General features: G+C 32.9%; 5 protein-coding genes across 10 annotated transcripts in view; 2 read left to right on the top strand and 3 right to left on the bottom strand.

The window, feature by feature from the left end:
- The window catches only part of LOC119632145 (mucin-5AC), a 43,237-nt gene extending 38,996 nt beyond the window's left edge, over positions 1 to 4,241 (bottom strand). Inside the window, exons 1-2 of one of the 2 annotated variants that reach the window (XM_038024925.1) lie at positions 4,020 to 4,241; positions 2,399 to 3,078 (exon numbers count right to left, since the gene is read on the bottom strand). In XM_038024925.1, coding sequence (XP_037880853.1) covers positions 2,399 to 3,029 — 631 coding nt within the window. In that variant the 5' untranslated portion in view covers positions 3,030 to 3,078; positions 4,020 to 4,241. Of the gene's footprint in view, positions 1 to 2,398; positions 3,079 to 3,190; positions 3,848 to 4,019 lie in introns of those variants that run through there. The other variant, XM_038024924.1, reaches the window with a different exon arrangement.
- Positions 4,242 to 48,102: 43,861 nt separating this feature from the next.
- On the top strand, positions 48,103 to 50,993 carry LOC119631831 (drebrin-like protein). The gene is made up of 8 exons (XM_038024354.1): positions 48,103 to 48,396; positions 48,461 to 48,622; positions 48,687 to 48,858; positions 48,987 to 49,435; positions 49,489 to 49,668; positions 49,725 to 50,278; positions 50,345 to 50,437; positions 50,502 to 50,993. The coding sequence occupies exons 2-8, from the start codon at positions 48,540 to 48,542 to the stop codon at positions 50,639 to 50,641; spliced, it is 1,671 nt and encodes a 556-aa protein (XP_037880282.1). The 5' UTR covers positions 48,103 to 48,396; positions 48,461 to 48,539; the 3' UTR covers positions 50,642 to 50,993.
- LOC119631832 (transient receptor potential cation channel subfamily V member 5) lies at positions 50,825 to 56,211 on the bottom strand. Its single transcript, XM_038024355.1, has 8 exons — positions 55,813 to 56,211; positions 55,523 to 55,749; positions 54,947 to 55,457; positions 54,436 to 54,879; positions 52,834 to 52,941; positions 52,606 to 52,757; positions 52,005 to 52,539; positions 50,825 to 51,943 (listed from the first exon to the last, which is right to left on the bottom strand). The coding sequence occupies exons 1-8, from the start codon at positions 56,209 to 56,211 to the stop codon at positions 51,770 to 51,772; spliced, it is 2,550 nt and encodes an 849-aa protein (XP_037880283.1). The 3' UTR covers positions 50,825 to 51,769.
- Positions 56,212 to 61,887: 5,676 nt separating this feature from the next.
- LOC119645184 (BAG domain-containing protein Samui) lies at positions 61,888 to 75,611 on the bottom strand. Of its 3 annotated transcripts, XM_038045170.1 has the most exons (3): positions 74,794 to 75,611; positions 63,507 to 63,609; positions 61,888 to 63,434 (listed from the first exon to the last, which is right to left on the bottom strand). In XM_038045170.1, the coding sequence occupies exons 1-3, from the start codon at positions 75,061 to 75,063 to the stop codon at positions 61,933 to 61,935; spliced, it is 1,875 nt and encodes a 624-aa protein (XP_037901098.1). In that variant the 5' UTR covers positions 75,064 to 75,611; the 3' UTR covers positions 61,888 to 61,932. The 3 variants fall into 3 exon arrangements, with proteins under 3 accessions (XP_037901098.1, XP_037901096.1, XP_037901097.1); XM_038045168.1 differs by having other exon boundaries at positions 61,888 to 63,609; XM_038045169.1 differs by having other exon boundaries at positions 61,888 to 63,606.
- Positions 75,612 to 82,575: 6,964 nt separating this feature from the next.
- Positions 82,576 to 138,836, top strand: LOC119645208 (dual specificity protein phosphatase 15). Of its 3 annotated transcripts, XM_038045226.1 has the most exons (8): positions 85,474 to 85,530; positions 85,605 to 85,701; positions 135,054 to 135,179; positions 136,263 to 136,379; positions 136,438 to 136,888; positions 137,485 to 138,081; positions 138,221 to 138,404; positions 138,464 to 138,836. In XM_038045226.1, exons 3-8 carry the CDS (start codon positions 135,159 to 135,161, stop codon positions 138,492 to 138,494), a joined length of 1,401 nt encoding a protein of 466 aa, XP_037901154.1. In that variant the 5' UTR covers positions 85,474 to 85,530; positions 85,605 to 85,701; positions 135,054 to 135,158; the 3' UTR covers positions 138,495 to 138,836. The 3 variants fall into 3 exon arrangements, with proteins under 3 accessions (XP_037901156.1, XP_037901157.1, XP_037901154.1); XM_038045228.1 differs by lacking the exons at positions 85,474 to 85,530; positions 85,605 to 85,701 and adding an exon at positions 82,576 to 82,594; XM_038045229.1 differs by lacking the exon at positions 138,464 to 138,836 and having other exon boundaries at positions 85,472 to 85,530; positions 137,485 to 138,023; positions 138,221 to 138,338.
- The last annotated feature ends 5,343 nt before the right edge of the window (positions 138,837 to 144,179 follow it).

Genomic DNA, 144,179 nt, shown 5'->3' with positions numbered 1-144,179 from the left:
AATTCATCGCAAGGCGAATGCATTACATTGCAATCGTTAAATGTTCTAAATATAATTTGCCTGAAAGCTAGTTAAAGTTACTTACTTCAAAGCAAGGCAAAGGAAAAGAAAAAACTATCTTCAATCAATGTATAATGCATCCTAGCACGATGAGTCTCAAAGTGTCGTAGTCAGAAAGGTATACCGTATCTTCAACAAGAAATTTTTATCCAAACAACCTTTATATGAATAGAAAAGATTGCGCATAGGCCGTATATTTTTATACCCATCACTGTAAGATGGGGATATAGTAGAAGATATTTTGTTTTTTTCCAAAATATATGTAACATCGAAAAGGAAGTTTCAGAGAGATATATTTTGAAGTCATTTAGCCATGTCCGTCCGTCACTATGTCTGTGTGTCTGTGTGATGTATATTGTTGGCATTCTCCTGGTCGCAAAAATTTAGATATCGGCTTCAAATTTGGTAGGAACCTTGGAAATTTCTGCACGCTGCAGGTTAGAGCAGATGCGCGCAGTGCAGCGTAAACTGAATGCAAGATTCGTTACAAAAGCGAAAAGCTGAGCCGTAACTGACATTCTTCCTGTCTCACTATTGTTGTTAATTTAAAATAAAGTAAATTAGAGAAGCATTTTTTGGATACGCAACATGAAATAATCAAAAAATTATATTCAAATGCTTAATGGGCACGGATATAGGGGTTAATCACGAATTCAGATCAAAGAAGAAGTAAATGGTATTTTAAATGGCATTTCCATGCCTAGTTAAAAAATGTTTAAACCATTTCCCGTTCCAGGCCTGAGCAAAGTACGCTTAGATTTGCACAAAAAATTTCAATTGCATTAGAAAAAAGTAATCAAAGGCAATCGAATATGTTATGAATAAATCTCTTCTCACCTTTCTTCGAGTTTCACGATCGTCCGAGTTAGAATAGCAGAGAAATTGTATACCCAAAGGGACAAAGAAATTCTTGTACGTAGTCATGCTGAGTCTAAAACATATTCGAATACATCATAAGTAGGATTGAATCTTCGATGCTCACTGTTTGAAATCAGTAACAAGAATACCACAATACCAAGTATTTTGCAAATTATGGCCATTGCGATAAGGTGAGGGGTCAAATTTTTCCCTTTCTCGGAATCCTGTATGAATAGCTGTACAATGCTTTAGATCAGTTTCTGCTAAGAAATAAAAATTAAAGGTTTTACTCACTGCGGCAGCGTCTTTTTGCCGACTCTTCAAAACATTTCGTAAAAAGCTTGTATCAAGTTTTAAGTCAATATTGCCCTAACACTTACCATAGTCATAGTCTTTCATTTATTATGAACGGACCATTACGTCAACTTGAAAAGTTAACCAACGGTCGCGGCTTTCATTTAAGAACGCCAAGAGGCCAAGGCTTAGCTTTCTATTTCGAGTCTTACTGCAGGAAGCAGACGGCAGATAAACATTTGGACGGCCAAACAACATGAATCTTTCGCTGATCAAGAGCATATACACTTTATGGTGTGTCTCCAGCAATATCTCTGATATATTGCGAGTGTCTTAAGTGGAAGAATGATTGAAGACTATGCTCCTTTTTTTCGGGTATATGTACATTTTTACATCGATCACGAAAATTAAGGGGACTTTTTACATCGCAAATAGATTTGCTTGCACAATGGCCTCGAAGGCTTATGTTCTTATGAATTTTAGTATAAATTTTTTATATCCTGGCATCCTAAGTCTTCTTCTCCTTTATTCTATATGAATGAATTTAAAACTAACAATTTAAGACAGACAAAGTGTTGCCTACTTTTACGGACAATCATCCATAAATGCTAGTCAATCGTATGAACTGGCAGCAGTTACTGGAAAAATGATAGGTAAGCTAAGGTCACTTAGCCGCGTTATCAGCGATTTATCAATTTATGCAATAACTTAGAAAAATGATCAGCAATTTTGGTAACCTTGGAATATATAGAAATTTTTGAACGTCCAAAAAAAAAAGGTGCGACGCAACGTGGTCTTGATTGATTGAATAATCATATGGATAGATAGAATTACTGGTGACTCTATATTAAATGACTGATAATCAGTGTGTATGTGTTCGTGTGTATGTGTGCGTGCGTGTGTGTGTGCTCAATGTTTTTTAACTTAATTCCTTACATAACATAGGTAGGAGTTTTTACTAAAGTAGACCTAAAAATGGGCTACAAGTGTAATATGGTTATATAACAGTTTGACAATTTTACCATATTCTTTTAAAAAAATGATCTTGTGACTATTCAAGGTTTCAAGTCGTCTTTAACTGTCGCATAGCTGCGAAATATTATATATTAGTGTAGATTTTAATCAGTTATTACGAAACGTATTTAACTGAATTGAATCATTGAAGGAATTAAAACAACCAACCAACCTTTTTGTAATTGATGTTGATGTTGCTGTTTCTGCTGTTGCTGCTGCTGTTGCTGCTGACGATATAAATGATGATGTACAGCGGCGGCATGTTGCAAATCGCGCCACGGTTGCCATAATAGGCTATTGGCCATATTTGTATTGTTTTGCTGTTGTTGTTGTACAGCCGCTGCCGCCGCTGCATTGGAGTTGGAAGTATGCTGTTGTTGTTGTTGTTGTTGTTGTTGGTGGTGGTGGTGCTGCTGTTGTTGTTGCTGCTGCTGCTGTTGATGTAATTGTTGCTGTAAATGATGTTGATGAAATAGGAATTGCTGCTGCTGTTGTACAGCAGCTGCAGCAGCCGCGGCCAACGGTGTATGAGCATAAGAAGAAGAGAATGAAGATTTTTGGTTAGCAGCAGCCGCTACAGCAACAGCAGCGGCAGTAGCAGAAGAGGTGGGCGATGAAGCCAATGAAGAGGAAGCCGACGAAGGCGGTGTATTAGTAGAGCAGTTGCTAGGTGCGGTAGCAAAACCAGAGGTCGTTGAGCTGGCTACAACCGAATTTCGTAGATTAGTGTGAGCGTGTTCCAATTCATTAATGCGATTGTAATAGTTTTGCTTGAAGGCATTCAATATGCAAAGATATTCCATGATTGCTTAAGGATTTTCTTCTTTTCCTTTTTTTTTTTTTTACGATATTCTAAACAACATTTGTAAAATTTAATTTAATCACAATCTTTTGATTTATATATTTAATTTTTATTAATTATCAAAATTATCGGTATATATATTTTTTTTTTTTTTTCACTCACGATACACTCGCGCACATCTGAAATTTGCCCACATATATACACGACTATACATAAATATCAAATAAATAAATGAATTGTTTAAAATACTAGCCAGCAAACAATAATCAAGAATTCGATTTGAATAATAATTCAGAAAAAAAAATAGAATAAAATTAAAAAAAAAGTAAAAAAAAAAAATTAAAAAAAAAAAAGCACAGCACAACACAACACAAAATAAAGGCAAAAGCAATAAAAACAGCGCAGAGCTACGACAACTTAAAAGACAACACATAGGCAAACGATACGATGATATTTTCAACTTTGCGTTCATACGTATGTGTTAGCCATGATAAAGATGAGACGACGGCAGTGGTGTAGCGCGGCGTCGTTGTATTTTGCGTTTCTTAAGTTTCTTAAGTCTGCCAAACACACTTAAAGTGGGCGTTCGTCAAAAGGGGTAACCGTCGCGGCGCTTATGCACAGCAAAAATAAAAAAAAAAAAAAATGAATAAAATAAATAAAAAAAAAAAAAAAAAAAAAAAAAAAAAACAGAGCAAACCATTACAGTTGAGCTATCGAAATCATTGACTGCAAGTCACCGTTTACAACTGAATGGTAGCGAGCTGGCAAGCTATTTACTCTGGCTGTTGAATCGTTTGCGAACCCGCTTAGTAGAGCGCTGTAGATTGATCTATTGTAGTTTTTATTATTATAAATTCTCTTATCGTTGTTGTCTTTTGTGTTGTCGTAAGGCGTTTATATTTATAAAACACTTTTTTTTCTGATTTTTTTTTTTTTTTGATTATTTATATTCGCCACTTCTTATTCTTACTCGTTTCGTTGTACTCACACATAATTTATTTTGCAAATAATTTGCATGCAATTGTCATTCAAATGGAGTGAGCGACTGCAAAAGAATGAGTGACTAACTGACAATCTGCATGCACTTGGTCAAGGGTTTCCAATTTCAATGCGTTGATATTTAAACGAGCAACTTCACTATATTTCAAAATAATTTTACTTTTCATTTATCTGATAATTTTTCTTTAGAATTTATTTATTTATGTATAAATACACATATCTATATAGATATATACATAAATATATATATATACATACATACATAGATAGATATATGCATAATATATACATACAAATATATCTATATCTCTATATATATTTCTTTCTTTTTCATTAAAACTTATATAAATACGCGTCCACTTGTGCTTTAGGTAACAGTCAACATTATAGACTAAAGCTTAGTTAATGACGGTGGCCCCATCAAGTCAATAGCGGACTCATCGTACAGTACTAAAGTTAAATTGATCACTTTTCGAGAGAGATTTTATTTTGAGCTCATAAAGAGAAAAAAAAAAAAACAACGAGACACACACAAATGTTTTAAGCTCTTCTTTCATAAAAGACTAGCAAGAGCTGCAAGAAGTGTTGCTATCTTGTTAAATAAATAATTAAAAAAAATTAAAAAACACAAAAACGCTTATTTAACTTAAAATTGAATTACAATAAATTCATGCTTAGAAATGTAAGTCCCATCATAGTTCCCTAACTCACGTAAGTGAATTAAAGTATGAAGGAAAAAACAGATCAGCAGGTAGCCAAGTCCGAGCGACTTGATAGTTGGTAACTACATTTTCGGATTGATATGTACAAATTTTCGATCAATGTAATGCATATAGAAATTGTTTCATTTTCACAATTTTCATAGTTTATTGCCTCATAATTTCACTTTAACTAAATGGATCAATTTTGCTGTGGGCAAGACGAGCTGTGCATGCGACGTGGCGAGAAACGCAATATATCGATCAGATATTATACTGCACGTTTTTATTTTAAGTGACCAATCACTCAGCGGATGTCGCCTATTCGCGTAACACGATTTCGGTCAGAAGGGAGACAAAACGAAAAAGAGAAAGTTATAGGGAGGTGTATGCAGCTTAGTGGCTCTGTTTGCGCAATCGATAAGTTCTATGCCTTCCTCGACTAAGCCATATAGCCTATGAGCATTGTAGCTGGAACGAAAATAAACTCTACCACACTGAGATTTGAAACCGCGTATAATCACTTGTTGGTCGCGGTTCTTATCTACTCGGTTTCTCTTGCGGATAAAAGGGATCGCAAAATTTTTACAAGATTCGAATTAAATCGAAAAAAGTTTTCTTTTTCTCTTTTTTTTTTTTTTGTGTAATTTTCTTAATGTACACCGAATAGGGTTGATTATGCGCGGTGAGCTGCACTTTGCGGGCACACATGTCTCTCTTTTATCGCAATTTAGCTGAATTTCATTGCTGCATTGGTCAACCACCTTCTTCAGCGTACGAGTGGTTGTAGTGGTTGTAGGCCTGTTGGCATGGACCTTTGACTTCAATCTGTTAGTTGTCAAATTGTGTTTTCTTTTTGGAAAAATGGCTGCAACTTTAAACCTTGTCTAAATTTTTGGGACGATCCATGTTTGGAATCATACTTTTAGAAGATCTATCTATCATTTTCTTGCTCATGATGACGGTGATTGAGGTCCAAGTTGAGAGGTCTGAACAAATAGCTCCACTTTTGAGGTAATAGCTTAGAAAAGAAGGGGAAACTGTCAACGATTTGATAACTGAAAGCGAATGCTTAGGTCATTTTTTTAACAGCGATGTCAACGAATGAAAGGCAGAGAGTTTGAAAATCAGAGAAATTGTATATAAATAAAATTGAGTTTTTGTAGCCAGCTACGAGGTACTAACAAGTTGTATAAGTTATATCATATCATATATCGTTTTATATATTTTGCAGGTGATTTATTGGATATCTTGTTTATAGGTTTGGCTTTTCAGATCCATTAGGTCATGTTCAGTTTTAGACTGCTTCGGACTATATATGAAGACGATTCTAGTCTTGAAGAAGAGAAAGTCACAAGTCACACTTGTTCTATTTAAAATAAGCTTTTTCCGCTGATTCGAAGGGCATACGGAATAGCATATATTTTTTGCAAGCAGAGCAGCTTCCGTTCCGTTTTGATGTTGAAAATGAAATTGCGTTTTCGATTATAGTGCTGTCTTGCTTGAATGCAAAACAGAAGAACGCTTGATTAGCCATACAAGGTAAGAATATCGTTCGATGAACAATAGTTAAGATAACTTTCAGGTTCAGATTATATTAAATATTGGGAAGATTGTGGATTAAAGTTTTGGTTTATTAACCTTTTTATATGAAATTGATTTCGAAAAAATATATTATGACAAAATTATAAAAGCATTCTCACTCTCATTTATAATACATGTCAACATATATATATATATATATATATATGTGGTTCTCAATCTCTCGTTTAAAATAAAGCTTGAAAAATATTCCTCTCTTTCTCGATAGAGCTCCCTTTGTGGCATCAAGTTTCTTTTCTACGTTCTCTGTTGTTTGTGTTTTTTTTTTTTTTTTTTTTTTTTTTTTTTTTTTTGATTTTTTTTTTTTGCTTCTTTTGCTTTTCTTTATTATTATTATAATTTATACTTCTTTTGCTGCTATTTTTAAGTTGTATTATTATTATTATTATTATCATTGTTGTTGTTGTTGTTGTTGCTGTTATTGCTGTCGCTGTTTTGCAATTCTGGTTGGTGGTTTATCAAAAGCTTTAAAATGAAAATAAAAATAATAGCAACAACAAGAATAATAACAAGCAGCAGCAGCAGCAAGAGCAGCAGCAATGTTTTATTGATTTCGTTTTTAGTATTCATTGATTATTATTTGCTTTGATGCTATCGATTTGCATAATATGCAAAAATGTTGAAGCGTTTTAATAAAATATTTATAAGTCATTTACAAGTCTATTTTTATTTTAGTCAATTTTTTTTTTTTTTTTTTTTTTGATATTTCAGTTTTTCTTTTCACACGACCCAGTCGTTTTCGTTCTTTTTTTTTTCATATTTCATCCATAATTTGGTTATTTATTTCTTTTCAAACGCAATGAGAGATCATTTTATTGCCAAGATAAACCCTTATTGACTTTATAACCATGACACATAATCATCAACGATATCATAATTTATAAATATAAAATTGTTTGTCTAAAAGTTAAGCAAATAGCAATGAACTAACTATGAGCGACCCATAATATTAATAGCAACAACAACGTCAACAACAACAACAACAGCTATAACGATAGAAAAATTGCAATAAAAAGCACGACGAAGAAAAAAAAAGGCCTCTTACTTTTTTTTTTCTTTTTTATATATATATATATAATATATATATAACTGTAAGTAACCAGCAAGATTTCCAAACCAACCAATCTTTCACTTTTGACCAAAGCTACAATTTTTTCTGTTGTAATTGCCCCTTAAAAAATTGAGTTTATTAATTAGAGAGAAATAATTATTTTTCAATACAAAATATATTGTATTTTTTTCTCGAAGATTTGCATAAAAAAAGACTTAACTAATCGATTAATAAAGGAATATCTAACTAAAGTAGATAAGCACAGCATAAAGAACAAAGAAACCCCATTGAGTTTCACATTCCCCAGGAGAAGAGTCGCATTTTCTTTCCTAATGGAAAGGGACAAACGGTGGAATAAGGCTTTCGGGAAGCGAAACAAAATGCTTTTTATTTGCGCTCTAAGGCCCAAAGAGCCGCACTTCCTAGTTTCTCGTATAGGCCTTAGAAAGTCTGCTTCATTTTTCTCATTATTATAGACGGTAAAAATTAAGTCATCTTTCGATAGTGAATGCCTTCAACGCAACCATCCTTTTCGACAACATGTTGTTTCGGCAGTTTATCTCAGGTTCGAAAAGAATTATTTGCTTTTGCTAGTGTTCTTGAAGTTTTCCATCCTTAACTCCCATTAATTGTGTCAAATGTGTGTTTCGTAATGGAATTTTACTTTCATTTCCCCTCTTGCACGTGCTGGTCGATACTAATTTTATCGTCGAATGAATTTTCATTCGATACTGACAAAAATTTGCGTACATTGTCGACAAAAGTAAACACGACGCGTTGGCTCAAAGTCGTTAGCCGTAACCTGAGCCGTAAAAATGTGTGCTGAGCTTTTTCGACATCGACAGGCATAAGCCGCGATCCCAGTTTTATATAACTTCAATAGCATATGGTGTGTGGCACCTCTACATAATTTCAAAACATCATCCGAACAGATGCTGTTAACAAATGCTCTCACGCTATCATAAACATATATGCATAATGTATGCACTATCGTGCATTAAATGAAAGTTTCAACTATGCATTTTAACATTTTATTCATCAATATCCGCACGACGTATACGAAGTTTAATTATATTTTTTGAATATGAAAGGCAAAAGTTCATAAATAAAAGAAAGAGAAGAATATTGCCATAGTTTGTGAATGTTTAGAGGATTTGGGCAATAAGTTCGCCAAATGGTTTTTATGCGACAGGACAAGCAGAACAATCAATAAGGAATTAAGTGGAATTGTGTTTATATTCCTTACGCCATCTCTGGTACTTGCACTTTGGATTACTTTAGACACTAAACAATGCGATGTCATTCCTTTTTCTCCGGGTCGAGCAAAGATTTCAGAGATCTCGTCTAACAGTTACCGAATAGTCGCTTGAGAATTGCGCAACAACAAACTGGGTTTTTTTTCTTTTTTGCTGAAGCTTTATTTAAGCCACTAGTGCTGCATGATAAAAGCAAGTAAAAACACTGTAGTGGAACAAGACCCACTTGATACAGTTATTCCTATTGGGGCTTTTCAAAATAAGGTTTTATATTGAAGGTGGACCGAAAAGCGGTCTAATCCGAAACATTGTCAAAACGAACACTATTGCGCTAAAAGTAAGCCGACGTACGAAATTTGCATGAAATTATCTCGAAAATTGCGACCTGTAGTTTGAACACAAGAAAGCAAGACGGACAGACAAGTTTGAATCGATTCTGATACTCTCTGCGAATCAATCGATGTAATGAAGGATGGGTCTATCTCAAATCCTTCTATGTGTCGCACAGGTGGTGTCGAGTATACCAATGCGATCCGACGAGCCTTCCGACGCATAAGAAACTTAGATCATTTGGACGTTGATTAACGAAGTGGATGGGCTTTCGTTATTCATTGCACTAATCTCTGAGCGAAATCAATGAAAACGACATTAGGCTATTATCGGAAGAATGTCTGAACCCCCAATACAGAGGCAACGATATACTAACGCTCCAAGTAACCAAAAGTATCTTAGCCTTTTGTGTGTTTGTTCTCGACTCTTCAAAATCGAATTATGAAACATATAACAATTCTTTATGAATGATCCTCATAGTATTTATTAACAGATCTACTAGTGCACTAGTGCGATCATTTAATTAATTAAATGAATTTTCGAGTTGCTGCTCGATAGATAAAATTTTTTTCGCTTGGCTAAGGAATACGCATATATTTCGAGTTACGTTACGTGGTGGCATTACCACCAAGCTATTTATCTCATTGATGATTGTGCAAGCAAATGATTTAGCTAGCAATACTTCTAGGCGACCTTTAAAAAATTATCTATCGTTGCCTTGCGAAAATGATCTCCTTTGATATTTCTTGTTCTTTACTCTTGAAGGCTGAAGAAAGATCGCTTTACTATAAAGCATAGATCATCTAACTATTTAATATATTATATGTATCGTTTAAATAGGAAACGGTTGAATTTTACCTTAGGAAACTTATTTATTACAAATTTTTGAGCCGATAACCTGTGTTGCTAGTGCTCAATGTCTTTTTTTTAGTCTAAGAATTCATTTCATTAGTCTAAAATTAAAATAATAATAATACAAATTTTTCAATAAGAGTAAGTGTCATCATCAAGCGATCCTTACAAAAAATTATATTTATGTTATATAAAAGATTTTTTTCATTTCCTATGGGTCTAGCAAAATTCTTTAGCTGAATGCTTTTTTTTTTTTTCTTTTTTTGCTTTTACTTACTATAACCTCTTAGCACCATCTTGTACTTGGAAAAAAAAAATGGTAAAATAGTGATTCTATTCTTCTCAAATCTTAAAGGGTTTTGTATTTTATTTTTTTTTTTTTATTTATACGTATTTTTGCACGCTTTTCTTGGTTTAATTTCAAAAACTGCTAAAGAATAAAACATGTTTTTTCAGCCGACTTTTTAGTCTGCTTAGTAATACAATAACACTACGATATCTACATTCAGCAACGGTTAGCTTATGTTGTGTACTTTAGAACATAAAAAAAAAGAAAAAAAAAAAAAGGTAGAAAGAAAAAAAATAAATAAATAAATAATGGTACAACCGTCATCTTCACGGTACTTACATACATACAAACAGCAATATCTGTCCATATACCTATCATTCAGAGACTATCGCGTTATACTCTTGAACCATTCACGTTTTCAATTTTAGTTTGATCGATCGTAAACATTGTTGTTGCAGATGCTGTTTTTCAATCTCCACCAACAACACCGACGAACCGAAAGGCATAGTTTATTTGGCTTTTTCTCTTCTTCTTTTATGCAAGACGAAAGCATACCAATTTTGTTATGCCTCTTGTAACACAATACCAAAAAAAAAAAAAAAACATTGTTCCGAATATGTCTTCTAAATAAAGACATCACCGGTTCATTGTGAATTCCGAGTCTATTTGACGATATGTTTCAAGTTTCAAGAAAAATCTCGTGGGATGAAAAACGAAGGATTAATCATTCGTTCCTTTCCCCCTTACCTGTTGGTAACTCTATTTGGTGCTAGACTTTCAGAGTTTTTTTGCTTGACTTTCAGAATTTTATACATTTCGATTAGCATTTTCAGAATTCTCGTCTAATGCATCTCTAAGGGCGACAGGTAAACGACATAATTTCATGTAGAAATAATGTTTCCTTAAAACGAATTATTTGCCTTTTAATGAAAGCTTGTCTATGGGCAGATCAAGGTCTCATTATCAACAGTCTTTTAATACAAAAAAAAAAAAATTTGCTTCGCAGGATCATCTAGGAAAGTGCTTCTAAGCAAAAAAAAGCTTTTTGGTTTCTCATTCTCGTTCTCTCGGGATTCTTACGTGAAATTAAAGATTCGCGTTTGTGCACGTCCGTTTACGGTAGAAATTTTCAGCTTCTTCAGCTTCAGCTTCATCAATTCAATTGAGATCAAATTTTATAGACAATCGGAGCAATCCGATCGAAAGAAACGTAAATTTCATCATTGCGAGCATTAGTTGTTGTTTGGACATATGACTGACACACGAGTCAAATTGTTTCAAGTGAGTTATGAATTCGATTTGTAAATGTTCGCCTAGGAATCCGTACGTAAGTACGTGTTAACTGAAGGTTAAGCAAAGAAATATTTAAGACGAATATAAATTTATTATTATTTGCTTCTTTTTTAGAAACATCACAGGAGGGTTATACGATCTGTGAAATGTTTTAGAAAAATTGAAAAAGAAACATCGATTGTTAATAGTTATTCTCAAGTTTTTCACGGATCGCAAGAAGTTCCCTAAATGAAGAAATGCTATCTCATAATTGTCAGATTAAGATAAAAAAAAAAAAATGACCAAAATCGAGTCACGAATCCACCAAAAACCAATTAGTGAAAATAGAAGAATTTTTCGCTTTTTTGTCGATTATGAGCTTAGGAGAAGAGACTTCAGTCTGTCAATCAAACATTATATTTAGCATATAAACAACGTAATTCATTGCAACTCTTTCATCATTTCAAGGGTAATAATGAGTTCGTTCCGAACTGCGTATAAATCTCAATCTATTTTATTTTATTTTTTTTCTTTTTCTTTCGCTTTTTCTTTTCCTTAAATATTATTTAAAAAAGGAAGTCTTGTAAATTTAAAGTCTCGCTGACTTTTGTTTTTCCTAAATATTAGCTTCTTTTTTTTTTTTCTTCGTTTTGTTTTGTCTCTTCGGTTAAGGCTTTATATAGTATATAGTGGATCATCCAAACGGTTTGTAAAGTTAAATCCAGAAAATGAACGCATTTTGTTTTTATTCTCCGTTTTAGTTTAGTTTGTTTGGTGTTCTCTCTTAACTTAGAATGATAAACTCTGGCTTACCTTCTCATTCTGTTTTTGTTTTCCTTTCCTTTTTTTTTTTTTTTTTTTTTTTTTTTTACTTAAAGTGGTTAAACAACTTTTCTTTTGCTTTGGTTACTCTTTAAAGCAAGTTTAGATGCGTGTATGTGTGCGTCCGTGCTGAATCACATCTTGTATTATTATTATTATTATTATTACTACTATTATTATAATATTATTATTATTTATTTATTTTTTTTTTTGTTTTTATGTTTATATTTTAGATTTCCTTTTGCCATAGTCTGTAATTAATTATGACAGTTTAGCAGAACTACCGCCTTTTAGATTTAAAATTCATTTCTTTTCATACTTTCTTTTATCATTACATTGCATTCGTGTTCTTGTGTAAAGACGACAAAGGCGAGGACCAATTTAAAGATCATAACTGAGATGGATTAATAGCAACATCAATTTGTGAATGAAATTAAAAAAAAAAAAAAAAAAAAAAAAAAAAAAGCAAAAAACTCTATCAATGTCAATATTCGATGCAATAAACGCATCAAACAATAATATATCGGGCCATTTGAGCCCTATTAAATAGCTTAACTTTTCTAAATGGATTTCAAAGCAAACTGATTGTCGTTTCTGCAATGTTTAATCCATACACGCACCCACGCCCAAGATACAACTCCATTATAGGGGGACAATTGCATCAGCATAGCAAATGTCACCCACGCAGAAATAACACCTTTTGCTTTGCACGCTTTTCTTGATACTATTTTTTAAATTTCTTCTTGCTCTCCCACTCTCTCTCTCTCTCTCTTTCTCTCTCGTTCTCTGCCCCTCTCTCTAGTGAAAACAAACTACCGGGTTGCTTTCAAGCTATGGAACAGAGCACTTTCTTAGCTGTTTATGATTTTTTTTTTTTTTTTTTTTTTATACTAAACCTTTATTGCTCGTGGCTTGAACATTTCTCACAAAGCTTAAATTCTTAAATGTTGTAGACTCCCAAGATTTATTTATGCTTTCGAGTCAAGCAGAAAGAGAAGGGCAGCACTACAAAGACGTAAAAGCCTGAAACTGAATCAAATAATCGACTACCACTACTGGGCAGATGATGTAGGTTGCGTATCCCGAAACTGTTACGGTCTACGCAAGAGATGTGCCCTATATTTAAACAGAGTCTCGTTCCATCAAATCGGAAGTAGAATTATGTGTGAGTTAAATAAGATTGGTTTAGATAAGCGACAAGCGACAAGCGTTCACGCTCAGTGGCATGAACTACCTATGTATATATAAATGAAGTGAAATGAATGTATGTAAATAAGCAAAAGAGCATAAAAAAAATTGTAGTTATCTGACTGCTGCAATATAAAATTTCGAATATTATCGGAAACGATGTTATTGAACACTTTGAAAGGATGTGGGAATACTTACCGCTTTTTCTTTTCATTTATTTGTCCCTTTATCGCTTATCGCTATCTATTTTTTCGTCTTTCTACAAGATTTTACATGCACATGCATGCATACACACACACACACACACACAGACACGGACATATACGTTTCATATATATAATACATATACATATATATAAATATATATATATATATATATATATATACAAATTGAGTAGGCTGATATCAGGTTCGTGCATTGTTGCTTATGTAGTGTTGCAGCAACATATTGCAAAATGTTTTGAGCACACGAAACATAACGAAAAAAAGTGATTGTTGTTATCGTCCTCGTTTTAAGTTTTTCTTTATTTTTTTTTATTTTGATTTTTTTTTTGGTTTTGGTGTTTTTGTTAGTTGTCGTTATTTCTTTTGCTGAAAATGAAAAAAACGTGTTTTCAATTCAATACCAAGCCCATGAAAATTTTTACGCACGACTTATACTACTCCATACAACGAGACTTGGCTACTGTGTGATTTAGTCAACAGTTTGTTCAAGATTATGTACTTATAACGGGTAAATGATGTACACATTTACGCCACACTACTATGAATCAACACCACCAATATATGTTTTAACAGTAACAGCAGTAACAGCAGCAGCAACACTGTTTTTTTTTTTTTTTTTTTCGTTTTTTACATAAGCTTTTTGGTGTAAACGTAAAATGCCATTTCAAACTAAAGGGAAAATTGTGCATACGTTTGCCTATGTATGCATATATATATAGGCCGTGTTATGAAAAAAAAAAAAAGCCTTAAATAGATTTCAAATAAATTATTTTACAGATTTTCTTACGCTCTTTTGCTGTTACATTCACGTTTCGTGGATTTATAATTTTAATATATTGGTTTTAACAAATGTGTTATTATTATTATTATTAAGCAATCACTTGGCGAATCAGAAGCAGACGAAACGAGAGCAAATTCAAGAAAACAAATAAGTGTAAATCAATTACAGGCGCAATCAAAGGAATCTTGCACACATATTAGTTAATGCAATTATTTGAAAATCATTCAATATTTTGGGAATATTTTAATGAAAATATTTTTCAAATTTCCCTATTTTGCCTTTTAATTAGATCTACAGCATTGTATACTAATTGAATATATACATATATGTAATTGTAGTAACGTGTTTCAGGATTTCTAGTCATCTTTACAAAATTAAAGAGTTTACTATGCAGCCAGACAACTACTACATATATATATATATATATTTCAGATCATTCTATGGTGCATGCTGGCTAAGCAACATATCCACTTTTTGAGTCGCTAAGGCTTACTAAGGTGAATTACAAACACTGGCCGTCAATGAGACGCAGAAATAGTATCAACCAAGCAAGAAGCGACTGCTGCACGAGACAAACGATTGTGCTGCCGTGACTGCTGGTGTTAACTAAGGTTAATAAAAGCTCGGCAAATGATAAATGCAAAGCCAATCACTTTCTGGATAATTCTGCGAAATAGTCTGAAGTAACGGAACGTTATAACATACATGAAAACCGATCTTTAGCATTCTTATATAAGATTATTTTGGAACATAAAGTTTTAAGGCAAGCCTTTAAGACGGGCTTTGTTTTATATTCCAATTGCTGTCAGACTCCTTTAGTATAGAAATTTTTTTGTTTTTTATTATACAAGAAAAAAGTGTTCCGTCCACGTTCTGATCCCTCGACGACCAGGTACCAATTAAGGGCACACGACAAAGGAAAAGGGATATATGTATATATATATGTATATATATATATATATATATATTTATAACTTCAATTTGAAAGGAGAAACATCAGGAATGACAGGAAGAACTACGGCACGTCGGTTGTTCTGAAAGTGAGCGGTACGGCTGAAGAACGACGGATTGTGGTGGATGGGCAAGTTCAGGACGAGTAGGTGAGAAAGCTGAGAATCATATTAAAAAATTTGATTGGCCAGGCAATCGCTTTTACCTTTGTAGAGCACACCACGCAGCCCTCGTCGACGAGATTACTGGACACACCGTTGTCACTCAGGAGCATTTGAGCTTTGCGGTGCACACGATCGAGATAACCTATGCGAAACGGGGAATGTCAGCAAACACACACAAAACTATACATTAAACGATGAAACATATCATAATTAGGAAGATATAGTAAGATCGTTTAAGATCTTATTCTTCCTAAGTCAAATCTTACACGCCACGTCACGATTAATTGAACTGAAAGGTGATGAACGTTCCATTTCCTTTATAGTGAACGATGTAGTAATTTACTTCATAGCCCAGCATTGCAAATATTTTTTGAAAATTTCAGAAAACCCAAGGGATCCATCTAAACTCACTATATATATATATATATATATATATAGAATATTTTTTAATTTTTTGACTTTGTCTGCAAGTTTAACTCAAATGATAATTGTATGCGGTGAGTGATGTCAGTCAAGTGTGTCTCATCTTTGTTTTATTAAAAATCTTTCGATTTTAATGTATCTTGGGGTTGTTTGCGCATGCGTACACGCACATCCATTTGTATTGCTCTAGTTGCTTCTTGTATTATATCATATTTTATGTCATTTTTATGCATGCCAGTTCAAAACTTGCAAACTTTTTACAATTTGTTTTTTTTTTTTCTCTTATTTTCTTATCTTTAGATTTTCTTCTGCATAGTAATTGTTAATGTTTGCATGATTTTGTTTATTTTCAACACTTTCGAAACAAAACAAAAAACGTATACAAAGTAAATGAAAAAAGTGAAAGAAAATCATAATTAAGTTAACATAAAAATTAAAATTTTGTAAAATGCTTTTGAATCGAAAATTTGAATTAAAAATATGCACAAATATATATATTTTTTTCTTGGAGATAGAATCGTAGTAGTGACGGGGAAAGTCGAGCGATCCACTCATGAAACCCAATTTGTTGTTAATAAAGTGAAGAGAGAAAGAGAACGAGACGGATAGAGGTAGAATAAGGGATCTTTATTAACTTATTATTCGCTTTCGTAGGGTTCAAATTTTGATGCAAAATGGCAACACGTTTCCTAATAAGGACTTTGGAGCAAACGAACATTTTCTTAATATTTTGGCTTATACTTGATAAAATTAAAAAGCAAATCATTGAACGAGCTTTTACACTTGATCAATATTCAATATTCAATATTTTAAATTAAATATTGAGATCATAATTTAAGAAAAATATTACCTTCTCATCATAAAGAAGCCTTGATCAAGACAATAATTCAAAGTCTACTTAATCCTATTCGTCGAATCATTAGCACCTTTGTAAGTGAGATGGCTGACTTTTGACATACAGCTAGCTTCCTAATTTAAAGGCCAATGCTATCTCTTCTATATCCGTGCACCACTTGTGGTACACTTGTGGGGCATATTAAATTCCTGCAAATGCATGCAACACCCAGGACTTGACGCATTTTATTTGTATGGATCGATTTAGAATCATTATCTGATTTGCATAATATAAGCTTGTCGGTCCTTCTGTAGGCTTTGATGAAATTTGCTACGCTGACATGTGTTGGCACAAGGACGCGTGTTATTGGTTAATGGTTCAGATACGACCACTTTTTCGACAACATCATATATATAACGGCTTATCTTCGAAACTCGGTATATGAATGATCGTAGGCTGGTGTAGGGCATTCAATGATGGACGATTTCCCACTATGCTGCTTTTACTATGTATCGCCATCATTTTACTTGATACATAGGGTAAGGTTTTCTTGATTGTTTCCTTAAATCAATGTTTTGGAAAAGTCCTGCACTGCTGCGCGTCTCTTTTGCTTTCAAATGATTTACGAAAAAATTCTTAAGTACTTGAGGTAGTGTACAAACAAAGTTATGTGTTGTGCATCTAAACAACTTCTTTCGATTGAAGGCTAAGTCTACAAGGTTCACGGTCTAAGGGAATGTGTTGAGGTTTTTACAATCGAAACAATCAGCTCAACATATATTTCATTCTTAATTTTGTGTCTTGAAAAAATTTCATGTATCGAAGACGTGAAAATGTTGCCGGAAATATTCTATATAAGATATGAAGTAAATGAAATTAATAAAGAGACGCACGCACACACGCCCCATTACGAAAAAGACAAAGTAAATTTTAATAAATCAATTTCACATATATTTCATACAAACAAGTATATTAAAGGTTCTGGTAACATACCCGATCGTGATTGCCACGTATTGCATGTACATAAGTAAAATACCTTTCGATAAGTTCGTAGGATGACAAATAAATGTAAGGTGAAGTTTTTAGATAGCGCCAACCTTCAGGACATTTGGACCATTAGCCTACAAAACAATTGCAAAAGTAGCGTCGACGTTCGTGGATTCGTCAATGGCGGCAACATCTATACACGGCCCGGCTAACTAATTGGCTAATATGTTATTTTATATTGTTAAGGGAAATCCCAAATCCAGTTCATGCCAACTTATTGATTTTCGCAAATAATAAATTCCCTAGAGAGGGAAAACCCATGCATCAGGCAGCTGGTGGCCGAGGAAAGCGATTAGCGGAAAAGCATTAAAAATGCAGCCATGAATTTAGACAATAGTATAATGCTTGCAAAAATGCAGATAAGTAGACTATTTGCGGAAGGCAGTATAAGTCGACCAAGAACATTTTAGTCGAAAAAGAATATTAAGAGTTGAGAAGTCGAGAGTATTGCCAAAGTAAAATGTAAATAATCCTAACCTTAAACAATTGATTGTAAAGAGCCTTGTAGTGAAAACGTGCAAATGTGTTTCCCTCTCTTAAAAATATTATTGACGATATAGTGATACGCACCGCATCTGAGAAGAGCGAATTTCGTAACAATATATGTAATTATGGGTGCCTAGTCATATCGGTTTATTGCGAAATGAGCAGACTGATCGAGCGGCGAAGTATGCTACTTCTGACCCTGTCATGGATAGGTTGAATCTTCAAAGATAAATTGGAAGAAAGGTTAAAGAGAAAATTACAGAAGGAAATCTACAATGCCATCATCAGCACGCACTACTCATTTATGAACCCTCAATTAACTCCGCCTTTATATCCAATAAATTGTTGAGAAAATCAAGATCCAAACATCGAAAATTCGCCTTGGTCTTCCTCCCCAATCTGCAATTGTGGACAAATGTTCACTATAAAGCACATTTTCTGTGATTACCTTAACTTTACCCGGTCTAGAAGTATTGCATTTGGAGCGACTAATCTTATGGACATTCTACAATCATCTACAGAACAGATTATCAATACAATATATTACTTGATTAAAACTACTAGACTCGCTAACTAATGTACTTTTATAAATTAGAGCCGATAGCCTGCGTTGCTAGTGCGCAATGTCTTTTTTTAGTCTAAGAATTTATTTCATTAGTCTAAAATTATAATAATAATAATAATAATAATAGGAATCGCAAAAGATTCTTTCAATCTACCCTTAAATCTACTCCTGTAACGGCAGAGACTTCAATGTGCTTGGTTATAATAGCTTCAAGTCGTTCGCAAGAATTTCACACAAAAATGATTCGGGTGAACAAGTAAATACGCTATGCTTTCTATTCAATGGAAATAGAATAACTAATATAATCTTTGAGAAAACACATGGAAGTGTATTAGAAAGGAAAGCAGAGAGAAACACAAAAATTGTATTTGATGTGAACATCATTGGTCTACTCGTTACGTCATTTTAGGTTAGGTTTATGGAATTTCTTTTTCGTCTTTAAATTGCACTGTTACGAAGGGATTAATTATTCACTTATTATATACACTATTGCTATTTCTCATTATATATGACTGTAACTGAATTCTAATTCAAATTCTAATTTTTATTTATTTTTCATTAGTTTTTTTTTTCTTTCTTGCCATTGAATGAATAACAAGACACTAGTTTTTGTGTCTGGTTGGTCAGTTATTATTTTTTTAAATATTAAAAATAATGTAACTTTTTTTTTTTTTTACAATCAGCACTAAAACACGTTCATAATTACTACTAGTTGAAGAGTGCAAAATTGTATATAATTTATTTTAATCATTATATAATAAATCATTATTAGTTTTTAAATTTTAGAAAGTTTTATTTTCGTCTCTTTTATAGCACGTAAAGTATAATTAATGTGGGGAATAGAATAAATAATTAACGCAACAATGTCGAGAAAAACGATAGAAAAACTTGGTTAGCCATATAGGAAACCTGTACACAATATTTAATATGAATTTCGGATACCCTTCCGCCAACCTATATATATATATATATAATAAGTAAATTATGTGCATATTTATGAATGATAAAATGATACGTCTATGTGCGAGATTTCATACACGAATAGATTCGAATTTCAGCAAAATGTATCGTTCCTAGCAAAATCCCGTGTTTAACTAACTGGCATTGATATATATCTTGAGATATAGGCATCTCAGCTAGATCAGTGATCTTAATTTGATCAATTACGATGAATCTATAAACAGAGTGTGCTTACATAATATTAGTATGAAAATATTGCATTTAAATAAAAACTTCCCCAAGACTCAAAGTAGAGAGAAAACTTTGTAGACTTCTGAATGACTCACAAGCACGCATAGTACGCAACATATGAGTAAAAATAGTTGTTAGCAGGTTAAAATAATAAATTTTTCCATTTCTTTACAGGATTTCAACCTAATCATAACGCAAAGGGTAGATGACTGTACTTTTACTGGATGGATGTGCTACTGTGATTACAGAAAAACTAAAGTCAAAGTAGCTCATGATGTCGCCTTTTTAAAATTACTTGGTCTTAATTATACGAAAACTTATGGCCAGCGACGCAAAAAAGAATCGAGCAAACTATGAACAGCTGATGACGTTAGGAAGCACTAATAATAAACGACTTATGTGATTGATTCATGAAACATTCATGAAAAGTAACCCCACAGCCTTACGGCAAACTAATTAAGGGAGTCGTAAAGTTCCAATGCAAAGAGGATGCAGAGAGAGAGAGAGAGAGAGAGAGAGAGAGAGAGAGATGAACAAAGAAGTGGAGAGGTCATTATGCCTTGTTATGCCTTAACTAACCGACTGAGCACTCACAATAGCTACGAGCAGACTAAACTCTACCGCACAAAAGTTCTTACCTACTGGGCCACTCATGCGGACTCATGCCTATGTTTCGTCGCGATTCAGCTTGCGTAACATTTTGTCGCGATATATTTATAAGTTTTGTCTGCAAAAATTTAAACAGATATGGTTTCCGCCAGCCCGGATTAATGGTCAGAATTGAGAAATTCATTACAGTTTTGATTATTCAGTTGATTAATTCAGTTATAATTCATACGCTATATATACGCACCATACACTACTACCACCACAATTACTCTACTACACTGTTGTCCACCACATGTACATTATAATTAATAATCAGTGTAATGTAAAGTTGAGAAGAAAAGATAAATAGTGGGATTGCTCGCGCTATTCAGTTTACTGGATCCTGGACTTATAAGGCTATAACCAAAAATTAAAGTACAACAATAAAAATTGTTGGGTAACTTTATCAAGTAATAAACAAAAAGCAATTTTCAAGAAATTAAGTAAAATATGCTACTCACATCCACACCGGTAAATGTCATAGTCTACAATCAATTTACATAAACTTTTTATACCAAATAAACGCAATAAGAGTAAGCCGTGCTTTCGGCTCATATACGAATTTTGCGTCGTTAAATTGTGCCCTCATCATCACATCTATGTCATGCAAAACATAATCAGATTTTCAAAATCAAATTTATAACCGATTCATTGCATGATTCATAATAAATTCATTTTATAATTCTCTCTCTCCCCTTCTCTTTCTTTCTCTCTCTCTCTCTCTCTCTCTCTCTCTAAAGCAAACTATATATGTACAATTTTTATAATATTACCTTTCTTATCATGCGCTTATAGCAATAAAAAAGTAAAATTTGCGATAGAAATTTCGAAGAAGAAGAAAAAAAAACAAAAAACAAAAAAAAAGGTAGCAATAAATATTCTATAAAATGGGCAAAACAAATCGATTAAAAATAAAATGAAATTTAAATTTCAAATAAGTTGGATAAACTAGACATTTTTTTAAACGTAAACGAATTTTATACGTTCTCTAATATACATATGTATTTGTTAAGCAAAAATAAAACCTCATTCAAAAACCGGGTTTTTATCGTTTGCATTCCTATAATCGGAACAGTAAGCAATTAATAAAAATAAATTAAGAAGACAAAATTTTATATATATGCATAGAGAGCCAAGTGTGAGAAGCTATGAGGAATATATATATATGGTCAATGATAAGAATATAAGAATCAATTGGGAATGAAAAAAAAAAACAAATGTTAATAAACTCAAAGGGAATTAAGTTTGCTTTTCTCATATTTAACGTCGAACGTTAATAATGTCTTGTCGTTCACTAAACTCGGAATTAGTAATAGGTGGCCGCAATAATGTACATACATATGCATACATAAATACATATATATTATTATTTTCAATTTAAGGCTTGATCATCACTCAATAAGTCCCCGATGTGATACATGTACGGCAACAATGTTGACAGACTCACTTGTTAAAAGTTCACGGTAGTCCAGTAATTAGTTTACAAGTTGCAGCTGCTTTAACTGGCGCTAATATAGTACATTGTGAAATTCGTATGTTGATTAAAAAAAGGCATTGCTTTAGGATATGCAATAGGAAAACGTCCCATTCAAACTCGACATTGGCTTCCATAGTGTTACAGCATTTCCTAGCGGCCAAAAGCAATAATTTTCTGATTGTTTGCTGACGTTAATACGAGTCCTATGGACACCAGGGCTGACCGTCCGTCAGAGGCGATCATAAAAGTAATCGCACTAAAACAACAAACAACTTTAGCTTATTAACTAAAACACACAACATCGTGCAGTTTTACGAGGTATCACTTGGAGATCTTTTCTATGCAGCAATCATATGGGTTTGTCAAGAAAGTTGGATCGAAGATTTATTGAGTGATCTGAAAAAATATTCTATGACATCAAACTGAAAAATGCACCTCGTGCCCTATTTTCCTGTCCACACGTGTGTACGTGTTTCTGTGATAGACAATTCAACAACAACTCATTTAACCGTTATCTACTGCCGAAACGTTTGCGCCCGCAGAAACTACGATAAGGAGCCGCAACTTTGAATTACATACATTTTTAATTGATGGCCGTAGGCTAAGGCTTATAATTTCCAGTAGACATTCAACCCACCAAGTATTTTTCGGAGCCGTCCTGCCATTTCGCTACACGACGACACTAATATATGATGATAAAGGAATGTATGCGTACGATATATGTATGTATATAACTCAATGAATCAGAACAGGCAACTCTTCCAACACTTATTAGGCAACTTTCAAAATTTCGCTGCAGTGACTTGGAGCCTTGATTATGCCCAAAATCCAGAACAAAGGTAAGAAATTTACGTGACTGGATATCGTAGTAGTACGCAATAATCCGAATATGTGTTTCCTTGTTTAATATTAAAACATAACCTCGCACTTACACACACACACTCGCAGTAACAATTATTCGAATATTGAGAAAGGCCGAAAAAAGTGGAGGGAGTTTTGAAAAAATCCAACGCATAGGATATCCTTTTTTTTTATGTTTATACATTAAGTTCCAGACGTATGCGCTTATTATACTTTCTTAAGCGCAGTTTTGAATTCATTTGCAAAATGTTCAAAAAAATAAAATTTTAGCCATTTTTACGATATAAAAAAAATTATGGCATTATTTACAATTGACAATTTTTTCCTTATTATTATTATTTTTTTTTTATTTTTTTATTTTTTTTTTTCAAAAATACTTGAAATTCCAAGGCAAACAATTTCAATAATAATAAAAATATGTATATATGAGAGATACTGGCAATAATAAATACTTAAATATGCATAAATAATTATCGTTAATTTCGCAGTCAGGGCGGTAAAATTTTTTAATATATATTTTGTGTAAAATGAAGCACAGTTTGCCGTAGCTTATGACAAACGTGAACGTGAGCTGCATATGCTCTGCAATTAAACATAAAAATTAAGGGAATTGACGCATACACACACATGCGCATGCGTACAAATAAAAAAAAATTTTTAATCAGTCCATTTTCACCAGCTTGCCAGAATGCCAATCGGGTTCATTTTTACCGGGAATTTTTATATGATTTAGATAAACGCTCATGGGAATTATTAAATTGATAATTGATATAAGCGCATAATGTGAAGCGTTGAAGATGATAGATTGAAAAATTCAAGGTCTCCGCAATTTTTAATCTGTTTAGCCAATGATACGTATGCCAAGTTCACGTTCTCGCGATTTCCGACCAAGTCGAACGTATATATGTTTCGTATATCGTATCATATATTCCTGAATATCTTTAAATATTAGATATCGTATAACATAATTAACATATTATCATCGTAGGACCAAGAATGTATTCATATCGCCTCGAGAGCCTCGAAAACTGATCATCTAAGTCAAGTATATGATAATTGCAATCAATTATGGACTGCCGGTATCTGCTGTGGTTCTTAAATTATGTACGGATATATTTTGTAATATTATGTATGGAAGTTTTCGAACCGAATCTTGTAAAATATCCGTGTTATTTAATAAAAATTTTAATATTTATCCGTCTTACATAATTATATTTATCAATCTTCTGCATTCAAACAGTAAAAATATCTCAGTCATTTCGCTTAAAGAACTTCCAAACGCCCTATATATTAGACAGGTACAGCTTTCCAAGCTATACGAAAATATCTTTCAATCCGGATATAACATCAGTTCTGCGAATAATCATCATTGCTGTTGAGATAAAAATCTAACGACTGCCTCTGGTGCCGAGAATATTGAAAAACGAAATAGTTATTATATCTTATGATATAGCGACTACTTCTTCTAAGGGATATAATCATTGCACTCACTGGCTGGGATATGTTTCGTTCTGAATCAGAGTTTCCTAACCGTGAGTTTACATTTTGTAGATTAATGAGTAAACCATTAAATGCATAGCAATGCCAATTGTCTACATACCAACTCCATTTCATATTTTCCAAACGTGAAGTGAGTGCGCACATTGATAACCATAGACAATAAATCATATATGAAAGAAAACTCTTGACATTATTTTTGACGACTAAGATATATTTCTTATAAAGATTTGAATGTGATGAGTGATAAAGTTCAGTGTCTTACGTTTTATTTGCCTTGAAAATAGGAAATATTTTTAAAAACGAAGAGGCGAAGAGGGTGACCTGAAAGGAAATTAATTTGTACTCACACATAAAAGAAATGCTAAAATAATTCGAGGACGATATTAATTAAAATGAAGAACAAGACGACGAAGATCCTCCCTTAGGTATTTTTGGTGTTGCAGTTTGAAGGAAAGGAAGCTGGGTAAGTTATATGGAAAAGCGCAACTTGAAGTAGTGGGAAGCACGCATACGTTTGACAGGAAATACACATCTTTCTCCTCGATTAGCTAGCTGTACTTTGAATATCATTTAAATTTTCTTCCGAATTTATAAATGAGAATATAGTCGCTGTCGTTGTCGAACAACACCAATTTATACGTTACGCAAAAAAACGTAGATGCTAATGAAATCCCTCAATTTCTAGGTATCATCATATTTATGTTCGTGTACCACCTACTGGGGTAAATATGTCTTCGATCATAACCATAGACGATGGTAGGTAGAAAATAAAATCCGTAATTAATTTGAATGACAATGCAGAGCACAAGACTGTTTGGCACCCAAATCATGACTGTCCTCATAAAATAAGACCAGTTGTGGTGTACTTGAATAAATTGTTTGCGAATGTGGCACCATCCGACCAGAGGCTCTCTTTAGATGAGTAAATAAGTTTCGCTAAGATAGCACATTTTATGAAATAATACTTACCCAACAAACGGCACAAATAGGGTTTCGAGTTGTTTGTCTTCGGTTTACTGAACATGCTTATAATAACTTTTTGATTGGGTATCCGGATTCGAATCAAAAGTCGCAGATGGTATATTCGATTATTCTATCACATGATAGATATGACAGTGATCACTACCTTGCATTAGATGATTACAGATCAAAACTTGCAGAGACATTATACTCTTATGAAAAGTGTGATGGGCATAGGAGAGGATGATGCAGTAATTTAAAAAGGGAGATGAAAGCTAAAAAACCATCGAGATCCCATGACGACTGCCCCATCGGAAGATATACGAATTGATGGCAGTTCTAAACCTACACGCAAACGTCTCAGGGCGCAAAGGCTTTTCACGGACTGAGTGTATCAAATGCAAGGCTGCTTGAAGTCCGAACAAAAATCGCAATTGCTTTGCTGTATTTTATTCATAAATAATATAATGAAAATTCCTATAGAGATAAATAATATAAATACGTGACTGCGTCCACAATAATATTACTAATAAAAGCGCATTGTTGCCAAGTATCACTTTTTTACAAAAAAAAAGAATAAATAAATCAATAAATACTCAATATTATTACCAGGATTTTTTAAATTATTTTTTACATAACCTATGACTATATCCCTATAAGAAAATTTTTTAAAATTCAAAACAAAAGTTCATGCATTTAAGGGTTAAGGACAAGAACGCGATTGGTTACTGGATTAAATTGTACGCCTTACCAGGTTTTCCCCGAAACAATAACCTTCTCATACACCTGCTACCTCCCTCTGTCCACTACCGTATATCAATACTTAGCTTTTGATTGTTCAATTTTTCTTAAGAGCCCATTAAATATATACATGGCTGAGTTGCTTGTCGCCTTAACACTTTTCGTAGCAACCAATTGCAATCCCACATTAACGCATTGCTTTGAATACCTTGACTTTTCCAATTATTACCGCGTTTTCTATATTAATATCATAACTTTAGATATTCCGTTTTTGTCTTTGTATACTCTACACATGCGCATACCATCGATTACTAATTTTTTTGTCTTCCCAAAGACCTTCATATCGTGTGTGGTATCTATATGCGTTTGCTTACAAGCGGAATGATCAAATGGACAAACGGATTAAACTCAGATAACCGCGCCTTGTGGTGCGAGGTTTCATTCAATGCCCAATCTAGCTGGCTTGGACAACATGAGCATGGCTATCTTCGATTACATAGAATTTCACTGCTACATTACTACGCGTGATAGTACATATAATACAAGTAAGCAAATTACATATGTGCAGCCGCGAATAAATCATTTATACGCATTATCTTTCTCTTTAAAAAAGAAAACTCCAAAGTTCTATATTATTGAATGGGTCTGCCCGACTTTTTGTGATTTGCGCAAATTTTGTAAGACCACCCATGGAATATGCAAATTTTTATTGTTACAGTTTATTAGTTGAGCAAAAAACCCAAGTGATGTTCACAATTGATGTTGTGCGTGGGGGACGTGTCCTTTGATCGATTTTGGCCCATTTTCAATATCAACTTGCGTGCAATGTTTGCGCATAATTTGAACACGATAGCTGCTTCATTTGTGCAATTAGAAGAATTTTTACCTCAGACAATGGACAGGCGACTGCATGGCGTCTCTGAAGCTCTCTTCTGAAGGTTCAATCGTTTTGGCAAGATGGACATACTTCTTATCCATCACAGTGATGAGAGGTCAAAAGAGACGCGAAAATAGTGAACGTGAGTAGAATATTATGCTTATGCCCGGTTAGTGTTGAAAATAACTGGAATCTTTAGAAACTGATCATTTCCGTAAATGCATGTTTTTTGAAATTTAAATGAGCCTTTGTTGATGTTTAACACCTTTTCACGAAACTTTTCCTTATTCAAAAATTGTTTACATAACACTGACTAATTATAAATTGAATGTATAGTGCATCAAATTGTGTACAAATTCTTTTAAGTCATTTTAGTGCAAGATCCGTACTGGGTTTCAACAAGGAAGAGAATCGAATCGAATCGGATCGAAAATGAAACTCGACAAGGGTCGCCCTTATTGAAAGTATATATATTTGCTACTAATCGAATGTGTTTTGACTAGAACATCTGCGTTTGTGTACGCATATATATATATATATATATACATATATATATATGGATATTATATATAAGCGTGTGCGGAATACAAAGTTTATTCTTACTTAGTATATCAGATTCATAATAGAGTCAGAATATTTTTGTTAAAAGATTGTTTTTCATTTCGACATTTACGGAGCATGAAAATATCGTAGATACGAATACAAGGGTATTTAATCTAAATTGAAGATTGTCCCAGTATACGACTATACGAACCCGATTGTACATGAGAAACGTTCGACTCGCCGCCATCATTAACACATCAATGCAAAACATTACAAATAAAATGCAAAGTCAACATGCATGGCGACGATATAATTAATCACATAATGTAAGGAATAATAATTATTTATGAAATTCCAAAAATCAAATCAAACGAAAAAAAAACAAAAAAGAAAAGAAAGGAAATTGTATACAATTGAAAGGGAAACTGACGTTCATCGCAACTTGGGCACCCTCCACCAATCTAAACCAAGCACTATAATTGTTTGGTTATGTGTGCGCTCGTCAATCAACCAGAATTTGCTATAGTCCTTCCTTGAAGGGTCTCTGAAGATTGAATTCTCTATTTCAGTTCTTACGCGAAGAACGTTTGAGAAAGTGGTCGCATCTGTGATCAAAGCATAAATACTATGTATATAGAAAACAATTGTATTGGGTAAGTTGTTGTTGTTGTAAAGAGTAAGAAAATTAGGAATAGTTTTGGATCTCTTAAAGACTGTGAACTGTTAGTATGTTATTGAGACGCGAACTAATTCTTCAAAATTTTTAATAGCTTTTTTAATAGCCCGACTTGCTCGCTCTGTTCGATTTAGTAAAAATATACTAAAAATTTGCATTTCTTCCTCTTCTTCTGGTTTCAGTTTTACAAAGGGATTTGTGAGTAATTCAACCCCATTTTAAACTACTTTAGCTAAGAAAAACTGAAATCTTCTTATGTAAAACGTTTTGTAAATTTCCAATGGTAAACCATTCAAGGTAAAGTCGCGATATCACCTATAGATAACCACCACTATTGACGAATTCTTATGATTCTTGTGCAAGCTTCAAAAGAAATGTGACAAAATTTCATGATATTCCGATCGTTAGTTGAAATTGTTTTAGTGATGCTACCTTCCGTTTCTGTTGTATATGCGCCCACATATATATGCATATATATATATATAGTTTGAGAGGATGGAAAACATATTTGTCGGAAGTATATAGGCGTGCATTTACCGAGATGATGCGTAATTCCGAACTCGACGCAAGAGGAATAAAAACAAATTCGATTGTGTGTGTAGAGAGGAGAGTAAATAATACAACATTGGAAGTGCTTAAAGATAAAAAACATGTTAAAAATTATGTCAAAAATACTTTGATTTAAGCGACTGGCGATTCCTTTCCTTTCTTTTTTTTTTTTTTTTTTGTTTTTTGTCAGTTTTCATTTGTTTCTTACTGCTTTCGGCGACTGAAGAATTTTTGGCTACTAGTCTTACTTGCTTACATATTGCAGTTTCTTTTCATATTCGAATTCTTTACCCCGTAATTGTTACGAAAACTTGGTTCTTAATATTAATTAATATCTGTGTTAACGAATTTGGTCGGACGGACATTTTTTTATAATTTTCAACTGCTATTCGCTAACAATAGGATGCGCGGTTTAACACATGTATAGTAAGAAGAAAAAAAAAATAATAATAATAATAATTTATTTATCAATAATTGTGTTTATAAAGTCAGTGTTTTATGTTCCTTAAGGTTTTATAAGGCGGTAAGATTAGTTTTCTCTTGTAATAATAATTATTTTCATAAATGTTTAATTTTTAATAGCATAACAAATCTCTTTATGCGTCCCTTAGTCAACTAACTATAGTGCGCAATGATTTGATGCTACTAGGAACAGCCACCGCCAGATAACTACAACGAGAATGGGGCCCTATTCAAGTAATACCGTATAACTAACCATATATTGTTTCTTCATTTCTATCGTGAAGGAAACGGAAGAAGAGATTTAAATAAATATTGAATTTTGGGTCCACGGTTGATGAAAACGATCCCTTTTTTTGAGTGGTAACTTTTCATATAGAGTAGCACGGACTGGCTCTAATAGTCAATGAGAAGCGCAACAACAATGACTGCATTATGCGGTTAAGCAACTAAGTTTGGGATAAAGTGAAAGAATTTAATGCCTTCCATAAACACATCTATGACGACCGGATGGAATTATGGAACATCGTTGCGACAAGCGTTCTCACCCAATTACCAAGCAATATTTTTCTGTAGTTGTTGTCTCTCACATTCGTAAACAATTTATTTACCTTTTCAGAGCATTTTGTTGCGTCGATAGGAAAGTGGAGCAAGTTCGCCTACAAACGTATTCAAAGTTCAAGTAATTAAGGCGGTAAACCTCGTTCGCTGAATGGACATGTCTTTAGATGTTCCAGTTGTTATTGTTTGATAACAGCGCTAGTAAGATGTGGATTCGAATTTGGAAAATATGCAACACGCCTACACAAGTTAAAGGTGAGCTTGATACTATGTATACTAACTTTGCAACACCATTTATTCTTGCAAAATATTTTGGGAATAGTATCGTGGACTTACAAGCCTAGCTAATGACGAACGTACGAGGTGAACACAAACTGTAAGCATTGGCGAAAACATCGCCTAATGGTCCTGGATGACTGTTGAATTAGGGTGAGAGAGAAAATACAAGCTATGAACATGTGCAAAAAAGATGCAGAGATGAAGAGAAGGTGAGCTTAGATGCAATAGATCAAAACTATGGCGCCGATTAATTTCTGTAGATGGAATTTGAACGCAGCAATATACTCGCGATACGAAAGCAAAGTCAAAACATGGGATAATCGCAACAAAAACCACTCTAGAATGGTAAAATTTCGAGGAAAAAGCTTTCACCAAGGCAAGGGATCGCCCCACATCTCAGCGGTTGCAATTGTGAAAATTGGTTAGTACTAGGCTAGACCCGCCTCTCCCAACCCTCCCGCTTTTTCAAGAAATCTAGCTCCAAGCGCTTTTTCTTTTGTTTTCCAAGCAAAAAAATTTATGCTCGAAAGACCATCATCTTCCCCGATAACTACTTCGTAGGGAAAAATTCGAAATACAATTTGGACGGGTGGGAGAAATGAAAGTGGGAAAAAAAAACGTTGCGTTTTTTCAATTTCCAAGTCGAATAATTTTCTGACGACCCTCGTTTACTTATTTACATCAGTTGTAAGATATTTCGTCTAAACAAAATTATGTACTCCGCAGGCTTAGGTATAGTCAGTCTTTCATCCAATTTGTCTAGTTCTTGTTCTTGAACAGGGTTTTTTTTTTTTGAGATAAAATTTAAGGTCTAACGTAAAGCGCCTCTAAAACTTTTGGAAGAAGAGATATACGAATAGTTTTTTTTTTTTTAATTATCGCTGAAAGTGATAAGAAATAATAACATGACATAGACGATAAGATGAGATGAGATATCAATATTTTACAAAATTTTGACAGATCCGATACACGACTAATAAACACGAGTATGAAAAAGAAAGTAAACGTTGGGCAGAAACCGAAATTGAGAGTTCACTATGCATGAAAATTGTATCAGAATTCAGAAGATGTGAAAAATTGCGTCCACTTATAAGCTTTGCGCAAAGTGTTTGTGACGATGCTCTATATGTTTTTTTAAATTCTATCTGTTCAGATATATTTAAAAGCATTCAAAAAATGTTGCATAACTTACGTCATAAGAAATAAATTCAAAATTGTAAATAATTTATTAGATTAGGTTCTAAATTTAACAGAAATATCGAGTTATTTAATCTACATACAAGCACATGTGTACACTCGCAATTATTTAGATAGCAAAAGTGAAAATTTTTGGCAAACAGATAAAAAAGAGTAAAATCAAATGAAAAAAGCACGAAAAAAAAAAAATTCTAAAATATTTGAAATATTTTACAAAAATAATAAGAAATGTACATGAGAGTAGCATATAAAAACAAATATATATATATATGTATAAATAAATAAATACAAATAAAATAAAAATGCCGACCGAAAATTTTGCCAAAAAAAATAAGACCAATTAAAATTTGTAAAATGATTTTTAAGTCAAGAAAAAAAAAAAAAAAAAAAAAAAAATGCTAAAATGCTAAGTAGAAAATATTTCGCAGCGGGCCATCATATGCGACTTAAGAAGAATCGTTTATACGCACCCATCTATGGTGCATGTTATCGGTACCCCTCAGCAACTCCTGTAACAAAAAGTGTACTAAGTTTATACGGATTTATTGAACACCCAGAATGGCTTAAAATAGACCCACCTTTCCATCCAAAATCATTTATGCACATTTTTTATCCGTCTGTCCGTCTGTCCGTTTGTCCGTCTGTCCGCCTGATCTCTGTCTATGTCTGTATATTTGTATTCAATTTACATGCAGTGAATTTTGAGTTATTATGGTGTAACGTGGCTCGGACGATATTAAAAATGCATTGGATCGAACGAATTTTACCACTGCTCCCCATGTAACGCCCCACTTTGAAACATTCGTCATATGAAAGAAAAAAATTTTGCATTGATATTTTCAATTTTCTCTTATATAAATAAGAACCAAGAAAGTAAGTCTTTATATGGGAAAATGATCGAATTTTTATCATTTCATTGTTAGAATTGATCGACAATAATAGTTTGGCATAGACACCAACTGTACCAATTTTGAATCATGTATATCTATTTCTTATACCTCCCACCGCATACGCATTTCCATGAAAAGTGAACCTTTGTACGGAAACAATGTACAATTTTTTTGTCTTTCATCGTGAAAATACATGAGTTATGATCAGATCTTAGGCACAAAAAGATTAACGCCAGCCCACAATTTTTGATATTTTATCATGAAAAAAAAAAGAAAAAAGTGAAAAATTTTATAAAGCGATGCTGTGGAGTCAGCATTAGGCATCTATAAGAGTTCTACTTATTTTTAGAACGAAGAAAATCTTACATTTCCGCTCAATGAGAGGCCTTGACCGAAACTCGTTTTACTTGTCATATAGATTTCATATGAAGGAATGCAAGTTTCTTGCAACTATTCAGAAGCAGCTTGAATCACTTTTTCGATTTCTCTTTTGCAATATTAATCGACTTGAATCGTATTTAAGTTTTGGAACTACAAACCTTACTCGACCTATACCGAACTTGGTTAATGATATTTGTCTAGTTTTTCATCTGGATCGTGTGTGAAGAAAGTCGAGTTTTTCCGAAAAAAAAAAACAACTAAGAGACATAAAACAAACGGCATTATTTTTTTTCTATGACCCTATGGGTCACTTTTGTTGTTATTTGCCCTCTTTAGATAAAATACGATATGTATCAGTAAGTCAGAAATCAATGAACGAAGTAAGCCTGTGCGGCCTACTCACTATCTAAGATGATTATATAAAAATTTCAATTCATGTCTTTGTTTTGAACCATTTTTAATTTTCCACTTTAACGCCCGATCTACAGAACCCGTCAATTTAACGGATTGTTGATTTCAAAAATTCAATCTAAAAAAGTCTCTATATGTTTATATGTTATATAGTTGTTTGTAGTAAATAATATAATGCAGCAAATATATATATTTTTTACTCTTTTCTTCTGGGACTTGAGTTGGTTTACTATTTTAATGCAAATGTGATTAGTCTACGAAAACACGTCACACAATTTGACGTGTAATTCTTGTGAACTGTCGCAGTCGCAAAAGGGAAAAGGGAAAGTAGGAAACTGGAGTTTGGCGCAAACATTTGTTGATCGATCGCGATTAGGAATGCATAGGTAAAAGATGGGCGCGATTTGTTCGCAGACATGTCGATAATACAGAAGAAATTAAAAGAACTTATATCTTTCGATCCCCCCCAAGATGTCTCTGATCTATCAGCTGCCGAAATATTCGGCAGAACCACCTGCATGCAAAATGAATGTAAAAATTTTAATTTCTATTTTTTCTCCATTATATTAGTAAATCGGTTGCAACCATTTTTGGGCTTAATACAAATATATGATCTTAGTGATCATTTTCTTGGTCACAGGTTTTCGAAAATATTTTCGTAACATCGAAAATTGCGGACGAAAATATAAAAAAATCGTTGGAGTTGTTGCGAGGTTGTTTTAGTTTCTTCTGCATTGTGAGCGAGTATGCGAACAAATCACGCTTCTTTTCGCGGTCGCATTCTTGGTATGAACAACTTTGACTCTAACAACTTTCAATTCCAAACACGAAAACTGCCGACATTTCAAGCAGGCATCAGTAAATCGCCTTCGTCCGATGCATGCTTAAGCATGTATGCATATACTTTAGTGTGACTTCATAAATGAATAAAAGGGCGAATATCCATAACCATGAAATACATTTAACTAAGAAAAATTATTATAGTGGGACACGGTCGACTATTAAATATCCTACAATATTTTAATTCGTGTAATACTTTACTCATTTATAAAATATGCAAAATTGTACTTTGTTAAGATTTAAATGCTTACCTTTGATGGGAAACCCACTTATATGATATGTCCATAATACCACGATAAGCGAACCGACATGAATATGACAATTAGGTAAAGTTAGTTGAATTTGCAAACACAAACAATATCAAATCGATATTCCGATCCAGTTCCCATTATAAAATTCGAAAACTTAAAATTATTTTACATAAGAACATTTATACGGCAAGGGTCCAAAAAATGACATCACTTAATCCAACTTTTCTGCATATGCTTTATATGGCAAAATAAAATTTTCTGCTTAATTTTTTGTCGAGAAATATTAAGAAATGCAATCAAGTATATGGAGAGTATATTGTCAGACAGGCAGGTTAATTCGATGACAGGAATGACAGAAACAAAGAGTCATAGGAGCAGACAGGCAAACACCTTACACTGATTCGGAAATTGATTCTCAAACGATTGGTATCTTACCAAGAGATGTTGTCTTACTTAGGTCGTTCTAGATGTTACATATACAAGCTGGATATAATCGATAATACCAGCGTAATGTAGGGCATACAACTACTGATGGGAAGGCGCTTTATGAGATTTTCTTATATAGAATAGTATGCGTACAGTTCCTTAAAAACATAATTTTAGTCCTTGAACGCTATATTATAATATTTTAGCTTCCAAAGAAAGAGAGATTACTCGCATACACACACACACACACACACAACATTATAATACACAAAATTATAAAAAATATTTAAAATTTTACACATTCATCGGATATCAGCAGCATGCTCGAGTGTCATATGCTTGCTCGACATTTTGCTATTGTACAATTGTCACGTTATGTTCGCCAAAAAGTGAGAGAGAGAGAGAGAGAAAAAAAAAAGCGAAAAGAAAATAAATAAATGAAAACAAAAAGAGTGCGTGACCTGTATTTTATGATTAAGATAAGAAAGTCTAGCGGCAGTAAGACATAAGAGACACAACAATAATGGAAGTGCGATACTTGAAAGAAATATCAAAACGTCGAACAATTCACGTAAATGTTTACAATCATAACAACAAATTAAACGACTATTACTCGATGTGCAAAAACGCAAAACAGGAAATGGGGGGAAAACAATGAAAGCGTGCATTTTTACGTATTGAGTCTATGCACAAATTTACAGCAAAGTTCCGACAAATGCGTTTAACATTAATATATGGAGTGTCGTGCTTATGTATTGTAAATTGTATTATATTAAATATTAAATTTATTTTAGGAAAGTACTCGGGACACAAGTATGCAATGTATGCACAGTTGAGTTGCTTTTTAAACATGGAACGAATGCTACATAGCCGTGTGGATTAAAGTCGCGATTGCCAAGTCGGTCATAGTTATAATGACTGCTCAGTTGGTGAAAGCATAACCTTTACAGATTATTGGGTACACACCCACTCGGCTGCGGTCATTTACCTCTCTCTCTCTCTCTCTCTCTCTCTCTCTCTCTCTCTCTCTTTTACTACTCTCAACCCTTACTTCTCCTATCCTGTGATTGCTCGTAACCAAAAAAAAAAAAAAAAGAATGGAACGAACAGTGATGTGCTCATAAAAAGCATTATGTTCCATAAATATTTTACAAAATCTCTTATTTGCTAACATTTCGAAAATTATTTTCTTATGAATTTTAGAGGCATAATTAATGTCGATTCAATATTATAGTCGTGGTACTCGGCGATTGTAAAGAGCATATATATAACGTCAAGGCACTCGATTAATTCGTTAAATGAAAATATCACTGGAATTTTACATAATTTTTTTGAATACGAAAATTTACTCAGCTATTACTACGAGTCTTGGCGTAGGGACTGAAAGTATAGATTATTTGCTGGTCAAGGTGTATGGCTACATCCGAATCATCTGTTATGAGAAATTCTGCATCATACAAATTGTGATACAACGTAGCATTATGCATCTGAATGAATTCGAGCATTTCGTATCGCTTGTACGATATCGACCTCGGTTCAGATAGCACAAGTAACTCGGTTTAATAATGTGCCCGCATGATATCATGAAATCGAGGAAACTTTTCAAATTAACGAGCATCTAAGATTCGCTCCACGATCGATATATATGTGGTTTTTATGAAACTTTTTCGTTTGCATTCGTCCGTTCATTAAAAAAATCGCTGTTTGTGTCTTCTTGAAATCATTTGGCATGCGTTGGCGGAAATGCTATTGCATTTTATTTCGCTGTTTATGAATCTATGTACAATTTTACATTTTGTTGTTGTAATAAAATTTCAAATTATTTACAATTTCCAATGGCGATAATGGCTGCCAGCCAACGCATATCAGAAAAATGTAAGAAACGCAGCTAAGGTGATTTAACACAAAAGCTTTAAATGCGATTAATCGAATGATGCATATTTCTTTGGAATGGAAAGAATGTCATGTAAATAAACCAAAAACTAACAATAACAAATTTTATAAAAGACATCAAAATATTACACATACGTACGTACGTAGATACATGCGGTTAGTTATGTTAGTTCGAATATATATATACATATTATATACAACATATATGGAGAAAAAAGTTTGAAAAAAAAAAAAAAAAAATTAGTAAGAAATTTTCAACTCTGCCCTCACAGACTGGTAGTCGATCTAGCAAATCAATTTGGGAATAAGAGCGCACGAAAAGCGTTAATCTTGCTCTTATCGAATTGTTTCGAATGAAAGCATGCAAGTGCAGTAGTTGATTTTTACATACTGAACAAACAAATCTAAGATATATATAATTTTGCTCAGTTAGCCGTAAAAGACCACTTCTCAACCCCCCATCACCACAAACTAATTTCTTTTCCATCTTTTCACAAAACATTGATATATGTACGCAGCAGCATATCGACAGTCAGGCTCGCTTGACTAAAACAAATTCCATACAACAATTACAGCAACATGTCTAAATATTGTTGTTGTTCGTAAGACTGGGCTCACTGTCGAAATGCTTAATACAGGTCAATGATGGCAAAAAAAAAAAAAGAAAAAAGAAAAAAGAAAAAGAAGAAAAAAAGGGTATAATCAATTATCAGCTCCGAACGTGAGAGACAAATTGGATTTGTCCCTGATTTCGTGATTAGCGTAAGATTCTCAACCGATTCAACTATATCTTCCCGTCCAATCGTTCGTTCGTCCGTTTTTCGTCACAAAGAAACCTGAATGAAGTTTTAAAGCAAACCTAGCTTCGCTATAGACAGTAAAGTATATAAAAACAGATATTCATTTGAGAAGAATTGCACGAAGCCAGTGCAACAAACATGTGGTATAGCAATAAACAAACTCTGGTGCGAGTAAGTAATATTTTTCTAAAATTGGTCCTGACCACGTCCCACTGACATTACTACTACTAGTTACTAACAAGTTAACATTTTCGCATTTTGGTTATTTTACGTTTGAAGTAGAAAGCACCACAAGAGGGGTTGATTGCCCTCAAAAATCTATAACTTTCTTACACATTTTCTTATTTCGCTTAGCGTCGTCGACTGTGAGTCCAAGATCCGCGTAGTATAGCTTTCTTATTTATTAGTTTACTACGATGCCAACGAATCCCTGTTACACCTTTCGTTCGTGTTACAAGAAAATCAAGTACATTTTCAGAATTTTGCTGGGGACTGGTGCGACTAAGTCTACAATATTGCAGAGAAGGGAAAAATTTTCCTTCTTACATGGAACTATATATATGTTTGTAGTAACCTTAGTTTTGTAGTAAAATCTCTCTGCTTATCGTCCGCATTAATCGTCTAAGAAACTAGATCCTATTTAGAAACGTCCACGTTTTTCACAGTTTCGGTTATGAACGAAACGGACAAACATAGTTTTGTATAAAAACTTTGCCTAAAAGACTGAAATCATCAAATGTATAATTATTACCTCAAAATCTCTTTTCTTACTTGAATTGAAGTAAAATTTCGTTAACAAAATTTTCGAATGCAGTTCGAAAGATGATATAAATAGAAGAAGCTAGAGTTCAATTGTATTTTCACAAACAAACCATATATAAATAAAATGCAATATGTACATATGGCTTTTAGTTTGGATAATTTCTCGCAAAGGTATACATTAAAATATATATATATATATATAATGAGTAAGATGATATCATGGTCTATCGATATATCGACTGAATGAATCAATCTTCTTCGCTTTATTTTGGATGTTCGAATGTTCCACATGGACTATCATCTATCAACTTTGTCAACTTTTTTTAGTTAATGAATTTGGAAATTACTTTAAAGAAATCTGCTTATGTTCGAAAACTAATTTGGCTAAGGGAACGCGGCGAAAAGGGATAATTATGAATGACTTTCATTCAACTTTTGCGACATAGAATACTGCTCTCTCTCTCTCTATATATATGCGAACAGGGAACACAAGGCCATATTACATTTCATTACAAAACATATGCATTTTTTTTTTATCACATTTTCTATATTTTTAAAGCAGTATTCGATTACGGTCTGCTGAAAAGGAAACTTGACCGTTTGTAAATTTTTCAGGTTTTTTTTTTTTTTTTTTTGTTTTTAAATAAGACACACAACGTGTACTAATGAAATATTTAAATACTGACGCGCCTACTTAACACCCACTCATTAAACAAACAAAATAAAATAGGTTTGCAAAGCAAAGTGATTGAAGTACTTATGTAGCATGTATGTTGTATAGGCCCCGCGTTGATATTCGCATGTCCATAAATATATGTTTCAAACATATTAAGTATGTATGGACGTAAACGCACAGCAACACGGCAGCAATAATGTAAACATTCATGTGTGTTTTCGTTCGTTATATCATTTTCTTTTCTTTTCTTCTCCTTTTTTTTTTTTTTTTTCTTAAATGAGGAATTTTTATTTATTTTATTTATTTTTGTATTTAAAATGTCATTTTTAAAATAATTTTAAGAACAAACTCGACATTAATTAATGATCAGAAAAAATTCATAATAAATTTTTCGCTAATCAAAACAATACGCAACAGATCTCATTCAAAAGAATTTTTTTGTCATTAAGCGAAAAAGATAACATCATGTTTATTATAAGAAAAAAGAAAAAAAAATAATAATATTTTCATTTGTTTTTTTTTTTTTTTGTTTTTTGTTTTTTTTTCTTCTCAATAAGAAAGAAATTCTTTTTCACAATTCGGTCTAGACATACGTCACTAAACACAAAAAAAAAAAAAAAAAAAAAAAAAAAAAATGAGGAAAATAACTTACACAAGTTTTGTCATTCTTGTTATGGTTAATGTTTCATATTGCTAACGTAGTAGAGGAAGAAAAGAGAAAAATTAAAGATGAACATAGTCATAAGGTGCTTCCTGGAACTGCATGTTACGCACAATTAAACCATAATTATGGAGCACCACCACCATCACAACAACATCGCCAGTAAAAAAAAAAATGAAAAAGAAAAAGCACAGAAGTCAACTTGAAAGTGTTCAAAATTATTAAAAACATTTGTTTGTTTTGTTGTTGTTGTTGTTGTTGTTGTTGTTGTTGTTCTTGTTGTCGTATTCTTGTCTTGCGTTGTTCGCATATGTGCCGATATGTATATATATATATATATATATATATACATATACAAATGTGACCACCACGTCAGACCAGTCACTATCGAAATCATTTACCAAGGGTCTTTTTTTTTTCTTCGCTTTACTTACGTTCATCAAATTCTAAAAACTTGAGACCTGTTGGGTGTAATTAAGTGGAAATTGCTAATTGTTAAAGAAATTCTGAATGTGTCTTCGAAGAATTTCTTTTATACAAACATAAACGCACACACACACACACACACACACACACACACATGAAACAAAGATAAACACGTACCCGCGTATAAAAATAATATTTCTATGAAAAGGTTAGTGAGTTCATAAATATTTGACGATATTAATGATCTCTTCTGAGAAAATAATTTTCTATATAGATTAATAAAAGTGGTAAGTAGCAAAAGTAGCAAGTAGTCAGATTGAATAGATTTGAGAATGAAAGCATTAACTTCAACATAATAATATATTGCCTTGTAATAGATATCCTTGTCAACTCGAATTTCGCAAGCGCTTATCATCACACATATTAACTTATCTTACCTTACCTTGTTATCTTAAACTTTATTTTAGAATTTCAAAAAACTTTCTCTCTGGAAAGGTTGCAGTTGAGTCAAGATCCTTTGTATAGATGCGGTTTTTGAAACCTATTCACTATTACTGCTTAATATGATTAAAGAGAATGGAAAAGAAGGCGTGGCAATTTTATACGTTGTTCAATAATTTTTGAGATTAGTATATAGATGTCGTCTCCAACTGGCAGTCAACGCCCTATAAACATTTCCATAACATTTCTTTGTTATTTGACTACCAGTTATAACGGTTTCAGTTAAGCTATTTTTATTATTTTCGAAACGTTGCAAAAATTCCGCTCAAACTTGGAATTCAATTGAAAAGTGTTACGACATAGCTGCTCTCGGTTGGTGATTTACTGATTTCAAACAATGACGTGCGAAGACACTAAAGATGCTGAGCTGCCCGTTCACAAAAAAAAATCGCGAATCGAAAGTAATAGCTTACGTTCTGGCGATATCAAAAGATAGTCTATCAGTGGCTTCTCCAAATTGTTATCACGTTTACCCATAGAGGAAGAAAAAAGACAGTTGATGATGAACTAAAGCGTATTTTAAAGATCTTGAAATAAAGCATCGGAATGTCAGAATAAATTTCGTAAAAAAAAAAAAAAATTGCTTTATTTTGCCCCCGCACTGACTGATGTTGTAAACGCGGGAATTAGATTTGTCAAAAAGCTTGCAACGCATAGAAATGCTTACCGGGGTTTTCATCCCGGCCAAAAATCGATTTTGGTATTTCCACGTATATCCTGATATAACAGATATCTTTTCTTCGTTTTTTTTTTTTTTTGTTTTTGTTTTTGTTATTAGAAACACCATTTCTTTCTTTCTTTTCAATTCTTTCTTCTTTTCAAGCGTAGAGATAATTTAGGATGAACAATTTACATAAAATTCAATGGGTCCCACGTAAATGACATGAAAAGTTATGCAAATCTACATCGAAAGTCGAAAAAAATGAATAAATAAATAAAAGAAATTTTCATCTCTTTTATGAGCATATTCCATAATAAATTTGCTAAAAGAACAAACCTAGTGGTAAAGTAAGCTAAAGTAAGTAATTAATAACTTGGATTGGTACAAAACGGAAATAGAGTTAAACCTGTTTTTGTGCGGCCTTTTTTTTTTTTTGTTATTCACGCCGCGCATGACGTAGAGATAAATAGGGAGAGAGAGAGAGAGAAGAAGTGTGTTAGTGTGTGTGTGTGTGTGTGTGTATGCGAGTTTTGGACAATAACGAGCCGTGTTGACTTATTGTACATTTTGAGAATATTTCTGCTTTTAAAATGTTTCCATGTGTAATATAATTTTTTTTTACTTAGTTTAGAAAGCACTTTCTCGTTACTTTACAAACTTTGGATATATTTTCTATGCGCTCCCTCCTCTCCATCACATAAAATAATTTTTTTTTTAATATATTGTGAAAAATCATTTCTTATAGCAGCTACTCATTAAGTTACTGAATATTATTTCTTTAGCGTTTTGTAACAGCCGCACAAAAACAGCTTGACCTTTACAATTTAATAAGTAGTTAGGTGAGATATGTCTGCTTAAAGGCGAATATATTTATGAACATCGTTTATTATATATATATATATATATATATATATACATAAAATAAAAAGCAACGAAACTCGCACACACATACATATAATAAATTTATTTACAACTGTAATATGCTGATTGATATCGTAAGTGCTAAACATCTTCACCCTAAGACGAAGTAAGCTATTTTCCTTACCAATCTCAAACATCTAACTGAAGCACGTACATACTTGCATTATCATCAGTGAATATTCACTAAAATCCTCTATTCAAAATAAATAGTAAATAAATATCATTAAAACATTTTAAAGTGTGGAAAGGAAAAAGCTTTCAGCATTGAGGCAATCAACTAATTACCAGAGTACTTTTTTGAAAGTATATTAAAACCAAGCTTGTTCAGCACTTACTGTTGACGCGATATCATTTTGATTAAGTTTCAGTAAAATGCTTACAAAAAAAAACAAACTTTTACATTCAAGCCTAAGTGAATTCACTAAAAGTAAACAATGCTGCAACTATGCAAGAAAAATAGAAGGGATTGTTTAAATCATATTAACATAATAATCGTAGCTAGGAGACCAAGTAAGAGACCAACAAATAGACACCATAGATTTATGAAGACCTCTCCTTACATAAGGTTCGTAAAAAATCTTTCGACGATCTTTTAATCAATTAACTGCCACGGCCTCTAGGACAAATGTGCTTTTAAATGATATCGCAAATTATTAAGATATAGATGTGTTATGACGATGACGATTTTTGACATAACGCAATACAATTACCATTGCTTCATGACGATTATACTCGTCAGTGCCAGTTAACTGGTTCAACCTTCCACTGTTCACGGCGAGTGTACTTATCAGAACGGATCAATTATACATACACATATATATATATTTCGTTTTTTTTTTTTTTTTTTTTTTTTTTTGAAGGGCAACTAAAGACGTTTCAAAATATGTAACTGTGAGATAAATTAATTGATCGAATTAATCGCAGACTGGGAACACATTTATTTTCAAATAGAAAAACAAATGGGTCTTTTGATCGTTACCCATAAACTGAACCAGGTACTGATGTAGGTATTTGATAGTTTATCTTACAATACTTGTGCAAAGGTGAAATAAATTAGCTATGCTTATTCAATGTAACGGAGTATGGAAATCTCATTCTTTTGTCAAAACGTTTGCAGCCCCATCCAGACAGAAGTTTCAAAGGCTTTATAATATACAGAAGCAATATAAAGCTCTACACGAGACTATTAGAAGAGAATCCAGATATTGGTACCCAACATGCGAGGCATTGCCCCTGGCTTTAAACAGTATCATTATCGTTAATTGAAAATGCATGCTTTATATGTTATTTTTAAATTTTGTTAAATTTTTAATGTGTTAAAATTTTTATTTTTTTAAAAAAACAACAGGTAACGAAAAAGGTTTCCTATCACAAAAAGTCAATTCTGCAGCATAACAAACTTTACTATCTTTATGACGAGCATACTTGTCATAGCCAAAAATATAATCACGCACTTAAAAGGTTAATACAGCTAATTACAGATCTAGCCTTACGCTTAGCTGATTTCCCGAGGAGATTTAAAACCACACCACCGTCAAAGACAAAGCCAAGATAGTGTAAACGACGAAAGCAACTCAAAAGCTCCTACATTGAAAGAAATAAAAGAAGGAAATCTACATTTTTTTTTTTTTTTTTTTTTGTTTAATTGAATTAACTGTAAATACGTTCTCGTTACCAATCAGATAACATAAGAAATTTGATTATAAACACTATATTATAATATCACAAAATACAAAGAAGTATTTAACACAAAAATTTCTTGAGCTCACGTCGTCAAATTTCTTTCATTGCTGCTACATGTAAACAAAATGTTAGGTAACTTCCTTTGAGAATAAAAGCAAATAATGTGCAGTGTGGTTGAGAGTGTGACTTTATTTTTTTTTTTTAAAAGCTATGGAAAATTTTGACGTTTGAAAACGATCTTCTAAGCCGGGCCGATACGTAATAAATGGTATTATTTTTCATAAATTTTCTGAATATATGTAACATAAACTGAACTATAATTTTTTTAAAAACAATGTTCAAGGTTCGCTATCAATCCACATATATCCACTTAAGCCTTATAAGCCCAGTCAAAAGTCAAATACATTCTTCTACTTAAAATTTTGGTTCAGTTTATGAAAACGTTACGAAAGATTTTTGTTGAGCGATAAGTTGACTTTACATCCTAACTCAATTGTTGACAAATAATGAACGTAGTCTGTTAAATTTCAGATTCAAACTGTTTATCAGGAGAATTAAAGCTTTCGCAACGCCAAACAAACAACTTCCAGCGCACAATTTCCCTAGCGGTATTTATTCTATTCACGGCACATATCTGTGTACAGTTCTGCGGATGGATTTATTTTTTCGCATATAAACTTACACTTTCGCAATCTGAAAAACTTTATAAAACTAAATAATTATTTTCTTAATATGTGTTAGCACAAATTCAGTACGGTCTCATATGACTTATGGGTCTGCAGGCAGGCGAACAAAGCATTAAAAGCATTCATCTGTTCGAATTATGGACGATCTAAATCATCGACTTGATTGGCTTTAGCAAATATGTGGCGGTTGAGAGATTTCAAAACCCATTTATAATATTAAAAGATTTTTCAAAAGAACAAGTGCCCTTCTTTATCATATACAAAAGAGCACCTCTTTACGTTTTCTTTTTATGGAATAAGGATGTAAAAAATAACTGAAACACCAATATGTAATTACTATCTTTCATACGTATTGTTTTTGGCGAAGGTAACTTTCGCATATTAAAATCGTTTTCATTTTTATAATAAAAATTTTTACTTAATTGAAAGGATTTTCCGCATTGACCGGCACTTTTTATATGCCTATTTGTTGGATCTTCAAGGATAGAATTTGTAGACAAGCAGATAAGTGCAATATTATATAGTAGGCATTTAATCTATTATATTTAAGTTTCATCCTAATTTCTTTCATTTGTTTAGTAATTTTAGTTAACACTTACCGTTTGCAGTATCCTGTACCATTGTGGCAGCACGTGATAAAACATCCAGGGCAGTTTCCATTTCCATAGAATTTTGCACTTATGTATTTAATTTTAATCCTTTATGAATATGAATAACACTCTCTTTTTGTTTCACTTTTTTAATAAGTTCAATTTACCGAAAAGGGTTAAAATAACGTATGTAAACAATAAAGCAAAAGCAAAAACACTGACGATGACGTCTTCTCGTCTACACTTGATAATTTTATGTTCAATTTATTACCGTAACGTAAAATAAAAAATGAAATGTTTAATGGACTGATCCACAGGATATTCTAATATTCTATTTACATATAGAAAATTTTGTTACTCGCACATACATTCGTTTTTACAATACACAAAGAGACCGTTGATCTTTATAAAAGCAAAACATAGGTAAAATTTGAAGTTTACTTAGCTAAAGTATTATGTCAATTAATAGAATGTATTTGTAGGGGTAAATGCAACTTGACAAATAAAACTTTAAAACGTAAGTGAAAAGAAAAAGTGGAAGAAACCCAAAATGGCAGCTAACCGGCAAACGTTCGCGTAAATACTTGCATAAAGCAGAGCAACTATACCAGTTGTTGGTGGTAAATTGTTGGCAGCTAAGATACACTGAACGTACATAATAAACTATCAGCAACCACAGCAATAACAATGGTAATCAATAAAAAATACAAAAACGAGGGTGGAGGTAGATTAAGACTACATTAAGGAATATCAACAATCTTTAGGAAAAATTTATGGATGTTAACGTTCAAGTCATATATAATGCTCTTGGTTTTCTTATGGATTTTGAAAGATACTAATCAGGAGATGGCGGTAAATGCCGTATGGTTTAATAATTCCGACAAGCAGTTGGCAGCTGATTTGAGTGTAGATAGAAATACAGTCGGTGGGGTGCTATGTTTGTATATAATATGAACGAGTTTTAAATTAAACTTGTGGATATTCACCTAAGTAAGCCGAAGCTTTATAAAAATTTGTAAACATTTTAGAAAATTAAGCCTAGTATAATTAAAAAATTTTCTACACTTTTTTGTTTATATATGTATATACAAGCAAATAAGTTTTATTAGACTATTTCAATCGTACACAATCTGCGTTTGTTTCAAAATTACTTTATGCAACACCCTGTCATTGAAGGCTTTTATTTTATTTTTTTTTTTTTTTGCTAAGTAAATTATTAGTACATTCGTGCATTTTACCTTTTATAATTTTTTTAAATTTTCCTTTTTTTTTTTTATAACACAAAACCGTACACGTTTGCAACACAGCCTATAATTTCTTTAACACAAAAAGAATATATCTAAAAACGCAAAGACGTATAGGGATTATCGTATAGCTTCTTTTTTTTTATACACTTTCCTCTCAAGTTTCTATCATATGCAATTGTCCTATAGTGTCATTTTTGCCTATAACTTAATTTATAACATCTAATTGCACCAATTTCTTACGTTAATAACACTTTTTTCCTCCACTTATGAATTTCATGAGTGGAATGCCAAGAATTTTAATGGAATTTAGTAAATTTTTATGCATAACGATGCTAACTAACAGGAAACTACAACGACTGAATAGATGAAACCTACTTGGTAGAAAACTCACGTAGTAGAGCACATATAAGCAGTGTTCACAAAATAACAGTTTCGTGGTATGTATTTTGGATGCAATTTCACACTCAGATGTAGTAGATGATTAGAACTTTATCTTAACACTAAAAAAAAAAAAAAAAAAATTTGTAATAAAGTAATTGTAACGTTGTTGTATACAAATATTCTTTCTTTCTTCTGACATAACAAAATAATGATCGTGATACTAAAACCGTCCAATATGCATTTTTCATTTATGCATGAGAATTTTACTTGAATCATTAACTCATTGTTATCTTGCTTAGTTGAATGATTATTTTTCTTTCTATACTTTAATTAGTAAATTAAGGGACGACTTGCATGGCATTAAAGTTTAACAACCACTTCATGTTAAATTTGCTACATGTTTATAGCTTATAGAAACATACAAATGAGCAACACATATGTTCTTCTTGGTCAACGTAAATAAAAAAGTCAATGCAACCGTGTTTGTCTGCTATTGTGTCAGATGAAAACAAGCCTAGCATTACTACGACCTTATGTAGAACAATAAAATCAATCTCATACCTTCATTTGAAATTTTCTTCATCATCTTATGGATTATATGAATATTTAAGCGCAACCTAATATCCTATGATTTTATATTTATTTTTCATTTATGAATAACAAATAAAATTTGCATTTTAATAATGGTAATTGATATCATCTTTTTAGCGTAAGCTGGAGTTGAGTTTCAAAACCTTTACTCGAAAATCGTATGTAATTGTTTCCTTGATTTCTTCGGCTCGGAAGGTTGAAACAACGTGAAAGAAAATGAAAGGTAGGTGGCAACGTGTATTACACAAAACTTTGTTAAAATTTGTTGTCTGATTAGTCTTAATTGTTGTAAATAATGATTTTACTTTCGAAATACATTAATCAAAATATGTTCTGAATATGAATAAAGTGTTGCTTAAGCAAAATAAATCGAAAGACACGTTAAAAATTTAAAAATGAGTAAGTATATGAGAGAATGCTATTATTAGCATAACTACCGTTGGCAATTAAGAAATTTATTTTCCTAACTTTTCTTCTAAGAGTTTTTCCATGTAAGAGTTTTTATTATTAAATTGTAAATATTTATGTATTATGCCGTTATTTTTTAAATAAATATTTATTATTGCACACTATACTTTTTGGTTGCACACTGTACTTTTTTGGTTGCACACTATACTTTTTGGTTGCACACTATACTTTTTTGGTTGCACACTATACTTTTTTCATTAATTTATCGTTGTTGTTTTGGTTATCGATAATAACTTTTTATTCTTATTCAACAAAAAAATTTTTCTAAACAAAAAGAAAGCTGTAATTAATATTAATTAGAAAAGAAAATGGAATTATTGTCTTTACCTTTCACGCAATCTAAACAAATTCATCATAAATGTAGGACATGCATTAAAGCAAAAATCAGTAGATATTCTTTGTATCAGCGTATATCTCTGGAGACAGGACTTTCAAAGACATATGGAGAGCTTTTAAGTAATTTTTTACCGTTAAGATGTTTAATATTGTTTTATTAGACACGGCTATTACTGTTATCGATAAATGTTATCGTTAATATATGTCAATTGATATTAACTGAAAGTTTCTTCCCCAATGAACTAAAGTATTTTTTGCTTGTAGAAGTATTTATAAAAGTTTTACTAAGTATTGTGTTAATAAAATTAAACGATAGAAGTAATAGGATGCTGAATTAATATTTTAAAGCTTAGACTTGTGTAAACTGCATGAAATATTTCGTAACAAGCTTCAATAATCATAAGTGCGATTTTTAAAGTTCATTTACTCTTTCTTTGGCATGCAGTAGCGCAATTGTTGGTAAAATTATTAGGCGGTTCCATTTAGGAAAAATACCGACACATAATACAATACAAAAGAAGTGAAAGCGTGAGTATTTGACTTTAAATTAATATAACAAGTGTCACTGCAATAGGCCGGTACTTCGTTATAGAGTATTAGCGGCTCAAAATTAAAGCTCAAGGTCGTTTGACTAGTTTCGTAGGGTGTGAGTACGTTCGGGAAAATAAAATATGTCTATCAGTTTTGAGAAACATCGTCGGCAAATAGAAGCTGCCTGGAAAGATGTTTTAGACGACAAAAGTACCACAAATTGGTAATTTAAAAATTAAAAAAAAAAAATTAAAACCATTGTAAACTTAAATTGATATTTTTTTGAGGTCTTTGTTTGGCTACGAGGGTCAAAGTAATGAACTGAAAGTAGTGGGCAGTGGTGAAGGTGGTGTGGAGGAATTATGTGAAGATTTAAACAGCGGCAAAATTATGTACGCATTTTTACGTTTGGAGGATCCCAAAACTAGTTTAAAAAAATTCCTACTTATCAATTGGCAGGTCAGTGAGAGTGACAACCATAATATTTTCAAAATGCTTTTGTTATATGCTTTTAAAATAATCGATAGTGACGTTTATTAACCCATTAATAATATGCTATAATCTATTGTTGCATTTTTTATATACAGGGTGAAGGCGCTCCCGTTTTACGTAAAGGTACTTGCGCCAATCATATTCATGATGTAGCCAAAATTCTCTCTGGAGCTCATTTGACTATAAATGCTCGAAACGAAGATGACATTGACTTAGAGCGCTTGTTGAAGAAATTAAGTACTACAAGCTCGGCTTACAGTTTTAAAGAGCCTCGCTTGATGGTGGATGAACAGAAAACCCCTGTAGGAACTAACTATACGCGAGTAATACCTACAAGGGAATTGAACCCAAGTGTTATGCAAGATTTTTGGAAGAAGGAAGAGGAAGAAGAAAAACATCGTTTGGCTGCAGAAAAAGAACAAAAACGTCTGCAGCAAGCCAAACTCGAGCAAGAGCAAAGGTCGCGCGAAGAGAAAGAACATTTGGAGAGAGAAAAGAAACTACAAACAAATAAATTGCAATCAGCCCATGTGCCCATTAAAACGTACGATACGATAAATAGAAGTAGAATTAAATTTTTTTAGAATTTCTTTGCAGTTCTCCACAGCCCCTAAGCCCTGAAAAAACTGTGGCCAGTAATTTTCAAAATGCACTAACCGAAGCTGAGCGTATGCGCCAGCAGCGTAGTCAAGAAGCCAGAGAATTGATAGGGTCCCGGGTATTGGCCGCTAAGGCTATGTTCACGAAACACACTAGTGAAGGGCAATTGCAGACTAAGTAAGAAAATTTGTTAATTTTTTAATATGAATATCTAAATTTTCAATTGGGTTTAGACTTAATACAGCACCCCCAGCTAAGCCAGTACGTAATTCTATAACTCAACGTATAAATGCCTTTAACCAGTCACAAGTAGAGCCACCTAATGCTGCTACTTCGTCCCTCAATTTAACCGGCAAAGCTTTTATGCCACCACAGCCAGTAATTCAAGAAGAGCAAAATTCTTTAGAAACTAATGAAAAGCAACAAGTTGAAGAATCTAATCATAATTCTCTGGAGCAGCCCGTGAAACCAGAAATAACTGCTATCGCTAACAATGAGGAAGACAGCCATAATATTGATGATTATCCTTTAGAACCAGATGCCGAACAATTCTCTACTATTAAGAGATCTCCACATAGTAAATCGAATTCCTTGCAGTCACCTGATGAAACTTCTTCATCTAACAATACCGATACTGCCTTGTATCAAGATGAGGAATCCGAAGAAGAAGAAGAAGAAGTAGTACGCACAAAGGTTTCGGTTACCGTACAACAATCCCAATCGCAATCACAAATACAAACTACTGCCAAAAATGGTTTTATAATGAGTTCGTTGGATAGAAGTGATAGTATGTATAACCAAATATTTACATTCGTTTACGTTATTAAAAGTGAAATATTTTGAAAAATTTAAGTACAAGACCTGGTTAATGAGGATGATTTTATATGCCAAGATTCTCTAGGGGATTTAGGTTTACGAGCCCGTGCTTTGTACGACTATCAAGCTGGTAAGTTTAACACTTAATGCTTAAGTTGAATCGAAAGATATAAATAAAGTTTTTCTTTGCTTAGCTGACGAATCTGAAATAACCTTTGACCCCGGTGACATTATCACTCATATCGACCAAATTGATGAGGGTTGGTGGCAAGGCTTGGGGCCCGATGGCACTTATGGTCTTTTTCCAGCAAACTATGTAGAAATCATAGACTAAGCCACAATGCACCTAAAAACATACGCATACAAAAGAATTGCTTAAGGAATTTTTGCAAAGTATATATAATCTTGCACCACGATCAGCATTCCTGTGGTTAAGCACATCTAAACCTCTATTTAGAACATACTCTTGTAGAACAAAAAATTGTTTTTCCGCAACTTTGGTGCCAATCATGTTCTATTTTTTTTTTCTTTTTTTTGCTTTCATTTTTAAAATTTAATACATTTTTTATACCATATCATCTAATTGAACTCAAACTTTTTCACAACGATTGCGTCCTTTTGTTTATTGAAACTTAATTTACAATTTTTTAACATTAAGTAAACATCACCCTAGCGACTTTCAATTTTGGTTTAACTTCTAAGCAAAGAACAAAACATTCATATAATAATTATTGTATAATAATTATTGATTGTCACGTATTAAGACTCACTAACAAAAGTATTAAAAAAAAAAAATGCACTTTACTCACAAAAATTTGATATATATTTATACTAATCTTCTTGAAAACTAATAATTTTTTACAATATCGTATATATATAGGGATAAGACCAATTAATGGCTACATTTACATATATATACACATACACGCCCCCCTTCCACTCAATTATACAATGATAATATTTAAAATAATAAAAATCATAATAATTGCGCAACTCATTTAATAAAAATCCATATGAAGCCATTAAGTAAGTGTTTCTAGACATTAAAGAAAACGGAATGCTGGAGAGATTGTTATGGCATGATTTGTACAATGGCGTCTAGGCATGTAGTTTAAAATTGAACGGAAGGCTCCAAATTCAAATCTCTTGCTTGTTTATGTACGCACGATTTTCATTAAATTAAGATTAAATAGTATCCCTATCTACTTTAAGGTTTCCGGCATTTGTGCACGACTTTATTTAAGTACTTATACGGTCTCTTATATAGGTATATCAGCGTACATTCTTAGATATGATTATGGACGGTACTAGATTATAAAACAGTTTTTATTAGAACAGATCGGGATTGAAGTTTTTTTCTCGATTTTTCTTATATGGATTTATTCTAAAAGTTTTTGTTTCAAAATATAAATTATATTACATAAACAAAAATTATTTTATCAGTTTAAGAAACGCATTTTACTCATTTGCCGTTATCTTCATAATCAAATTTTGTTGATGAAGCTCCGAAAAATTTCTCATATTCCTCTTGGCGTTTTTTTGCACGATTTTCACGTTCATATTGACGTTTATTAGCAAAACGCTGATGAATCCGTTTCATTTCTTGAACTTCCTTCATTTCCTCCTTGTCTTCATCCTAGAATATAAAAAATTTAGGAAACGTATCGAGGTCACAATGTCAGTTAGGAAAAACTTACACTCATATTTAAACGCAAGACCAAAGCTCGGCGACCGTCCGACATAGGTTGAGAGTAATGCATGAAATTTTTCAATCTTTCAGCTGGTGGCACGCTACGTTCTACTACTAATACTATGCGAGCCCATTGTCGTTGCCATTCATTACGGATTTCAGCAATTTTCTGGTATGTATTGCCCATCATAGCTATCAACATATTGACGAGAAGAACGCTTACAATAACCATGAACAGAAAGAAGAGAATTTTTGCTTCGTATTCATGTTGCGTTGAAACCATAGCACTGTAGTAATCGCCGAAATTTGTTAGAGACATCAAAAACATGGCCACTATTGATTCCATAGGTGAAGGCATAGGATTCGTTTCACTGTCATCGATTTCCTCGGGAGTGGCAGGGTTATCAAAGGTTAAAAATATAATGTAATAAGCTTGCGAAAAGCCCATAACGAAGACTAAATAAATGCTTACGAAACGTATTAAATCACCCATAACCATACGATAGATCATAACGACAAAAGGTCCGACGGTCTTAAAACCTCTGATCAAGGAAAAAATTGTTAATAAATTGCTTTTGAGATGATATTCGAGTTATTTTATTAGCTACCTGCAAAAAAAGAGAAAGTATGGAGCTGTGGTCAACATTATAAGGACAGCTACATGATCATCCAGCTCTGTGAGACACGATAAACGTAACCAGGGTATGGCCATCATTAAACAGCAGGAAAATAGAAACATAACGCGAGAAGGAGCAGTCATCTACCATTAAGAGCAAAACCACATTAATAAAATCTAGCTGCGATGCAACAAAGATTGATTAACTGAAAATATGTACCAAGTTTTCTACAAACATTTTATAGCCCAAAAAGCGGGCCTCTCTCAAAGCGGCCAATAGGTATAAAATTGCACCAAAAAATATAACAATTTCTGCTATAATCCGAACCTACATTAAAATATTGTAAAATGAAAAAGAATAGCAAATAAATCTCTATTAAGTCTATGCATAAGTCCGCATTAAATATTTATAATAATAAACTTAATATATATGAAATGATTTTAATTAAGTAAATATGACTGCATTGACGGAAAAGAAAGCGTTTGAATAGGTTTTAAAGACGTCAAAGGAATAGAAAATTCTTTTTTTTATAGTCGAGACACTAGTCCTAAAATGTATGAAAGGTCACCATTAGGGTCATGAACACCCCATTAGGACAGATGTCTCTACGTCCACGGTGCCCGATGGCACACGGAGTGTGAAAACGTACACTCAACGCATCGAGGAAAAACCTCGAGTTCCAGTGGAGATACCTATATGGGCGTATCTCCCTTCGAGCCGAGGCTCTTCTCGCGATTTGGGCCCACCACAGTCACCACGAAACTCCCGCAATGGGCCGTTTCCGCTGACAGGTCGAATCTAGAAGATTGCTTCGGGGGATATAAGAAGAGAATAAAAATAATGAAAGAAGAATAAGAAAGCCTCCGGTCAGACTTAGCATTAGGTCCCATACGACCTAAAAACGCGGTTATGGGATAGAATCTGCAGAGGAAGCTGCAATAATAGGGAACCAGTCAATACAATGCGCATGGGCATTGCATTCTCACTGGGCGGAGGAGGCCTATTCCAACCGCTTTCGTTTAGTAAGGGAAACGATACCCTACGAGAATGGGTGAGCAAAGCTCAAACTGAGTCCAAACAACCACAGCAATGCAAGGAAACGTGGAAACGGATTTCCATCACAATGCCTTACCAGATAGGGGAGTAGCCTCTTGCAAGACTTATAGAGCCCCATGCGGCTCAGCCCCCAGCCCGTCAATGAAGTTAAATAAATTATGGATAAACCCGCCAAAGCAGAGCTTAGACAGAGTTACCCAAACCTCGTCGAATAAGCCGGCGTTTGAGGAAAACACCAGATGCAAATGCGCTCAATGCAGCTGTCGTCGCAGGAGTAGAGAGAGCCTGGCTTCTCCATTATGACAATACTGGATAATGTAACGTATTCTAATATTGTCGCTGTAGAACAATACGTTCATAACATAAGCCACCACTGAAGTCATTTTTACGGTCATTAAATATCTGTGGCGGGGTTGAGGAGAACAATTGATTGATCGACATGGCAGATCAATATCTCTGCAATGAAATTTTACCAGTCATCTAAGTTTGCGAAGGTTTTGTAGGTCTTCGAAAGTGAAAATCGAGAATGAGATTTTGTTTATTACCATATTTAGAATATAGCTACGCCTCGTATATGCCTTCTTAAATTACCGACAACAATCTTAGTTTTCGTTTAATGTGCGACAATGCACATATTTCGCGCAAGTGCGAGAGGGAGTGCAATTACGAACAAATTTGACGAAACCGGCAAACCAAAGCATTATGCATAGACATAATATAATGCTCATGATACATACTATACTATATAGTTTATATATATTTCACCTTGGCTAGATCGTTATCCATATTCATTAGAGGACATTTCGCATAACTTTCCCACCAGGTGGGTAAATCATCGAGTATAACCTCGTTGTTGCTGTGCTCGCTGAAATTCAACCAGAAGGTTTCTGTAATAAAAATAATTTCGTTTTTTTTCCATAATCTACTAATACGCGGCTTACTGTATGCCAGAGTTTTGCTTTGAATTCCGCCAACTCTAGAGTTTGCATAGTATGTTACATTTGGGTTCGATTTATCATTCGAATCTTCAGTTTCTTCCTCTTTGTCTGGCGGGCCGGGTCGTAAAATGAAGCTTACCAATGAGAATAGAAAATAAAATGAGAACATATAGAATTGTTTGTAAAAGCGCGATTTGACGAATGTATCCCATTTCGTTTTCAATAAATCAATGACTACACCATCCAAGAGCTCCAAATGTTCTAATTTATCCTTAAGAAAATTTTAATTATTTGTCAAATTGTTTTCGTTCGAATGCGTAGATTTGGACTTAACTCACCCCAAATACAACAAAATTTAAAGCGGAATCTTTATTAATATTACCGGTCTTTTCGTCTATGGTATCGATTTTCGATAAAGGATATGCGGCACAGGTTATACTGCCTAATTGCCAATAGATTTCTCTTTCGATACTCATTACATGGAAAAACATTTCCACACGTCCCAATTTGGCCGCCAGAGTTAAGGGAGTAAGATTTTGTACATTTCTAATATGTATATTCGAGCCTACCTCGTAGGCCACATCGAACATATCCATCTTTTCATAAATAACTAGCATATGCAGTACGGTGTTGCCATTCGTATCTTGAAGATCGGGATCGGCACCACGAGCCAGTACTAAACGAAAGCATTCTTCCTGCGAAAGGCAAGCAGCAAAACTTAATGGATATTCGCCCCAATAGACGTAGCCATCATAATTTGTCATTGGATTAACACCGACATACTCATGGTCCGGCGAGTCATAGCGTGACGCCTTTTGATCTTCCGGCGACATAAATGCGCCACAACATCTAAATAATATTTTTTAGTATTTTGCTTATTAAAAAAAACCCTTTTTCTCTTTTCAAAAGCCAACCGTTCTTCCACATAAGCATTCGCATCTAGCAGGTATTTAACCATGGCAGGATCCTCATTAACTATGGCTATATGCAAAACGCTTTCACCATAATATTCATCGCTTAGATATATATCCATAATCAGTTTTGGATAAAATTTTAGTAAACGCTTTGCTAAATCAGCGTGCAAGGAAGAGGCATTCAATAGACATAAATGCAATATCGTTTCACCTACGGCACCACGTTCCTAAAATTCCTTTCTCCTTTCATCATAAAACTCATTATCATTATAGCACTACTAACGACTTACATTCAAATTCCAACACACAAAACGATAAGCACTGGGATTCGATATATATTCCGCTTCTGATACCTCCGTACAATAATCATGTATGTTAAAGTCATCGTCCGGATTTTCTAAAGCTCTTATCTCTGGCAGTTGTTTGGTACGGGTACGATCTTTATTGCGTAAGAGTACCATTTTCGAGATAGGGAAATATCTTCCCGCACCTTTATTGTAAAGAAATGGCTCCACTTTCGTTTTGATCGCATGATCAATTTCGGCAAATTGCTTAGTTTGACAAGCCCTCTTCATCATATCGACCAACAAACCGCCACCCTTGAGATTTACAAATTTATATAAAGCTTGTGTTGAGACTCCTGCTTGTTTTTTAACACCGCTTGTTACATTGCTTTCAGTATTTCCCATAATTATATTCTCAACGATTTAACCAAAAAAAAAAAAAAATTAAAATATTTATTATGCTTTCGCGTTTGCTTATTTTTGTTATAACATTTTACTCATATTAAATGTTTATATGTATTCGCATTATTTTAATTGTTTCTTTTCGAGTTCTACGAATTTCCGTTTAATTCTTATTGTGATTTTTTTAAATTAAAAAAGCATATCGATTAAACATTTTCATGTTCATAAGTTAGCGCAATCTCGTTGTCTTAGATATATTCATGTTTCTTTATCAATAAAAAAAAAATTGTTTTTTTTTTTTTTTTTTTTTTTTAATATTGGCATCACTCTATTTTTAATATTAATTCATTTAATTAATATGATTAATTAATTAATTAATTAGCTAATTGATTATTAATAATCATATATCATAAATAATGAAAGCAAACTTGCATCTACACCTCACGTTGATTTAATTCCCGATAATTGGGAAATATCATTACGTATAATGCAATCTGCATACTCATCGGATCTGTAAATCCTCGTCTCAATTAAGTAATATAAAAAAAAAAATAAAAAACAATAAAAAAAAAATGATTCGTTCATATCTCACGTGTCAAGATTTTTTTTTTTTTTTTTTGGCATTTACTTGAATGTTTTATTTGAACAAGAAAGGTGTCCTTCTATGCGACTTACTGCATACACATATGAAAATTTGTAATAAACGTAGCTTTTCAAGAAGATATTTGCCCGCCAAGTAAAGCGTAGCCTACAAAAGCTGCTGCTATAACTAAAAATAAAATAATAATAACACCTATTAAGCAAATCGAGGTAAACATATAGGAAGCATAATAAATTCCTTGTCCAATACGTAAATAAATACGAGTAAAATCATGTTCAGACCTAATAAACGGGCCAGGCTGCCTATACAATTTCGCCTAGTGCAATTATTCACTCATTTTGGTAATCATGCAACAAAAATGACACAGGCCTGCTCTCATGAAAAGCCCGCATATTGGACGATGCCCAAAAGATCATATGACGTCATCCAAATTTATCAAACTTAATTTACTTGCTAACAGCTTTACTATTTTTCACTTTTCGTCAAAAAAAAAAACTTGGACAAATTGAACCTAATGTCCCTGGAACGGCTCGCTTTTCAAGATAACCTCTGACCTAGAACTATAAAATTCAAATTTCCTACCATTACTTATTTCTATATATATATAGCATATTAAAAATTAAACCTTTTCCTAAAGGGGTTACTCTTCATCACGAATCTTACGTCGAGTGGGGTCCAGAAAATAGATCCATGTGATTCAATTTTGATCCATTCAATTTTAATGTAAAACCATTATCATGGACATGGGTTTTTTTTTTTTACATAAGCAGGTTTACATTTCAAAAGAAAGTGCATATGCGGTGGCATCCAAAAAATCGACCTATGTGATCCAAACTCGGTAAGATTGATTTATTTGCTCTTAATGTTATGAACGAATTTTCCCTATGAATATATTGAATGTTAGATCTTTTTATTAAAGTAAAGGTGCTTTTTTCGTGGGAACGGCCATATGAGAGGGAGTTCAAAAAATGTTCACACTCGAACCAAATTTTTCATGTCATTTCAGAATGCGAAAGTGCTATTACTCAGCAAGACATTTTTAACAGTGTCCGTCCCTGGGTCCAAACACGTGAGTGTACCAAATTTCATCAAAATATTGCAGAACATCCGATCTATATCGAATTTTCGAATTTTATATTGAGGACTAATTTAAATATTAAGTTGCAGATCTACATGCCTTTTCGTTAACTTTGGATGGAGTCATGTACCGATTTTTCAACAGGGCTTTGATTTCGTAATCATTACTTCAGCAAAGGCATCAAGGTAAATCAATTCGCTCAAAAATACTAAAGATCATATATAAATGTAGGTAAGAATAATTTCAGTTCGTGCATTAGTAAGTATTCGCTCATAAGAAAACTGGGGGGAATGGACTATGCATGTCGTACGCTATTTGATGTTGATGAAGCCTAGATAAATAGATTTTGAATCATTTCCAATAAAATTTAAATGAACTTAACAAGTAAAATTGGAATTTTGTTGTCTCTACCTTGACTCGTCATTGCTTTTGTTTTGTCTTGACGTCCGTTCATGCATTGAATTTTCTTTTTTAAGAACTTCCTTTACTTCAAATCATAATCATACTTATGTGTGCGAGTAACTTAATTCCCGGCTGATTCTAATAACCTGAAACTATTACAGCATAAGCCTTGTTAATTATTTAACTGTTAACTATGATCCGCTAAGCTAATCTGTAAATGTTTTAGGTATTTTAAAATAAATTTCATTGTACAATCATTGCATTCATTTCTCGTTTATGTACATTATATGCCCTTTGGTATAATTGAGCACAATACGAGAAATTTATTTTCGTTAAGCACACACAGTCAAACGATCGTAAAAGATGCGGAATTGTCATATGTAATAAACCTCATTGGTTTTACTCATTCCGTTAGTAAGCAAATTTTTAAATCGAACAAATGTCAAATGGATTGGTATGTCTATCGGTTATATAGCAAATTTTTGAGGCCGTAGCAGAACACAAGCGGCAATATTGCAGGTAATTCTAAAATATGTAAAATTTATCGTTTAGATGAAGGTATTGGCTTTGGTATAAAAAGTACTTACACTTTTTACTTTTTCCACTCACAAAAGGTATACATGCATATACAAGACCACGCGCTTGAGATTGGAGAAACATTAGTGCAAACATTACTGAACAGTGTATATAGCGAAACCGACCTAACGCTGGCGATATATACTTGGGAAAAATTTAAGTTTGAGCTTCTTATTCTTCTCTTTTTTTTGCTCATTTCCTCCATAATTCCTTTGAGATTCCGAAAACCTACTATATATATATATATATATATATATATATTTTCTTAAATTGCTAAGACAACAATGGAAGGACAGGGGATCATCTTGATCATTTTTTTTATGAAGTCGCCACAAAATGAAAAAATGAAGATAAGAAGTTGAAGTTTGGCACAAACATTTCTGGATCGATTACAAATCCACAGATGAAAAATCGTTGTGACCTATCGACACGTACGTCCATAATGCAAGAGAAACTGAAACAATCTCGAAAAAACATTGGCAATTTTTTCACATTTTTGTCTATAAATTGTGACCCAACGACGATAGTTCCAAAAATTTGTGATCCCCATCTTCTCTAGAATCATTGTTACGTTCAGTCTAAAAATGATTCCAATTGGTTTACTAACTTGTTCAAAATTAACGATAAAATCGCGGACATTAGCATATTCTTCACCAAATTAGAAACTAATTGGAATTAAGACGTTAACGTTAAATGTGGTTGTTTCAGTAATGCGATAGGGACCACGTGAACTTGACGAACATTTAGATATCTTTACAGCATCGAAAGTTATAAACAAAAATATATGAAAAAGTTGTCATTTATTTTCGAGCTTTTCTTAGTTTCTCATATATGGTGTGTCAGCGGATCGCAACCAAATTTTTATCAAGTAATGCTTGTGCCACATATCAACTTTCCACGTTTATTTGCATGCCTATCGTAAGTCGACAAAAATAGAGGATCGAAATGATCCCTTGACCAGCTAGAAAAAAACTGATTGTAGAAATTTCCAGTCTTTTCGTATAAGTAAAAGTCACTGCAAAACTTTGAAACATTACCTGCGGTATAACAATTTTTTTGAAGATTAAAAAAGGGTCAATATGACGTACAAAGAGAATGGAATAAAACAGACGTACCTATTAGCTGCATATAATCCTAGCGGATGGTGGCGCTTCGCACTTATAAGTAACGATCAACGCTTGCTATTATTTACCTGCTTTTAAATGATACTACGGGATATTAACGTTGAAGGCGATAAAGAGAGAGATCGATACATAGAGAGATAGATAAATAGATAGAGAGAGACAAAGAGAGCGACAGAGAGAGAGAGAGAGAGAGAATGAATGGTAATACTTAGTAGATAATATTTGAGCCAAGACTTACAGCTATTTAATAGGACTAATGTTATTTTATTATAATTAAAAACTGAGTTTTGCTGTTGACATTTCGACGCTCATATCCAACAAAAGATTCTTCAATTGTCTCCCCAATATTTTGGTAAAAGTTCACAAACAAAATTTGGAATGATTCGTCGAGAAGTTTGCACAAGTTCTCCTAAGAGTGGAAACTTGAAATAAATATTAATTGATGTGAAGCAACACTTTTTGAATGAAGCAAAACAAAAGATATTCATTTCATTCATTTATTCATTCGTGCTTTCAGTTTGTGATAATGATGGTGAGGACAACATTTCGAATCGTTATTAGTTTATGGCGATTGTTAAAAATATTCGCTGAATATTAATTTTCTACGAAATTTGAAGTCAAATATGCGATCTAAGATGAGTGATATGGGCCCCCTACTTATTATTTATTAGTTTGGGGTGATGGATATCGCAAACGAACGCCTCAGCATAAATATGATTTGTTTTATTCGCCTTCAGTTCATTTAGTATATCTTCCGAATACAATGTCAAAGATTATAACGAAACCATAATTGAATTAAACATTTATTGATCTCAATATATTGATGAATATATTTCTTTTTATAATAAATATTTTTTATTATTCCGATATATAATTATTAATGCTTTGCTCTACTTAACGTTGCATTTAAATATCAATAAGTGCGTAAATAGTTCGTTTTGGACTTGTTTTTACTTTTAAATATATTTTTTTATTAATTGATAAATTATGGTTTACTTAAATATTAAAATAAAAAGTTGAGGAAATAAAAGATAAGATAATGAAAATCGTGAAATCACTAAAAGAAAATAAATAAATATATATATATATATATTTATATATATATATATATATATATATATAAATATATATATATATATTGATAGATAGATAGTTAAATGAAACAGCATTAAATTTTGCACAGAAATTCATTTTAGAAAATTTTGAAAAATTTATTTAAATTCTTAATAATTTTTTTTTTTTTTTAAATTAAAGTTAAAAAACACTTACGAGCCATAATTTTAAACATATTACATAGTAAGCTTAATTTTAATGCAATTTTTTTTTATTTTTTTTAAATTTTATTTTCAGCTAATTTTTGATTCTAATTAATTAACTATGAATTCAACAACAGATGACAACGATGATCATTGTTATGTGATTTTTAGGCACTTTTCATTCTTTAAGTTTGCGATGGCGTTGCGATTTTTGGGCTAAAAAAAAATTTGTCGAAAATATACTTTACTTTTGCTCTTCTTCTTCTTAACTGCGTTACATGTATTTTTTTTTTTTGTTTTTTTTTTTTGTTTTTTGACTCTTTCTACAAATAAAGAGAAATTTGTTTGTTTTTTTTTTTTTTAAATTTTACCATAAAATAATTTCAAAATTATTAGTTATAAAAAAAAAAAAAAAAACTTGAAAAGACAAGAAACGAGAGTTATCTGTCTCCGGGCCAGCACTACAGTGTTTAATCGTTCATTCTTCGTTCGTTCTTCATGCTTAAGCTGCAAGCAAAAAAACCGTATAGCGAACAATCTCTTAATAGTATAATAATAAGTTATTATGTGTAATGTTTTTATGATCTTTACTTAACCTATATAAGTTCATTTTTTTGTTTTTGAAACTGTAGTGCTGCGATAGAGGGTTTTCTGCAAACTTTTACAAACTTGGCTTCGCCTAAATCATCATTTCGTTTCGGTGGTATCGTCACATTTCGCTTCAGTTGCGATAGGACTAGTTTCCTTTTGTGACTTAGATTCCTCGGCCGCTTTGCCAGGTTTTTCATTTTCCACTTCTTTTATTACCTTAGCAGGTGGTAACTGCTGACTTTCATTTTCAATATTGATCATACCTTCTGGTGGGGGCAGTGGGATCGGTTCTTGAATCTTGGTGGCATCGGCCGGTTTCTGTTCGTTTGCAGAATCTTTAGTTGCCTCATTTGTTGAAGAGATTTTTTCTTTGGTTATTTCCTCACCTGATGCACTTTTCTGAGGTTGTGGGGCTGCATTAAAATCATTGACATTTGTAGCGCTAATGCTCTTTTTTGATTGACTGCGCTTAACATTTTCTTCGGCTTTGGCTTCCAAGACATTAATAGAGGCTTGTATGCACTTTATGGCTTCTTTGCGTGCCAAACGTATGCTATCCTTGCCATTCGTATCGATATTATCCAATTTCAAAAGATTACGTGTTAACATTTCATCGAGATACACATACTCTTTATCTCCGCGCGTTCCGGTAAACTTTTCAACATGCGACATTAATTCGAGGACATCGCGTTGTATATCTTGGATTTTATTTATCGAATCCATAGTATGTGGTGTTTGAGGTGGTATGTCTTGTGCTTGTTGCGATTGTTGTTGCTGCTGTTGTTGTTGTTGATGAGTATTTAAAGGTGTAGGACGATGCGATTGCTGATGGAAGGACGTGTGCTGTTTGGGTGGCGTAAATGACCTACAAGGCGTTGAGGTTGAAGATGCTGAATTCTGATTTGGTATTTCTTTGTTGTTAATGATAGGCTCGGAGCGCCCTTCAACGAAAATAGGTATGGTGCGTATAAAGGTACCACCGGGTGTTTGTGGCGGTGGTGGGGTTTGTTGTTTATGATAATGTTGTTGCTGTTGTTGCGGTTGTCGTTGAGGTGTGTGGTACGATTTTTGATATTGTGACTGCATCTGGGGACTAGTCTGAGAGCTTGTATATTGAGAATGTTGCGATGAAAGTGGAGGCGATGAACCCGAATGTTTATCATTAATTGGTATTTGTTGTTCATTGGGTGGGGCCGAATGTGAACGTGTTCCATGCATTTCTCTTTCTGATTTCACGCCCATATCCACAGTATTGCGCAAACCCTGCTGACTAAGATTTTCTGTGGGAACAGCATGATCAACTTCCGAGCGACCTGCGGGATCTTCCGTTTGTATAGCAGCGTCACAAACCTTTTTTGTCGGTGACTGAGGCATGCCGGTATAATATTGAGTTTGCGCTGGTGGCGGTCCCATAGGGCCCCCAGGAGTACCAGAATGTGTGGCCTGCGGATGCATGCCGGCATTTGGCGCATGCCTATGACCAAAACTCTGGGGCATGTATTCACGAAATTCAGCAGGCATACGATGAAAGAAGTCATCATCTTGTTCGGTATTGGCACGTCGACGACCAAGCGAATTGAACTGCGGAAAAGCAAAATCTGCAGCGTCATCAAAATAACGAGAAAAACCATCAGTACGAAAATGCGGATCATGTAAACTAATACGCTTACGTGAACCTCCGAAGCCCGTAAAAGGATCATGTATACGTCCTAGACGCGAGCGTGGAAACATATCCATATCTATATCCATATCAGGTTCAAAGCCAAAGTCCTGCTGTAATGGAAAAACAAATAAACGAAATATATTAATCCCAATCGCTTAGCTTTCATATAAAAAATTGAAAAAATATTTTATAAAATATTTCACAAAATTGTAGATTAGTAGACAGACATCTATCTATCTATCTATGCCTTATCAAAACAGTGTTTATGTTACTTTTTTGCTTAATAATTGCGGTGCTCTTTTTTTTTTTTTTTTGTATTATTTTTGACTACAGTAACAAATTTTTTGCAAGGTAATGATATATTATTTGTAATAAATATGTATGTAACGTCTGTGTTGCAATTTTCACGAGAAACAATTCACGAAACTAAGAAAAACAACACATGAATATTTTTAGCTATGATTCATTTCGATTTTTTTCTTCTGTTTCTTGTTTTGGTTTTAGTGTTTTCACAAAAAAAAAACAAAAAAAACAAAAAAACAAAAAACCAACACTCGAATTTAATCACAAGCAGGTAAACATAGCTATCATCTTACGTACATGCGATTGAATGTAGAAGGTGTGCGCTTTAAAATCGGGATACAGTAAATTTCTTCACAGAGATTAAAACAACGCGCGTTTGTCTTGAATATCTTTCCCTGCAGAGAATAATAAGCATAAGAAGATGATATCTTTTCGTTAGTACGAAATTCTGAGTCTATAGTTTAGCAATATAGCTTTGTTCGCTCGATCGTCGCCAAAAATTTTATTGGCAAATAAGCGTGATGGGCCTTCGAACACTCTGACGGCATGGTTGAAACAAATAAAAAACTCTATAGTGTACCACAGCCTCTCATTCAATACACCACACCACCATTCTACAGTTGCTAATATAATCACTTTTCAAAATAAGACGTCATATGGAAGGTGATCGATAAAGATCTCCGATCCCATGTATATTCTATAGCGTTCAATTATCATATGACATCGAAACTATTTTAAAACATTGCCGCCTATAGGTTAAACATAAAAACACAAAACGGACAGACGGAGCGACAGATTTAGGAACGCTTTCTAAATCGATCGGTGTAATAAAAAGTGAGTTTATCTCAAATCTTTCCGTGTATTGATTGCATATACCTGCACAATTTTGTACCATGGTTGGTGTAGGGTACAGAAAAGAATAATCATAGGCTACTAGCGAATTCCAGCATAAGGCAAATGTTTGATATTGACCCAATTATCTATTACTTTATGAAAATTCTTAAATAAATTAGACGCGCCAATAAATAAAGCGCCGATCCCGTAAGCAAAATTTTAGTGATTTTTATATATTCGTTTACAAAGAATAATGTCGAAAAAATCAAGTCAGTGCTTGTTCGGCATAGTAAAATCGTTAGATGAGTAATATATTTTTTAAGCGAAAACACTGGCACACTTTCCGTTAAATTGGAAATGCTTCCCTTTTCTTTTTTTTTTTTTTTTTTGGTATATATGTTGTTGTAGGGATACGCAGGATTCACTTCAAAGCTGCACTACATTTTTCATTTGTTTCGCACGTTTCTCAAAGTCGAAATTTTTAATTAATATATTTTTGTAACTCTCTTTGTAAATAGATAAGCCAGCATGCCCAAGTCTTGCGAGTATACTGCGTAAATGTTCATGCTTTCTTAGTTAATGAGATGAGTTAATGATGAGGCGATGCAAACATAATGACAAAGTTAACATACTTTGATCCTTCGCTGACCATAACTTACTAGGTGGGTAGATGTTTTTTATATAAACAACAAATAAATACTTTCCTCCCTCTCTCTGTCTATCCGTCCGTCACTATATCTCACATATATATGTACATTCATAACTTCATTTACATGTTTTGCAATGTACACCCATTTACGGAAAAGTACCCACACTCGTACACACACACATAAATAAGCGCGCGCGCGCGCACACATACACACGTAGATACATACTTGAGCAAGCAGTCGGAAATGGTATTGAAGTCATAGAGAATACAAAAAAAAAAAAAATAATATTTGATTGTAGGGCGAATCTGCAGCTGTAAAATTTTCAGAGAAGTAAAGACTTCGCTTACATAACATTTCTAGATAATTCTGCCATTACCATTTGTTGTACAAGCTTCATATTGGGAATCAGGTTTTTCATGACCAACACTAGCACTTATCTCTACTACCTCTAGCGTAATAATCGACTTAATTATCATGTCTATTTTTACCTTATCATAAGCTCGCTGTTTCTTTTCGCTGATATACACATATGCACACACATGTATATTCTTATTCTTATTCTTAAGTTTGTGTAAATGTAATTGGCCATTGCCACTTTCAATATCATTTATCTGATACTTTAAAAAATATTCGAAAAACTAACATAGTACACATTAATAGAGGAATTACTCAGATTTCTTAGGCAATTCTACTTATTCAATACGTTTATCGGAGCGATTTAGGTAAAATGAAAACCTGATTTGGTTAGGTAGATCAGTTCATTCAAAATTTTTTGGTTGCTTTCGATGCTTTTTAGCAAACTATGCTGACTTAAGAGGTTTATGAAACTTACCCAAAAGCAAATTTATGCAACTTAAGGTTTTTATCGGCATGACTGAAATGATTAAATCGATTCATCTGAATTTACTATAGCATTGCACTCTTATTCTCCAGTGCGATATATAAATATGATTGCTACACATGCTTAGGTTATAAATTTTCTAAGCAACATCGTCAGGTTTTTTGTTTTTGGAAAGGATCAAAACTTGAGAAACTTTCATACAAAAAAGACTACTCTTGGACCGTAATGCCTATGAAATGTCTGAGATTAAGTTAATGTTACAAAGAGTATATAGCATCTAATTCAAATTGTTTAGACAAATGCACATTTTTTTATAGCCTACACTGCTTTGCGATGCAGACTTATATTAAGCTTGTGCGAAGGTATGTAGCACCCAGAAGGGCTTAAGATTGATTTTTTTTTTTTTTTTTTTTTTTTTTTTTATTAAGCTAAGCTTGTTTATACGTCTGATGTTGGTCCATGTATTTTTGGATTACATCTATATGTCGCAATTTATGATATATTTTGGTGAAATTTGCTACATTGACGTGCTTTGATCTCAGGACGAAGGCTATTGTAAACTGTTCGGATCGGGCAACATTTTTTAATCACTGACCGTATAATACTTTACTTGAAAAGTCAATACATGAATTAGTCGAGGATAGTGTAGGGTATTTAGTGGTGTGCCGTGTCCTACTATATAGTTTAGATTTTTTTTTTTTTTTTTTTTGTTTTAATTTTTAAAAAAATTTTTTTATTTCTATGATTTTTGCATTCAATTGCATTAATGCCATGTAAGAAATCTGTGTTCGTTTGAAGGCGAATCATATTACACATTGAACGCATTAAAAGCGACATAGCTTACTGGAAGCATTGATATTGTCAGTTGGCCGATACCGTATACAGAAAATTTATATAGCTTTGGCAGATATTTTTTTTGAAAATCGCAGTTTCTTACAGCTTGTGAAATTTTTTTATTATCTCTTAGATGATCTCTGTTTTCTCGTCTAGAATTTATTATTACAGTATAATTATAGCATATTTGGTAAATAGTAGTAGTAGTCTGCTATGGTAGCAGAAAGAACTCAAAATTTGAGTAAAAAATCACTTAGGCTCTCTCTCTCTTAGTACTCTTAGGCGGTAAATCTTCTGCTATGAATGACAAGAAAATTGAATTTTACTACGATAATAGCAGAAATTGAATTGCTGGTAACTGGTAACAGGTTCGGGCAATGTTTGAATGAAATTCTGTCTGCAAAATTGTGATCGAATTAAAAAAATATTGAACAATAATTACTTAGTAAATTTAAGAAACTATTTCTCATGTGTGTATTATTTAATTATTTTTAGTGTGCTCGTATGGTGTACTCTACAATTGTTGAATGCAATATATATTATATATACAGATATATATCTTCGCTTCGAAGACCCTTTTTTTCTCTTCTTCTTCATCTTTTTTTTTTTTTGTTTTTTTTTATTATCCCTTTTCTTATATTTTAGTTTATATTTGTTTGGTCAGTCCACGTGCCATGCATGTCCGGATCTTTTCTACATCATTTGTGTATATATTTGACATACGTTTTTTTATAGTAACTTTCGGCATAAAATTCTAGTTTTTTGTGTGCGCTACGAAAGCAGACCTTCTCTCCAGAATTACACCCTTATTGTATTTTAAAATAATCCAAAAAGTAGAAAAATTGATTTACAACATTCAGCAATTAATTTAAGCCGATGATATGCATTTGCCTTTAGAAATTTCAATTTCCGGGTATGGATGGATACACAAAATCTATAAAGCCAATTTAAAATTCTATGCCGATCAGAATTTAGATTAGATCAGCTTTTGTATAAGCATTCATAAATTTTACAAACAGAGTGAACACATCCTCACATGCTCTCGATCTTTAATTATTATAATACAAAATAATGATACAATTAATGATAATATGAATTGAATTATATAGCATAGTCTAGTGTAACAAGATCGGTCCGATTTCCACCTGAAAAATCCAGGTTCGACTTCTGATGCGGTAGACCTGCTTTGGTAAGCTTCACTTTTAATGAATAATTATGAATAATTAAAAGAAAAGAGATACAATTTCTCCAGAACAGCTCGAGTATTACTCGAGTATTAGGCTAGCAGAACTTTCAAGAAGACGCGATGCACGCTAATAATAAACTACACTCAGTAGTTAATAAATAAATTTACGCTAAAATGTCAAAGGCGATGTACCAATGCATGCTTTACAAATGTAAGCTAAAGACGGTGTGGGTTCATTTCCACCCACCTCCACTAAGAAGACGAAGCAGAAGGAATGGATTTTATTATTAATTTTTGAATTTTAATTTCCAATAACAATAATAATAATAATAATTTTTTTCGCTCTTATTTAGATCGCGGAGCCAACGCACTCTTTTAAATAATTATTAATAATGGAAGAAATAGATTGACTTGTAGAAACTACATGGGGACAAAGTAGATTGACTTTTCGTCTCAGTATTCAACTTACAAGGGTATAAATATTGTTTGCATTTGCAAGCCACTGAGTTTACAATTTTAACCCAAATTAATAGTTTCCTAGGAAATAAATATAAATTTTAAAGTTTTCTAGTTAAGATCATATATGAGTTGACTCATATACCAGGAAATTGTTACTTAAAACATATCAGATCATGAGCATAAAAGATATCATATCATATTAAACCGCATGCGCGGAAATGCATTACTGAACATTATCGATATCATGATTGCGGTTCCTGATTCTCAAGTCCTAAATGAAAAAAAAAAAAAAAATGAAAAAAATTTATAAATTGGGTAAATAAGTGCGTAAATGAATTAATTGCAAAAGTTAATGTGATATGGATTTCCTAGCGTGCCTGCTAATAAGCGAAAAATCCTGCATCTTGGAAAAGGAAGAAAACGTTTGTGGTAACTTGCATAGTGGCTGACTCGAAATCGAAAAAAAGAATTGAGCTTTTTTTGAATGTTCAATTAAGTTCGGTAGCTGAAGAATGGTGAAGCTGGTCCACTTTCACTTAGCTAGAGACTTGTGCTGCTTGCCTAATACGATTCACTTATTTTTGTGATAAGATATATTAAATAATATTTTGCTTCCATATGGAAGTCTCTTATATGGGCGCGAGTCCAAACCATGAACTTAGGTAGATTCGTATAATGGGAGGGTTGTTCAGAAAATAGCCCCACATTGTCCAAACTTGCTACAGTTGATTTCTACGTCTGCTCCATTGCAGATCAATTGTCATCGCAAACTATTAAATCCTAGAGCTTTTCACCCCATAAAGGCTTATTTTCCATTGAAACCTTTGTGTGGATTGAAGTCTAAAATGTGGACTGATTTAGTCCGAATTTGGTATAATTAATATTTAGCCAAATTACCATTATGGTTCAATTTTCACTATGAAATGTAGAAAATCAAATCTCTTTGTCATATAAAGGCTTGCTTGTCTTGTGAACTCTGCTATGGGAGGGAGTTGAAAAAATTGTCGCATCGGATACAAGTTATTCACATCAATTTAATATTCGGAAGGATAGATTCTTTGCGAAATTTTTCCCATTGCAATTTTTTTCATATAATACCTTTTCCACAATAACGGTTTATAGGGGATAAAATCCAATCCAAATTTAATAGGGCCAAAACCGGTTCGCGCAACAAATTTGATTAAACTGTCGGAGAGGCAAGCACAAAACGATTCAGAAAACAATACTGAATCTTCTGATTGTCGTATATAACCGCACAAAATTTTAGCTCTGTATCTTAGCTAGTTTTTGGGTGATGAACGAAACAGATGTTGTTTCGTTTACATTTTTTAGACAGGTGTGTTTAATTCACGTTGCAGTGTAGGCGTGCCCTTCGAGTAATTTGGTCTGCTTTTGCAAAATTTCAAACTAATACGTGTTATTTCTCTCCCGGAGAGAATGTTTAGCACAGAGAGAGAGACATGGACAGGTGGATGGAGATCGATCGCCTAAATCGATCTCGAATTTAATAATGATCAAAAATGTACATGTCTTAGAGAATCTTCAAAGCCTCCTTCTGTTTTGACAAAATATATGCATTTTGATATTTCGGTAGTCGATATCTAGAAAATGAAAATATAACTTAAATCTTTAATATTCGCCATTGCCATGTTGATGATCTTTAATTTATATATCGTATCGTAATGCATAGATACAAATACATATTTTTTAAATCAGAAATTTTATATGTTTTGACAGCACTTTTTAGACAATCGTATACAAAATCGACCACTAACAGAAAAGAAGGCCCATTGGACATTTTTTCGATTCAGTACCGTCAGTATTATTTTGTTGATTTACTGAATTAATTATAGAAGAAGAAAGAATTTAAAAAATACTGAGACACACACAGAGCTGTATTTATTTATATTATTTTTTTGTACTGGTCGGTGAATATTTCTTTCGATGCGGATGCGAAGTTTTAGAATCTACAGGTTGAAGAAACTCAAGAATTGCGGGGGTCTATTGATCTTCTTTAATTGATTTTTTTGAATTTATACTGACAGATGCGAAAAGTGATTATATAATAAGTTGGTCTCTCAGCTGCCTTAGTATAGAATCGATTTGGGTTAGTAGATATGATTTCACTTAATGGACAGATAGACGATTCCACTGGTCAATGGATATTTCGAAACTGCATATATACGTTTGCCAAACCTAGTGTATGCTTGGTAATTAGTAGTGAAATTTTAAGTCGATATCCGCCAAATTTGTAAAATTTTATTAACAATATTAATATAAAATTTCTTTCTTTAAATTTCGCGTTTTCCGCTTACTCTTATACTTGGTCTCAGGCTAATGATGTGTAAATGCGTATAAAGCAATTTCCGCTTTTTATCTCCAATTTTGGCGAGTCTTAGACTTTCAATAACCGATGAAAAACGAATATGACGAAATACGCATCGGAAGGAGGTGCACCCTCATTAACGCGATCTTCCTGCAGACATATTATACTTTTGGTTGTGATTTTTACGGACGTCGTGACCGCACACACTAGCTTGGACGCTAATATATATTTGTGTCAATAACATCGTTATTAGAACCGGTTAATTAAGTTATTATTATTATTGGAAAAATATTTAAGAAACAACATGGTATACATACCTAAAGGTCAAATCAATTAACATTATGATAATTCAGACTTCAAAGTAATGAAAAAGTTTTTCCTTTCACTGTGAATTCCGACAGCAATAAAATTGAAATTTCTTTATACATATACGCGCACATATACAATTATATCGATATTACTAATTGAAAGAGTTTTTGTGAAAAGCGCAAAAGTTCATAAAATGAGAATTGAAATTATTTCTAGATATTCTTCTTAATTGATTTCCGTTTTCTTCTCTTTTGTTTCTTTTCTTTTTTAGCTACTTTTGAATGAATAAATTTTTTCCCCATCAAAAAAAAAATAGATAAATAAACTTTTAAATAAAATTAACGTTAATGATAGATTGTTAGTGCATGTAAATCCACTTTGTGGATATCAATTTTTACTATGAAATGCAGCAAAAATAATCTTAATATTTTTGCAAACCATGGAGGATGCGGACATGCCGTTAGGCTTAGTTTGCCATGGGCATGTTAGAATTTTCTTGAGCTCCAGCTGCAAAAAATATTTGAAGGCAAAGCTATTTAAAATAAATACATGCATATATGCATGTGTGTGTGTGTGTGTGTGTGTGTGTGTGTGTGTGTGTATGTGTATATATACAAAGGTATATAATGTATCATATACACCGATATACCAATTTTTGGATTGACCTTCATGCATCATTACTTAAAAATAAAAGCCAAACCGGTGTACATCACATTATTAAAAACAAAAGTCTAAAGTAAGACATATGTACATATATAAATGCATACATATATGCATTATACATATGTCGTGACCCTGAGTTTTTCATATTTTAAACTTGCGAATATCTATCTATAAGTAGAAATATATAAAAAAAAAAAAAAAACACATATTGCGGTATACTTTTAAAATAAGTTTTGTCTTCTCTTATATCGATAACAATAGGGTGTACCGTACAGGTGTAGCTGCCAAAATGTTTTGATTTTTTCTTTACTTACATTTAATCTACATTTGTAAAAGGCATTTTAATACCCCTACCGTTACTTGCGGTAGAAGAGCATATTAAGTATGTACGAATGTATGCAGCACCTCCACCCATTCACTCATCTTTTATTATACCGATCGATTCAGAATCATTTCCTAAACCGATCGTAGCTTGTCTGTCTATCTGTCCGGTTTTCTTGTGCTCAACCGCACAGGCCCGCCATTTTTGAGATATTTTAAACAATTTTGGTACACTGACGTGCCTCGGCCCAGCGACGAATGCTATTGAAAATGGTTTGATTCGGACCAAGATTGCACAGATCGTGAATTGAAAAAGCGAATTGAAAAGCGAACTGTTACGTCGCTCAACCAGATTAGTGCCAACACTTGGCAAACTGTTTGGTGGCAGAGTGAAATTCTTTTTTTTTATTTATATACCTATTTAAGGGGCACATTAGATTTGTTAAACATGTGTATGCGTGTGTGTGTGTGTGTGTGTGTGTGTGTGTGTGTAGCTCATTGAAATATGCGTTGCAATTTCCATAAATTATATACATGCATATATATTTTCCTGATCGAGTGTGGAAGTGACCGAAATAGCCATGTCTATCCCTCTTTGTGTTTCTCTTTCGTTAATATGTTAATTATTACGATTTTAATATTTTACTTTGAACAATAAACAAGCTAGTTCTCATTTGTTCTTTCTTGTTGGCACTCTTGCATTTTTGCATCCGCCGACAATTACTGCAGCTACTAAATTTTTCCAAGATTATCGTTCACTTGTATAAAAATATGCATACAAATATATACGACATACAATATATATATATATATATGTAAAAATGATTTACGATATCGATGAATCGATATAAGGATTAGACTTAATCTATCCTGCTGTCAAATATTGTTACAAACTAATTACCAGCTAACTTAATTTCTTGCTCGGCTTTAATTTTCATTGAAGACATTCGACGATTTAAGCTGTTTCGAGACTTTTATAGAAAGATGGGATGCCAAGTCACATTGACAAACGGAATTCAATGAATTGATTGAAGTGAAATTCAATTTTTAATTTGCTGTTCAAACATCATCATCCTTAAAGTGATTCATTATTGATGATAAAAAATGAATGATGACGCAACAATGTCAGTGGACAGAGGCTATGATCGAATTTTATGAACAATTAAATTGTCACAACTGGGATATGCTGGGCTTGGGGAAAGCTATCATTTTCAATGAGTTTCTGCAGGGCAGCAAGCAACTTTACGCCAACAGACACAGTGAGGTAAACAGTCCATTAGGAGCGAGACAAATAACTTGCCAAAATTATTCGCTATCATATCAATATTCCCCATATTCTGGCAAAATTTATTGCAATTGAGATAAGACGTTTCCCTATCCTCCACGTAGAGTTCATTGCTTTGCATTGATTGCTTCTTCAATTTCCAAATAGAAGCGTCTTTAGGAAGTAATTATCTTATTTTTACCTATCGTCTCAAAATTTTCATAATAAAGGGATAATGAACAGTAAGGGTAATGAATGATAATCTTTGAATTCTTTGCTTTTTTTTTTTTGATCAATATTTCGTGATTTTAGCTACCGATCAGAAAGGGTTGAAAAAGAAGAAGAAGAAGAAGAAAAAAAAAACTATGAAGAGTAGGTCGACTATCTTATTCTGGCCGAAAAACCGAACTATGTTTATAAATGCGTACACGGATTTTCTCTGCGCATGAATAAAACAGTTAACCAAAGTTTATGTCATTATACATAGTAGTTTACCATTGCAGCCGTGTGACCGAATGTTGACTTTTTACATTGATTATACAGTGAACTGCTATAGCGGATGAATATACCCGATTTCCAATCTTAAAGTTAATATTATTTTTTTTTAAAAAGAAGCACTCTCTCCCTTAACTCTAATGATTGCTCTAAAGATTTCCAGGCTTACAATTTACAGTCCAAAATGATTTAAAAGGAATTGAGTAAGAAAATGTGATTGCATCAGAAACTCATTTCGTCAGGCAGTTACCATTGAACTTGATCAAGTCAAGCCTTTAGTGCGCTTCGCTCAACATTTTCTGCTTCCGTAGCGAAAGAGAGAGAGAGAGAGAGAGACTTCACATTGACCACGAATATTTGCGTGCTTGCCACGGAATTATGCATGAATTTCATAATATATCGAGAACGAGCAACAACACAATCGCAACTGACTCTTCACTTATTCGCTTGTTTAGTTAGTGAAAATGCGTCCAAATTTCAATGACTTTGCTTTAATTATTTTATTTTATTTTATAGTTACGCGTGTAAAAAGGAAAATTCGAAGAAAACAAAGTCAGTTACCAGTAAAATTTAATTCAAATTTAATTTCACTCAAGATATATTTATTTTGTATCTAATATCGATTTGCTGATAAAGTTTCGATGCTCGTTTGTAGTTTCTATCTCTTTTCATCACAATGAACGTAAGAAATAGTAACGTGTTCGTTTTAAGCCAAATACGATCGCTTCTTGACATCGTGTTTGGTTTATGATTATTAAAATTTTTTTTTTTATTTTTTTTTTTTAACATATATTACGTTTTCTACTAACCTGATAGGAAGCCGGAATCGATTGTTGAGTTTCTTGCTGCGGGTGCTGCTGTTGTTGGTTGACTCTAATGTGCGTGCTTGGCGAACCATAAGCGGTATGCGGATCACCGGGTACATAATGCTGCGCCTGTGTATGATACGGAGTAGCTGTTGATCCGACATTACTATATTCATGATTTATTGGGATATTAATGCCAATGGGAGCAGCTGTGTCATAGTTGGAGCTTTGGGAACTTGACGAATTAGAATTTGGTATCACAGTGGGTTTCATGACGCAAACAATTTTTTTAAACGAATTAGTCTAAGCTGAAAGTTTAGTTTTTCTAATTTTCACAAATTTACGCAACACTGTAATTAAAAAGATCAAAAAAAAAAAAAAAATACAAAAAAAAGAGAATACGCTCTTCACTTCAAATCTTCTTGTCTCGTCGTTTCTTTTTTTTTCACTTTAATTTCGGTATTTTTTTTTTTTACTTTTTTTCCGTTTTGGCTTTTTTAGAATTTCCCAACGTTCGAATTTTCTAAAATTCACTCGTTTTATTGGCTGTTGTTGTTGTCGCCGTCGTCGTCGTCGTTGTTGTTATATTATTCTCTGCTCTCTAGCAAATGAATGTTACAACAAGGGATGAGAAGCAGGTCAATTTTCTAATGAGTTGATGTTTGCTTTTTATTCTTAATGGGCGACGATGTTGGAAAATTCTACAAACCGTTAATTGAGCGTTTTTCTCATAGCTTCTCACTGCAGAATTTTTCTTAATTAGTCATGAATTTTTTTCAATTTTTTTTCGTTTTTTCTTTTTTGAATTTTCATTTAATTTTTGCTATATTTTTAAATGTTTTCAATTAATTTTTCCAAAATAGCATGTAATGTTTTTTTTTTTGTTTCTCTAATTTTGATATTTCTTAATTCCTTTTTTTTTTTTCTTTAGTGATATTTTTGTTTTTTTTTTTTTTTTTTGGGGATTTTCATATGACTGTTGAACGGGTCGAGCGGTTCGAAACCTAAAAAAAGTATTAGAAATTTTTGTGTTTAATTTTTACATCGAAGCGTTACTGTCGTTTTAAGAAAGTATCAACTGCTTATTGTAACGCGACCAATTGCAGTTGTGGCTAATAACACTTATATGGTAGAGAGAAGTGACGTCATGCATTTAATATATATCTGCACTTTATTTTGCTTCTTTTGGTAAGGTTGCGACGTTGTATTGAAAAGTAATAAGTGACTATGAAAAATGTATTGCCCTCTCTTTTTAACATTCAAGTGCAGCGCTTTAACCCCAGTGCAATGTTTTTGCTCTTTCTAGTCACTAAAGCAATTCAAAAATTTAAACATGAAAAAAAAATTGAAGCTATTTAAGACGCTCGCATACGTATAAACATTTAATATATATATATATATATTTTTTTTTTTTTTTAGTATATAAGTATAGATATAAGCACATATGTATATGTATATATATGCATGTATATATAGATGTATCGAAATGAAATTCCGTTTAGGCAAACAGTTCGCTTTGTTTCCGTTTTGCTTTTACCGTATTTTCGCTAACAACACTTTCTCTGCGATATTTCACAAAAGACTGAAATATTTGCTCCAATCTATGCGTTATTTGGTCTGGCTTATTAGCTACAGCTTTTTATAATTTATATCCGAAAGACATATTTTAGTTTACTCTCTTCTTTTTTTTTTTTTTTTTTTTCTTGTTTTTGTGCCTGTTTGCATTTTATATGTGTACATTTTGCTCTTTTCTCCTGAATCTTGCTTTCTCTCTCTCTCTCTCGCTCTCTATCCTTCGCTCTCTCTCTCTCTCTCTCTCTCTCTCTTCACCCCTCTCTTGCGTTTTTTTCAAACTTTCTTGAAATGACGAGAACTTTCGCGACTTTATTGACCATTATTATTAATACACATAGGGCAAGAGTATTTGGTCAGTAGTTTGTATATATAAAAACGTAACGAATATTTCTACGTGGTTGTTTAGGCACAGTGGTATTAAAAAGATAAATTCATCAGTATTTTTCCATGGCCTAAAAAAGAAAAATGGAAAATAAATTAAGAAATCGTATTAAGTTGGGTTCAAAACGACTCGTTTATAAGCATGTACATGGGTAGTAAATATGAATATGAGAGAGAGAGAGAGAGAGAGAGAGAGATAGGGGATATATATCGTTTACATGTTTAATTTTAAATTTCTTATATTGCAGCATTTTGTAGATAATTGTTGTGATGACTTTAACAAACCGAAATATCGAGCTTAAAAGTTCAAATAGCCGTAATTTAAGGAAACGATTGTTTTTTTTTTTTTTTTTTGATTTTCTAATATAATTCGGAAAAAGAAAAAAACAATAATCGCAATCTATTATGATTTTCTAGATAAAGTTGCGAAGTCTTTATCATTAATTCCATGGACTGACACACAAATGCGGCATTTCATGTTAATATCAATTATTTGGATAAACATATCTTGAGACATTTCAATGCCTATCTAACTATCACTCACGCATTCTTCAATTTCTACATGCTGTCGTATAATATAGTTGGGGAAGTATTCATGGATTTTCAAATCTGTAATCGGTAGAATACAGTTTTCTAAATAATGTTAATTAACTAAAATGAAAAAATCTCCTTTAATTTGGATTTCGTTGTAATGTTTAGTTTATCTCAAGCACATACGCACATACAGATGCAAATTGCTGAGCGGCCGATGTATTGTATCATTGGTCGGCAGAGTCTTTTAAGTAATAATAATAAGATCAATTCTATGACCTACTTGCCCCAAACAACTAATTTTAGTTAGCATTCTTCAACGAAAGACATTAAACTGTAAAATGGGCTAAGCTCTCTTTACTTGAACAATTTATTGTGCCCAGCTGCTTAAAAAAAGTTAAAAGTTCTGTAAGCATTTTTTCTTAAAGGTGCAATAATTGCGGCCATATTTGTCTTGATCGCCAGTTCCTCTGCCCTTAAAGTTGTAATTATCTAAAAACTATTGGACAGCCAAAAGGACAATTTTTGTTTTTTTTGGCAGATGCAATATGTAAATTATCAGTAGCATTTTGTACTACAATGTTTACAAGTGTTATTAGTATATTTGTTTATTTATTTCATATCATAGTAGATTTTCACTGTACCACGCAATCGAAGATTACCCTATTTGTGTTTATATATATATAGCATTACTTTTCGACAGACAAAAGATATGATAGATAAAAGTCAGACTTTAATCCGACTTTCGCTAGCGGCGGGTATATACGAATTCGGTTCAAGCCAAATAGCATTTGTCTTCTGTTGAATTCTCGCACTTTTCAATTATTCTTTACATATCATGTGAAAGTGTTATCAACAAATTTATTTTTAAAACTCTGCCAATTTTTGTATATTAATAATAAGTTATTATTATATTAATATGAACACTTCAAATTAACACTTATATGAGTACTTGACATTGAATTGTGTTGGCTTAATTTCATATCAAAGAAATATCGTTTTAGCGTTTTAAGTCATTAACTCATTTAATCGCAATTCGGCTACAGTTGAACGGTAATGTAGCGGTAAATCCGCAAGGTTAAAAAATGTTATCATTATTGATTTTTAGAAAGTACGGGAATAAAAGTCAGTATTGATTTTTTACATATATTTATTATAGTTTTTTAATATATATCTATGTTTAGACCTTCTATTCATTCTTTGAATCCAACTAAGCTTGTATGTCCGTATGGCCATTTGATATCTGTCCGTGAAATTTTACCTATATTCTACCTATAGGTCACAATTTTTTCGATATTTTGATAAAATTTGGTACACTGAGACGCTTTGGCTAGACGAGCACTTTTCTGACCACTCCTCGCATATCTACATATATTTCGAGTAATAGTTGTATGGAAAAAAATTGCAAATTTTGAAAATTTTTCATCAAACTTCGCGATGTAATAGTACCTTGGCATTCTGAATATTTGGTCCGGCTGTAATTGTTAATGCTTTACGATGAAAATTTATTCAAGACAATATTATAATTTGACAAAGTGGACCAAATCTGCATGTAGTAGGTTTATTTCTTAAACCACACCCCATGTAAGATTTAATATTTTATGATAAAAATTGATCCATTAACGATAGGAAAATTGAATTACATAGGTCTATTTTCAAGATTTGATCATATATAGGAGTTATCATCAAACGTTGGATATTGGAGTGCGTCATGTGATGTTTTAGGCATCCTCCAGTATGCGGTCTTTCATGAAAAGCATGCCTTTGCATGCTTGAAAATAATGTGTAATTATTACTAAAACGAGTGAATAACTGTACTAAGGGCAGTGGTGTAGTGTACCTAGAGGTCGACTTCGCTCGGCTATATTGTTCTTACTTGTTTTAATCTAGATAAGGTTTTGAAAAAACATTTATAGAGAAATTAGGGTAACATATGCGAGTATCTGCAAAATCTTGAATATCAATTGATCACTTTTGCTCTGACCTTCCTTGCATTTCTGTTGGAGTAAGTTAACAGGCTCGACAATTTCGCTAACAAGAAACTATGCCAACTAAATGCGAGTATCTCGAACTTTCGATGGGTGCCGATTTTCTAACAAAGCAAAATTTGCTGAAACTATTTGACATCTTATGTGACAATGATATGTTCGCTACTATCTGCGATAGAATATTTTACACTTTTGTATAAAAATGATTCTGTTATTGAATAATTAATACAAGTTTAGTACGAGGTGGGGAATAATAAAGTTTCCGTTCAACTCGAAAAGTTTTAGTCGGTAACTTCGCATTGCCATATCAGCAATGTCTCTGCATTTTGTTGACGAGCAACGATATTAGGAGTGCTTTTGTCGCAATTATCCAAAGTAAAAACGCAATTGTATGTCGAATTGTTTCAATTCTGTACAATTTATGCAGCATTTGCAGATGATGCCAAATTTTTGATTTATAGAGACAAACAAAAAATATGTAAAAGATACAGATGATATGCAAAAATGCATGCAAGGAAGACTAAAACAGAATAAAGAACAACTTATCTTCCTAAAGAAATATTTAGATGAAAAAAAAAAACGCTCAAGATTTAATTTACTAACTTTTTCGTGAATTTAGTGTTCTCTGCATATTAAACAACTAAAATTACTATAAGGAGCCACGGCCCACCATTCAAAACCCTACAGCACTTCGATTAATGCAGTCACGCCCTTTCAAATTAATGCGTTATTCGGGAAATGATCGAAAAAGTGGTTCGATTCGATCGCTTGGGCCTAAACAAATTGATTCAGAAAATGTTTATGAATCGATTGCTATAATAAAAGATGGGTCTTCATCAAGTCCTTCTGGCTGCTGCATACGCCCGCATAACTTAATATACCTTTCTACTATAAGTGATGCAGCATATGAAAACTAACGATTTCTTCTTCTTCTTAATTTTTACTTATCTTTGTTGTGAAATTAAGGAAAATGAAATCTTTTGCGAAAGTGAAAGTGAAACTAGAAACGCAAATTGTATACAAATTCTCTTTCTCCAAATTCTGCAGAGAATGCGACAAAACCCGTATAATTATTGCTGCAATCTTCGGTGATCCGCAAGGTCATTAATTAATCTGCACCTTTGGAATGATGGCAGATTAAAGTTTTACATCGAAAATTTTGGAGTCGGTTAGTTCTTCACACATCCGAGCTATTATCTGAAGAAGTGCAATATTTCATTTTCGTTCAAAAGGAATTTAGTATTAGTTGTTGTTAAACAATCTTTGTCACTTAACTCTCTCTCTCTCTCTCAAATATATCTGATTGGTTAGTTAACTATAACTTGTTGTCTTCCAAGTTTTTGCTTCAAGGTATCTAAAGAGTATTCAGCTGTTGTATTTGGAACGTAATATCTAGAATGCGTCGACATACTTCTCATGATCTCGGTTAGCACATGTCTTGCCTTTTTAGCTTTTGTTATATTGACAGACACTATTCTTCTTTTGCCCCGACTAGACTAACAAGTAATGAGGGTTTCGATTTTCCTATATGCCGTCCGGAAACCGGTATTTTTGCAATTTTTCAAAACGACTTCACCGGAGAAAAAATTTAGATGTCTGTCGTCATATGGGCACATTAGTTATAGAGTAGGTCAGTATAGCTAGTTATGTAGAATTGCAACATTGAACGAGTGCTGAGAGCGTAAGTGTTGAAGTCGCTGTCAGATTTGTGAAGGGACGCATAATGACTCTTCGGAAAGAGAAACCAAGCTAGAAGTACGAATTCCGCATAAGTCCAACATCATTCTTGTCTAATTCTTTATCTGATGTCTATAAAGAGTGTAACAAGAATACCACTACTATTATGGTCGGGTTTGTGATTCATAAATATCGCATATTTCTAGTGATTTAACCACTGTGCAAAATATGTTTCGTAAGGTTTATATACTGATTGATTGAGGTTGTTTTCAACCAAACGATCAGCTGTCGAAAATTGAATACACACTTAATGCTTAATAGATTTCTAGTTTGATAATAAAAAGAGAAAAACCTTTAGTAAATTCATTCTCTGTACGAATCTTTACACATGGAGAAGCTAATGAATGCGTATCCCTCTCTTTTCGCATCGCATACCTCACTAGAGCAAAGATATGCTAACTTTATCATTGGATTTGCAACGCATAGATGTATACGACAGAGGCCTGAATAAAATGTGCCTGATAGAAGTGAAAGCGTAAATTTGATTAGTTACACTAATACATATAGAAAATTTTTTTTTAGAATGGCAGCCTCTTCAATTGGAATGAAAGTTCAAAGTCAATATTTATATATATTTATTTATTTTGATTAAGGATAATGGAACAACGCCAGCAATAAAAGCGATCGGACAGTTGTGCTTTTAATTGAACACTTTTTGATATTCAATTTCTGAGCGTTATTGCTGGCATATGCTCAGTCTAACTTAATTTGATGATTTGGATTTGCTGTGCGAAAGTTTTTTTGGAAAGAATTGCTTACGTATTTCGTTCATAAAATCAATTAATGCTTTCCAAGGCGGAAAATCAATTGTCACTTAAACATCTTACATATGCTTAGAGATAATAATTCAAGAAAATAATAATTTTCCTTACGTTAGATAGCATCGTCTTCGAGGTCAGCTTATTAAAATTTTGTCGAATCACTTTTCTCACTGATTTCAAATTTCACGTTATCGTATTTATAGAATTCAAACAATCTTCATATTATATACATTGGTCAGCAAATAATTGAAGCTAATTAATTGCAAAATATCGCTTTTACATACATATGGCATATCAAACGGTATACACCAGAACAGAATTCTATAGAGAGGGAAAATAAGTAACGTTGGGTATTAATGAGACGACTTAGGCCGCATATAAGTTTACTCTTATTACACAAATTCAATACGTACGCCACACACATCACAGTTTATAAATAGATTTATAACGTAGGAATAATAATATGCATGTATGTCGGTATATACGTACTTGTTTTTAAACTCATACATACATGTACGTATATTTATAATTCAATATTTGATTGTGTGTGTTTATTTAATAAGAAGCAATATTAATAATATTAATGTAATAGAGTTTAGTTTGTTCGTTTACTTAATTTTAAAAAAAATTATGACAATCGAGTAAAATTATATAAAACAAAATAGTTAAAAAAAAAAAAATCAAAATTAATAAATAAAAATCTTGCTTAGAGAATGCGAAAGATTAAACTTTGGTAAATGTTTTTTTATTTTTTTTTTATTTTTTTTTATTTTCTTTCTTCTTGTGTTGTTAAAACAAAAGTCGCAGTCGGGCTCGTTTCGATGTGTCGCGGTAAGGAAATGTGTTTCTAAAAATCAGTGACTAGTGATAGCGCATAAAGTAATCTGTTCACACCTAACCACGTAATCATTTCATATATAAAGTACTTTGCCTTTAGCTGAGCTCAGCAGCCATATTAGGTACAATGATCTTTTTCTCCGATTAACGTTTTCATTAACTCATTTTCCAATAATCAAAGATTACAAAGATTTCAAAGATTTCCATATTAACAAATATTTCCAAACACTTGGTTTTTCCAAATATATCTTGCTTGTCATATGCATCGCAGTCTGCCCCATTTCTCTTTGATGAACACAAAAAGCGTTAATAATTTAACATGACGCGTATAATCCATGTTGCTTATAAGCCGACTAGTATTCCTGCCATTAATCATTCAGTTCTTGCGTCGATTGGATTGAGTATGCACTGTAGGATGCTTCTTGAAATTTACAATTTTTGTCCAAAAAACCAAATGAATGTTTCTCGACTTTTACCAACACTCTTACACATTGCTTCGATATTAACATTTAAAATGTTTGTTGTTGGCCGACCAACCTTCCTGAATTTTCCAAGTTCTCCACACCCCAAATTGATTCGAATTGATTCGGACCACATTTTTATAACAAAATTTGCGATCTGTGGGCGTGACATTTTCATTAGTTTTAGATGAAAACACATCGCTCTCTCGTATAAGGCTCCATTTTTACTAACCTTAAACCTGTCAGTTGGCAAAATATTTCTTTTTTTCTATGGTTGTCAACACTTTACCCTATAAATGGCGGCAAATTCAAATGTTTCGTAAATTTTGGTTTATCCTATATAAACCATTTTGACGAAGAATAGCTGAACTAGTTGAAGTAACTATACGATCTGTCCATCGATGCTGTATAAAAATTTAAGAAATGAATAGCAATATGATATCTGATATCGCGTAGAGCATAAAGTTCAAGTTATTCTCGAGCAGGGAAATTATATTAAAGAATTTTTAGCAATTTATTCAAGTTGTTTGAAAAAAATCAAGCCTTTCTCATGAAATTGTTCACTTTTGCGAAGAGAAGTATTATTCCATTCTTCCGATTTTTTAATAATTAAGCAAATTGTCATTTGCTGGTGTATATTCTCGCCTTGTGACTTGTCGCTAGCCATAAAAGAAAACAATGGGCATCCTTGTTATAGTTATTTTGATTTTGTATTAATTTCGGTATTCCGAAGGTGTAGTCAGAAGAAAACGTTTCAATATAAGTTTTATTATAAAACAGAGTTGTTAAATCGCGAAAACCATTTAGAGAATATATTACGTTGTAACTTGTGATGTCTCTGTAATGCGGTTATAAAATATTTTCAATTAAATGTAAGGCTTTCTTATGAATGATATATGGTTAGGTTGAACGTACTGTGCCTTTTATGCTCTTATACATATATTTTGTTTTGTTTCTTTCTACTGTCATTCCATGCGTAAAGACAAGAGATAAATAAATTAAAAAAGTAAAATAAAAATAAAAAAAAAAAATAAAAACTCATGTAAAAGAATTTTTTGAAGAATACATTTTAAATAAATTTAATTAAAATCTAATTGACAAATGTATTAATTATTGTTGCACAGTTCACATTGTTTTCGATTTCCTCTATATAACAAAGAGAAATTGTAAATCTATATAAATAAATTTTCTTGTAGCTACGATGGCGTTAGATTAACATATATATACAGTGAGTTTTATTAACGTTGGGTTTTTTCGCTCGACGAAAAGTAAACGCCTGTTAAACGTAGTCCATTGTTCAAATTTAAAAATTTTTTTTCACTATTTTTTACTACTAGGAAATACATACATATTAAAACAAAAACGAAGAAAAAAAAAAAATATATATATTATTCCAGACTAGAATTTGCCAGGACAAATGACCCAATTCTTCATGAAATGACTGTTAATTCATTGACAGAGGTGATGAGAGCAAATATAACGGAAAAAATGTACTTAGAAATGCATGTTCCCTGTCTCAGGGAACATGCAGAGGTTCTTGTACCAGCGGCTTACGGTGAGCATGATAGTGAGCATGTTATAGTTCGGTGTGTATTAGGCCAATGGGGTCGGAACATGTAGGGCATTGTAAATAAGGAGAAGTTTTTAAGGATATGAAAGGAAAATTTGATAGAAAGAAGGGACGACAAACATGGTATTTGGCAAACATTTAAATTCTACCAAGATAACGACCTCAAACATAAGCTCAGGTTAATTCAAGAATGGCTTTTATCTAAGTGCCACAAAGTGCTTCATCCTCTTGCACACATGATGAGGCATGAAACCCATCAAAAATATGTGAGATGAATTAGATCGTCGTGTGCGAAAACACACAATCCCTTTCATTCAAGATGTGAAAAATAAACTATAAGAAGAATGGGGTAAGATCCCTGTTCCTTACATAAGAAAAATTTTCTGCAATATGTCAAAAGGTTTAAATGCACCTCTCCAAATATTAATTTTTTTTAGGATGCGGTTTTTTATCCTCGAATCGTTCTTTATATGAGAAAAACCCAATATTAATGAGACTCACTGTACATATCGCGTTAATGCGAACGAAAGCAACGCAATGAAATATGAATTTATAACCAAAGACAGGTATTAAGCATTAATTTCGCCAATAAAAATTATTGGTTCATCATTGCACTTGTACTACAAGAGATTACATCTTATTTTTTCTTTTTTTTATTTATTTATTTATTTATTTATTTTTTTTTTATATATGTGGGTGTGTTTTCGTTTCCTTGATTTAGTTTCGCTTTAAATTTGCTTTTGCTTTGATTGTGTGGTTTCCGTGTGTGCGTGTGTGTGTGTGTGTTAGAGAAAACACCAAAACAATATTATTATATTAAATATAGTCGGCTTGCAACGAATCCTTGTAAGTCATCGCTAATGAACTTAAGAACAAATAAATGTTTGCAAAGACGCAATGTATGTATAAAATAAAGCATGTATGCAAAATGTACATTTAAACGGTATGAATTTCTTCGTTATTCTCCCTCTAGTTTAGTCTATATCCTATATCTGTGGTTGCAGAAGAATCAAAATTTGCTGAAAAGATACGTATACGTATAAGACTGGCTGATAACAAGACTAGAGTTCGTAAGTTCTATAATTTTTATCTATTCTATCTATTCTATCCATTTTGAATCTCCTACCCGACGTACAATAAGTGAAAGAATTTAAGATAGATATTTTTCGTTCTGAATACGTTTTTGAAATCGTGGCAGACAGGCGAACGTGGGTCCTCTAGTTAACGAATCGTATAAGTTGTTGATTAACTGATGCCTATCTCTCCATGCATTAGCTAAGCGCTTGACAAATCTAATACAACCTGGGTGATGATGGGTATGAAGATAAACAAAAGAAAAAAATCTACATAACAAATATGGATTTTTATGTATTTTTTTTTTTTGTTTTTGTTTTCTTTTTCGGTTAATTGCTTGTAAAAACCAGATACTTATATGAATGCATATGTATACGCGCACGTACACAATTCCATATTTGGTTAAGCGATATTGTAAGCGTTTCTAACATTATTGTTTATAGTGCTTTCTAGAAAATTTTGAAAATGATTCATAAGAAAAACGTTTTTATTTATTTTGTTTGTATTAAATATTTGATGAACTTTTTGCTTTTATATTTTATTAAAAGTCATTTGATATTATTATTCACTTATTGATCAAAGAATATTTGGTATTATTGCGTTTTGTTTTTTTTTTTTTTTTCATTGATACCTTTGCCATCTGCGAAAGGCGATCAAGAAACTAAACTTGGTATTCGAACGGGGACATATATTAAGTTTTTTTTGTGTCTAGCGGGCGCACACGGCAAACGAACTTAGGCCAAGGATAGACGCTGAGACGTTGTGGCGTCACAACGACGCCTGTGGCCGGATATGTTTACCTTCTTGTGTAGGTTGAATGTGAAAGCCGGTACCGTTTAGATTGTTTCTTTTATAACTTCACTAATTTGATAATCATTCATCATTTAAGCAGGAATCCTGCAGATATGCACAGATGTACAAATGCCACAACAATCGATCGCTTTAGTTAAAGTTAGAACTGAAAATGAATCAAAGACATATCTGTTGACAACTTTTAAAAAAAGTAATAAGGCTACGCTCTGCTTAATCATAATTTCCATTGCATACGAACTGAATGCATGGAATGATTGAAATTGATATTATTTTATTTCTTGTAGCCATAATTGTGCTTCTAATTGAATCTTTGCGGAATCTTCGTTCAACGATTGTTGCAAAGCTGACGGCATTTTTCGTTATTGCATGCATTGCGCTTTCAAAAATAGCTGAAAAGTATTTAACATTGTTGTGCTAATGAAAGCAAAAATAATTATATTTCTCATGTTTTTTTATCGAGTTTACCTGCTATTTACATATCATCTTACAATGGTTTTCCCATCGGCATTTTACACTTTACAGTTGTGGTGATTCGACAAGAGCTTGACACTAAACAATCAACTACGCGGAGATGTTTATGCATAATTGCAACGGAATTTTACGTACAATGCTACTACACCTTGTCCACTATCCGCATGTAGGCCCTTAGGAACATGGAGTGAATTTAATATTTTTTCCATACGAAAAAGTAGAGATAAACTGTTTCCATTACTCCATTAATGTGTAGAGTTCAGAGAACATATTCTTAAGTTGGATACAATGAAAGTTTGCAGTACGTAGACCTGTAGGTTGAAAAACTTGCATTGTCTGGATTTAAAAAGAAAAAAAAAAGAAATCTCCTCATTTTTCGGACGCAATATTATAAACTGCTCAGATTTTTAAAATGTTATGGCTTTTAGTATAGAGTTTTGAGTTTGCTTATAAATTTAATGAAATCTTAAAAAGCTTCGTAATCAAGCTCAGACTAAGTATTCGACAATAAATGTCAAGAAAAGTCATGTAAATCAAGCGAAACGTATAAAGATCGATTGCATTTTGCACAAGCATTAACGGGATGCAGATTAATTGCCTAAAAACTGCGGAAACCGCACTGTACATAAATAATATTTACGATACGACGTGCGAAGCCAGTCACCACAAGACAGTGAGTGAATATTAAAATATTCAGTCGGGCCCACCTTTTTTTTATTATGTTGATCGATTCAGAAAGTGATTCTAAGCTTGTCTGTCCGTCGGTCCGTTGCGATCTCTTGTATAATTTTTATGAAATTTGGTACACTGTCGTCTTTTGACCCCAGGACGGGCACTATTAACAATAATTTCGATCATTATTGGCATAGCTAGAGTTTGTGTAGGGTATTTAGCGAATGGCCGTGGCTCATTATAGTGTGTTTTTATTTGATTTATTTGAATTACATTTAAATTTAAAAACTTTTGTTTTTAATTATTATCCGCTTATATTAATTAAATTATATATATATTTTTTATTATTAAAACTAGACTTGTAAAATCCCCTTTTCTGTATCCCGCATTTTATTTTTATTTTATTTTTGAATAAAAGATGCTGTTTATGGCGCCAATTGAAGGTGAGTCCGTTTTTTGTTAATTGACAAAATAATTGAACAAAACTGGTTTTATTGCGAAACTTTTCGTTTTACAAAAACTAAAATTTCCTTCTTTGGCTCAAAATCAGTCTGAAAGCATTTTTTTTATTTTTTTTTTTTTTAGTTTTTTAAGTTATCCCCGGAAATAATATAAACTTTTGTTATTTAGTTAGCATATGCCGTAGAAGTATGCCTTGAAGATGCTTAAACATGAACGTGCATGCTTATCAATTCTGTATCATACTAAGAAAGTTCATCTCTCTGTCGATCGATCCACTTGTTTATGGATTAAGAACAGCAATGCATTATACAAACATTTCACGAGACAGCAAAAAGGTTAAACCACAGTTGTAATGAGTGCTTAAAATTTGTCTTTTTTATATATATTGTTAATATATATTAATCGCAGATGGAACAATAAGTTGTTGGACGCTTTCATATTCCGTTGAGATGTCGTGTCGTTTCTATGTTAACAAAAAATCCCTTCAAGTCGAATTCTTTAGTGTGTAGTAGAGGAATCATTTCAACGTATTATTATCATTATTATTATTAACTTGGCCAGAGAATAAATTTTAAGACTAAAGTCTTAAAGCACTAGCATCTAAGGCTTTCGGCTTTATTAAAAACTCTACCACACTTGAAATTTGAATATCTCTATGTACTCTATATATATATATATACATGTAGCGATATCGGGAAACAAGGATTAATGTGCGAAATTTTACATTTGTCTTGTTCCCATTTTTTTTTTAATTTTTTTTAAATTTTCATTTATTATATCGTACATTATGCCCGGTACGGGTAAGAACATGTAACACACAATCCATAAGAGGATTTTTAAGGCAAGATCATGTATTATTAACAAAAACAAAAACAAGAAAACGGAAAATGATCTCGTTAATATGATATATATATGATATTTGCAGTATTACCAAATTTGAAACAACATTTCTCGAGCATTGACGACAACATTTTATGGTGCATTGAGATTTGCACAAATTAAATGCTATGTACATACATATGTTTTCTTGTGATAAGGCTATGTAAAATTTGTGGGAATGTGCGCAACATCTAGAACGAGTTGAGGATAGGAATCAATTCGTTAGCGTTTTTTTTTTTTTTAAATCGATTTAAATCTGTTTATCCGTTCATCCGTCTAATCTCAGTTTATATATTTTTTCTAGATATTTTGATGAAATTTTAGTTGGTTGATTGATTCATATGTTCTGGCATAGGTGCGAATTCTATTGAAAATGCATCTGAATGAAACTATGTTAAGTTGGCTCGATGGAAATTAACATTTTTTCATTTATTGTTTGTGTGTATGTAAAAAGTTGTCCATTTAAATAAGAGCATACGAAAAAAAGTATAATTAACATAAACGAGATCTTGAACGCATTAAAGACACGGTATAAGTGAAATATTACTTCTCTCATACGTAATACTCACCAAACGAGAACGAGAACGTTTCGTCACGTTCGTTATAACTCAAGACTTGATTTGGACAGAGTTTATTATTTCGACTGCCATCTGTTTTATTATTACTATGCTTCCGTTTTTTTTTTTTTTTTTTTTATGGAAAAGATATGGATGTGTTGGTGTAGCAAATATCTTTGAGCCATGAAAATAGCTGGGTGTTGTTGCAACGTTACCTAATTGTATCTTAATTCGTTTGTGATAAAGATATACTAAGTATGTGCTCATGTATGCAACACTCAGTGTACATCATTCTTTCAAATAAATTCATCATTCATTTTTAAGCAGTTCTCTATGTCAGTCCATCTCTCTGATGTCTGTTCAGGTTTCTTGTTTATTTGTTGCATTTACATATAGAAATTTTGAAAAAGATTTCCTGATCAAATTTATTCTTCTGACAAGTTTTGGTTCAGCGGCAAATCTTACTAAAGGTGGATTGGATGGAAGAAGCATGGAGAAGCATTATTTTCACCCACTAAACGAATGTGAAAAAGTTAGATGGGATGAGATGATGTTTTCTAAATTCTTTTCTATAATCGTGTTATATGTGATCGGTTCCAAAAAGTCTAGCCCCGTGATCTTAATTTTCATGTCAAAGGACTATTGAGGAGCAATTTTCATCATAAAATAATAAAGATTAGATTTTATTGCCATATAAAGTCTTACTTTTCGTAAGAAGAGCTATACAGTGGAGCATTCAAAAAATCGATTCATACGATCCAAATTTTCTATATTAATTCTCTTATGTCGAACGACCTATATTATCCTGTGGTCTTTGTTGGGAAATTGTGAAAATTTGCAATTTTTTTTTTATATAATGACTTGGCATTGTAGGCGAATTTGTCCAATCCATTTTGAATAGTGCTTGTTGTTGGGCCAAGTACGCGAATGCACAAAATTTTCGTCAAATTTTCTCGATAATTGCCTATACGTTGAATAAAATATACGCGACAACAGCCATCAAGCGGACAGACGGAAGGATAAGCTTAAGTTAGTTGAGAAACTGTCTCAGAAGCGATTGGGTATAATAAAAGAGTTTTTGTTTTAAGCTTTCCTAATAAAAAACTATTAAGTAATATTAAGTATAATTAAGTAACGTGAAATCGTGTTAACGTAGAGTATGTAAAAGTTCGTTACTATCGAGAGCAGTGTTTAGGTTGTTTTTTTAAATGTCGTATACATTGCTTCCATAAATGGCAGAGAGCAACTACGTCGCACATATAAGAGACACTGACTTCGAAATGTTTCTCATAGAGAATGTTAAAGTCAAAGGACAAGAGACATCTTTTAATATGTATGTATGTATGTATGTATGTATGTGTAAATCATTTCTTTAAAATTTATTTCGCATTATTACAGTAATAGTGATGATGCTAAATACAGGAGGTTAATTATATTTTTAGAAAATTTCTTTACATTTATGTGGAGCTGATGTTGCGTTCGTCGTAGGCATTTTGGTGAGCAACGCATACGAAAAGCTTTAGCAAAGTTAACAAAAAATGAATATTATTATAATTTTTTTTATTTTTTTTTTATTTTTGCCTTTTAAACTGGGAATCCACGAGTTCAACTTGACAAGAATTGTCAAAAGAAATAAAGGGGAGTATTTTGATAGCTATCACTAAACGATGATAAAATATTAGATTTATTAGTGCATTTGTAACAACGAAATATATGCCAACTATGGACATGACGGTCGTGTTTCTTCTTTCGACCTGCTGACTGATTAAGTGATTGCTTTACAAGCCAAGCCTTGTAATAAATTAGAAATTTAAAAATGTTTGAAAAAATGTAAAAGATTGCGACTAATTGCCGGCAACAGTCCTTTGTTTTATCTTATTAAAGCAATTTATTCACAAATCGAACTGAGCAGCAGCATTTAAAGTAATACACATTCCAAGTTGGCATTCAGGCGAGCACGGCTTTCTTGCGGATCAATTACACATTTCGTATGAAAAGCGGTTGGAAAAGATGTTACTCGAAAGATTCGAAAATATAATTTAAAGACTGCTTTCACTGTCGAGAAAAAGAAAGATCTCTCACCTAAGGCAATTGCTTGCTTCTGCTTTCATCCAGGATCGCGATACTAAAGTGATAATAGAAATGCATTACCTATGGAATTTTCAATCCCTTAAAGTTGTCCCCTATTATTTTATTGGATTATTTATTTTAAATTCCATAAAAGATTTTTAAAGTAAATTACTTTTAAATTAATTCATTAACTATTTCGTTGCCCACAAGAGATTCAAAAAGCCATCTGTTTTTGATTTATTTACGTAGTAATTAATGATGAATGAAAGCATTTCTCAATCAACTCAAAAGATTTAAGTGAGAAAAGCTTTCAAGGGTATACACTTTAGTGTAAACGCAAGTCTTTCGTTTCATATGAATGGAGTTAAAAACTTATGAAATGAATTTTCAATTTTTTAATGTAACGAGGTCTATGCATTCATATGCTCTTGAGTTGCTTTTCAGCTTTAACTCTATCGTTCATTACGATATTCATAATTTTTATAAACCCGATATAAACGTTAATATGAAACGAATGCGTGGCTTTTGTTACATAACTGAACTAACAGTTTGAGGGGCACAGTTAAAAGCGAGTGAAAAAGTCACTCAATGGGTTAAATTCGAATTCGAATGAAAATTTTAATCATAGAAAAATGATTTTGACGCTTAGGTCGCTAAACCGAAAGAAACTATTTTATGGCTTACTTGGTAAAATAATTCCTCCGGATTAGCTCCAAAATGCAAAAACTTTGCTTTTACCTTACCTTAATTAAAAAAAAAAAAAAAAAAAAAGGGGACGGGGGGGGGGGGGCGGCAGAGAACTTTCCAATTCCGTGACTTAAAGCATAGATAGAAAATTTTAAATATTATTCCCTTTAGTATATGATTCAAGGGCTGATCAGGTCAGATCGTTCCCTTTCGCTTAAATATTGATGAATAGATGTTTTCAGCTTTTATAAGCATGCATGCGGATTTGTTACGCCCCTTGCTCAAATTATATACGTCAGACTAATCTCTGCATACAAATAAATCTTCACTTGAAAGTAAACATTTATGTGGTTTACCCTCAACCATCCATCCATCCATCCATCGGTGGTGGATATAACAATTGGGGTAAAGCGTATAAAATATATATGAATGGTTGCCAACGAGAAGTGTTCATTTATATCGCTCTCGATTTGACTTCGTTTCCACGTTCTCCTCCTATGCATTCATTCATTTTCACAGGCAAAGACTGTAAACCGATTATCATATACACAGCGCATCATTGCCAGTTTTACTTAAATGTTATGAGTGCGTTTACACTTTCACTCAGCTCTCATCATCATTTTTGTTCTCAGCACTATATGTGCATAGACAGAAATTATAAAAACTTCCCTGCATTGTATATTTATTTTTCATCTTTTGAGTAACATTGAATTGTTATTGCATTGTGTCTGCCCTTTATTCCCTCAAGTAATTTAAATAAGAAAGAAGCTTAGATTGCCATTGCACATTGGTGGGAACTTTCTTTGGCTTTGAATATCATTACAAAAACAAGACATTTCTCTATTTTGTTTATTCTCGTTTATTATAAAATGCATTCATGTAACTGACATTAATCAAGTAATTAAAAGGCATTAAAAGCCTTTCTTCGTTTATGCGCAAAACTTTCTTTTGCTGGTTTTACTCTGCAGTTGTGGAAAACAGAAACTTTTCTTCTTTGTTTTTTTTTTTTTGATTTGCATTCATCTTAAGCGGTATTGTTAGGAACAAGCACCCGAAATATGGTTGCAGAAAATCTATCTTGTATGAAGTGTAAGTCCGTCAGTGCGATAATGAAGAAAACGACAAATTTTACCCGAACACAAGAGATTTTTATATAGCATATCGATCGATAACGCCGCGCGATACGGAGCCATTTGGGGAATCGATTTATGCTTTACGTCTGTTCGCATGTATTTTTGTATGCCACCTATAGGCCACAAATTTTGAGATATTTTGTCGAGACTTGGTATACCGACGAAAGATAAATGCTATTGACAATGAACTTTATCGGATCATTTTTACGGGATAGTCGCATATAGCGCACCATTTTTAGCGCACTCGTTAAAAGTCATAAAAAATGAATGTGGACAAATTGAATTGGTCTGAATTCTTCCTTCAATCGCTTCCCATATTATTGTTTCTGCGAAAATTAAACCTTTGTGTGGACAAAGAGTACAATTTTTTTTTAATTTATGATGAAAATTGGTCCACAATAGAACTTTGACATGAGAACTAATTTTACGAAATTTGGATCAAAAAGGTCTAATCCTTTGACGCTACTCTACAGAAGAGTGAGTGGTCTTAACATGGCAGAGAAGCTTAATTTGTAGCCATTTACGGCACTATTAAGATCGTTAATAAGAAGTTTAGCCTTGTGATAATTTTGGCCAATGCCGGTTCATACGTTGAGCTCCCACTCTTGAAAGAGCTCCTCATCAAAGCTATGGAAATAAAATATAATTTTATTAGATAAAGTCGTGAACCTTGTCCGACTGTAATGTTTTAATTTCTTTCCCTCAACACTTTCTTGGTGTTTCTTTACGAACTTTTTTATACAACTTTCGTATAAATACTCGAAACTTTCGCGAAAGAGTTATGCAAGCAGTTTTCAAGAACATTCTGAAAATGAAAATTTAACTAATTTAAAATTTAACTAATAAAGAGAGAGGTGTGAAACCCGAGTTATAAGATGGGTATACTTAAGACACTGCAACTTTCACCAGCTCTTCAGAAAAACGTGTCACTAGTATTATGGCAGATGTTCGCAAGGCGCTTTCATAATAGGCGAATTCTTTCTATGCTAAAGAGGTGAATAAATGAAGAGATATTCCTCTATTGAGCCTATTATTATTATCATTATAAATTTTGGCCAGAGAATAAATCCTAAGACTAAAAATCTTAAAGCACTAACATCTAAGACTTTCGGTTTTATTAAAAACTCTACCGCGCTTGAGATTTGAACCCATGACCATTGAATTACTAATCGAAACTCTTGCCTACTGGGTCACTGAGGTGGATTTCTATTGAGACTAATAAGGAACCAGCGCTCATAACCTTGTGTCTGTAAATTGCAGTCATTTGTTTCAATTCGTTGAACCTGCGTCAATACAGGAAGTCGTTGTTGGCTGATCGGGAAGTGTTATACCTTTAGTTTTTGAGCATTCGCTATAACTACGACGACATACCGATCGTAATTAGAGCTTATCTCCGGCATGGTTATTAAATAGTCGAGTTTCCTAACAACTTGGCTATGCAGCAACCCGAAAAGAATCAATTTTTTCGCTTAATATGTAAATGGTTAAATAAAAGCATGTTGTGATTGCATCGGATATTATAAGCAGCATAGCTAAATTAGTAATACCTCCATTCTATGAAAAAAATGGGTACGAAATGTTTTTATTACACACAATCCCACCTCCATTCTTTCATAAGTAAGAGAAGAAACATTGTCGCTTAATTAACTTTCAATTTAATAGTTAAAGTTTTCATCACTTTATTACCGCTGTCATAAAACAGATGTAAAGTCAAGGGTTAACCAAAACGCTATGCATTCCTAGCAGTCATTTGACAGGCAGTCGTTACAAGACGAAATCTTTGCTTATATGTTATCTAAAGATGATAAAACGTATTCCTTTTTGACTCCTGTACCGCTTTCTTGGAATTTCGTATTCCTTTTTTGCGAGTGTAATACTCAAGTGTTTGGAAGATGTTGACGCAGACACATTCTTGCGACGAGAAACTCGTGTTAAAAAAATAAAAAAATTAAAAATGATCTTTTTCTTAGGGAAAACGGGCGGAGGTCCATCGCAATTCATATTCTGCTCGCATTTGTCCCAAGCGTAAGCGGTGATGCGGAGTGGAATGAGTGCACTGCCGACATATTAAGATATTCTTCGATAGAGATCGGCGACGTAAGCGAAATGTATTGCCAGAGATTTTGATCCTCTCTTTCTGGTCGATCAGTCATAGTCAAACTCCATTAAATTATGGCTTTGATCCAATCGAAGATTATATGGATCGAACGCCTGTCGGCATCTTGGGATAATAAGCAAGCAATATTTGGACACAGTACGTACAGAGGTAAGGCAAACCTACCTTCAGCCTGTCTGTCGCATGCCTATCAATTGTCAATTAAGTTAATCACTTTTAAAGCAAAAGCTTAAGCAAATTGAAACATGAATTGTCTGCAGTCATATTAAACGCTGAACGTGCGGAGAATGTGTGTAGGACGTGGTGAAGGATTGGTTGCTCTGCTAGAAATACAAATAATCATACGTTATAACGTGTCAGCTGCCACTAAAATTCAGCCCCTTGATCATGATATGATTTAATTAGTGAAGAAGGAGATCGCTGTTTACCACGCTTACGTTTCTCTATCGATCCACTCATATGTTGGCTTGGCAGGCAGCTTTCATATATCCGACATAGTATAACTTTTTCGACCACATGAGCATAACAATGAGCTTAATAAAATGTTAGAACATCTTCAAGTAGATCTCAAGATGGTCTCGACACACATTTCGGAAATTGGGCTAACAAAGTGTGTCCAGATATAAAAATAAATCATTAGAGAAAATGCCGCTTCTCTCACCGTAGAAGTTACACTAGAGTCAAAATTGAAGATACCTAACTTTATCTAAATCTATGCGTTTACAAATTGTCAGAAAAAAAAAAAAAAATTTCACACAAATAAAAATTTTATATAACGTAAATATATTCAAGTTTGTTATTTGTAAAGAGCATGACCGCGCTCATCATAAACAAAGAAGGTTTATTGAGATTATAAAGACAATTTTATTGTGGAAATCACATTTCGAATGAATGAATATTCATCTTCCTTTCGTCACGAATAGAGCTCATAAATCATTTTTTTTTTTTTTTTGTTCATTTGTGATTTCTGCTGAAAGCTTCACATGTTAAATAACATAGCACACAAAGAGCTTTTTTATGCTCATTTACTTTGCGAGTCAGTTTCTGTTCTGTTAACTGAGTGATTTTTTATTTGTATTTTGTTTTTTTTTTTTTGTTTTTTTGTTATTCTTTTAGTTTTTTTTCCATTTGTTTTTCCTAACAAAATTCATGTTTATGCGTTGCCACTATTTAGTCCTCTAGTTTAGTCCTTTTCGGCTCCTCCTGTTAAGAAAAGGTGTTTAATTTTCTTTACCAGCTGGTTTTGCTTCAACTTATAGCGGTTTTTTCTTTTAATTTTTGCAAAACATTTCTCTTCAAAATCTTTGAAATCTAAACTATAAATAACAAATAACAAATTTTATCGAATTCTTGTAAAAATAATGAAACGCTTTTCGATGAGTTGATGCACATCGCAGTGCGTGCATTTGTTTGTTGAGTTTAGTATATGGAAAAAAAAAAAAAAAAAAAAACAAAAATGTATTAAAATTTATTAAAGAAAATACGGAGAAAAGTGCTTGCACACGCTTATGTGCGAAATAGCGTGCTGTGATATAACAGCTTTAAAAAAAAGTTTATCTCTGTTTTGGTTATAGTTGTAGTGCGTAAATAGAAACCGAAGATAGGAATCAAGAACATTTAAGTTTTTTTTTTTTTTTTCCCCTTTTTTTTCGAAAGATTTCTCATGATATACGGCAAAGGTATTAATGCAATTAAGAAAAAAGAAAAAAAACAACAACAACAACAAAAAAAAAAAAGAAAATAAACCAAAAACAGAAATAATAATAATAATAATTTTTATATATATTTTTATAAAATATATCTATCTAATAGGAGCAAAGCCCATGTAATTTTTTTTCCTTAACAACGCCTTCACTTTTGTTTTATTTAATGCATATGCGATAAAACACTCGTTTGGTAACCAAGGTGAAAAAGAATATCTTTAGAATAGAATTTAGAAGTACAAAAAAAAAAAAAAAAATAAATAAATAAATAAAAAAAAAGAAGAAAAATAAGTGTGTGAAGAAAATAATTCATATCCAATATATATAATATATGCACAGGTACGTACGTAAACACACATTAACCTTCCATTTCCCATATCGCATTTATGATCTCTATTTTCGGCCTTTTGCAAATAAATCATTGAATCATTGAAGGCGATTTTGTATAATCCAAACGATTCCCGCATTAAGATATAGCGTCTGGTGCAGTGATCAAAGCAATTTTCATAAACACCCTTTCGACGGTACGCAAACACCAAGTGCCATAATCGCAACAACAGAAAATCAAACCATCGCAACTTCATTTTATAAAAAATGCCAAAATTAATCGTACAAACATAGATAATTTCAGTGAGATTAACATAGAATGAACGAATTCATGGCTTTGTCTTTGTGTCAATGAAACGATCAATTCCTGACAGCTTCCTTATGCTTTATGCCTTATTTCTTTGCAAGCAATGGAAAAGAAAGTAAAAAGATCGTGTAAAAAAAAACAAAAAACAAAAAAAACAGCTACATATCGAACGCGAAATTGTAGAGAGAAGCTGAAGTATAAATTACTTGTATGTAGCGATTCGATCAAAGTTAGTTACTTGAAAATTTAAATGAAAACTTTTAACTTTTTACATTTTATAATTTTTGATCGAATTTAAAAATGTGCCGGAAGAACATCCAAAACACGGCAAATATTATCGTAAAACAAAATTTTTTCAAAGTCTAAATTTACTTTACACACTTACTTACTTACTTGCTTTATGCGCTACGCTTCATGAAGACTACTACTAGATGAAGACAATGAAAATTTGTTTTTGCTTTTGGTTAATGGATATAAAATTGTTTTTTTTTTTCTTTCCACACCAAACATCCTGCAAAATACTCGTCTACGCACATATATACAATAGCAATAGGTTAAGGCACTTATGGCTCACATAAAGTTCTATTTAAATAGGAAAACGAAAAAAAAAATATGCGTTTCTCCAAAGTCTTACAATAACGAAAACCTAGTTCGACTAGATAATCGGTTCAGTTGGAGTCTCGCGGTGAGGACGTCACTAGGATTAGAATAACTTTGTGAGAGGTGAACGAGATGCAGCTTCTTGCTAGTTGGGCATAAAGATTTGTACGGGTAATAACGTTCAGAATGAGATTGATTATCAGGTTTGGTCTCTTGAGAAACCTCTGCCAAATTTATTGTGTGGATTACACTTTTATGGAATACTACTGAGTTCTAGCTAATAATTAAGGTGCAGAAGCTGATTTGCATAGCTTTTAGTGTATAAGGTCCAGGAAAAGCCGTAATTCTCCGGGAGAGGCTAACCTCCGTATACGGAAAATCCCGTGATTATAAGTTTATGGGGAGCTAGCGAAAGAAAGTATGTACAGTCAGATATCGTCAAAATGAGATTATTGCAAGAGAAACCAAAAAACATATCAAGCCCATGATAGTTTAGCTTTTGCTAGCCAAATTTAGAAATTTTTAAAATATATATATGTAAAATATATGGACACGACCCTTGAAATTGTCCTCAACGAGAAAACGCTTAGTTGGGATAAGAAACGATGTGGGATTGAGTCTCTACGCGCGTGATTCAAAATTCAAAACTATTCATCGATAATACTGCATATGTAATATACGTTCTGAAAGTTGTAAGCAAGTCTACTGTGAATCCGTGCAATGACTCCAAGAAGGAAGAAAATTATGGATATAAAGTTTTACATAAAAACGGTACTTTGATGGCTTAACGAAAGTCGACGATCATCTTGTTCTTACTCGTTTAATGCCACGGCCGAGTTACGATTAAGGTCGTACAAGTGAAAGCATTCGATGATGAATTAAAATTTCACAAGTTATGTAGCGTACGCTCGAGAGAAATTACAACAATTGGAATATTTTAAGGTTGGCACTAGCGCCAGCAAATTTCTTGATATCATAAACACCGATCTATGTTATGCTATGAAAATAAAATCTAACGGTAGTAACTTACATCCTTTAACATGACATGTCCTTCCTCATGACATTAATTGTCAAGTTTTTGAATGTTTTCTTGCCAATCCAAGCCCAGTTTATAAAAAATTTTATCGAATGTCAAGCCTTGATGTAGAAGTAATTTGGGAAACACCTTAAGTGTCTACGTTCAGATAACAAAGCAGAAATTGTCAACACTTGCATGAGAATACTCCCAAAAAGACAAAAAAAATAAGTAACGGAGTGTGTCCTACGGTTCCCAACCTAACGGTTTAATAGACGTACTAAACGAGCAGAACAATTATTTCGTGCATATTTGAGAAAACCATTCTGGGCCACAGCCACAATTAAGTATTTGGTTAATGGTATCTCAAATCGTATAATTGGAGAGCGCCTGAGGGTATCTGGAGTCGACAGTTAAACTTTTTCTTATTCTTTTTTTTTTTGTTTTGTTTTTATTATAAATGATCAATCATTTAGATGTTGTTCGCTATTTGTGTATCATGGCGACGACTAGAAAGAGGAAGAAATGAAGAAAATGAGCCAACTGAGCACCCGCCACAGCTACGATCAAAGCAAACTCTAACGCATTGCGATTTGGACCCGCGTATACTGGCTTGTTAGTCGTAGTTCTGATTTACTCGGCCACCCTTACGAACTTTACGCCCGGACAGAGAGTTACGATTTATACGCGTTGTTTTAGGAGAGAGAAATGTTGTTTAGCCGAAATGGAATTTTCTTCAAAGATAACTTTCAAGCACGACTACATACTAATAAGCGATTGGAAGATTTATGGATGTCGATTAGAAACTGCAAGGAAGGGAATCGTGTGTTAACATCGACTGTACTGCACTGAAGTGAGAAAATTATCCGACGTTAACAACACTATTGTGTTGTCTAACACGGACGAATCTACGGCGAAAAATATTACTAACTCTTGTAAATGCTTAACTACAACCGACACTCTTTACGTCGAGGCCAACGACTTGTAAATATTGAAAGAACGGAAAGGATTTTTAACTGAAGCCTAAACAGCGGAACATCAAATAACTTATTCCGAACCTAAGAATAGATCTGGCGAGCAAAAATTGATCGAACCTATTAAAATTGAGCGAAACTCGTAACGGAAAATTAAGGCATGAGCGGAAATCGATAATCTCGGTAAAAAGAATCAAGGGATGGCCCTTTAAAAGATATTACGGTAACAAACTTATAAAGTAAGTTAGCAGAAGACATTTATCTTGGGCAACTAAAAGATGTTGTGTGCGTGAAAAGTCTAATACATTACTGAACTTGCAAACGGGTTCCTAACGTTTGAAGCAATCAAATTTGATTTTGGTTTGGATAAGTTTAAGGCGGGCGGTGCTTTGTAAAACTGATTTTTAGATCCTTTGTATAGCTACCTGCTATTATTAAAGATCAAAACATATTAATATTTGGCATCGTGTTGCCCCTTAGAACGCAGTAAAAGAGAGGTCGACTTTTATCAACGGCAACACTGAGAAACAAATAGCAAATGCATTGAGGAAATCCGTAACTATAACTAAATTCTGCTCGGAAGATGTAGTTTTGATTGAGCATAATTTGAAATGGGAAAGTTGACTTTATACATTCTATACACTATATCTATATAGCGTATCTCATGGAGAGCATAGCAATAAAAATTAGTTCTATTTACACTTAACGTAAGTAATTTTCTCTTTACTTTTAAATACAGCATTTTATTTTAAAGTGGACTATACTCGTGTTAGCATATAGTTGATTAAACGACAATGGTTCCGGCATCAGATTGTACTAATCGATCGAGTGATATGACCTTAATTAATAAAATTTTTCAGTTTTACCTTAAGGCGAATATAAATTTTTGTAATTCTTTCTTATTGCAGCAAATTGTCTAAGTTTTCTACAATAGCATAATAAGAAAGACATTAACAGCATAAGCATACTAATGTATCGTCTTAGAAATTTACGCTATTCAAATACGCATACTTTTAATGTGTGATCGCTCAAGCATAGCTTTGAATGCGAGAAGGTATATATTAGCTGACAAAAAGAAGAAATACTTAATGAAGAAGTTGAAAAAATTCAGTTTAGTGTATCGTTGCGCTATCGGAGCTTTCCAAAATTTATGCGAAAAATGTCATTAGTTTTCATTTTGCCCTCTTACGTAAGTGCTACTCGTTATGCGCTCCGATAAATCTATACATGCTCTAACTATTTTAATTAATAAATTTTATATGATATTCACATTTATGTGATGTGTGCGTGGGCGATATGGGCTCACGTAACCACTTGACGAATTTTTAATAAAACAATTTTCTTTCTTGCATTTACGAAAAACAACTTAATTACCATACGTGACTTAAGAATATGAGACATATACAGCAATGAATATTGCTTTCTCACTCACATTTCATAACTTAAATTTATTTGAAAATGCATTTGTATGTGTATTTGCATTTTTCGGTACTTGTAGCCTACTTTTAACAAATTTTAATTTTCGCATATTCCCTAAGTAAAAGATTAATTGTTAACATTTAAATATTTTAATTTTGCATAACCTATGGAAAAATTCGCATATGGAAGAATGATTCCCGACGATATTTTTTTTGCATTTGTAAAATGTAATAACCAATAGATAATAAAATAAGTAAGAAAATTAAATTCGGTTTAGACCGAATCTTTTATACCCATCACCGTTATCCTAAACAAGATTGAAAAAAAGGAGGGACGAAAAGTAATTTTACTTTAAAAATACTTTATAGCGTTGGGTATGAGTGACAAGCGAAAATCGCGAAAAGCAAAGCCGTTCACAGTTCATGGTTTAGATCATTTTGAAATGCTCTTGCAAATTTATAGGCGATATTATTGTGGACGGGAAAATGTTTACCGCAGATAGAGTTGGGCAGACGGACATATACTTATATACATTTCAAATTTGCCACTGGTCACGAATGCATATTCTTTGTGCGGTTTAAAGAAGCTTGATTTTGGCCGTTATAGTGGAATTGAGAAAAAAGAAAAAGCTTTGACACGCTTCGATAATGTTGGGCAAGCGCAGCTAATCTATCTGCTGTAGTTTGTGAGTGATCAAAAAAAAAAGCCAATTTTTTTTCCTTTTAGAAAACAGAGGTCATCTTATTATAGTTTACGTGATATTTGGGCCGGTCCTTCAAAGGATTTAGCCCATTTTCAATACTAAATTGCGTGCAAGAACTTCCATTTCCTTTTCGCGGCCGGGTGAACGCTTACAACAGACTTTATGCAGACGGACAGACGGATAGACGGACAGAATTCAGAATTTGATACTATTTAAGAGATTGTCTAGTTTATTGAGGCTTCCTTCAAGCTTCCTTCCGGGCGTTGCAAATGGTTTGACGAAATGAGTATGCCCTTCATGCTACATGCTAGGATACGTATAAAAAATCGAAAAAACAATTTATTGCATTGATGGTAGTGGCGGTGGTGTGCCGAGGAGCTATTTTAAATCTAGAGCATACAAGTAATCGTATATCGCCTAACTGACACTCAATGCAATGCATGCAACGAATGGTAAACGGAAACAATTGTGTGGGCCTTGTTTGCTCTGCGGTATGTCATAAAATAAACCACCGCTTTATTTTGAGAATGGCGTAAGTCAATTTTTTTTTTTTTTTGTTATTGCGAGATATTTAAAGGTTTGCAGTTCCATAGTTTTAAAAATGTTGGCAAGCGTTAATAGATCTGTTTCTCATATTTCGTGATACGTAAGTTTAATATGGACTAATAGGCCTAAAAAAAAAGCAAAGTTTTTTTTATAACCAAAAAGATTTGTCGCATTTTCAAAACTAATGAATTATTGTAATCGTTAAGTAAGAGGGCTAATATTTGAGTTGTATTAGTCTTTTTTTTTTTTTTTTTTTTTTTTTTAATATTAAAAAAATAAAATACTCTTCAATTTTATATATAACTAATATTTATTCAGTTGAGAAAAGTATTATGATATTCGTGGGGAGAATGTACAAATGATTGGTTTAATGAATTTCGGGGTATTTTTACCATACCAAAATCGCGATCATTATTTCAACAATATCGAATCAATATTTTAACAATATTCTGGCAAAAAAAGAAATTGGTAATCAATGATATTAATTTAAATGGCACTGGAGTGAACACTATCCAGCCAATCAAGTCAACTTCTAATGAACATATTTACAATATCATTAATGGCTCAAATGGGCGATGAAGGCCCAAATATTAAAGAATCCGAATTATTTACAGGCAAAAAGATGCTATTAGGTTTTATCGGTTGGTAATAATCGTTATCTTCATTTTGTTAAAAAAATCGATTTGCCATTCTTTCGAAATGAACGCTTCAAATATTGGATTTTTTTTTAAGTGGTTTAAGTGATTTTGTAATTCACGCTTTGATTGCCGCTAGTACTTCGACTAATAAATGCTATAACATAAGTGTACGAATTTGGTTAAATACGTGTAATGTGATTTTATATTTCTCTCCTCTTGCCTTGCCTGGCAAAATTTTAATAACATTTACAACAATATTAAGTATTAAGTTAAGAACAAGTGAAACCACTCTCACGCATGGAAGTGGGTCCGATAACTGGGCCATTGTGATCAAACTTCAAAGTAGTAAAGTTTATAAATCAAGTCATTATTCTGAGCCAATTTTCATCGTAGAGCATCAAATGTAAGATCTTCTTGGAATGAGAACATTTTTATATGGGAACGCATTCAAAATGTGATTAATTCTCATTCATGTTTTACGGTCATTCGGTCCGCATGCCTGCTAGTGCTTTATTTCACACAAGTAAAAACATTATAGTAGGGCAAGGCCCAGCATTAAATAAGTTATAATTATCAATACATTGACTTCACAAGATAAGCCGTTATATGAGGATTGGTGGACAAAGTATTTTCATCCGGACCAGTTTCAATAACACTCATCTTTTCGACAAAACAAGGCAATGCGCTAAATTTCATCAAAATATTTGAAAAATTTTGGAACTGTCGTTTGAACATAAGAATACAACAGGAACGGACGGACAGACAAACTGAGAATAAAGTACAGAATCACTTTCTATATCGATCGATATAATGAAAGATGCGTCCGTCTCAAGTCCTTCTGCGTGTTGTACACATTCGCACAAACTTGATATATTCATATAAGAGAATAGTAGAATAATTTAGAACATGTGTCTCTGATAGATAAATAAACAAGAAAATATGATAAATGTTTAGAAAATGCAAAGTTAATTAATGTCAGAAGCTATTAAATGGTAAAACCTTTTTAATGGCATGCATCATGCATATTACGTAAAAGTCTATATGTATGGGTTTCGACATTTTTCATAATGGACAATTTTAAATATTTTATCTTAGATATTAAGAGGTATGATGGTAAATTTTTTATTGAAGTTGTAATTATTAACAATTTTATATGACACGGATGTCACTTTAACTTGAAATCACGAACCTTTTAAAAAAACTTTTGCATGTTTAAAAAAGAGGCAATTACATGAAAATGATTTTAAATCCTTTAGACTGAGGTCAATTTTAATTTTCAGTATAAGTTGGATCGAATGTGACTGTGAATGAGCTTTCCAATAAGCATTGCTATTGGACCTACGACAAATAGTCTATAGAAGCATGTCGGTGTCACGGAAAATGTTTGGTTTGATTCAGCAAATGAGTTAATTTATTTGTTTAAATCTTATCTAAAGACGGTCCATCAAAGAGACGTTTCTGTAGTCTAGCATTATCGTGGCAAAGTGCAACACAATTTTTGTTGACCAGCTCTAGTCGATAGCTCGCTTTAACAGCACATATAGCAAGCAATGCCAGTATCTCATAATAAATTATCTCCTTTCAGTTTTACCAGATATAACGTAAGGTCTAATTAGATGTAATTCACATTTGGCAGCCATCTGAATAGCTCCGCGATGTTTTGAGTATAATCTTCTCTCTAAATCACGATGGTATGTTAAATTTGCCCACAGCGCCCAGATACATCCGCCAGAGATTCCATGAAATAAAATATGCCATCGAAACTTATTCCTCTTAAATGCTTAATTCGTGCCAATTGTCAAATGTCGATGAGAGCCGATTAACGTCTGACCACGTTGAATGAATAGCATCTTCATGATCGAGATTCCTACAATAAAATTTTGTCACCGCAAGTCGTACTGTTAAGGGGCCTTCAGGGGTCTACCATAACTATTTTAGAATAAATATATTTTTTGGAGAGATAATATACATTCATGAATAGGAAGCAGAAAAGGTAGAGAAGTAAAAAAAATAAAAATTTAGTCATATACAATTGTGTGTGCGGGGCCGATTTTTTCCATATTTGTACATTAAGTAACTATAGAAAATTTCAGTCCTTCATCTCTCATCTTTCGTGGTTTGTAAGGAATGAGCAAAAAACCAAAAATTTTTGTTTGGACAAATATACGTCTAATTTCAATTTTATTGTGGGCGTGTGCTTTGACCAATTTCTCCCATTTTCAATACTAACATGCGTACAAGAACTTTCTTAGCTTAGGTAGCATCGTTTTTGCATTCATTACGCAGACAGACGGACAGATGGACATGCTTAAATCAGTTTAGAATTTCATAAGGATCATGAACATATACACTTTATGGAGCTCTTACAGTTTCCTCCTGGATGTTGCAAATGTTTTGACAAAACGAATATACCCATCATTCTATAGCGATAAGCATAAAAAAAAAAAGAAAAAAATTCCTCTTAAATTTCCTTAAAATACTTGTGCCGTGAATTGTTAACCATAGAGAAACTGTTAAGCAAAACGATGCTTGCTATACTCGACCATAACAAAGCAAAGGAGCTAATCCTGTAAAGAGCTAAACATGCGCGACATAAGCATTGAAGAAGGACTCCGGATTTTATGATGTTTTCACATGAAAAATGCCTTTCGAAAAGCATACGTGAAGCACGTAATTATTTAAAAGAACATAGAGGTACACACACGCACGCGAATTTAAACGATGCCAAATCACGTAAAGCTATGTAATGCTTTTTTAATGAGTGCCTCTTTTTTTTTTTTCTTTTGGTTTTATGTCCGTTCTTCTGGATCTTTGTGATTTAAAAACGAATTCGTATTTAATTTCTATTGAAGTTAATTAAGTAAGAAAAACTGTTGAATTTTTCTTTTGAGCGCTACAAATTTATGACGTCAATGATTAAATTGAACGAAATGGACACTTTCCAAAGTAAATGAATTAAAGCTTTCATAAATATTAATAAATCTATAGCACTTCAACGCTGCTGCCTTAATTTCCCGTGAGTAACATTATAATTTAAAATCCTTTTTTTTTCCAAAACAATGACGAGAATGCCAGAATTTTTTTAATGCAACCGACAAAGCAATTAATATGCAGATGTTTCTTCAATTTTGTTGGGCCATATGCCATTTGGCTGCTTTACCACACATATACACACACACACATATATATATATATATAAATAAGCTTTATTCCACCTGATATTTAAACAAGAATCATAGCAAGAGAGAAAAAGACAGAGAGCAGAGTTGAGTGGCAAAGAGATAGAGAGAAAGAGAGAGAGAGAGAGAGAGAGAGAGAAAGAGAGAGAGAGAGAGAGAGATATGAAGAAAAAGATGGTGATAGTGAAAGTGGAAGAGTGGCGTGGAGAGAGATTAAAAGATAGGTGGACAGATAGACATCAGATTATAATGTGACCTTTTCACCATTAACATCCATCCATTCGTTTAATCATTTCAGCATTACATTCTTGTCGCTTTTCAGCTACTTTGCTATTGCTGCTACTGCTTTTGTTTTCCATTCAAATTGAAAAACTGTAAATTGCTAAATACTAACACAAACGCAATAATAAATATGTACTCGGACAAGGTTAATAATGACACTACGATACAATGCATTGTGTGATTAAACAGCTCCGACAGCCTAGACGAATTTTTCCCTTTCCTATATACGTCACCGAAAAATGCTCGTATTTTCCTTTTGTTAAAATTTCTGCAACATGCAGAATGAAGCATACGAGACCCAATAAAGTGAATATACTCTTGATCAGTACCAAATTCTAGATGGACTAAAGAAAGTTTGTTTGTCTGTTTGATAAATATTCTGCTGGTTGCAAAAGTTAAGCATTGAAAAAGGACAAAATCGGCCAAAGGCCGTATCTACCTTTTTTTCCTAGATGTGTTGCTCATAAACTATGGGCGATAAAATGGCGAAAGTGTATTCTATAGATGAACCTAGAGTAATAGTGGGAAATGCGTACGCTTACTCAAAGTTGTAGTATACTGAAATTTGTTAATGAATTGGTTGATGGTGAGTATAAGAAATTCGGTCATATCTCAGTATAATTTTCTTATTTGTTATACCAATCAACGACGGTGTTTTGGCGAAACGTTTACAGCGTCCAGAAAGAGGCTTCAGACATCTCATATACTCTTCACCTCTATCATATTCTGAATCGATCTAAGCATATCCGTCCGCACGTCCGCCTCACTTTCTGTCCACCCCTACAACTATTCGTTTATCTGTCTGTTTGTCAAAATTCTGCGGTAAGCATTCTTCTGGTAAGAAAAGTATTGCTATTGTCCTCAAATTTTGCGAAACCGTTGGAAGTGAATTGATTTTGAAAAAGGGCCAAATCGATTAACTCACTCATACAATATTTTTTGCCTATTTTATCCCATTTTAATGTAAAGCTTTTGGGTGTAAAAGAGTCGGTTACAGCTGAATACAATTTTTTTATTTGTTTTTTTTTTCTTCACTTATATTATTAATGTGGTTGCCGCGTTGCTAGTTTTGCTGTTTTATTAATACAACGGACGTACACACTTATATAATTATACTTTTTTTGAAGTTTTTAATTTAATTGAATTTTAATGTTTATTGTTATCTTTAAAAAAAATATATAGTATATGTGTATGTATATTATGTGCAGAAAGGCATTTCATTGTTTCTGTAGACATGCGGCAGATCTCACCATATGTCATTTTGCTCTGACATTAATCAATTTAAAGATTCTATAAGTTTGCGCATAACTGATAAATAGAAATCGCAAGGCAATGATATTCGGTTGCGAACGAATCCTTTAGAAAACTAAAAAAAAAAAGAGGAAAAAAGTAAATTTTCATACTCTAGAGCTGTGGAAGGGCGCAGTTGACTTATTTTCTGTGGAAAAAGTTGAAATTTATATCGTATATCTATTTCAGTTTATGAATAAGGAGAAGAAAAAAAACACGAATAGCCAGGGTGTTCTTAGCTCGTGTGGCATTGTGGGCGCTATCCTTTAATCAGTTTGGATCCCTTTCAAATTCTTTTACAAATTTGTGGGGGATATTCTAATTCTTGCGAACGGAAGGATGTGCAACAAAGATAATACCTAAGTGGGCAAACGCTTAGAAAATAGTGTTACGAATTTACAACTGATCAAGAATGTATATACTTAATGGGGCTTATGAAGCATGCTTCTGACCGTTATAACGGCTTCGAGAAGAAAATTAAATATTGATACGGTATTATATAATAATGAGCAGGCTCAGCTAATTTTTTCCATTTTTGCACAATTATTATAGCATCGTCCGTAGAATGAATGTTCAAATTTTTATACATTTATGTACTGTAGTTCATGAATAATGAGCGAAAACTTCTATTTGTTTTAAGAAACAAATTATTCTCAGTTTACTTCGTACTGTAGGCGTGTCCTTCAACCGATTTGGCCCATTTTCAATACCGAGAGGTTCTAATGCTTTTGCTGAATCTCAAAAGGATAGCTACCAAGCAGATGGCTAGACGGACATGCTTAAATCAACTCTGAACTTGATGCTAATCAGAATTATATATACTTTAAGGAGTTCTACAGCTTCCTTTGGTTGTATCAAAATTCGTCCTTCATATTCGTCGTTTAATAAACTTTTCATAATATTATTACGTTTGTGAAAATTTTGCATTTAATTCTTTAAGTACTTTAGGTTAAGTTGGTTTGCTCACGCTTATGAATTAGGTGCGTAATAGGTGAGCTAATATATCAATTTGTATAATTGTGCGTGAGCACACATATTATGTTGGCATAATTCAATTGATTCATTATATATAGTTTACAGTTACAGTTTTACGATACATTTTTCTTCTCTTCCACCTCATCAAGTTTGCTTGAAAAAAATTCATTAAACAACTGCCTAAAACTAACTATATTGTGGACATCATAAACTGACACGCAAATGCTATCGTTAACAGCGAATATATATATATATCGGTTTTGATAATTTAAAGTTCATATCCATCTGCCAAATATATCAGTTTATGTCAGTCAATTGAATTAAATGTTTTATCTTAAAACATAGACTAAATAAATTGAACAGTTTTGATAATACAAGAAATTCAATCACTTCAGATATGATAGATCACTGAAGAAATTGTGGATAGATGCTTTAGTATGATGAGGAGAAAGAATCTTAATAAGTGAATCAGATATAAAGAACCAGATATGGACGCGGTTGTTGTCGCAGTCGAATGTCTTCGCATGATATTTTCTATACGTGAGTATGTATGTTGGTTTCTATTTACGAGAAACTAGGATCCAATTTTACGATCTGGAGTTGCGAAAATCAGTCGCAAACTAAGTGGAGACTGAAAAGTTTTTTTAACTTCTTAAAAAAGTTTATAATCTTAAGTTTTTCGAGATGGTTAGCCCTTTTAATTAGGAAAACAGCTCAAAAGAGCATAGTTTAGTGAGGGTCAAGAATTCGGTAGGAAAGACATCATTTATCGAAAAAAATATTTCATTTTATTAAAGCATCACTTAAGTCGTCAGAAAGTGTTTTTATCATTTGCAAATCATTTATTAGAAAATCAATCATATTTGTCAAGTCCCTTATCCCCAATATCGGACAAATGTTCTTCATCAGAAGATGAAGCCACAAAAGTATATATATTTAAGATATCTTGAGGAAAATAAGTAATAAAATATATAAATATATATATATTGTTATGAAATTCGCTTTCACTTAGGATACAGTCCGTATCACTGGATCGCGGATATTTTTATGCAAGAGATATACACTTCAAAGTTCTTTTATTTTTACTACTTTGTCTTTCACAACAGTAGCAGTATTTATTTACAATTATATTTCTTACATGTAGGATTGATTATTCAAAATTTATTTTGGCCGTACTCTCAGCTCAAATGTTCTTGCCCGACTAATTCTCCCTTTCACAAGTATTCTATTTATATACATTTTTACAAGCATGTGGTTTATTTTTAATCCCAGTCTGCTTTTCCGCCAATCGTTTTCATCGGCGCCTGCGAATGCTTATTTGGTTTTTCCTTCTTTAGGGAATTTATTATTGGGGAAAATCACTTAACTGAAATTAACTGGATTTGGGATTTTCGTAACAATATATATATATATACATATATATATATAAACAGATTTCTTAATATATGGATTTTTATAGATGAAGATATAACAGACATAAGACGGTTCTAGCAAAATACTTCTCCCTTATCATCATCATTCATTATCATTATAAATTTAGCCAGAGAATAAATTCTAAGGCTAAAGTCTGAAAGCACTAGCATCTAAGGTTTTCGGCTTTATTAAAAAACTCTACCGCACTTGAGTTTTGAACCCACGACCATTGAGTTGCTAGTTGAGACTCTTGCCTACTCGGCCGCTTGATCTCTTTGTGTGACTTCCCTCAGCGGTCTGCTGCAAATGTTAATTTTGTATGCAGAGTAGTTAATGAAAAACTTTCTGTATTTTTTGAAACTGTCTTAAGAAAACAACAAATTTAAATTCATCGAGCAAATGTCTCGATGCCCATTAGATTACGCCATTTTGCGGCTGCTTTCGTTTTATAATTATTTCATATTAAAGTTTCCCAGTCGAACCAATCTCAAAGTGTAATCCGACTCCACTCTGGGTAAACGTGTTTTTACCCACATCACTTATGTAATTAAAAGATATTACGTGATAACTTTCAAATGAGAGAAATGTTTTGGTGATCGATCAGATGAGTTGACCACCTAACGAATAGTGTGAAAAACACAGAAAATGGTATTGAATGAGCGCCGATTGAAAGGGTGGGCATTTCAGAAAATTCCCCACTTCGCATAATGATTGAAAATATCTAAACAAGGCAGTTGTGTGTAAGATGATTGCCGCGTTCATAACGTTCATAAGAAAAACAGCATTCTAAGGACGCCGCAGTTGACTTTTTCAAACCAAAAAGATAAAAGTCAAATTGCTTTCTCACGCGCCCTATAGCCCAGTCTTATCCTATTGTTTTTCATTTCGAAACCTAAAAATATGCTTCGCCAACAATGAAACGATAGCATTCGGACTTAATGCCTATTTTGAGAAGTTGAAATTCTCTTACTATATTACTATAAACAGGGGTGTTCACTATCAGCTATGAAATTATCGTTCGAGAAGTTACATCGAGCTAAAAGGAGACTACAAAGCGGAAGGTAAAGGTATTTTTTATCAATATTCCTTGTCATTCCCATGATAAGACGACAATTTCTAGGACTACGAACATTATATGCATATATACCTATATTTGTATATATATATATATATATATATATATACATATATCTTAATAAATTTATAAACTATTTTGGTAAAGAGTAATGTGAGTTTAATTCAATTTGCCATAAGCTTGACAAAATTTTTGTATGGAATTTAAAAAGCAAAAACTTGTTGTTGTATTTATAGGCAAACCAACATCCAGCTAAACTGGGTTTAGATGATTTTGTAATCTCTCACAAGAAATGTAAGCATAAAAAATGCTTTCGTATGCATGAATGCATTCAATTTTCATGCTGCATGAGGTTAGAATCGTTATTTAATTTCTTTCTTCACTGCTTAAAAATCTGAAAGTGAATCCGAATGCCAACTGCATAATTTATGTTGACTAATTGTTTTACTACGTATCGCTCTTCCCTCTTCGCTGACTGCTCAGTTTTTAGTTTTTTTGATTTTGACATTGTTCTCTATACTTTATGTTTAACGAGTTGTAAATATTAAATTATGTGTACAATGTAGAGAAAGAAAATAGAAAAAATTTTCAAAGAAATTTTTAAAGCAACATTTTTCTTTCGCTTTACGCACTTCCGACGAGAAAACATTCCACATAGAAAAGAAAAGAAAATTTAGTTTCGCCTTGGATTGAAAATGTTAATTGGTCGAGCAGAGCTTCGTTACACTGATATTTTAGATATTTCTTCGAAATTGTTAGTCCAACGTTCGGTTAAATATACTTTGTATAAAGGCTAACTGAAACGTTTTGGTCTATTGAAGAGATACTTAGGTAATCGATTATATTTTAAACGACCTGACTATATATTCTTTTAAAATAATGTCCGCAATCGATGATAAGTTACAATTTCCCATTAATTCCGGTTGAAAGAGGTTCATGGCCGTTTTCAAACTGAACGTCATCGCCATCAATCAAGAATTGTATGCATAATACGGATCAAGTTGGTATTGGTTAATTTTTGAAACGAACAAGTGTTTCGCTAACACGCTATAGAAAACAGTTTGGATAGACCGATATAATTAAGAGTCGAAATCGAAATTGAAATCTTACATTGATCAAAAATTTGTCATATCTTCGATATTTATTTACGCGTACAAATGGATGGATAAATTTAGTAGATTGTTATCATTTCGAGGTACATATAAACAGAGTCCAGAAATAGAAAAACCGGAAATTTCATGTTCATTCAACTCAATTATACATGACACAAACACAAAGTTAGAAGAACAACAAGAACTTTTTCGACATTATTTAAATGAAATCAATCAATGCCGGATAAGGTTACATGTTGAACTTCAGTGACAGATGTTTTATTTGATTTGTTGTTGTATTTTGAAATGCGATTTCAAAATAGTTTAAAGAAGTTTATTAAAATCAATACAAAATGATGTTTTCGAAAAGCACAAAAAAAAAAAAAAAAAAAAATAACAACATTGCAATACTTTGTTGTACTAATGTTGTTTTACACCTATTATTGTTGCATCGGAAAAGAATGGGTTGTATTCGTTTTGTCAAAACGTTTACAACACTGGAATTAAATTCTAAATTCTAATTTAGACATGTTCGTCGGTCCGCTTGTCCGTCTTCCTAAACATTCTCTTGATCGTAAAAATTCGGCAAAAACTTTGGCAGTTACCTCATGTAAGTTGGTACTGAGAATGAGCCAAATCAACGAAGAAGAAGACGCGTGCAGTGCTACGTAAACAAGAGAACAACTCGAGAGCAAAAAAAAAAAAAAAAAAAAATTGTATTTTTCGTTCGTTACTCAGAAACTACAAAAGATAAAATTATGAAAATCTTATATATATAATCTTATGAAATTCCCTTTTCTAAGATAGGACTCGTATCACTAGGTCGTGGATATTCTTTTCAAGAGAAATATACTTCACTTTGTCACTACAAGACTCTTTTATTTGCAATCAATTTGGTTTTAGGGTAGAACTATTTACATTTTACTTTGGCGGTACTCTTGACTTCTCAACTCTAATATTCTTTTTCGACTCAAATGTTCTTGTCCGACTAACTCTGCCTTCCGTACATATTCCGTATATTTATATACATTGTTACGAGCATATTACTCTTACCTAATTTCATGGCTTCATTTCTAATCCGTTAATCTGCATTTCCGCTAATCGTTTTCCTCGGCCGGCAGGTGGCTGGCGCGCCGCGAATTTGCATTTAGTTTTTTCCCTCTGTAAGGAATTTATTATTTGGGAAAATTAATTATCCGGAATGGACTGGATTTTCGATTTCCGTAAAAATACTTTATCGGCAATTCTCTAATATATTTATATAAAAATGGAAAAAGTCGGCCACTCCCATCTAATATTATGGGGCATCCATCCCAAAGTTATGCTGTATATTCTTACGCACACCATCAAGTTAGGAATCCATCTCCTTGTTTTATCCATCTGCCCATCCAAATAATATCTATGCTACACGCTCTCTCTCGTTAACGCAAGCACAGATATCGCATTCAAATTCGACAGAAGGATTAGAAGCTTTTGCACACAGGTTAGTATTGGAAATGAGCGAAATCGGTCGAAATGAACGCTTACAGCGCAACGTAAACCGAGAACAGCTCTACGTTCTTAGTTCTTTACAACATACTCACAAACTTTCCCCATATATTCTACTGTAGGGAGTATGAAAACTTAGTTTTTTCTTTTCATTGTGTTCTCATTAAAAGACGTAAACGGCAGGAAATCCTTAACAAGGTTGCGTAAATTGTTTGCTCATCTATTGAAATGGCTGCTGTTTATAAGCCATGAGCTAATGATAGTGTAAAAAAAATCGTATTATTTTGAAAATTGGAAAACTCGTCACTTGTTCCTATATATATATATATAGGGCTATCTGATTCCTCGAACCTATTTTTACGGTGAAGCTTTATAAACCCCTTCATGTTATATTTTTGTTAATTCTTTCAAATATTAACGAAACCCATTGCAATTTCAACAACTGTTTTGCTATATTTTAAATACCTATTTAAAGAGATCTGTCAATAAAAATTTCAAGTCATGTCTTATAAATCATGCATCGCTCCTGCAATTGATAATATGAGATCCTTTAGAGTTTACATAATTATAAATAGTCTATAGGGTTTTAGTGAAGAATGGCTGTCATGCTAGTGTCATCCAAGATTGGTCTCAAACTCTTTATATTACTTTTTAATTATTTTCCTCTAGGTCGATTATCATAGTAAATTAATATTTGTTTCGTCATACTTTCATATAGTATGACACTTTTAAAAAATATGTGAACTTTTTTCTTAACTTTTCCTTTCCTTCTTATTTTACTTAGTACTCTTAGCTTAATAAAACTGTATTTTAATTGAATCATCATCTTAATAAGTTATTCAGTAGCTCTTGTGTATTAAAACTTTTCTTATTAACCTCTTTGTAATCAAAATATTCCTATCACACCAACTTCAATTTCCAACCAATAGCAATAACAACTTAATAAACTTGTCAATAACATGTATGGTCACATGTACTCGTTTAGTATAAATAATAAGTAAGAAAATTATGTTCGGCTATGGCCGAGTCATCTATACCCATTACTTTTGTTTAAAAAAAAAAAAAACTATAGACAAGTTGTCCGACGTGTTTGCTTCACCGGTAACACTGGTAACTTTAAAACCTTTGTGTTTTCGAAAACTTTCGACAAGTTGATATTATAATGTATGCAGAAAGAGCAAACCTTACTGCAGACGGATAGTTGAGCGGGGAAACGTGCCTTGATCAGTTCAAAATTTCATACTTATCAAGAATATATATATATATATATATACCTTATAGGATCTCTGAAAACTCCTCTTGGACGTTGCAGAGATTTTGACGAAATGAAAATATCATTAACTTGTAGGTGATGGGTGTCAAAACGTGCTCGAAAAGCATATACGCTCTAAAATGACGCTTCTGGTCTACGTTTAGAATATTGATTAGGGCCCGCCCTACTTGTGGTACTGTGTACACTTAGTTTGTGCGGACGTATGTAACATCGACAAGTGCTTAAGATAGATTTGACTTTTATAATATCGATCAATTCAGAATCGTTCCGTTACACAATTTACGCTTTTCTGCCCGTCGGTTTGTCCGATATTTGTGTTTTGGGTTCAACCTAAAAATGAATTACGCCATATTTGGATCATGTACGTCCACTTATTGCACCCTATAGCGTATAACGTAAGCTTTCACATAACAAAAAGATTTATTTTTGAATATTTTGTGATGTAATTTGGTCCCCAATAGTAATTTGACATTGAAATCGAGTGGACCGCGCAGGTATATTATTGTAACCACATCCCGTATAGGCTTACTCTGTAATATTAAAACAGCAGCAAAGTCTTTATCACGAAAATAGCTAAAATATAATCATACCTTTAATAAGGAGTCTAAGAATTAAAATTTGGATGACGTTAGTCAACGTTTTAGGTTTTCCTGCATAAAAGAATTATCATGAAAAGTATTTCTTACTTATGAACAAGTATTATATTTTAATCACAAAAATAAACGAAGACTTTTAGTAAGTAATTTGCTGTAGGGTTTATTAACGATCGGCATTACACAAGTATAATGTTTTTACTTGATTTTGTTTTCCATTAGGTCGAATTATAAACAACTTCCGATACAAGTAAGCGAAATCCATGCTCGTGCTTATCTTCTATATAAGCCGCAGGAGGAAACGCTTTTTGCTCAGTTAGCCTCCACACAACTTTTTTGTGTATTGAACATTTTATTAAGCCATTATTCAACACCTCTAAAATAGAGTGAAGAAGTACATACTTATTATGGGAATTGTAAATGGTCAAGGTTCGATAAGTGAAATTGGCTTGTCATTGGTTTGTTTGCCGTCCATAAGGAAGAACCGACCCTTAAAATCGATTCTGTCTTTTCGACAACATTTAAAACGAAATATTGGAGGTAAACAATGTTAATTAATAAGACATATGCCGTCACCTGAAGCAATTAGGGAAACTCAGAAAGTTAAAAGGACACGCAAGTCAATTATAACTTGACTTTATGTACAACATGGCGTATGAATGATATAGTTTTAGAAAAAAGGAATGAGAGCACTACATTAATCTTGACCCATATCTCGGTTTAATGATTCTTTGTACTTATTATCGACCGGGGAGGCTGCATTAGATTTGCGCTTCACTTTCACATCTGTTTCCGTTCTTTCATTAAAGACCCAGGAGTGCTTAGTTTATCGATTTGGCATTTATTCGATTCAGAAATCATTTTCTGAATCTGACCTTGTCTCTCCATCCGTCCGTCTCGTTTTTTTTTTTTTGTGCTGAACCTATAGGCCGCAATTTTTCATATATTTTGATGAAATTTGATACACTGAAAATGGTACAAATCGGAAAATTTTTTCAGCTACTAAGACCTTATTTAATGATTGGTCGCAGCTCACTACAGTCCCCAGTTTTTATCCACATTTTTTAAATTTTTTTTCATTTTCCTATCATATTTAAATTTTCAAGTTTTATAAGCATTTTTAAAATTTTGCCTTAAAAATGATGTCAACTATTCGTTAAATAGAAACATAAGGTAAGCATAAATTATTATTATCATTGCTGGACAGGAAGCTTTTTTTTTTTCTAAAGAAATTTTACAGTTTTAAGACGACAGGAACGGAATGAATGGTTTTTACACTCACAGCCGGATGTCATAATAAAGCAGAAATTTTATCGTGCATCAGGCCACAATAAGCTTTCTAGAGATTTGAATACGTGTGCATACTGGATTATCGTGCGATTTTATTTGCTTCGCTTAACTTTTGAACTTTTTATAAGATTTATAAATATATATATATATATATATATATATAAATATTGCAGTCAAAGAAAGTCGGTATAGATTTCAAATTATACATACACCGTACACTTTAGTTCGCAAATTCAAATCAAAATAAGTGATGTATACATGAATGTAGTATATGGATATCAAACAAGACTTGTAAGGTGCCGAGAAGATTGGAGGAATTGTGAGGCAAAAGGTAGAATTTAAAAAACGAGTGTTCCCTTAAGCGAGCACGTTGAACACTGTATGGCTTAAGTTTATAAGAGGACGGCAATTTTATTGTATCTACAAAAATAGCAATATAAACCTTGAACGGATTAGGCTTTAAATTGAATAGTGGCTATTGTGCTGACAAAAATGCTAAACCATCCACGCAATTGAGGATCGAAAAAATGTAAGACTTTCGGTAGTCTATGCTAAAGGAAATCGTATTAACTTATTATCCGAGGAATTTCTTCTACTACGCGTTCTTAAAAGCATGACATAGAAGGTCAACGATAGCTAAGTTATTCGGTTTAAGTTCACTCAAGAGAAACAAAACTATCTCTCGTTTCAGTTTTAAGGCTAAATAATATTACAAATGAGAGAATGGATAAATTGAGTTCCACATCTAGACGGTATTCGCAATTCAAAGTACACGTTTTCAAGTGTTAAAGAACTTTGACCGATAACCGAAAACTTAAGCTTTTTTTGTAAGAGTTTCTTGCAGTTACTTATATTTCGGTGAACTGAAAGAAGAAGAAAAAAACTCGAAACCAATCTTACCGAAAAAATTGTAGTAGTCAAGAAATCGACGTACAACTAACTATATGTGTGTTGCTTTGTGCTAACTTAAATATAAACCAAATTCGATCGATTGGAAATATGCTTAGCTATGGACATTTTAAATTGTTAGCATATATTTAAGTGTTTGTGAACTGGTAGATGAAAGATAAGTTTTTTGGAAGCGTATGCATTTATATAAAAACTTTTTTGGTATTTTGGTTAGTTATCGCTTCGAATAAATATACGATGAACGTCAAGTATTTTATCCATTTTAAGCGGATTTGTCGTTTAAGCCAATATGCAAATACTATGAGTTATTTTCGGGGCGATTATGGCTTTTTAGGTATTTTGTAGATAACATTCACAGTTGCAGTGAATGATAGTCGTATACAAATTGTGAAAAAATTATTAAAGGTACAAGCGTCGAATTTAAATAAAACCATCATACCGATGTCTCTTTTTAGTTTAACGTGGGTAAACTACCTTATCGGTTAAGCTAGTGGTCTGAACTACACTGGAGAAACCAGATATATTTATTCATACAATCGTGGATAGCTATACCATAATAGCATTGAATTAACCATCAATCGGACACTGCAAACAAATTGTTGCTTCCATAGACTAAAGATAAGCCGAAATACTGCTGAGTTTATTTGAGTGATAGTACTTGTAAAAATATATTGTAAGTAAATTATTTAAAAGCTATCGCAATCCATTCGGTTGACCGTAAAGAAAATAAATTAAGAGAAATTATGAAGATTTGGGTAAAGAGTAAGCGTAACACTGAAGAAAGCAATCCAAGATCGTAAACAACGAAGTGATTCAACGAAATAACCGTACGTAGAAACGCTGTTAAAAATATGGAAATATAAAGAGGTGCAGAGACCCGGTTTAGTACTTTCTACTACCTTTGTTTATATCTTTTTTTTTTAATGTAACTAAAAATAAATAGTTTAAGTTTTAATTATAATAAGTACTTGCATGTATATTGATCAGCGACATCTACTGGTGAAAATGAGAAAGTGATGCGAGATATCAATACACAAAACGATCAAATTCGATGATTTAACCTTTCTCTGCATAAAGTAACACTTTTTCATTCAGTATTATTAAGTTATTCAGTGTAAGCGGACGCTATTGCATTTTTGCCGTTTATTACTTTTGTTGATTAATTTGAAGAAATCTGCTGCCGAAACTCACCAAACACGTTCGGAAGCTTAATGCTACTCCATCATAGCACAATTGTCCGTTGAAGGACCAAGAAAATGCGAAGACAATGAATTGCAAGACTTATTGGACGAAAGCTCAGTTCAAACTCTCGAAGAACTTTTGAACAGCGTAGCAGTGATGAATTAAATGTTTCCAGACAGGTTCAAAAGAAGGAAAAATACCTATCATACGAATTGACTGAAAATGTCTTTTTTAACTACTTCAATATCGGTGGGTTTTTGACCAGCAAAAAAGAAGGGTTTTCTGCAGCATATTATGATATTCAAGCGGAATATTCCCAGCCATATAGTTTTGCTGTGCAAGATGTACTGTCTTACGAGCTGCTAAAACCGACTGAAACTGCTACTGCAGATGTCTACAGATGTCAATTCAACAAATGCAACGATATATTGTCGCAAGAAAAGGCCAGCAATATCGGTTAATAGCGTTGCCTTGCATGGCAACGCTCGGCCACATGTGGCAAGAGTTATCAAAGAGCGCGCAAAAGGGGTTGATGACGGGATCGTTACCAAACTAGTATCGTTCTTTAGGTAGATGGGAAAAAGTCGGGGAAAATGGTCTAAAATATTCTGAGTCCCTTTTTCAAGGGAAAAAATGATCAAAATACATGCAAGCACCTAATAAAACTTTTTATTAACAGAAACCATGTGTTTATGTCTCTACATTTATGTCTCTACATATATGTAGAGACATAAACACTTCTCAGTCTCTCTAGACGCCATGGATGCGATGATGATGGTAAAGAAACTTTTAAGTATTATTAACACATAAAGAATATAATGTGCTTATGCAGTTGCAATATGATGATATTAAAGAAATTCGAAAGAAAATTTACGAACATTATTACGGTTTGTTTGACTTCTTTTTATCCTCAAGATTGCGAATACCAGCAAAGTCGCGCGGAAGATTTTTATTTGAAGTAACTAACTCTGTTTCGAATCCAATAAAACTGTGCAATGTACCACAAATAATAAAAAGAACAAGACCCTATCTGTTTACCTAGGCTTGATTCGTTTGAACAAGGCCCGTGAACGCTAGACGAAACGTTGTGAGCTGAATGTCGCTGAAAGACTTAAAGCGATAATCACGCTTCGCATTGTCTGTTCAACAATTTGTTGAACTTCATATTGCCATTGTCAATCTATTGTCTCAGTGAGAGAGTCAAACGCACATCCAAACATATTGTGGATTGTTTTTGGAACTATTTTGACGCAGCATCAGTTCCAGAAATAATAGATCAATACCTTTCACGGCCATCGAGACATAATTTATAATTTAAAACTATAAATTATTTTATATGCCCTTTAAGATTTTTGTTAATCTATTTCAGTTAAATATCAACAAACGGCCTTGCATCACTTCAAATTCAACTAAACAAACTTACACTCGAATTCATTATGTTTTAAGAGTAAATCTTAGATTAATTGTATTAAAAAGGAAGATGAAAAAAGAAGAATAATATAAATAAAGTAAGTTAAAAATAAGTTAATAATTTAATAATAATAATAATTCATGTGTAAATAAATAAAAAGAGAAGGAAAAAAGAAATGCATGTACACAGCTAGCACAGAAGCGTTCCCGCAACAAGAACGGATCCAGGTTGCAATTGAACCCCCCAAACAATTGCAAACATATATAAGCTTGGCAATCAACACATTAACAACACGAAATAAAAACAGCATTGAGATACCAAGAATGCAATGTCAGTTTAAGTACGACGTAGGTAAATCGCACGTATTAAGCAAAGTTGCTTTAATAGACCAGTGTCCGATAATGAGACTAAGTGATAGGAGTGATTTAGATTTCTACAAACAACTCTGAGCGGTTTAAAGAGCTCATAATTGTCTCTATATATTGACTAAGGTTAATCAAGATAAAATGCCTAGAGAAGCGGTTAGGGATAATGCGGGCAAGTCAATATTATTATTTTGATTGAGAAGGAAACAAGCAAGAATAAATCTACGCTTCTCAAATGACGGTAAGGATAACAGAAGCAACCAATTTTCATAAGGGGAGAAGAGGGACAATCGGGTTCCAATCCAACGCTTCACCCCGCTTTGCGCCGCGAAATTGTTGTGAAAAGAGCTCTGACATCTTCTAGAACGTCTGTGTGTTTTTTTTTTTTTTTTCATTAATCAGTGACTTACTGTTTAAGTTACGTAATTTTATGGCAATCATACAGATCAACAAGCGAAAAAACTATTCATTTATAAAGGTTCAATACGCACAAATCACAATTGATCGATCAATCAATATCGATTATGCCTTATTCGATAGGAATCCCATAGAAGTCCTATATATATTTTTGGAAATGTCGCAGGAATTCTTTGAAATTCAATTGCCTGAGGAAAAAAATATAGAGTGAGTCTGTTAATAGATTGTTAAATCGGTTCTCTAGTGTTCTCTCAATTGAATCTGCGCCGTGCCCTTAACAAATTAACAAATTAATATTAAAAAGGGTTTTTTCGAAAGCTACCCTTCACCTCGAAGGGAACAATGAATGTACCGCCATTTGACCTAATTTTTTCTCTCGTTTTTTTTTTCCACTCTTTACTTGATTTTAAAGTCATTTTCCTTTGTTTACTTTTTTAACCATTCTTTGTCGAAATATGGCATAGCTTTCTTCTTTTTATTTTTTGTTCGTTTGTACCGTACCGTTCCGTTTTTATTGAAATAAATTTTACAACAAAAAAAAAATTTTTTTTCTTTCCTTTTTTTTTTTTAAATTATCAACCTTTTAAAAGGTTTTTTTTTTTTCTGTCATCTCACATACAATGTATTTCAAAATGTTTTAAAAAAAAAAAAATAAAATAAAAAATCGTATTTTTTAATATAAACTATTGCATAAACCCATACGCACATGCACACATGCCCGTATTATAATATGTCAACAAACTAAATGAACTTAATCTGTTACTACATGAACCCATTAATGTAAGCGAGAATATGACAGGACAAGAGTGAGGGGGCAACTACTGGGCACACGTCCGAAAGCAGTTTAGACATGAACTGAAATAGCTTTCCTATCATGTCTGCAAACGTAAATAAAAAAACAGATATTGTTTACTGACAACACACACCCGTGATATATATATATTTATATATATATATATATATATATATATATATTTACACATGCATAACCATATAAACATAAGTATTGTAAAGTTGCATGCCTGTGTTGGCTTAAAAATAAAATTGGCTTTTTTTTTTTTTTTTGTTTTCCATTTATTTCCTCATTCAGAAAAACTATCCGAGAAAAACGTATAAAATCACATGTGCATTAGGTTTCGCTAAGAAAGGGAAATAGGAGGCAATGTTCGATTCCTATGCAAATTATTATAAACGGCTGTGAACGCATCTTTTATGCACATCAGCGCCAGCGTCATCGTAAGAAAGACTAAAAGAAAGGAAAAAATTAAATGATGGGTGAGGCTGTTTTTTTTTTTTTTCTATTTTTAAGGAATAAAAATTTTAAATAAGGAGTAACGAGTAAAAAGCGAGGAAAGCGCGGTTGTTCTTAGTTTTTGTTGGATTATAGAGGTGTCCTTTGACCTACATGGGTCCGTTTCAAGTTATTTGGCAAATTTTGTAAGCGATAGATTCATTTGTGCGAACGAAAGGATATTGATTGCAGATAACTATATAGTTGGGCAGACGGACAGATGGAGAGATGAACAGGTGGCGAGATTTAGATACATCCCGAAATTCTAACTGCTCAAGAATTTACATGTTTGATGGGGTCCTGTAACTCTGATTTCACGCGTTGTAATTGAAAGAAAGAAAAAGAAAGAAAATTTTGATACTCTATAATACTGGACAGGCGTAGCCAATTTTTTCCATTTTTGCACAGATACTACAGCGGCGCCCATAGAATATACACTCCCATTTTTTTAGGTTTATCTGCAAAAAAAAACAACTTTTTATTGTTATTAGAACACAGAGGTTTTCTCAGTTTACGTGATACGTATAGGGTTATCTATTGACCGATTTGGCTCATTTTCAATGTTAACCTGCGTGCAAGAACTTCCTCTCCATTTTTATGCCCAATAAAATGTTTACGATAGATATTATATCGGCGGACAGGCGAATAGGCAGATAGACGGACAAGCTTAAATTAATTTAGAATTTTATGTTGACCAAATCCATATACCTACATATTGTATGGGGTCTCTCAAGCTTACGTCTGGGTGTTGCAAGCGTTTCAATATACCTCTCATCCTCCAATGATGGGCTTAGAAAAGAAAAACTAGAGCATCTAGTAAGGAACAAGTGTGGAAAATCTATATGCTTTCGAATGAATTATTATTATCGTACTATCCCACATCGAAACGATATATATCAAGAAATTTCTTTTAATCTGCAAACTGTAAACATTTAAATTCTAATTAAATCGAAGTAAGAAAAAAGTTGAACAGAAAACCGCAAGTTGTCGGTTACATTCCCTATTTAAAGAGATACGAATGTTGTAGAAGCGTTATAGAGTTGTAGAGTGGCTAAGAGCTTTCGATTGGGCTGATGAAATCTACCATTTTAAAGTAGGATAAAGAAAAATATTATTTCTAGGCTCTTAAGTGTGTCTTTTTATCGTTAATACAGTCTGGTGAAGGATGCAAAACGTTGTCCTTTTTTTTTTTATATACACAATTTCATAGGAGAATTTTGTAGTTTATGGATTTGACAGATTGTATGCAACGATGACCAATATACGTTGTGCGAAACCATTGACTCAAATCTTATTACTATTTTGACAGCGTCAGGAAGGGAAATGCGTTGTCGTGGCATATTGTAATGTGTGATGATAATGCTTATGACATTGTTTGTTTAATTACGTAGATGCATCAGCTCTCGAGCGAGATGCATTAATTAGTGCTGTTAATGATATGTAAAGGATATCTCCACAATCAGAAATGTGACATTGCTCCTGCCGACAATCAATGTTAATAAAGTGAATTATTTTTCGTTTTTTAGAATGTTCGGACGGTTGGTGAATCTTTCTGTGAATCGAAGTTACGAATAAGAAATAAAGTCTAATATGCAATTAAAAGTCATTTGATAGGTCATTGCCAACACAGATCATCTTATATAAGCCGACGTTTCAATTTATTAAGCCTGCGGTGACTATTCGTTTTAAATGAGGAAAGAGAGCGAGTAAGAGGACGCTTAGTTTAGGTTTAGGGCTGGTGGTGCATTCTTTAATTACGTGTGTTATGACCGAAACAACATCAACATTTCAACATTTGAATTAGTTATGTGTCACGGAGCAGGTGTTATCATACTTGACTTTCTTCTATGCAACTTGCCTATGTTGGAGGAAGAAACTGTTTCCAATAATGGAATTCGATTGCTTCAACAACAGCATTATATACATATGTACTTTACTATCAAGACTGAATCTAGAGTTTAACAGCTACGATAATCTGAATTTAATAGCCATCAGTAATTTCGATATAAGTGAGTTTCGAGCTATTTGATTGAGTTGAGTTGGGAGTTGCTGTAGCCCACATTTCGTTTCTAAGCATAAATGCACACATTTTGCAGAATTAACGTTTTTTTTTGCCATTTTTGGAGCCTCTGCTCTAGAATGGTAATCTGGTTTCTGGAATTCACGTTGACGCCATGATGTGGTTGGCATTTGCGCTTACAATGGCTGTGTCATCTGTGAACGTGAACGTGTGCGTAAGATAGTCGGTTGTCATGCCGCCTATGTAGATAGAAGACTTTTTGCCCCAGCGGAATCGAAGAAGAGTGGGACCCTCTATTTTAGCAAAGGAAGGACGGAAAGAAACAAGCCGCTTTATGCTAATATGCCCGTAAATTGCAATAAATCAGTAGTGGAGCTTCTATTATTCCTTAATTTAATTCTCATACACAGCGTTCATCAATTAAACATAGCGTATATATTAGAGGCTTACATATGCACATATATATATATTCACTATCATAAATGTATGTAATACTCTGACTTTGTATGGTTTTGTTAATAATTTACAACATAGTCGGCGTTAATTTCATAACAAAACGTTAAACATGCTCTGAAATACATTTAGCAGAAAAATGGCAATACCTGGAGGGCTTTCTCTCGCACATTCACACGTTTCATAAATGCCACAGAAGATTTATTTTTAATCTTTTTGTGTCGAATACAAACAACTGCAACTATAATAACAACAACAAAACTAAAAAAAAAATAAAAATAAAAAAACAACAACAGACAACAACAATTGACATAAAGGAATGCACAGAAATAAATGTAAATGTTAACAAATTGTAGAGAAGTGCTGTCAGTTTGTTGGAGAAATAATTGTGAGACTTTTTCCCTCCTCCTTTGATTGCAACAAAAATTACAAGTAAGACATTCATGCACTTATCTCTGTATACGTATGCATATATGGGTACATAAGGGAATGCACATTTGTTTTTTTTTTTTTTTTTTCTCATATGCACAACATGATGTATGCGTAATGAAAATGCAAATGAAAATGAAAATGAGAATGAGTGTTGACACTTGGCCATCTATAGGCATATATAGATATAGGCAGAGGAATGGTGTCATAAAAATGTTAAAAGTGTCGATCTTTCATGTTCTTCTGTTGTTCAACCTAACCTTGCCGTTTGCAAATTTAACTTTTCCATACCTTATTTAATTTTTACTAGCCCTACTAGCATCTTCAGTATTTATTTTTAGACAAGAAAAAAAAACAAAAAAAAAAAAACCATAAAGAAAGAGAGAGAGAGAGAGAGACGTAGAGGAAATACATGGCTGGCTATGTTATGCTTAGTACTGATATCGAGTAAATTGAATTTATAAACAATTGAAAATTGTATGCATTCGATGTTGAAACTAATCTCTAGAGATTTTTAAGTGTTGTACCGGCAAGTGCACTGTATCGTTTTCATGGCCTTAAGAGTAGTCGTTTGAAAGCTTGAATTGCTGAATATAGATACGATACACGTTTATTATACTAGACATAATAATAGTTGTTGGAGATTTCTTTTTTTTTTTTTTTAATTATTTAATCACAAGGAGTAGCAAAAAATTGAAAAAAAAGAAAAAGAAAAAACGAAAAGAAACTTTTATTTACACCTTATGATGAATTTGTGACGCCCGCAATTTCAAATCTTTTTCTTTTCCTTCCGTTTTAAGCATACAAATAGCAATGCGTATTAAAATCTTATAAGTTTTATTGTTTTCCGAAAGGTCATCGGTACAACGCTTTGACATTCTACGGATTATACCGGTTCATGTGCATACTACCGTGCTTGGTTTGCTGTGAGAGAGACTTTTTTCACGCTTCTTCTGAGAGGGTTATCTTCTGCTCCTACTGAAATTGCACATGCGGGGAGGGGGCTGGCAAGTATATACATATTTTGTACCAATTCGCATTGTGAAGACCTCTCAAGCTGAACGGATTCCAGTATATTTTATTTGTGCATGTCTTCTAGCATTATGTAGACAGTAACAGAGAGACAGATTTTCCCACTTGAAGCTAAAGTTGCATGCGCTTAGATAGATGGGCTTACTATTTATCATCTTATACTTATCGAGCCATTTTTCCAAAGATGTCGATGTCGTTTTGTTTTACATGACGACATTGCCATGGGATTAATATGATTGCGCTGAATGGCGGTATCAGCAGTGGATTGAGTCGATAGATGATATCTGTCGTATACTGTAAATATAAAACAGGTTCATATGTGGTTCCTTGCGGAAATTTAGTTAGCTTAGTTAGTTTAGTTACTTATGATTTTTCTATTCATAGGCAAACAGTCGTTGGTGTGCATTACAAAGGTAGGGTCTGAAGGATAACTTCGCAGCTTAGTATAAGTGCTGTTAGATAACTACAGTTTAATTTTTTCAATAAGGCATTTGTGGGGTTTGTGATCTATTGTATCTATAAATATCTATATAAGAAAGGCTTAAAAATATTCTCTACTGTCCACAAAGCCACCGCATCAAGTACCTGTTCAAGCAAGATGTAATTGCTATTTAAAAAATTTCCTTTTAGCTTTCAAGTAAAACATTTACTGATATTAAGCTGTAACTTTAACGTGAATTGAACTGCGTGACATTTGACCTACGGTTATATGAAAAGACCGACACATCTTCAAGCACATTTTTCCGAATGCTCCAAAGCGTTATAAATCTGGAATAGCCCTTCTCCACCAATAAAGCTATCAATCGTTTTTATAGCCATAAGTCTGTGATTGACATATGTTCATTTTACGATTAAGACCGTTTTGTTTTTTTTATTAATTAGCCACATTCGTCCGTCCGTCCAATTAGTTCCATCTGTGGTTCCGCACAGAAAATTTAAATTCGTTTACAAAAGTCGCACCCAAACTTTGACTTCTCAGGTTTTTTTTTTCTAAGTTCAGGACCGAGTGATATGAACTCAAATCAATGAATATTTCGAATTTATTAAAGTGTGTATGCGTTTAGAAACACTTTAAGAAACTCTGATAATCGCATATTGCTTTGTCACTAATTGAAAGCTTGACAAAGAAGATATTTTTTCATGCGCTCCTCCTGGGCGCATCAATATACGGATTATTATGAGTACATAAAATAGAGAAAGATTACTATAGATAGGTAAAAAAAATGGACGCTTTAGGTATATTCATGATTGAATATTTTCAACTATGATTCACTTTATCATATTGAGAAATTGTCAATTTTTTTTTTTTTTTTGTTACACTTCACGGTATCAGGCATCATCATCACTTATGTATAATTTGCTTACGTTCGGTGCTAATATGATTATTTATAATAATGTCTCTATAAATGTGTTTTTACGTTTTATTCAATTGTCTTTTCAATGCCATCCTTTCTTTTACACTTTGTCTATAAACTAGTTTTCAAACAAGTGTTTGATGTGTACTTACGATCTCATTTGCATCATTACTATATTAAAAAGGAATATTATTAGACGTTGTTGCCGATTCATTGCTTTCCTTCCTCTCTTCCGGCATTTCTTTCAACAGCCAACAAAAGAGTTTCATTTTGCTTGTTGTGCTTATAGATTCTAAATGAAAATAAATATAAAATAAGTAACGAATTGCGGCCAGAGCAGAGCGTTCTTCTATTTCACATTTTGCTTTCATTACATAAAAGACTAATTTATTAAATGGTTTTTCACTTGTTCATTTAAATAAAAAGAAGACACATAACTTCGTGAGAAAATCAAGCGGGCTTATCATCTGACGCCTACTTTAAAAATATCTTAAAATAGTTAAAAATATGTGCCTTTAATCTTTTTAACGGTCAAATCCAGTTATACAACGCGAGCCGCGAACGTTGTCCGATAGGGGCGGATATAGAAATGATTGAACGTAGCTGATCATAAAATGAGGATAGAAAAATGTTAATTTTAATCTTACACCTGAGCGGATGGATCCTATACCTTTCGATATAATATAGTGATTGGAGAGGTTCAGGTTATTCAAGTAATGTTGGTGCCAGAGTTAGTGTTGTAAGGCCTTTCATGAACATGAGAAACAGAATCTGTATTAGGAGATATGCCAAGAAGTTTCTCTAATTATTTGTGCAAATGAGAGGATCTCAAATCTCCGGGGAACGAATGTCAGAATGAGAGAAAACGAAATATAAATTAATGAAGAAGAGAAGCTGCTGTAACCTTAAGACAGATTTTTCAAAAATTTGTAATCTATTAAAGAAATCTTGTTTGTATGTTTTGAAGGCCTCTAAATATTTTGCGATTTTTAGTTTGGAAAATGTGGCACATTGCTACCTCAGTCTCTGATACAACTAATACAGACCTTTCGAACAATCGAATTCAACATCAGCAGTTCCATCAGCAAAGCTGGCACATTTCATATGAGGAAAACATGACTTACATGGTTATCGCACCAGACATGCATTAGAACTTAAATTTTAAGCAAGATTTAAATCTATTTTGCTGTTGTTGATCAGGTCTATGCTACACTTTTTGATGCTGCTGAGTACAAACTATTAGAATAATATCTTTTTCATTTTGAATAATTCATCAAAATTAATATTTTTAATGAATTTATTTTTAGGATGAATAATTGGAATTCCTTGTAATTCGTCATTGGGAGCTTGAATAGGATTCGAAATTAGTTTATCAGCTTCAACCATTCTTTCATATTCCATTATCATCATTTGAATTGAATTGAATAAAGCCGTAAATTTTATAGAAATTATAATTACATCTGCCTTACCTTGAATGTATGTTTTTGTCGAGCTCTGTAAAGAACTCGAACAAAAAATGAAACAAAGACTTTGGAAAACTTGTGCAGGACTATTTTTTCAAACTTGCCTTCACTGTCGTAAAACATACGGTATTTATATATATGAACCGACGTTGTTTTGTGAGTTTTTCCAAGAAAATTCTCGCTTATGTTTGTCTTTACTCAGAAAGCTGAAAATGTTTTTATCACTTACAAGTGCCGAATAAATTGTTTTATTCATCATTGCATTAGTTCTATGCACAAGTTCTAGAAGCAGTTGAATAAATATTTTTGTATTGGGAATTCTATACAGAGTTTAATAATAATAATAATAATAACAACAACAACAACATCACTCGTATATGATACTATAATCATAATTTATCGACAGTTTTTTTATTCTAAATACAAGCTAATAATGAATTTTGGAAAATTCAATCACAAATTGAACCGGCAAAGAGAACGTAATTCCCATCTTGTTACGCTTCCCTTATTCACTACATTAAACTTGTCAGATGTTTGTAGTAAAGCCCTCGCCTCATAAAGCATATAAAATCGATACCTTCTCGGTCAGTGTTCAAAGTGCATGCGATTTGGTGATGTTGTAATTACTATAACTTTTTATCTAGAAGATGAAAATTCACTCTAATCATTTTCCATATCCAAATTAAGTTTAAAGATGAAGATGAAATTTTTTCATGGATCCAATAGCAATTATCATATAAATTGGTGGTTTTTCTCCAAATTAACGGACTGAAAACCATAGAGCCGTTGAACCTAAGCTTTAAAAGTCGTTTTAAACTAGTATTTAATAAACGTTGTTAGTAGATTACACAAAGTCTTACGGCTTGTAATTAAAAAATGAAAAAATTTTTACTTAATCTTCTTGAAGGAAGACATCCATAATGCACAACACCGCGAACACCACAATTGAAGTCAACATGACTTCGAATGTGTTGAACGATTTGCGCATAAAGACATTCGCTCGCGATTGGTCAGTTATTTCTGTGTCATATGCGCTTTATGCCGCCCTGCTAATCACAAATCATTGTGTCAGGTAAACATTGAAAATTCACTTTTGTATGTTTGCAAAAAGACGTGGGATTCTGCAGCCCTTGCATTTATTGATATGATACTCCGCGCAGATGTCAAAGGCAAAAAACAAAAATAATAATAATAATAATAATAAAAAAATTCAACGATTTCAAGTCTAAATGAAAAGTTCGCCTTGTTGTTCGCTTTGTTGTATATACATGTGTATGTCTTGCTTGGAATCAAATATTGTGTACGAACTAGTGAGCGGTATTAAAATTTCGATCTGAGTCAATGCTGTTATATTCTCTTCTTTTTTTTTTTTTTTTTAAATGAGTTTTTATTTTGCTTGTTTTCTGTTCGTATCAATCAATATAGATTTCATGTGTGTGCAAATATGTGAACAGTAAAATTTCATCCAATGAACATATATCCTACTTTCTGTCATGTAAAATTTCCGGCCTGTTAAACTTTCAAGTCCTTACCACTACTAGCGAAACAAAATAAACGAGAACAACAACGCAAATTTAATTACTGCCTAACAACTCTGGTTTTCTCAGTAATTGATGGGACCAGCGGTCTTTAATAAAACCTTTAGAGTACAAAATACGGGAGGCAAAAAAGAAAAAAGAAAAGGACGAATGTTTGTTTTCTCACGGGAATCATCAAGACGGTTATCAACCGTGATGACTGCAAACTATTAACTCGAGTCTTCTAACTTACAACTTTATGCTATCACTCGTATCGTATACGATTTTAGTCTCATCTACAAAAGCATTCATTTTGAATTATTTTGAATAAAAATTTATATAAGAGATTGTTTCACACTTCACTCTTAATTGCCAAATTGTTTGACAAGTCAACTTTCAGATGTCCCTGCCTGGTCATAGTCTTACACGCAATAGCAACTATGTGTTATCGTAACGCAAATTCTGAATTACATTATTCATTATCGAGTATTTTATATATAAAATATTCTTGATAAGTGTAAATTCGTAAATTGATGTAACAATATCCGTTTGTCAGTCCTACTGTCCAGCCATTGTTTTGCTTAACTAGAATCCGCTTTAAAACCCTATCACGGAAAAATGTATAATAGAAAGCTTGACAAACCGCTAATGTAATACATCTCGAATTGACTACCGTGGGCCACATTCGAAGAAAACATGAATCCCCCTACACGTAAACATCGACTGTTTATCATCTATGCAATCATTGTTAAAAAAATGTTTCGGCAAAGTGGTGTACAGGCATCGTAGATTTGTCCCAAGGCGTATATATAATCTTCAGAGTTATGCTTAGAAGGAAATGAAGAATGAAACTTTATATTTTTTAACTATGTCACTACTACATCATAATCTAATATCTTGAACAGTCTAAACTATTCGTACACTTTAATTAAGGAGATAACTAACAAGTGGTCAGTGTTTGATTTAAGACATTTTGATTACGCACGAGTTCGTGTTGGAAGCAAAAAAAAAAATATAAAAATAAAAATAAAGTTAATACAAGGTCGTTGAGTACGTAATTAAAAAAAAAAAAAAAAAAAAGAAGAAATTGTCAGACATTGCTTAAGCACTTTAAAAAGTAAGTGAGTGTTAAAGCTAACAAAGCAAAACAATGACTGTTTGCGTTAATTTAATACGTAAGGAGTACGAAACGTGAGTTTAAAGTAATGCCACATATTAAAATTCTTTTCCAACAATTCATTAAAAGGCGATCATCTCTTTTCATTATTCTTAAGAAGAATATATCCTTGAAAATGCTTAATTTTATGAATACATACATACATATGTACATGTATGCACTCGTCAGGTAAATAGAAGAAAAAATGAAAATCACCTAAAATGAGGCAAATGAGAGAAATGTTAAAAAGCCTTAAGCCTTAACAGTCAACAACTAACTGTTGATTGTTGGTTAGTTGGCTGCATACACATGAAATAAAATACAATAGTAAGCCCAGCAAATACAGCAGGAGAAATGAAAAAAAAAAAAAATAGATTATAACGACAATGATAGTTTCAAGAGAGAAAAAAACGAATATACTAAAACTAAAATTAAATAGCAGCGACAATAACTGTCACAATAGCGGATGAGCACTGCATACATTTCAGCTTAAGCATAAGCTATTATATGCACATTCACCTAATGCCAGCTCGTTTATTGAAAAGCTTGCATACTAACTGGTTAAAATATAATATAATCAGGCCTGAAAACTTTTGCCAACATCGACTTCTTCATCTTAAGATTAAATATTGATTACAACGTTTGTACTCGATTACATAAGAAACAACAAAACGAAAGAAGAGAAAAGCAAACAAAAAAAAAAAAAAAAACCAAAACGAAAAGCAAAAATAACATAGAAGGTATTCTCCCACACCACTAGCTTGTATTAAAAAGACAAAATCAGCTGAGATAAATTGGGATAAATGGGTGTCCTGCGAACCATAAGGAACCGAGATTAAGATCAAATTTCTTCATTTGAAATTGTAGTTAAATCATGTATTAAAAAGGCGTGGCGTGTCCGCATTGTCAGAGTCCTTGGATTTTTAATGTTCAAGGCGCCTCCATATCCATCCAGCACGCATTAGACACCAAAACACACTACAAACTTCTCCGACCCTCTGAATAACACACCGACTTATTTATTAAATCTTGAGGCTCGATTGTAGCTGAGTTTTTAGTAAAGAGAGTCTGCAAGTAGATGAGTGGGCGAGTAGGCAAGAGTCTCGACTAGTAACTCAATGGTCGGTAGAGCCAAAAGCCTTAGATCCTAGTGCTTTAAGACTTCAGTCTTGGAATTTATTCTCTGGCTAAATTTATAATAATAATAATAATAATAATAATTTTCTAGTCAAATAATTGGACTTTGTTGGCCTGTGAAAGCTTACTTTTCAAAAAATAGGCAGATGTAGTCCAAGTTTAATAAAGTTCATTTTTACATCGAATTACTATTGCCAACGAACAATTTTCATGGTAAAATATTAAAAATCATTTTTTTTTTAGTTTTTTTGCTGAATGAAAGCTTAGTTTTGCCTTGGACGAGTTATAAAGGGAGAGGACGGGTGTTAATAAAATGGACCCATTCGATCTAAACTTCGTATATTCATTTCGCTTGCTGAAATACAATACTCTTTTCTAGCGCACCATTTCTTTTCTCATATAAAGGGGCGTTATATGAGTAATGGTTATAAAAATCATTCTGTTCAATCCTTTCTCAGCAGTGGTCGACTTTGTGTCAAAGTGCGCCACTTCAACAGTTTTCAGGTTGAACTTTCAGCTTGTAGGTTGAACACCAAATGCAAGGGCAGTGGTCTGACGCAGGCACACAGACGAGCTAAAATCGATAGCATAAAACGATTCTAAATTATTTGGTGGGAATTGGAAAAGTTGAATATATCTCATGTTGTTCTGGGTGTTGCAAATGTGCCCGCATTAACTTAATGTGCCCTGTTAAAGCAATTGGTGTCGCATACCAAAACTGCAGTCAACTATTGCGGAGAAATAAGGCGCCATACAGATATGTGTACCAATACAGTTTGTAAATGATGTCATAAACGCCAAGTGGATCTTTTGCAAAAATATAATTTGAAAACAAAGCGCATAGATCCGCCCATCGACTCTTACCTATTGATTGGTTATCTTCAAAGTATATAAAATTGTTTTTGTTATCGATTTAACTACAAACTATTAAATTTCGTTTATGTTCTCCTGCGCCAAAGGAGAGAAAAAACTCAAGGATTTTAAAGCGGTTTATACGTATACTTTTGTCGTAGTTGAAAATGAAGTCTGTCTTGTGTATGCTAAGGACATCTACATAAATATACTAAATCGCATTTGTTCAGGATATTCATTTCAAAAATATACTTACTCAGTACATATATATACTACGTCTCATATATAAATAGAACTGTTACGATTGTTTTATTGCAGATCTTTGTGACATTTATGGAAGGCATTTTAGAAAGGATATCATCAAGGTTTGACCGGAATTTTACAAAATTTTAAGTTTAACTTGAACTTGAAGCGCCTGGCAACATGGGAAATGGCATGAACAAGGTAAGCACGCTCTAATTATCTTTCCTTTTATTTTTACTTAATGTACTTAAAACTTCGCTTGAATTTTATAATTCAATTATTTCATTAATAACTTCTTCGGCATATCATTCTCAACCGAAGGAGACCGGTGTGCTAAAGTGCGACTTTTTGCTTGCAATACTCGCGACAATATGCGGTTACTCCGAAAATAATTATAAGTCGAATTTCTAAACACATTTATAAATTAACTTCACCTTCTCAGTAGTCTACTCACCGCCATGAAATTAAAAAACAGATTACTCTGCCATGCGAGAATTTCAACAATATATATCGTATTATTAATTTAAAATGAATTCGTTATACATTGCTAATGAAAGTGAGTTAGGTGATTTATTCATTTTCATTTTTTTTTTTTTTTTTCTTTTGAAGGTGTTATCCTTTTGTTGTTTTTGTGTGAAACGTGCATTTTTCCCTTCAATAAAGAAGAAATTTGAACAGATAGCAAGCTGTGCTTAATACATGTCCTCTATCCATAGTAAAAAAATAAAAAAAAAAAATAAAAAAAACCTGCAATATTTTGCAAGCAATTTTAGTATTACGACATGTGAAAATTTTTGGTAATCATAACAATATGGAAGAAAATAAGAAAAGAAAAAAGACAATATTTTCAAATCGCAGGCAATCGAGAAAATTGCAGAATTCTAGTATCAAGAAATGACTGCGTATTCATGTAAAGTATGTAAGTTGTTCTGTGCTAGAATATTAAAGGTGGGTAGACAAAGTGCTTGTGCGCCTTATATAATGCCATATAACTGAGACAATATTTGATATACAGCAGCGAGCCTATGCATCTTGTTATTGAAGTAGTAATAATTATATCATTAAAGTGCAATCTGTGTGCAGCAACAAAACATACATAGCCAGCCGTCAAAAAGGTGAAATACAAAATATAAAAATAACTATTGCTGGCAAGCTCTTACCAACTTAACGAATCTATATCGAATTTTTTCTTTTTCCAATGAATTATTTAATGACTGAGGCATGGTCTGCCCTAGAATAACTGCAGCAAATTGAATAAATTTAACGTTTTTGCAAAATTTTTAGGTATTGCCCGGCTTGTATGTAGGCAATTATCGTGATTCGAAAGATACGCAACAATTGGATAAATTTCAAATCACTCATATAGTGGCCATACATGACAGTCCGAGACGGTTATTGCCGGTAAGGATTGAAAGATTAATTACGAACAATTTTTACAATCGATTCTTCATTTTTATAGGACAAACACTATCTATGTGTTATGGCCGCAGATACGCCCGATCAGAATCTATCGCAGTATTTTACCGTGTGCAACGATTTCATACATGCGGCTAGATTACGTGAGGGCAATGTCTTAATACACTGCCTAGCCGGTATGTCACGTTCGGTCACTGTAGCAGTGGCTTATATAATGACTGCAACAAATCTTAGTTGGAAAGATGCCTTGAAAGTAGTGCGGGCGGGACGAGCTGTAGCCAATCCAAATATTGGATTTCAAACGCAACTACAAGAATTCGAAATGTATCGCTTGGCCGAGGAACGAAGGCGCCTAAGAGAGCGTTTTCCTTCAACAGCTTTGGAGCAACTAGATCGTACTAAATGTATGACTGCGTTGGATAACTACGAAGAGTTGTTACAAAATAAGGACATCTGCGAAGGCAATTGTGCCAAGGGGGAAAAATGTCCCACAGGTACGCAAATAACCGATGTCAAGGAAACGCCACAAAAGGAAGAAACGGTTCAGAGTAGCGATAGTGATGAAGTTCCTCGACGAAATATAACTTATATGTTGTCGTTTGCGGTGGAACAATGGAAAACTCCTAAACGGAAATCGAATAAAAATAAGAAAAAAAATGAGGCGACGACAGAGACTATTACAGAAAATAAAAACGAACTTATTACAGATATAGAAGTTGATAGAGAAAATCAGGCAAAGATTGACAGCGAAAGTGAAGAGAAAATTAATAAAAATATTGATAAGAGTGAGGTTACAAGGTCAAAAAGTCAAAATGAATTAGACAATGAGACAACAAGCGAAGAAGATGATGATGGTGAAATTCTAATGCCCAATGTTAAATTATATAAACCGTTAATTGCAAGGAGACAAGAAGAATGAGTTTTTAAAATTGAAATTATTATTTATCATCTATCATATTATCTATCATATTATCATAAATCATAAAAACATTTTGAATAAAGAGTCACATTCAGTTTTTAAGCGCTAGTATTGCATTTCATTACAAATTTTATCTATGATTGTTTAGAACTAAAGTGCATTTTGATATAGGTGTTTGCAATATGGACCCCACCAAGGGCCTCTTCCGCCGTCGGCCCTCTTCTGCTTCGACACGTTCACGTTTAAAACCTCAATCTGCGGCCGGTGGCATAACCACCGCCCAATCGTGTCCTACTTCTCCGAAACATAGTGGTTGCAGTCAAGCGGGCGGTTCCCGTCGATCGCTTGGCGAACAGAGGATACCTGAAGACGAAGAGGCCCACCTTAGTCCGACCACATCCTCCGAAGCGGCTGAGTATGCTGCGGCCATTGAGGCTGCTCGATTAGAGCAACAACAACAACAGCAACGTTTACAAGTACAACAACAACAACAGCAGCAACAGCAGCAACAACAACAAAAACAACAACAACAGCAACAGCAGCAGCAACAGCAATTAAAATCTCCCACCAGAAGTTCGAGTCGTTCTCCACGTGGCGGTAGCGCTGGTAGCCGTTTGACTGGTAACATAAACAACGTGACTGCGGTAGATAGAACTGCCAAGAAGACCGAGGAACCGATAAATGGTAGTTTGCAACGCAGTGCCAGTACGGTAAGCGGTTTAGGAGTACGTCCACGTAGTAGTCCGGCCGGTTTATATTCCTACACAGGTTAGAAGCCTAAAACAAATTGAAAGGGAGAAAATTAGTGAGCATTAAAGCATGAGATTATTTAAAAGAATGGCAACTCATTGAAATTATGTAATATTCAGTTATGCAAAACATACATACATATATTAAAATATTACAGGTTCGGTGCCATCCTCACGTGTAGATTTACGGGACAGCGATAGAGGGTCGGCTATATATCTGGGTTGCTCAGCACCGCGTACATCTACCCTATCATTGGCCTCATCTCGAGGTTCGGCAGGCAGTTCTGCTCCGGCGTCACCAGCCCGAACTCCACCTGTCAGCCCTAGACATGGTGTGCGAAGGTAAATGTAACAAACAAATAAACATAAATATGACCCTCTAATGAAATAATTTCTTAAAGATCTGCCAGTTTAGTGAAAAAACAAAGATGAAATAATTGGGCGGCAACGAAAAGGCAAGAAATTGACTGTTACATACAAATAAAATCTGTCTAAAGCATTTTTATTATTTAATCAAAACAATGCATTTCTTAAATTAATTTTGTTAAGAAGAGAAAAAGTATTGGAAAAATTATTCCTGCTGTTCGCCTCCCTTTTCCTCTCCATATAATCTATAATAATTAATTATTAAGCTTTCGAATTTAAAAAGCAAACCTTTTAAAGCCTAGGGAGCAAAGTTAAGCCAAAGTTAAAAGATTTACATAAAGTCGAAACTTGAAAAGCAATGAATATTTTTTTTAAATCAACAACAATGTGAACAAAAAAAAAAAAAAACAAATTCAGATTTTAGCTCAATAAACGCCTTTAGATCTAAAATCAAAAAAGTTAATTAAAAAAAATTTTAAAAAATACGAAAAAATTGAACAACAAAAAAAGGAAAAAAACAAAATAATAAAAAAAACAAAGAAGCAAATATGGAACAATTATGAAGAAAAACTTTAAGCTAAACAAAAAAAAAAAAAAAAATCTCTCTTTTCTACTCTCTAAATTTTAAATTTATTTAAAATATTTACTGCTCTATGAAAAAGAAATTAACTTAAGCTCTACACAGTGTCTAACACTTGCAAACACTACCTGCTCTAACGCTAAGATGCACAAAACTATTATCGTAAGTTTTTGTTTTTAAATCGCTCATTAAAAAGTGCGAAAAAATATCTTAAAAAATTTACATTTAATGAAAAACGACTCCGCTTGTACCTTATCGAGAGTAAAGTATCGCAATAAATTATTATGTGTACATATACGCCGAGAGAGAGCATGTTACTCAAATCAGATCAAATGCAATAATAAAAAGCAAAAAAAAAAAAAAAATAATAAAACAAATATTGCATATTATAATAACACGAGAATCCCGACAAACGTAAAAGCTTAATTATTGCTTATTACAGAACTAAAAGCTTTCATGATTTTTCCTCTTCGGTATTAAAAAAAAAAAAAAAGTCTGCGTTTCAATTATCCTTATGTAACCAGCGAACTTCGACTAAATATGCGAATTTTTTTACAGATAATTTATTGATGACACATTCATCAGCACTATGAAGCAGCAAACTGAACGCTTTGATCCGATCAGTCACTGGCCATTGAAACTGAGAAACATTCGGGAAATTCAATATTTCCGCAAACGCATTTCGTGACGCCCTGCCTAATGCTTACATTCTTTCACTTTTATACTTTTCACTTTCCATGTTAAAAACATTCTCATATGCCGACTCACATTTGTATAAACATTTTCTTAAGATATTGGCAGAAATTCGCACCAATTCGCACTAATGATAATGTAGGGTATTCGAGATGAACGGGAAAACAATTGCTGACCTGACCGACATTATTCATGCATGCAATGTTCTTATGCGAAATGAGATTCTGTATCGATTCAGCCGCATATAACATTTACATACTCAAGTGCATGTCATCTATAAATTTGAATATGAAATCTCAAGTTAATCTTTTTTCGTCTGCTTCTGATTTCGCTTTCTTTGAAGATAAAATTACCTAAGAGTTTAATAATAATTTTAAAGCAGTGCTCTGTCTCTTATTTGTCAGTTTTTTTTTTTTTTTTTTTTCGTTTTGAAACTAAGTCTCTTAACAAATAATCTCGTCACGAGTTATATAAGAGTGTAGTCATGGCTTGGGCCTTGGCCGAATAACTTGTTTCGATAGTTGGCTTAGAAGTCTAATAACAACTCCTTGATGCATTTCAAGGATTTATTAAGTTTATGCGGAAATTGGTAAGAGTCACAAGGACTTGGATAGACCCATCTTTTATTATACCGACTATAGCCTAAACTTGTCTGTCCGTCTATCTACCGGATGTCTATCCACGTTCATTCTACACGTCGCACGTTTTCAACTATTTCGGTACAAGGACGAATGTTATTGAAAACAGTTCGGATCGGATCATCATGATAAAAATTGGTTCTACGGATATGGAATCTTTACATGATGAAAAGGATTCATTTTCAATGGTAGTTGGTTAAAATACGTTCATAATAATAATTTAACATAAAAGCTAACCTTGAACGAACTTGAACCGCATAAGTCAATTTTTTGAATCCCAACCCGAATCCCGGTACAAAGATTCTAATGAAAGATAAGCCTTTACATGCCAAAACGGTCTAATCTCAAATACTTTACGATGAAAACTGGCCCTTAGCAAATTAACGATCGGGCACTTGGATCACATAGGCGTAGGCGACAAAGCTCTAATGTGTGTAAATTAAGTTTGCTAAATTTCAACTAATCTGAAATTCGTATATAGGGTCTTTTTTTTTTTTTTTTTTGGTTGTATTATTCCGAAAATCAGTGAATGACTGCGTCAGGCGAAGTAATGTAGGCTATCTAAAAGACGCAGTGATCCGACAATATCATTCATAGTTGCTGTATATTAAGTTAGTCGAAGTTTGATTATAAAATAAAATAAAAGAAACACGGAACGGATTGGACGCAGACTTTTATGGTTGGGAGTTGGGTTGCGTTACTATTTCCTATCACAAATTGTGTGCTCTCGTTCGACTATTTGTATGTTACTCAAAAGGAACTTTCTATTAAGAATTTCTTTGCAATAGAAGGAAGTTCAAAGGAATTCACATTTTGCAAACGCATATTTCTATAAGCAAACATATACATATAATAATAACTAAAAAAACAAAAAAAAAAAAAGCTTAACAAGTAAATACAAAAACGCTCACAAAACAATTGTAGCGACTTATTAGAAGATTTTGTTTCTTTTAGAACACATATATATTGTTGTTAAATTATTGTTGATTATATTGTAGATTTTTTTACTAAAAAAGATGAATAATGAAAAAAAATTTTACTTTTATACCTAAATATATGTTATGCAATAATAATAAAACAAAGGATATCTTAAATATGAAAGAAAAAACTTTAATGAGTTAATGGAAAGGCGAAAAAAGTAAAAATAATACAGTAACAACAACAACTAGATTGAATTAAATTTTTTGCATTATGTTCAGATGTTCTTTATAATTTACTTTGCGATTTCTTTATGACACCATCATAAGCTATGTAGTCCAGGGGGAAGGGGTGGATTGGACCGCAAACTCTGAATTCAACATTTTGCAGTGTATGATTTGCACTCTATACGCTCATGCAAAGACCGATTATATAATAAAATTGAAATTACATTTCAAAGCTTTTATTAGATTTCAAATATCTTTCCAGCCTTCATCTCTTTCATCCAGATAATTTTGAGTTGAATTTTTCAGGCGTCACATTAGCTTCGGATTGCAACGAATCCCTTCTTTCCTTTCTTATCAATTTTCTTTCGCTTTCCATCTTAAAGAAACGCGGAAATATCAATCCGTTTGCATAAATAAAAATCCGAATGCATTAAATGCAATTCGGAAATTATGACTCGATAGAAGAAAAGCAGGAGTGGTGAAGTGAAATTCAGAAATAGTCAGTCGAAACTTCAGAAAACATCTGAAGGCAAAAGATAAACTACTTTACACCATTATTTGTGTCATGAAATATCAAAAATTAAATATTATCGCCAAGCAATGTCCACATGTTCGCGAGAACCTTTACACGGGCGTAGGCCCGAAAAATAGACCTTTGTTGTGATCAAATTTGAAGATAGTAAATTTATAAACCAAGTCCGCAATCAGAAGCACTTTTCATCACATTATTATTATTGTCAATCTGACGACTTGTTGCAATATAAGGCTTATTTTCCATAAGAACGTTTTTGTGGGAACGGATTCTTATTCATATTTTACAGTGGCCTCAGTACGCCTGCCCGTGCTATATTGCGTGCACTGTATTTTGTTAAACAAATTTTAAATATAACAAGTAAAGAGGCTTTAGTGGGGCACGGTCCATCCTTAAACACCAACCAAACCAAGTTTCATCACAATAGTTCAAAAATTGCGACCTGTAAGTTGAACACAAGAAATCAAAGTAGACGGACAGACAAATCTCGATCGATTCAGAAATATTTTCTAATAAAAGATGGATATATCTCAAGTCCGTCGTGTTTTTGCGTACATCCATTCGCTCAACTACCCTTATTATACCGTTTTACGACAAGTGGTGTAGAATACAATAAATTAATTTTCTCTATAATAACATTTTCAAAGTACGTAAGCGCAATCAAATCGATCCAATCCCTTTTCAGTGACATAGATCACTCTGCCAATTTCCATCAAAAATATTGTAAAAGTTGTGACCTGCAGCCTCAATTATTGAGCCTCAATTACATGGAGACGCACGAATAGACAGACATAAGCCTATAACACAGCTTATAAAAACTTGATACCGTAGAAATTGGTTTTATCTCAGGTCATTTCGAAATAATACGTTTATCGATAAAACCTTTAAGTCCGAGGAGATAAAGGCTGCACGCGCGAGGAGATGCTTTTTATATCCTCTTGTTGTGTTTAGGAAATCGGTTCCTAAAGCTTGAAAGAAATAAAAAATTTCATAGGCAAAGTCATGGCCTCGATTTAAATGTCAGATGAAAGTTCAAATTTCTGAGAGATGATTGACAAAACTAATTGCTATTCATCTTTCTTTAAATAAATTTGCAAGAGGACAACAAAAAAAAAAAAAAGAAAAAAGCATAATAACAGCAGAAAATAATTTAAAGGAATTGAATTATATAATCCAATCTTATAAAAGACGATATACGCAAAAAGTTTGTTTGTTATCAAAAAGAAAAAAGTGAAAAACAAAGCAGTTATATTTATTGCACGACAAATAAATAATATATAATTTATGTTAAACAAAAGTAAATGAAATTTTAATAAATCAAATTAATAGAAAATCAATTGTTGTAATTATTTTAAAAACTTTTTATATTATATTAAGAAGAGAATATACATAATAAATACGGTTTGTTGAATCATTTATTGAAAAATCAAATAAAAAAAAACGTGAAAAATGTCAATGAAAGCTTAAATATTTTTAGACATAAAAAATTAAAAGGAAAAAAAAACAAAACAAACATAAGAAGCAAATAAATATATATGAAAAGTAAAAGAAAATATGTTGTTCGTTTCATTCAAGACGAAAAATCTGAGATAATTACACTCCGCTTTCGCCTTGGCGGACACTATATGTGTATCATGCAATGAAGTGCTAACCATTGCATCAGTGAAATAAATTCTATTTCATTATTCGCTTAACGATCTTTGCGCTCTTCATTAGCTTCTTGAGACCAATACTTGAATATGTCTCAGTTATATGGTCTCCTCTGCCATGTTGTCTTAATACAAGTCGGTTGAAAATTAATTTTTGCTATTTGCCCTGAGAAATTTGGCTTGGTACCTAACTCCTCCTATCCATGCCTCCTTATGGAAATAGACAAACTTTGCTGGCCTTTCTCGCTTTACAGGAAAGTGAATTTGTTCTCGGTGTCTCCTCCTGCTTAGTTAAGTTAATAAATGGTAATATTGGCGCGTCAGCATTATTAGTGCTTCAATGTTCTTAGCCGTTGTTTTCATAAAGCTCAGTCAATATGAACTTCTCAACCCATTTAAGAGGCTTCGCAAGAATCTAGATGACATCTGTAACTTAACCTCAATATTCGTTCGATTCGTTAAACTCTATCGAAGCTACTTTCTATAATGAGCGAGCTCCACCTACGCCGTATTT

The sequence above is a fragment of the Glossina fuscipes genome, unplaced genomic scaffold (genome assembly GCF_014805625.2).
Source record: "Glossina fuscipes isolate IAEA_lab_2018 unplaced genomic scaffold, Yale_Gfus_2 1, whole genome shotgun sequence".
Lineage (NCBI taxonomy): Eukaryota > Metazoa > Arthropoda > Insecta > Diptera > Glossinidae > Glossina > Glossina fuscipes.
This window is presented reverse-complemented; position numbering and strand designations above follow the sequence as displayed.

Excerpts from the sequence above, each read along its gene's own strand:
- LOC119631831 (XM_038024354.1), top strand. The coding sequence starts at position 48,540 with ATGTCTATCAGTTTTGAGAAACATCGTCGGCAAATAGAAGCTGCCTGG. Across the intron at positions 48,623-48,686 it reads GACAAAAGTACCACAAATTG|GTCTTTGTTTGGCTACGAGG; the intron begins GTAATTTAAAAA and ends TATTTTTTTGAG. Across the intron at positions 50,438-50,501 it reads TTTGTACGACTATCAAGCTG|CTGACGAATCTGAAATAACC; the intron begins GTAAGTTTAACA and ends TTCTTTGCTTAG.
- LOC119645208 (XM_038045228.1), top strand. The coding sequence starts at position 135,159 with ATGGGAAATGGCATGAACAAG. Across the intron at positions 135,180-136,262 it reads TGGGAAATGGCATGAACAAG|GTATTGCCCGGCTTGTATGT; the intron begins GTAAGCACGCTC and ends CAAAATTTTTAG. Across the intron at positions 136,889-137,484 it reads GGGGGAAAAATGTCCCACAG|GTGTTTGCAATATGGACCCC; the intron begins GTACGCAAATAA and ends ATTTTGATATAG.
- LOC119645184 (XM_038045168.1), bottom strand. The coding sequence starts at position 75,063 with ATGAAACCCACTGTGATACCAAATTCTAATTCGTCAAGTTCCCAAAGC. Across the intron at positions 63,610-74,793 it reads CGATTCCGGCTTCCTATCAG|CAGGACTTTGGCTTTGAACC; the intron begins GTTAGTAGAAAA and ends TTTCCATTACAG.
- LOC119631832 (XM_038024355.1), bottom strand. The coding sequence starts at position 56,211 with ATGGGAAATACTGAAAGCAATGTAACAAGCGGTGTTAAAAAACAAGCA. Across the intron at positions 55,750-55,812 it reads TTGTGTGTTGGAATTTGAAT|GAACGTGGTGCCGTAGGTGA; the intron begins GTAAGTCGTTAG and ends AAGGAATTTTAG. Across the intron at positions 52,540-52,605 it reads TACTTTCTCTTTTTTTGCAG|AGGTTTTAAGACCGTCGGAC; the intron begins GTAGCTAATAAA and ends TTCCTTGATCAG.